Source organism: Dreissena polymorpha, chromosome 9 (genome assembly GCF_020536995.1).
Source record: "Dreissena polymorpha isolate Duluth1 chromosome 9, UMN_Dpol_1.0, whole genome shotgun sequence".
Taxonomy (NCBI): domain Eukaryota; kingdom Metazoa; phylum Mollusca; class Bivalvia; order Myida; family Dreissenidae; genus Dreissena; species Dreissena polymorpha.
In genome coordinates, this window is record NC_068363.1 from 19258044 (window position 1) to 19402090 (window position 144047).

The following is a 144047-nucleotide window of genomic DNA, read 5'->3' on the forward strand; positions in this document are numbered from 1 at the left end:
GCATCGTTTCGATTTGAGCAAAAGTTGACAATAACGTTGTTTTTTGCGATATAATAAGTTATTTGACTTTTTGCTGTGTTGTGCTTGTATATCTTAGTTACTTATTGCGAGGTTTAACAACGATTGTTATATAAATAAACCTCGCTGTGGGAAAACGGGGCTAAATGTATATGCGTAAAGTGTTGTCTCAAATTAGCCTGTGCAGTCCGCACAGGTTTATCAGGGACGACACTTCTCGACAATCCTTTAAAAGACAATTCCATTAAAGCGGAAAGTATCGTCCGTGATTAGCCTGTGTGCACTGCACATGCTAATCTGGGACGACACTTTACGAACACGCATTAAGCCCCTGTTGTCCCATATCGAGGCTCAAATATGTTCTCTGTATATGGAATGATCCGCAAGAACTATGCAAAACTTTGGATGCACTGGCGATCAGCCTTGACCTTTCACAGGTGACTGGGCAATGATCGAGGAGGTCTATTTTCTTCTTGAGCATGCTTTTAAAAGGATTATTAAAATGCTGATTAAAATAAGCATTTAATTTGTGATGAATTCTGCTCTTGTGTTATATGTAAATGGATTTGAGCATTAAACCGTCTGCAATCTTAACTTACATTGTATTTAACTTGTGTTATACATTCATATTTATGATTATATCAATATCGCTTACTATATAGATGACAACATTAGCATTTTAATTTCATTATTTAGGATTGCATTTAAAATATGTGTACATTACCTTACGCGGATCGAACTATTACCCAAATTGTAGAATAAATCCTAAAACGTTTCTTAAGTCACAGCACTCTATCACATATTGACCACATATTACAGTGAAATCTAAAACCATAAACAGATAGCAGACTGCCATATCTCCAAGCACTGGCTGTTACAGATAACAATACTATTGAACCTAATGAAATCAGTGAGACATGTTTCGTCCTTTGTAATTGCAACATAAGCACAGTATCACTACATACACTCATGTACAAGATAGATAGCCGCGTTCTGGGAAAACTGGGCTTAATGCTTAAGCGTTAAGTGTCGTCCCAGATTAGCCAGTGCATTCCGCGCACGCTAATCAGGGACGAAACTCATCCCCCCAGCTATTTTTCTTCTCAGGGAAGTCTCTTTTTAGCGAAAATCCAGTTTAGGCGGAAATTGTCGTCCCAGATTAGCTTGTGCGGACTGAACTGAACGCAAATGCATTAAGCTCAGTTTTTGAAGAACAAGGTTCATATGATATGACATGATTTGGAGCTTCCTAGACCACTTTGGAGCTCCTTTGGGGCTGTCCTTGACCAGAAATACATGATGCGTATATTTAAAATGAACCGTTATTTGTTGATACTATAACTGTACGTTGATTTTAATTTCACGGATCTTATTTTTTAAGAACACAAAGATTGCATTTTTTAATTTTATAAGTATTTGTATGTGCGTGTGAACTTTAGTTCGCAAATAAATCGCTGGGTCCTCGCAATAACGTCGTTCAATGAATAGATAACATATTGTTAATTATGTAACATGTTAAGTTAGACTAATACAAACACGAACGTGTTACAAGTGTATTTATTTGCAAAAACAAATGCTTTGTATGAACAATATCCTCATCAAAATCTAGAAGTGTGATTTCTAAGATTTGTCATCAAAGAACATGCATACCTCTATAGACAATTTTAAAACTTGTACAGTCGAGTAGCACTATTGAAAAAGTGTCAAAAATATGAATAAGGGAACATGTACTTTTCCATATATAGTTCATAATTATGCACAGTTTCACAATGATCTCTAAATGGAGGTTGAAATATTAGCAGCAGATGCGATCACTGAATGTGTGTGTGGGGGTGGGGGGGGGGGGGACGGGGCGGAGGAGGTCGGTTGCTGCATGCGATCGGGTTCACGATTCAAGACGGATGAACTTTCGTGTGGATTTCACTTTTGTTCCGACTGCTTCGTATTCCTGAAATGATATTGCAGAAGGTTGTTGATTTATCGTAGTTTTTAGTCCCCTACCGGTGAAACCGGAGAGGGACTTATGGTTTGCGCTCCGTCTGTCAGTCAGTCTGTCAGTCAGTCAATCAGTCACACTTTTCTGGATCCTGCGATTACTTTGATAGTGCTTAATATTTTTTAATGAAACTTGGAACATGGATAGATAGCAATATGGACATTATGCTCGTCATTTCCCTTTGTTACTACGTCAAAAATTGTGGTTGCTATGGCAACAAATAGACTAGAAATACTGCTGAAAATGGTGTTTTTTCTGGATCCTGCGATAACTTTAAACGTTCTTAATATTTTTTCATGAAACTTCAAACGTGGATAGATAGCAAGTTGGACATTATGCACGTCATTTCATTTTGTTACTACGTCAAAAATTGTGGTTGCTATGGCAACAAATAGACTAGAAATATTGCTGAAAATGGTGATTTTTTCTGGATCCTGCGATAACTTTAAACGTTCTCAATATTTTTTCATGAAACTTGAAACATGGATAGATAGCAAGTTGGACATTATGCACGTCATTTCATTTTGTTACTACGTCAAAAATTGTGGTTGCTATGGCAACAAATAGACTAGAAATATTGCTGAAAATGGTGATTTTTTCTGGATCCTGCGATAACTTTAAAAGTTCCTAATATTTTTTCATGAAACTTGAAACATTGATAGATGGCAATATGGACATTATGCACGTCATTTCATTTTGTTCCTACGTCGAAATTTTTGGTTGCTATGGCAACAAATAGACTAGAAATACTGCTGAAAACGGTGTTTTTTTTCTGGATCCTGCGTTATCTTAAAACGTTCTTAATATTTTATCATGAAACTTGAAACATGAATTGATGGCAATATGGACATTGTGCACGTCATTTAATTTTGTTCATACGTCAACAATTCTGGGTGCTATGGCAACAAATAGACTAGAAATACTGCTGAAAATGGTGTTTTTCTGGATCCTGCGATATCTTAAAACGTTCTTAATATTTTTTCATGAAACTTGGAACATGGATAGATGGCAATATGGACATTATGCACGTCATTTCATTTTGTTCCTACGTCAAAAATTTTGGTTGCTATGGCAACAAATACAAAAACAATTCTGCCAATGGTGGAATTATAGACATTGGTGGAGCCGGTGGGAGACTTTTATAGCTTGGAAATAGTCTTGTTAATCTATATCCTTCGAACTTAACATTTTGTATGCTTCGATGAATTTCCTGTTTTTAAGCCTACCGGAACATCCGTCATGCATGTTATGTGTGCCTTTAACAAATATGTAAAACAAAACAACAAGCTTTCAAGATATAACAAACCGCAAATGCTTCTTTAAAAAATGTCAATTTATATAGACACATTATTTGAAACAATTGGCGGTCATTGTAAGTCTCCAATAAATGGCATTGACACAGACATCAACAGTATCGGCCACACCACCAACAGAATACAATTACATCGCCATAGTATGGCTGGAAAACTGTGGAAAACAGCGAACACGCCAAGCAAAATCCCTTCCGCTCCCTGCCGACCCCTGCCGCTACATGCCGCTCCCTTCCGCTCACCTGTATAAAGAGGTTGCTGCTGGAGCGCTTCCGCGTGATCACCGTGTCCGGTACACTGGGGTTTAGCGACCTCTGGTACTGCACCAGCACGCCATCATCGTTCACTGAGAATGTTGACTGAAACCGGAAACGTCTTTTTTCTGGTTCAATGTTCGATCCCAAACCGGGGTCGTTTGAATGATATTTATATAAGAAACTACTTTAGTTCTACCCGTGAAAGTGGCATGGCCTTCTAAACGTTATTGATACAAATAAGCTCAACTGAAAAAGAACAAAATAAATCGCTGGACTTACCACGCACTTCCGGCCGTCCATGGTGGTCTCGTGCACCTCCTCTCCGAACCGGAACTTTAGGTGGCTGTGCCGCACGGACGCAGTCACGTACAAGGACCACGTGTCATCGTCCACCTGCTCGATGACTTCCGTCGGCACCACGGCCTTGCCTGCCTTTCTGAACAGAATGTTTAGGCCTGAAAGAGTAGCGACCATAAGGGTAGTTTACTTCCGTGGTTTGATTCATTTTGATATAAGTTGTCCATAAGTTCTTTGTCAAAAACGCTTACTGTGGATTAATAGTTCACACCTTAGTGTCTTGCAACGTTTAAATTCTTAAAGCATACTTTCAGATTTTGATTAAGATTGTCATTTTGAAATTTAAATACGAATTTGTGTTGCTAGTATGACGTACACAAATATTTTTTTTCGTTTTGTTTAACCGATATTTAGCATGTGAAACAGGTCTGTAGCATTTCAATTCTTATATTATTAGGTTATTGTAAAAATTGTCGAGCTATTGCGTAAAAGTAGACTTTTTAAAGAACATTGATTTATTCATAGTAAATTTAATATGTAATAAGCATATGTGTCGTGTTCTGAGAAAACTGGGTTTAATGCATGTGCGTAAAGTGTCGTCCCAGAGTAGCCTTTGCAGTCCGCACAGGCTAATCAGGGGCGACACTTTCCGCCTTAACTGGATTTTCGTGTAGAAGAGACTTTCTTTAAACGTAAATAACCATAAAAGCGGAAAGTGTCGCCCAGCCCAGTTTTCTCAGAACGCGACTCAATTATGTTTTGTACATAAAGCAAAGAGACTTAATTCTTTCCGACCTACTGCTTTCAGGTACTCTTCAAAGTTGTCGTTCCTATCCCAGTCCAATTTCCACTTGCCAACCAAATCTTTCATTCTTGCCGCTTTATTTCACGAAACTCACACAATTGAACAAACTTTGGCAATAGTTTGTGATAAAAGGAAAATGTTTGTGTTTGACGTTTGAGAACGTCTGTTAACTTATAATATTGTTGACAAATAAACTGTGTCAATTTTATTGTAATGTATTTAAATATCGGTTTAACATTAGTACATTGGTTATCAGTAAAGTGGTGTGATTTCGTATAGAGATAGTTATTAAGGTTGAATCAATCGTTATATCTGATATCGATGTATTCGAGACAGATAACACGGCTTGGACTTTTCCCCACTAAATAAAACGGCCATTTTGTTGGTGCAAAAATCCTGTTATCATGATGGTCTATTGTGTCTGACTAGGGAATTTCCCGTCAGCCCACTTCTAGTTGTAGGTCAATGTCCTGAAATATCGGGTTATTCGATGACCCTTATTTAAAGGGATATGTACAGAGCATGACGTCCATGACTTGCTTCTGCCGTTTATGGACGCTCAATATGCATTAAGCCCGGTTTTCCCAGAGCGGCCCAATTTGAAAAAAAGCCTTAAACACCTGACCTTCTACAAGTGCATTCGTAAATGTTCAATGCATTGGTATTTGACGTTCTTCGCTCAACATTATTGACTTTTACAACTGTATAGTGTGTACATTAAGTTTCAGAAATGTTTCATAGCTAACATGACAACTCTAGTGTATATAATGCAAAGAATATTTACTCAGTAGTTCAAAGACAATTAATGCACATAAATATACTAGCGCGAGCACTTTTATGACGAAGTGTGGGATGAACTATAATGTTCAAACATGGAACGCATGCTATGTTTACTTGTAAACTAATTAAACACATGGGATTTTTGTTTTCCCTTTCAATTATGTTACCGCATTATGGTGAATTATGGTGAAATATGAACGGAGACAGGAGACACCATGACATTTTTATTATAGGAAATCGTGTTTTATGCATTTCTCGTCGTCTGATGGGTTGTTTTTGTCCAGTTTTGTCTTGAAATTGGTTCACAGTGCTGGTGTTGTTTGTTTTGTGTTATGATCGAGACTTTTTTGTGAGTCTTGTCTGTTTAATTGGGGCAAGACCACATACACATACAGACCACATGGAAAAAGTTGACACATATTGATTTTGTTACGTTAATGTTCGATTTGGGATAATATCCACATATGGAATGGTATTTGATCGAAATCGACATCAAAACATGTTCACAGTTGACCTTGCATACATTTAACCCATCTATGCCTAGCGTCTGGAAAAAAGGCATTGGCAGTGTTGACCCAGATGAGACGCCGCATGTTGCGGCGTCTCATCAGGGTCTGCGCTCTTTGCTTAAAGAAATTTCTATAATAAATTTTATAAATATTGAAATAAATATACTACACGTCCCTAATTTTGAAAGTAAATTGATCCAATTTAGAAGGATGGGAGAGTCCACTTGACATAAATGGGTTATTATAGTTGAATGCCATGGGCCAACAATATGCTGTTAACGTTAATTTCTGTCAATTAGGGCTAATCGAAATAACTTACTTGTACACTTAATCAATGCTCCTTTTATAAAAACCTTTCCGTGAAAAGATGCGTGTAGTGCGATATTCATGCATATTGTTTAGACTGTTTTTGTTTTATTTTGGCTAACTCTTATCTTTGTTTTAAATAACTGAATTTGTTCGGTTATTTTTTTCAATAACAGTTACTTTAAGGAAATATTGTCCCGCTTATACAGTATTGAAGATGATATAATATTAAGTAAATACTGTGAACGCCGATGGTCATATTTTTACTATGGTTAATCATAGTAAATTTCCCCGTAACCTGGACTGTTTTCGATATTTGCTTATAGTATAACTTTCACATAGCCAGTTTGTTCAAACATTACAAAGGGAATCGACGAAACGTGTCCGCTATATTTGTTTATTCATAAGCAAAAGCAGTTACCATACACGAGTGTGACTTCTTGTACTGACATCGATCTGCCGACAACTGTGATGGACTTTCAAAGATACTAAATTATGCATGGTGTTTAATTCAAGTGTGAATCGTTTTCACCAACGGCAACATGAATCAGCGAAACTAATAACACGTTCCAACCACTTTAATTCACCCGTTTAAGATAGAAATACAAGTTTTTTTGTACAAATGCGAATGATGGTATACTGTTGAGAACCTAATATTGACATGAGACAAATGTATTTGAGCCGTGCTCTGTAAAAGGGAGTTAAATGCATGTGCGTAAAGTGTCGTCCCAGTTTAGCCTACGCAGTACGCACAGGCTAATCTTGAAAGACACTTTCCGTTTAAACTAGAAAATATTTTTTGCTAAGAAGAGACTTTCTTCAAACGAAAATATCATAAAAGCGGAAATTGTCGTCCCTGATTAGACTGTGGAGACTGTACAGGCTAATTTTGGACGACACTTTACGCTAAAGCATTAAACCCCTTTCCACAGAGCGAGGCTCATTTGGTTTAAGGCCGCTGTGTAAATATTTTCATTAAACGGCTGACTATTACAGCTTGTTAAACTATTGAAAAGTGCGCGAACAAAGGGGGATTTCACTTGATCGATCCGATAATCTGATAAAAACAACTCTCTTCTAATGGAATCAACTGATATTGTATAAAATTATGATAGACAGACGGCGAATAACCTGTTCGCGAAAAGATCTGGTAATTGGTGTGAGAAAATATAATTTGACCTCGAGATGAATGTTTTGAAGTAATCCGGCACTTCAAGTGTCATTAAATTAATGTCGCATGTATGTAAATGCTTATCGGATATTGTAAATGAACGCAAAATGGACATATGTATATTTCTTCGTGTAGAATGACAAATAATTTTGAACAATGTTTCTCAAGTGGATGTTTAATTCATAAGAACGTTTTTGATATGAAAATAGTGCGGATACAATGCTGCTTGCTTTTGGCGATTGTTAAAGTTGGTCTTTTATTGCGACGTCTGATAAGAAGTATCGTAATGCCTTAAACGGGATTACGCTTAATAAGCCTGTGAAATTGACCGGCAATGTTGCTTGTGATCGCATGCATATATCTAATTAATCTGTTCTTGAATATGGATTAAATCACGAAATCTTGTAAGCTTGTTATTTTGCGCATAAAATTATTAATATATTTTAGATTCACAAAATAAAAAGATGAGTTTGCTATTCAAATGGAGTGCAAACTTTGATGCCAGAAATCATGATGTCCTTAATAACCACGTTTTCGAGTATATAATATATTAAACTCTTGCAATTTTTCCCACAATGGTTTATAATGTCAAGTGTGATACGAACTTCTCCTTGAAATAACGTGTGCGTCTATAATCGTATAGTGTGTGACTGTGTGTCTCAATAGATGGCGATAAACAGGATTAAAAAGAATGATGTAATGAAGCTCAAGAAGCTCGTGTGCTAATAAATACCGTGTATTTTTCGAAGAATTTAAAGTGAATCAATACAATTCTCAGGCAGTATACTTATTAAACTTAAAATATGCGTTACTTAGCGTTTGTTGTGGACTGTGGATGCAGAGGGCGACACGGTAATTAAGACTACCTAAAAGCGGAATCCCTTTAATATAGATTCATTTTACTGATTTTTAAAGACACAAATACAACGCTATGATTTGCAAAGCGTTGGAGGACATGAAATTGTTCGATATAAAGCCGGGTTTAAGTGACGTTACATGTCGCTCCCCTGTGCTCGCTGTCACGCGGCCCCGGAAGTGTAAGCGCGAGACGCTCACCATGGCAAGTGTCCGGTATTGTGAGCATGACGTCATCGTCATCAATCGGAAACCGCCGACCAGACGACGAAAAATGAACTCCGTCCCTCCTCTACAATTCGATATCACACATCCCATTACTGGGAATTCAATGGTAAAATTTTTGTAATTAAAAACGAAATAAGTTCATTTAGCCTAAGCGTACCGGATCTTTTCGTTTTCTCTCGTTTGTGTGTAAGAGATTTATCTCTGCTGTTTACTACATAGGTATAGCAAGATGCTATGTGTACATGTGTTTATAATGTTTAAATGCCCTTCATATCATAGGATGGTGGTGTTTAAATAATATTTTATTTTTTTTGCAAAAACATATTTTTATATGGGCTGCACACGTGTAGATGGAATATGTTTATTTATACATTATGTCATGATTTTGAACACCATTAATTTTACTTGTTTTTGGATTTGGCGAATAGTGATTGCTTAACCGTTTCAATGAGTATAATCATTTAGGCCTTTCCTAAAATTAAGTTATGTTCCTTGCATAATCACGAGTTGTATCCCCTGTTTACTTCCGGTGACGTTTATATATTGTAAATCGCTGCAGATGATGTTACATGTATCTTTATATACAATCCATTTAATTTATAGCACTTTCGCGTTGATATTTCAGATCCGTAACCAGACAACGGCACGGAACATAAGATATCAAACATAAAGTGTATATTCCTCTTTGAATGTCATGCATCAATTCAACAACAACTATTTACCCCCTAGCCACAGAATTCGAGCAATTTACAATTATTGTGTTCAATAGAGCTGCTTATAAAATAGCTTTACAGCGTTTTGTGATTTCACATTCATTTCGATAATACACTTTAATCCTATCATTGAGATCCTGCTATCGCTTTTAATGTTTATAAATGTGGCCTATATTTGTCAATCGTTCATTGTATACCATACTTTTTGTAAGTATATTGTTAAACCCTATTTTCTATCATCAATAACGGTTGTGTTTACTTACGCATAGCTTGCATAGATACCAACAATACATTCGAACAATAGGATAGCTTAATATTCATTGTGTGAATTGCAAGGATGTTGTTTATCATGCTTAATGAGCAGTTTAATCACAACTTAAGTGCTATGTGATAGCAATAGCTAATAATGCAACTTGCAGCTCTATGGTGCAGCACCATTTGGAAATGCAGTACGGTCAAATTCTCTTATAAGCGTTGTTAATGTAGTAGGGGAGAAATCTCCTAGAAGCGTCGGTTATGCAGTAGAGGAGAATTTTCTTACACGCATTGGTAATACAGTAGAAAAGAATTCCTGTTCAAGAGTTATTGGTAATTCAGTAGGGGATAATTATCGTTCAAGCGTTGATAATGGCATAGGGGATAATTCTCATACAATCGTTGCTAATGCAATATGAGAGAATTCTCTTACAAGCATTGGTAATTCGTTAGAAGAGAATTATCTTACACACGTCTGTTATGTTGTATCGTAGAATTCTTTAATAAGAGATGATGATGCAGAAGTCGATAGTTCTTTTACAAGAGTTGGTAATGCAGTAGGGGCGAATTCTCATACAAGCCTTCGTAATGCTATTGGGGAGAATTCTCGTACAAGCGTTGGTAATGCAGTAGGGGCGAATTCTCATACAAGCCTTCGTAATGCTATTGGGGAGAATTCTCGTACAAGAGTTGGTAATGCAGTAGGGGCGAATTCTCATACAAGCCTTCGTAATGCTATTGGGGAGAATTCTCGTACAAGCGTTGGTAATGCAGTAGGGGCGAATTTTCATACAAGCGTGTGAAATGGACCCTATTTTAAAAAAGGTTACCGAAAGGTTAGTGATAACAATTGTCACTTTTCGTTCGTGTATAGATTTGACCTTTTTTAATACGAACGTTTATAACGAGCAGTTAAAATTTTGAGCAACTGGGCCCTGGTCACAGATCATCGGTCGTGCCAAGCTCATTGATCATCGGTTACAACTCACGATGAGTGTGGAGTTATAACAAGGTTACTATACTTTGGGTCGGGTACAAATTATGGAGTTATGCCACGGTTTTCTAGCGCATTTTCAGTTCCAACTACAAATTCTGGCACCGTAGTGCGATCATAGAGGCAGATTTCTGATATATTGTTCGAGCGTTTTTGCCGGTTTGACGGTCGCCGACACGACAATACCCAACATCAAATTTTGGCGAAACTGGTAATTATTGTCGTATTGGCGCCCTTTTTGTTGTTCTGGCAGGTATATTTGTCTTTCCCTCATGTTGTCTTCTTGTACGGTCTTAAGTCGCCAACACGACCGACCGTACGAAAAATGTGCCCGCAAGAAAGACAAAGAGCGCGACAAACGTCATGATTATCCCCGCCGAAAAAAATTTCGGAGGGGATATAGTAGTTGGTCCTCTCCGTCTGTTCGTCCGTCCGTCCGTCCGGCTGAAATTTTGTCCGGAGCATAATTCCAAATCTATTCAATGGATTTACTAGTACTTTAAACTTAGAATATAAACAGATGGCAAATAGGAGAAGTGCAGTGACCAAGAACCATAACTCTATCTACCTTAGTTTTTGAATTATCTCCCCTTTTATATAACTTTAAAGTAATTTATTGTCCGGAGCATTACTCTAAATATACTAAAAGGTTTTACTTGAAACTTGAAATATTAACAGATGGCAACTAGGAGAAGTGCAGTGACCAAGAACCACAACTCTATCTACCTTAGCTTTGATTTATCTCCCCTTAAATATAATTTTAAAGTTATTTTTTGTCCGGAGCATAACTCTAAATCTACTGAAGGGATTTACTTGAAACTTGAAATATAAACAGATGGCAAGTAGGAAAAGTGCAGTGACTAAGAACCATAACTTTATCTACATTAGTTTTTGAATGATCTCCCCTTTTATATAACTTTAAAGTAAATTTTGTCCGGAGTATAACTCTTAATCTACTAAAGGGATTTACTTGAAACTTGAAATATAAACATATGGCAACAAGGAGAAGTGCAGTGACCAAGAACCATAACTCTATCTACCTTAGTTTTTGAATAATCTCCCTTTTATATAATTTTAATGTAAATTTTTGTCCGGAGCATAACTCTAAATCTACTGAAGGGATTTACTTGAAACTTGAAAATTAAACAGATGGCAAGTAGGAGAAGTGCAGTGACTAAGAACCATAACTCTATCTACCTTAGTGTTTGAATTATATCCCTTTATTTAATTTCAAAGTAAATTTTTGTCCGGAGCATAATGAAATATCTCCCTTTATTTGTTTTTACAAATATTATTCTACTATCTTAAACAAATGTTGTCATACAAGCAAACACATTTCGGCGGGGATTTGGCACTACTGTGACAAGCTCTTGTTTTTTATTTGCGTCCCCTTTGTATCGTTCTTATGCGTATATATGTCGTTCTTTCGTGTTGGCGTGATTGCCTGTGTGATGGTCGCCAACACGCTACTACAACAAATATATCCCCTAGAAAGACTATATCATTATTATCGTATTGGCAACATTTGTGTCGATCTGGCGCGAATAATTTGTTCGTGCGTCCGTGTGATCGAAAAAAATAATCAAAGAATATCTATAAAAAAATACAACAGAATCGGCACAAATTTAATTAATAATTGAAGTTGCAAAAATATAGCAAGTATTATGTACACGATTGGTAGACATACATCGCAGAATAATATACTATTTATACTATTTATAGCTTTGTTATGTTGTTAACAGAATTTCATTTCTGCCTTTCTTATATTCTTCACCCTGAATTTTTTCTGTGTGGTTTGTGTGAATTGTTTCGACTCTTTCACATCTTTTTTTCTTCTTTTTTGCTTTCAAATATGCGCATATATTTCCTAATAAGGCGTTTATTACGCTGCATTCTATTTTGAGTGCAAAAATAAAACAAAAAAGAGCGAAAGTTACTAATGCCTCGGTCACACTGTCACGAATCAGAGCTACGTATGCGCTACGATTCAATCGGCTACGAATGACTACGAAATTGTCAAAATTCGTAGGCCGCTACGATTTTAGTACGGAGCACAACGAATCTACCATCAAAATGTTGGAAAACGAACAAGGGAAGGTACGGACTGCTACTGATCGACGCGATTTAGTACGGAGCGGCACGAATCAGTACGATCAAACTACGAATCCGCTACGGTCTGGTACGATTAAGTACGATGCTTCGCGAATCAGTACGATCTAACTACGGATCCGCTACGGTCTAGTACGGGTAAGTACGAACTAGAACGATCCACTACGAAGCAGTGGGAATTGTGACGGACTGGTACGGGCAGGTAGGAACGAACTACGATTGATTATTGCGCCCACAGCCTCTTGTATTGTCACACAGAGAATGCCTCCCAAAAAGAGAACATGCAAGCGGCAGCAACAGCGCGTAACAGAAATAATGGAATCAGCCGTGTCTGGGGAAGAGTGTACCTCCTCCATCCAAAACCAAGAGCCGGGTCGTCTTAAAAGCCAGTCCACCACCTCCTTTTTCTTCTCTGACCTTATAAAGTATGTAATTATTGATGTACAAATAAATATTATGCTTAGGAAAGTATGATTAATTTTGTATTTTATTATGTCGGCTATTAATTTAACAATTATTAAATCACGTAAAAGTAAGAGCAAGATTCAAAAGGCATATGAGGTAGACACCTGCAAATAAAAAAATAAAAAATTTATTACTAGTAAGTTCAAATTATAATATTTTCAAAATACGTAACCTTTAGCACAAAGCTACACTAGTTATACGATATTGAATCATTATTACCTCTGTGCATATCGTCAAGCAGCTCGACTACGGCCTCTGCATTTTGTGCCATATCAATATCCAAGTGTAACAAATTTATCGCAAACGCAATTTGCTGGCGGTTCATGATTGTGAACTTAACAAATTCAAGTACGGTTGCTTTATAATTTCAATGATGTATTTCTGTAGCAATGTATTGTAGTTGACCGTACATGTCCGTACTGTTTCGTGCTGAAATGTAGTACATCGTACACGATCGTGCAAATTCCTGCCTATCCGTAGTACAACGTACTAGAACCGTGGCTTTCCGTAGTATATCCATGGAATAATCGTAGCTAATACGTAGCGTAACCGTACCGCTCCGTAGTTCTTCGTATCAATCCGTAGAAGTCCTTGAAATTCTTTGGGCCTACGAAAAGGTACGGACGACTACGGTGTCGTTACGAACTAGTATGGATCAGTACGGTTTAGTACGGACTGCTACGGATACGCTACGGTCGATACATTGGTAGCAATTTTTTGAACATGTTCAAAATTTGTCAAGAGTCGCTACGGACATCCAAAAACTACTACGACTGATCACAGATCAAGTACGGAGAGCCAAGGTCCAGTAAGGATAGCTACGAACTGTGACGAAAAGTATTCGTAGCTTATTCGTAGCACTGATTCGTGACAGTGTGACCGAGGCATCAGTTTAAACGAACTTTTAAATACGTGTATAATTTTACTTTTGCATTATAATAACACGTATGTTTTAAACGTTGTAAGACGTATTGTATTTTTGATTTGTCGTTAAATTGATTTTATACAGTTGTGGTAAAATTGAGCTTATGCGATGAGTATATTTAAATGAAAGAAAATCCAACACAATACAAGGAAACGAATCAGGTCTCTATAAAAAAAAACTCGAAATATTCTACATTTTTGCATTTTATTACGACTTTTCTTATTTTAATTCTATTTGGTTCGAATACGAAATTCCAAAATATTGTTCTTTTAACTTCTATTGAAAGATTTAAATACAGGTCAAACCCTAACGGTGTGTATTTGTTTTGAATGTCTTCAAATACACTGCACATTTAGAATCACCAACGTTATGACCTTACTTTTATTAGAGTAAACCGCAAATATTGATAATCATTTGATTTACCGCTTTATAAATATGAAACTATTTTAATGATTAATTTTGTCTTCTTAACCTGTCATAATAAATCAAATCTCACGAGCTCTCGTGTCCATTACATAGTCTTTGACATTGCATAATTTATGACTGTAGCCGTCTTGTAGATATTAAGGGCACTCTCGTACTCTTTTGAACGCCCTTGATATCGCACAAAAGATATTTACTTTTGGAAAAGAATTAGACATGAAAATTATAACTTGGTCCTTGAAATCAGTATGCCTAGTGTTATTACTCAACAAATCTAGCTTTGCCCGTGTCGTTGAATTTTAAATGGCATGAGCAAGTTCCTTGGATTCCGAAAAATGTCACAGTCGGAAGATATTTAGTAGTCATTACATGTTTAACATTTTAATTTTGTTTGTGATGTTTTTTGTTTATTAAATCGGTTCGAATGATCTGGGGACTTAAATCCAAGCACATTAAGGTTGTTAGCTGGATTAAGTACATGCTAGAGGGTTTTAGTCTGGGCCCTTATTGAATATAAGCAGCAAATTTAAATCGTACAATCAAAGTACATTAATACAACCGTAAAAACTCCTCACACTTAGGCGAAAGTCTCCCGACGTCAACTTGCGTGAACTGGCGAATAAGACTTCAGCTTAATTCGTTCTCATTAGTATATGCACATTGCACATCGTACGTGGTGTTCGTATAGATGCGTTTGTAAGCTTTTGCGTCCGTTGCGATTAGTTCTGTTCGTCTGAAAATTTTAAACATGTTGAAAATTGTTGGCGAATAAAAGTTTCGTTTATCGTTCGTTAAAATACGTTTTAATACGTTAGCCGATCGGAAAGTCTTCGCATAGCGTTCGTCAACTGGCGTTATAGGTCGCAGCTCTCAGCTAATTTGCTTATTGTGATTACTTGATTTGCATATCAAGCGAAAGAGGACGATCCGAAAACAAATCTTTGCGAAAGTTTGCGAAATTTTGTGAACTATAGCGAGGATTTGCGTATTGTTGCGAATTGAGTCCGACGCATTTAAGCGATTGATAACGATAAGTTAACGGTAAAAAAAAACGAACGGTATACGCTCGTATACGAATCAATCCGAAGGGTAACTACGATAAGCGAATCTATGCGAATCCATCCGAATAATAGCGCTCCTAATTGTTTTAGAAGTTGTTGCAGACATATGCCTATATTTCATATATATAATGTTGAAGGTATCATTATTTATTCTTCAAAATGGATGATATACAACGCCTGAAACTGCACTATGTTAGTGGTGTTCGTATAGATGCGTTTGTGAGCTTTGCGTTCGTTGCGATTAGTTCTGTTCGTCGGAAAATTTTAAACATGTTGCAAAATGGTTGGCGAATAAAAGTTTCGTTTATCGTTCGTTAAAATACGTTTTAATACGTTAGCCGATCGGAAAGTCTTCGCATAGCGTTCGTCAACTGGCGTTATAGATCGCAGCTCTCAGCTAATTTGCTTATTGTGATTACTTGATTTGCATATCAAGCGAAAGAGGACGATCCGAAAACAAATCTTTGCGAAAGTTTGCGAAATTTTGTGAACTATAGCGAGGATTTGCGTATTGTTGCGAATTGAGTCCGACGCATTAAAGCGATTGATAACGATAAGTTAACGGTAAAAAAAACGAACGGTATACGCTCGTATACGAATCAATCCGAAGGGTAACTACGATAAGCGAATCTATGCGAATCCATCCGAATAATAGCGCTTCTTATTGTTTTAGAAGTTGTTGCAGACATATGCCTATATTTAATATATATAATGTTGAAGGTATAATTATTTCTTCGTCAAGATGGAAGATATACAACGCCTAAAACTGCAGTATGTTGCTGCTATTGCCAATCAAGAAGTAGTCCAGCAACAACTAAACATACACCGCTTTCTCAGAGGCCGACTAAGGTGGAAAAGAGGAGCCAGCGTACGTAATATCTGGAGAAGACAATGGCTGCATCCCGGGAGAAGGCGCCAATTTGCCATCTATGATCAGCTCATGGTTGAGCTCAGAAGAGAAGATCCTAGAACATTTAAGAAATTCTTCCGCACACCTACTCAAATGTACGATGAAATTTTGGGAAGGGTTCGTCATCGCCTCGTGCAGCAACACAATCGGAACAGGGACCCCTTGGATCCAGGGCTAAAGTTAGCTGCCACACTACGTCACCTGGTTTTTGGTGTCAAGTACTCAGACATGCGTTATTCCTGGCGGGTTGCTGAGAATAACCTCTCTGTAGTGGTCAGAGACGTGTGTCATGCTATTTGTGAAGAATATGTTGAAGAGGTTATGACATCCCCCTCCACACCTGAGGAATGGAGACAACTGGCTGATGTTTTCCTCAAGATTTGAAACTTTCCAAATTGCGTTGCTGCTATTGATGGCAAGCACATAACTATCAGAAAGCCTGCCAGCTCCGGTTCCTTATATTATTATTATAAGGGATTCTTCAGCATCATCTTACTGGCCATTATTGACTCGGACTACAAGTTCGTAAGGTGTGATCTGGTAAGTGAGTATTAGTCTACATAAATTTAACTGCATTATTTTGTAATAACATAAATTATATACATGTAGTGCTGTTTTCAATGTATAGTTGTATACTGACAATTTCTTATCCTTTTGTATTTTCAGGATACGGTTCAGTTGAGATGCCAAGATTTATAATGAATCAGAATTCCTGGAGATGGTGTAGGATGGTTCCATTGGATTTCAAGACCCACAGCCCTTTCCAAATGACACCGTCGACATGCTCTATTTCTGCATCTGTGGTCGCGTTAGTTCCCGTGGCTCTACAGCAACAGCCTCTAGATACTCTTCCTCTCCCTCTTCCTATGGGCGGCATACTTTTGACTTACAGAATCAGTAGTCATAGCAATTCTGTCGATCGGAAAAAAGTTATTCTATATCATTTTAACGCCCGGATGCAGAAACACCGTTCCGGAAATATTCGGCGGAATGCGCAAGTATGCGCCATATTGCGCTTACCTCCGTCTCTTAACGCTCTTAATAGCTCCTAATCGCTAACCGAAAGAACGAATATTATTGCGCGACTTAACGCTTTCTAGCGAATTGCAGTAACTGTTCGTCACACTTCGTAAATCATTCGCACCAAATAGTTCCTCTACGTTCACCTTTCGTTATAATATTACGCAATGCAACACATGTTCAAACAATTTCGGCAAGAATTCGCTAGAATTCATAAATTTACCCATTTCGCAAGGCTTCGTCAGATTGATTCGTCTATGTGTGAGGAGGCCTTTACACATGACATATCGCACATACTTCCAGTGTATGAATACTTTATCTCAATGTTACGATCTCGGCATGACTAAACATGTATTTTGAAATTGCATTTGCAACAAACAAATCCATCACAATCGTACAGTATTACATAATTAATAATAAATGCTATTGCCAAACATAAAGTGAAAGAACGGGGAAATCTAAGCTATCACAAAAGAGAGATAACTGTATAATCAACATATATCTGCTCTGTAGGAAACCATTGATTATCTCGCTGTTGTGGTCTGTTACTTTTCCGCAAGCACGCACGCATTGACAACTTTGATTAGTAACCAATAATTTAATTTAACTTTTATTGTAATGGTTGTTAATAGCCATTGAAGTAAAGCGCTGTGTTTATTATTTCGTAATCTTACAAAATTAAGGTTAAAGTTCCGTTTTTCTTATCAAATAAACTTAAATATGGTAATTTTAACTGTTTATTTATGATGCTGATTGTTTATTGTAGCATACATTTTGAGAGTTACTTTGTCCTCATATTCAAGCCATATTTATAGCACTATACTATCTTACAGGCCGATTCAATATTTGAATCAGCTGTCTTTAACTGGCAAATTGTAATGAATAGCCTTAAAGGGATCTTTTCACGGTTTGGTAAATTGACAAAATTGAAAAAAGTTGTTTCAGATTCGCAAATTTTCGTTTTAGTTATGATATTTGTGAGGAAACAGTATTACTGAACATTTACCATAGTCCAATATAGCCATTATATGTATCTTTTGACGATTTGAAAATCTAAAAATTATAACGCGTTGCAACGCGAAACGATTGAATAATTTGGAGAGTTCTGTTGTCGTTTAAATTTACGAAACTACGAAGATTGCTTATATAAGGTATAAAATACTTCAGCTGAGTATACCCGGCGGAATAGCCGAGAGGGCAAATGCGTTTTTACTTCAGACTAACTCCAGGACTCCGGGGGTCACTGGTTCGAGCCCTGGTACCGGCTACTTTGTTTCCTTTTTTAAATTTTATTCTTGATTTTTTACTGGAGTTTTTAAGATCCAATGTGTACATTTATCAATATAAAGCATTTAATGACAAACTTCAAAATATGCCAAAATCTGTGAAAAGGCCCCTTTAATATCAAGGTACATGTATGTATGGCAGCAAAAAGAAATGACGATGAACAAGCGGAGAACCAGTTTCCTGGGTTTTCAACTTAGAAGTATATTAACCCATTTATGCCTAGCGTCTAGAAAAAAGGCATTGGTAAACAGCGTAGACCAAAATGAGACGCCGCATGACGCGGCGTCTCATCGGGTCTGCACTGTTTGCGTAAAGGAATTTCTGTAAGAAATATTCTAAATATAGAAATGAATATCCTAGACATCCCTAATTTTGGAAATAAATTGTTCCAAATTAGAAGGATGGGAGAGTCCTCTCGGCATAAATGAGTTAACACGTTCCTATCGCCGCGTCGTTTCAGAAGTTGTACCAGCGGGCGACGGAGAATCCGAGCCAGGTGTACCGCAGTCAACTGGCGGCCAGTCTCCGGGCCTTTCAGCAGAAGCAGTGGCCGCCGCTGAACCACCAGGAGCTCGAGAGCAACTACATCCGGTGCCGCCCCGTCACGCCGGCGCATGTTGAAAGGTACGGATTGTATAAAGTAATGTTGATGTAAATATAAGACAAATAACATAATACACGAGTTTCACATTCACAGCATGCTATATCATAAATATGTATCGTTGCATCCAAAGCGAGGTTCGCGGTTTAATAGTGTTAGCGGTTTAACGTTTATTGCATATATATTGCAACTTATTTATGAATCGATTGTGCATAAATGTAAAATGAATCGAATATACTCTTGACTCTGGGTTCAACATTCTAAGAGCATAAGGGCGCATAATTCCGCAACATTTCAACTCATTCTAAATGTTGCATATATTAAAGGGATCTTTTCACGCTTTGGTAAATTGACAAGATTGAAAAAAGTTGTTTCAGATTCGTAAGTTTTCGTTTTAGTTATGATATTTGTGAGGAAACAGTAATACTGAACATTAACCATGCTCTAATATAGCCATTATATGCATCTTTTGACGATTTAAAAACCTAAAAATTATAAAGCGTTGCAACGCGAAACGATTGAATAATTTGGAGAGTTCTGTTTTTGTCGTTAAATTTTGTGAAACTACGAAGATTGCTTATATAAGGTATAAAATACATCATGAATGTGTACTCGGCGGAATAGCTCAGTAGGCTAAAGCATTTTTACTTCAGGACTCTGGCAGGACTCCAGGGGTCACTGGTTCGAAACCTGCTCCGGGCAATGTTCTTTTCCTTTTTTTAATTTTTTTCTTGATTTTTTACTGGAGCTTTTTTGATCCAATGTTTACATTTATCAATATAAAGCATTTAATGAATAAGTTAAAAAAATGCCAAAATCTGTGAAAAGGCCCCTTTAAGTGCTAGTAAAGTTTACATTATTGCACATGATAGACATTACATGTTCGTATCTAATGTAGTAACGGTTATTTAAAATTACTATTCTATAAAGCGACGAAGATTTTATATCGGTAACCTTGTCTGCGATCGAAAGCAAATTATTAGTCGATGATTGAACAAGTGAAGTTATCAAACAGAATCATTTGAACAAAATGGACGTCCTTATATAAGCAGCACATCTCTGCGAATAAATTCCGATAAAAAATAAAACATAATGTCATATTGAAGGAACGGGACAATTATCTGGACAATTGCAGTTATTGAATAACGATTATCGTTGGAAATTCGAATGTAATGACACGGAATGATTCTCTTCTAAAGAGCGGTATTCGGGTCAAAATAATATTTCAATTTAAATAACTTCGTTCTTTAAGCTCACCTGAGCACAGCATGCTCACGGTGGGATTTGTTATCACCTTTGTCCATCCTTCTTTTTACGTCGTTCGTCGTTAACATTTATTTTGTGAACATTTTCGCATTTATTGTGCATTCTGCATTAAGTTTGTTAGAAAATTAGCCCAACTGGTATCTCGGCCGAGTTCAACAATTGTTCAGTTCAGTGGGTAAACAAGGCCTCCGGGGGGGGGGGGGGGCGGAGTTGTTTTCCGTATACGGCTTTAGTAAGGCACGATGAACACTTAAGTGGTTGCATTTATGGTTCAATCGTAACGAATCTTGATTAAAGCTTTTGGCCCTACAGTATGATATATAATCTGACAATAATTCCGGTCTGCACACGTCCTTCAGAGCGCGAGGCAGATTTCTTTATATGGCAATTGAAACATTATAGACACTCTACAATCATCACATTTTCGCCCTGTCATGATGAAACTTGCTAAAACATGTTAACTTGTGATATCGCAGCCAACTTCGAAGTCTGCTTCCAATCGTTGAAAAACACTGCCGTCATGGGGCTGAGAAGTTTACCTTAACATAGTATTGTAAAAATCTAGGTCACATGTTTACCCAAAGATTGACGAAACTTGTTTTGCAAGGGATACAAACATAACGTCGGTATGTAACATTGAAGAAAAGCTTGAGGGCACTTTAGAGGACACCTCTATTGCCAAAACTTTCATTAAACTTAGAAAGACCATTTATACCATTTATATCTCGAGTAAAATCGAAACTAGTTCAATAAAGATAAAAACTAGGTAAACTAAAACCAATTCATCTGAACTCTCTAGATGCAACATTTATTTCTCAATGAACTTTTGTCAAAACGTTTGTTCTAATGACCTTTCAAACAAGTTAGTAACTAGTTTAAATTGGGTCAAAAACTAGGCTTCTTAGTCTAATTAATGAGATACAAATCTTGTGAACTCTCTATATGCCACATTTATCGTCAACTATTCGTGCAACTTGTTAAAAATATGTTTCCCAATTCTAGTTAAGCTTAGTTCGAAACTGGGTCGTGTTCAATCAAAATAAGGTTACCTGGTAAAATTAAAGAAAAAGCTTGTGAACAATAGAGACCAATATGTTGTCTAATTTACATGAAACCTGCTCTGAAAATGTTAACAAATGCTAACTCAGGCGAATTTTTAACTGCTTCTGTTCAAGTAAAGACAAACCTCATTTACATTTTAGATACTACTTTTATTCACGAAATTGGTTAGAATGGTTGTTCCGACTATATCTCGACCGAGGTCATAATTGGGTCACGCGGTGACAAAAACTAGTATACTTGGTCGAATTACAGTAAAAGCTTCTGAACACTCTTTAGGTCACAGTTTTTCCCTATATTCATGAACACTTGGTCTGAACATTTTTTCTAGTGATTTCTCATGCGAGTGAGACATGATCCCAGTCCTTTGAGAAAAAAGGCCGCTATGGAGCGGGGTAGTTTTCCTTATCTGGCTATAGTTTAACAATTAAAGACGCATCGGGAAAATTTCTAAGAATATTGAAAAAACGTATTGTCATATCTCGGGTAGGTTAAACAAGATTGTGGTTTGCTTAAAATGGCTGGTAGTGTCTGTGAGGTTTTATTGCGAGTACTACTTTACCCATTTATGTCCAGCGTCTAGAAAAAGGCCATGGCATATAGCGTAGACCCAGTAGAGACGCCGCATGATGCGGCGTATTATCTGGATCTGCGCTGTTTGCTTAAAGGAATTTCTGTAAAATATATTCTAAATATAGAAATAAATATATTAGACATCCCTTATTTCGAAATAAATTGAGCCAATTTAGAAGGATGGGAGAGTCCACTTGGCATAAATGGGTTAAAACTACCTGCTCAGCAATCTTAAGTTCCTGCCATTTTTAAAGTTTCTTCAGATCTCATGTGAGCGCCTTAGGGACTTTGGTCGTCTTGTTTATTTATTTATTTGACTATTTTTAATTTGTCATCTTTTCCAACCCGTGAACGAACAATTCCCATTAAGCGATTTGCAAATTGAATAGTCGATATGTAGTGAACGGAAATCCGAATTTAAATATTTTTTTAATAAATTTAAAATTGAAAAGTATATTAAACACGAATGAACGATATTGAAATCGATTTTATATCAAAGTATACAAACAAAAAGAAAAAACTGAAATTAATAAGTAAAATCATAACAACCAAGTTGAACCTTATACCGCTCCACATAGTCTACAAATAATGGCAATATTGGGGCATTCTCGTACAAACAAGTCACGGTATTCACGTTATGAAAAGAACACTTCATGTGCTTACTATGGTGTAAATAAAAATGATGTTAATTCATTTAATTGACTCGTTTGTTTTGTTGATATTTGGCCACTTTTATTGTCTTGCTCAAGTCATACAAAACTGTGATTTCAATAAGTTTATAACCTCTTTTACATGCGTGTATGGATAATTTATACTTTGTCACGCGGATAGATTTTTGGTAGGGTTTTCATTGTAATACGCCACTTTTCCTGAAGTTTTACCAGTTTTAATTACTCTAGATGCAAATTAAAGGGATCTTTTCACGGTTTGGTAAATTGACAAAATTGACCAAAGTTGTTTCAGATTCGCAAATTTTCGTTTTAGTTATGATATTTGTGAGGAAACAGTATTACTGAACATTTACCATAGTCCAACATAGCCATTATATGTATCTTTTGACGATTTGAAAACCTAAAAATTATAAAGCGTTGCAACACGAAACGATTGAATAATTTGGAGAGTTCTGTTGTTTTCGTTTAAATTTACGAAACTACGAAGATTGCTTATATAAGGTATAAAATACTTACCATGTCAAGACCCGGCGGAATAGCCGAGAGGGCAAATGCATTTTAACTTAGGACTAACTCCAGGACTCCGGAGGTCACTGGTTCGAGCCCTGGTACCGGCTAATTTTTTTCCTTTGTTTAATTTTATTCTTGATTTTTTACTGGAGCTTTTAAGATCCAATGTTTACATTTATCAATGTAAAGCATTTAATGACAAACTTCAAAATATGCCAAAATCTGTGAAAAGGCCCCTTTAAAAGTCTAACTACCCAGCATATCGATTAATACTTATCTTCTTCAATTGTTGGAGATAGTTCCACGCATCAGGCAGTATTGTTGTCTGATGTTAGTACGGTAATGTCCCACAATGCCCCACAACTCTGTTGCTTAGAGCTGAGCCAAAGCACCGGGTATTGATCGGCGTCTGAAGATCCAAATGTAATTGATCAACAGGATATGATTAGTGATATTGTAACATTCAACCCGAGACAAATTACATTCTTGATTGCCTTCTTTTTGTTTCTTGATAGGTAGCTAATGTCTTGCAAGAATGATGTCATTTGGGAATACACCGGAAATTAATTGCTATTACACTCCTTGTCATTTTTGTTAGGAAATGTCACTTAATGCTAAAATGAAGCGAACTGTTTTCACATGTACCATGCTCATAATGCAGCTACCTTGTGAGTGGGTAAATTCAAAATACAATTAAAGGGATCTTTTCACGCTTTGGTAAATTGACAAAATTGAAAAAAGTTGTTTCAGATTCGCAAATTTTCGTTTTAGTTATGATATTTGTGAGGAAACAGTAATACTGAACATTTACCATGGTCTAATATAGCCATTATATGCATCTTTTGACGATTTTAAAACCTAAAAATTATAAAGCGTTGCAACGATTGCATAATTTGGAGAGTTCTGTTTTTGTCGTTAAATTTTGTGAAACTACGAAGATTGCTTATATAAGGTATAAAATATATCAAGTTTGTGTAATCGGCGGAATAGCTCAGTAGGCTAAAGCGTTTTTACTTCAGGACTCTGGCAGGACTCCAGGGGTCACTGGTTCGAAACCTGGTCAGGGCAATGTTCTTTTCCTTTTTTTAATTTTATTCTTGATTTTTTACTGGAGCTTTTACGATCCAATGTTTACATTTATCGATATAAAGCATTTAATGAATAAGTTAAAAAATGCCAAAATCTGTGAAAAGGCCCCTTTAAGAATGCGCATTGATTAGACGTATTAAGTTTACCGAATTAAATAAGTTTTAAAGAACAGACATCCAATACTGTCTTTAAATTATATGAATGGTATAATTGAACGTTAGTAAAAACAAGTAATTTCAATTTTGAAAAATAACCATTGCGCGTATTTAAGCAAATGAAGTAAACGATCTGAAAGCGGTTTCATAACTTTGATGATGTCCATTAAATGCGTGTAATGTCACAGTGGTCTTTGAAGGCAACCTTAATGACGCATGCATAACCGAGCTTGCTTTACGCGAGGACCAATAGCTGTCGGTCTGTGTTTTGCTGTACTAATGACGCCAGTAGTTGTATATTGTGGAAAATAGCGTGCTGTGTTGTTCATTAGATTGCATAGCTTACTAAAATTTAAGTTAACGAGATTATACGCAAGTGATTAATAAAATACATAAACACTGATGTTGTTGGATAGTACTTAAGTACAATGGGACTTTAAGATTTGGTTCTTGTCGCGGTTGCAATTGCACGTTCAGGTATGTTTTGTTGTAAATTTACGTTATTAAAATAATTAGCTACATGTTCAATTTTTAGCTCGGCTGTTTTCAAGAAAACCCGAGGTATTGTCATTGCCAGCTCGTCGTCCGCCGTCCGGCGTCCGCAGTCCGCCGTGCTAAAACTTTAACATTGGCTCTAAAATCAAAGTGCTTCCACCTACAACTTTGAAACTTCATATGTAGATGCACCTTGATGAGTTCTACACGCCACACCCATTTTTGGGTCACTAGGTCAAAGGTCAAGGTCACTGTGAGCTCTAAAATAATTCTGACAACCTTTCATTTATTCAAAACTGCACCCGCCGCCGAGCGTTGGCACCCATTATGCGGTGCTCTTGTCTCTTTTTTTCTCGCATACTTTACTCTATTGTGAGCACATGCGTGAATCGTGCATTTGCTGATAGTTAATTCTTTCGTTCTGTATTAACAGAGATCGCTTTTAGTTTCTTGAGTTTGGCATTTTAGCTTTCATAAATCATTTTCTACTTAATCAGACTTGGTTCATGTGAAGATATTAGAAACAAATGTAATGTGTGATATTTTTGTGCGTTGCCATGGTTTCGTCTTCATTATACGTTTCACAGGAATCTCGATCGCAAAATACAATTCAATATTGCTGTACAGCCATAGAGTATATAGAACGGCTTCATGCTTTGTAGTCAAAGTCGAAGTATAAAATAGTACAGTAAAGAAGATGGGATACTATTTGAGAAATATAAAAAGTGGAATACGGTTGAAACTCAATTAAATTTTGGACATATTTACTGATGGTAAGTAAACAGTAGTTTGTTTTGTTGATTTCTTGTTTGTAGGCATTTATTTCAATATTCTAGCAATTGATGGTACAATAAAACGATTTATATCGAACTTTCCTTTGATTTTTGAGTCTTTCGTACGTTTATTCATTCGTTCGTACATATATGCATTTTTTTCGTACGTATATTCGTTTGTTTGTTTGCACGCCATTCGTTTGTAAGTTTGCCTATTCGTTTGTATAAATATCTATTCATAATTGCGTATATCAATTCGTCCACATACGTGTGTCCATTCGTTTGTATCTTTGTCAAAACTTCAGTGCTTAGTACGAATGCAAGTACGCTTTTCCCTCCGTTATACATATATCAAGTCGTACGTACGTATAAAAATTCGTATATAATTATAATGTTTGTTTGTACGTATGTTAATGTCATTTCGTCCGTTTGGTCCGTTTTTCGGTTCACTGCTGCTGCTAATATTCAAGGTTTTCACCAAAGAGGGTGTTAAGTATTGGAAATAAAAGACATAAAACGTAAAATCGTCAACAATGTATTCATTTATTATTCAGTTCAGTACATATATTGCTCGTGTAATAATAAATATTTGCAATTACTATTTGTTAATGGGCCATGCACTGTTAAAAGTGGGTTAAATGCGAATGCGTAAAGTGTCGTCACATATTAGCCTGTGCAGTCAGCACAGGCTAATCAGGGACGACACTTTCCAAAGACTGGATTTTTGCTAAAAAGATACTTTGTTTAAACAGAAAATATCATACAAGCGGAAAGTTTCGTCCCTGATTAGCCTGTACGGACTACACAGGCTAATTTTTTACGCCACTTTACGCACATGCATTAAACCCCCTTTCAGCAGAGCATTGTCCTAATGTATTGTGTAAAATCAATATACTTTTTCTTTATGACCTTCGATAATTGATTAACCCTTCGTGCGTTAATTGTCACGTATAGATAATTGTTTTTTATAAGGCGCAAAACACAACACATGTTAGTTTCACGTTGCCATTACTGCCGTGAACCACGTTCTTCATTCCTCCTGGTTTTATTGGCATCAATATTTTTCATAAAAACAATGTTGTATGTATACTATCAAGCGATTTAATTTGATAGCATATTAACACCATTATCATATACACCCACGCCACCAACACCAAGCATAACAACATCAACAACAAGAACAGCTACACCAAACCAACAACCTCTAACATACTACCAACTTTGTAAGCACCACCTCTACATACCTTTGTGTTTGAATTATGGTTCCTAAAACTAACATTTGTCCGGCCTTAGTGCTAATTGTTGACGTGGTTTATGGCACGTGACAACATTAAGTCGCATACTAAATGCACTATGACCAATATAGGTGAGAACTTTAACGTCCCAACTTCATTTGAAATGAACGAAATTTAGTTCTATTTGGCTTTAATAACCATCAATTAGCAGAACACGCGTTGTCGATATAGCATTAATGCTATTGCAGAGGTGACACGGAATCGAGCGGAAGTTACTTTCTTGGAGTATCTCGGAACAAAATGTAAATAAACTTAGGTACAGATTGTGTCTAGTGTTTATTTGTGATGTTGGATTGCTGTAAATATTTTATGGGCGATAGTTAACGATGCCGATCGTTCATTGATCGTATCATTCGAAACTATTTAAAAATATACGCTCTTTGACAATACGGATATGTTGACACTGTGTGGCTGGTATTAATGTGAAAACTGTTGTCAAACATATTATTTATTATCATATATATATTATTCTATGCTCTCCGGTGGTTGATAGAGAAATATCAGTGAATTAAAACTGATAATTTCACTGTTTCAAACAGTGAAAATTAATAGTGAAAATTATCGATAATTTTCACTGTTAACTGTGAAATGACGTATTTTTTTACGAAATGACGTCCTTATCCCAGCGAAATTCCTTGGTTAAACTCTTAAACAATGTATATAAACGGTGAAAAATGCATAAAATAAAAAGAATTTTGTTGGATTTGGTGGAATATCGATTTTAATTCACACATGATCATAGAAAATATATATTTTCACTCGTGGCTGCGCCACTTGTGAAAATATTATTTTATATGATCACTCGTGAATTAAAATCGATAATCCACCGAATCCAACAAATATCTTCTATGTTATTGAAAATACATAATATGTTTAATTTTATCGGTGTTAAACAAAATATTTTCAGACCTTCTACGTCATGCTCGGTGCGCGCAGGAACGCCGACGTCACGGCTGCTTCGTCCTAAATCTGTGCCAGCAACGTCGTTGCGCCCCAAGAGCGCCAGCAGCGGCCGCCGCAGCGAGACGCCGTCCGAGGCCCGGCCAGGGAAATTCGATACACTGAGTCCTATGGTCATATCGGAGTTGATGTGCAGATCCGAGCGACCTTCTTCCGGTTACGACGACGATAGATCCCCGGATGACAAGTCTCCGTTCGTTGATGAGTTAGCCGCTGAAACTAAGAAACTTGTTGAAAATGATGACACCAGTACCACTTCTGGTATAGATTCGGGCGCTTCGGATAACGAAATAGCGACATCCGACGAGGACAGTGAATATGAGCCGGACATAGATAAGGACATTGTAATTCCGAACTTGAGTCTACGGCCCGAGAAATTAGACGCTCTTTATATTCCGGAGCCTAAGCGGGGATGGCAGCAGTACGACTTTGACATGTCCAACATCGATTTGCCACCATATGAGTTCGCAAACCCGTTTCCGGAGGGTATAGAGGATTTAGACTTGAAACAGATGGCGCGATTAAAGTGGAACTGGCGAAACCACGTGCACGTGAATACAACGCACGACCCGGATCTTGAAGGGATTCTTGACCGGCTTGTGGAGTTTGAGAAATTACAACAAGATACAATAGACTGGGAGAAAAAACGCGCTGCTCAGCTTAAACGACAGGCGACGAAGCGGGCCGCCAACGCCAAGCCTGTGATCAAGGACAAACGATGCGACTCCAGCTGTCTGCAGGCCACGTGCTTCGGCGACTGTCCAGAAAAGCTTGCCCAACAATACACGTGCGAGATGTGTCGCCAAGGTTACTGCACGGGCACCTGTAAGGAAACCAAATACGAGCAGCGCATGCGTCAACCTAGGCTCGAAGAGGAACGGCCGGTGACTCCGAAACCTCCATTCCCGCGTGCGTGTTCTTCCTGTCAGAAGAGACACAACGCAAAAATGCTAAATGCAAACAATCTTGTGTTGGGAACGCAGCGTTTGAATAACGCGACTTTTACTCGTGGCCAGAGTTCTGCCAAAGCGAAAGATTTTCGCCCTAAGACGCCCTCGACTTTGTCAAAAGATGTTCTACGCGAGTTTGAAAAGCTGAACATGGACCCGGTCCAGCCGCCGCGTCCCACCACCGCCATATCCGGTATCTCCCGACCGCGGAGCCGCAATAGTGTGTTTCCAGGAAAAAGCTTTAGTTCCCAAAGAAAATATTCAATCACTGACATCGATAAAGTGGGAGCGAACAAGAAAAAACGCTCAAGAAGTTCTAGTAAGCCTAAACGCCCCAAAACTGCCGGATAATTTTAACACAGGAACAATACATTTTATTTACTTATATTGATATCTGCATTTATTATTTATTTACGTTATTCAAATAATGCACTCAATGTAAAGTTCGTTTTCACATATGAAGTACATGCACTTCAATTCTCAAGTTTTTAAGGCGTATATTTCTATTGCTTAGCTATATGGCGCAAATTTATACTTATTATTGGACTAATTTTACATGGAGATCTTTTTGTTAAAGTTATTATGAAAAGTATAGTCGCCAGATTGAACTACTTTCCTACTTATTGTTTATTGTTGGAGTGTATAATACCTAAATTTTGTAGAGTAAACACAGGGACACAAAATCTTCTTTTATTGAATTCGATAATTTAGAACAGAAAATTCTTGGCCTATTTTTATTCCTAATGTATTCATGAATATGCTTAATCACACAATTACGATATGAAAATGAAATAGTCTAAAAGTTGTAAATATGCACTCACGCATCATTATTTTAATTAACTGCGTGATTAACTAAATTTTCGTACGTAGAACAGTTCCAGTATCGCTCCTCTAATGTTATTATCGAAAAGTGCCGCGCAGATAATTGCCCCTTTTTGAGGTAACCAAAACAGAAAAGATGGCCGCCACAGCAAACCGCGAATTATTTTCAGATTGAGGCAAAATAATACTATTATGGTAGATCAAAAATCAAATACCACAAATAACAGACAACCTTTTGATTTTTAGAACTACACGAATTACGGGTTTCTGTGTAGAATTTTCTCCTGACATATTGCCGTAAACGTCTAAGCGAGGACACGGTCAACTCCGAAGTCTCTGGCATTCATTGACAGCTGTCCGGCAGCCAGCGAAAATTGTTGTTATGAAAGGCCATATTTATAGAAAGTATAACACCCTTGGAGTTTCAAGAAAACTTGAACTCTGTTAGAATCTATCATTATTAATTTTCAATGCATGCATTTCAATAGAAACACGCTAATTTGCAAAACAAGTATACAATTTTAGAGAATACACATCTTAAGCAAGCATTAAATTGACTTATTTTCTTTAAAACTCGTTCGTTATATATTGAATAGTCGAAAAAGTTATAATGCAATAGAAAACGATAAAATATAAAAAATATGCCTGCCCTGGCGATGGAACCCGGGATCTATAGAAGGAAAAGCTAACTTACTAACAGAATAACACGCAGGCGTTCACATATCAGATGTATTCAACACAATGTCGGTATACTGGTTACTTGTTCGATTGTTGATTATTAAAAATAAAGGAAAATTCATTGTTTACCAACTTACCTAGTATGTAGTGTTACTTTGCAGTTTCGAATATATCGGGTACATTCTCTGTTTTGCATTTATGACCATTTTAAGACAATTGTTATTTTGTCAAATCGTGAACGAGTAATTTTAAATTCAAAGACAATTAATTTGATTTTGAAAACTTCAGATTATTATCAATTTGTTATTTTATATTTAACACATGCAAAACTAGTTATGTCCCCGTTCGTTGTGAATACAATTGAAATCTACCGAAACCAATAAATACTTAGAACCATTTGTATTTTGCTGAAGTCTGTGTAGTTTATCTGGATATAACCTTTTTATACATTTGAACAGGGAAACTATATACAATATTTTACTAAATAAAACAGTTGTATAATTTCAATACAAAAGAGGCGTTTTTACTAACATTTATTTAAAATTCATTTGTTAAACATATAACAACGTTGAATCACACAATAATTATCACAAACATGTCTAAATACGAGAAATACAAGTGCACATTATAAAATATGTACGACAATTTAGCTACACTGAAATGTAAAATATACTGGTATCATAGTAACTTGTAAACGAAAAAAAGGTAACAAATACATTGTAAAATTTCTAAAATGTCCGAAATATCACACCCTATAAAAGAATAAAATCATACAATATATGAATATACAAATAAAGGTGTAAATAAACTTTGAATCAGCTAAATATATATACTCTTTATCTATTTAAACGTCAATTATACATGTACGAAATCTTTGAAAACATGATTACATCGAAGAGCTGAAAATACGATCCTAAATCAAAGCAATAGCGCTAATAGAACAGCAAAACTACACGTACTCATAATCTCATGATTATCTCGTGATTATATAAAACAGTTACATCAGAATGACACACAGTAAATAAGCTTCAAGGGGCGCATTAAAATCAAAGCAATTACATAATTATGTATCATCATTTAGAAGCTCAATCCAGATTGAAAACAAATATATGAAGTAACAGTAGGATAAACGCACTAAAATGAGAAAGTAGCGTCACCACGTGTTACCCGTGGCGTCTAGGTTACGTGCGTTCCAGTTGTCCTAGAAGAATGGCGCGTAGCAGGTCTTGTGCCGCTTGCCGGAACGCTTGATCGCCCGGTAGACGGCCATAAAGAGCGACGGGAAGCGCGACAGAAAGTAACTGCAGGGTTCGTCTACTGCCCGCTGCGACCTCTCAGATCTGAATGGGAATATGTGATGTTATAAAACATCCAGACCGCCATATTTGATTTTATAAAACCCCAGGAATATCATGAAGTATGTGTAAACCGTCGAAATCAAATACAATTATTGTTCCATTAATTTTTTTCGACGCAACTGTCTAGGAACGGGTTTGGCCTAGAATCCTTAGATTAAATTAGATGAGTATCCATCGGGAAAATTGCATCATTGAATCGAGCAAATTTTATAATTATAGGGACTGAAAACTTGCAATCGTTCAATGTCCATAAGTAACTGCTGCATACGCAATGAGATACATTTTCTAATAAAAATTCAAAACATCATCACTCGTACTGAAGACACCTATGAAAACTATTAGTCATTGCGTGCCATGAACAGATTACTGTCATAGAAATTACTATGCTTCGCTTTACGGGGTCCACGTTGATCAAACAGTAAACATGACCATTTAGGTTGCTTGCCGGCTTCCTTTCGGCAGTGTTAAAAAATGGTTGAAATTATGTTAATAAACTAGGTTGTTTTAAATATATGTGTCTTGTTCTGAGAAAACTGGGCTTAATTCATGTGCGTAAAGTGTCGTCCCAGAATAGCCTGTGCAGTCCGCACAGGCTAATCAGGGACGACACTTTCCGCTTTAATGGTATTTTTAGTTTCAAGGAAGTTCCTCCTTACCGAAAATCAAGTTAAGGCGGAAAGTGTCGTCCCTGATTAGCCTGTGCGGGCTGCACAAGCTAATCTGGGACGACACTTTACGCACATGTTTTATGCCCAGTTTTCTCAGAACAAGACACATATAATATCTGAATGCGGTTGCAATTTTTGAAATTTAAAGATGCCTGCGTATTGAAAATATTTCAAAATACGCTACATTATTACTTACAATACTACTCTAAATTATAGTGCAATATTAATTTTAAAAACAAATATATGCACGTACTGTTGTTTTTTTACTGAGAGATTCGTTGGAAAATTGTGTTTCCCTGAATTAAGTAATTTATACGTTTATAGCGGTGAAACATCAGACAGTATACGGTCGATTATTCATAATAAATTAAGTAGCGTCTGAGTCAATTTCCAATTAACTAAGGGTAAGTTATCTCAGTTTGATCATATATTGGGTCCGAAATATTTTCTAAGTGGCGACCGACCAATCAGGGGGCTGCGCCACTCGTGAAAATATTTGTGATATGTCACTCTTGAAATAAAATCGATATTCCACCGAATACAACACATATCCTTTATGTTTCATATGATGTCTGAGTTAGACACAGATTGCGACTATTGTTTATCTTGAGCATTTTTTTGGTACGTAGACTGACCAATTGCATGAACAATATTGTTGTGTTGTAAATATGACATGGCATCTCGATAGTAATCGAATTATAGGTTTTGTATGATCCGACAAGATTTCATATTATACTTTGTTAAACGAGTTCTGAAAATTTGTTAGTAAGCGAGTCTTTGGCGATTTTACTAACGAATGTCCTCGAAGTGTTTAATAAATTGAGGTATAAAATGACATGGGATGTCAGAGTTTTTGTATCTCATGCTTTTAAAATTGCGAAAAAAAAACACCCCACAATATTAGCGTAAACGTTCTATCTAGTTAATACTTAAAGTTGTTTATATTGTTTCATTTGAGCAAAAAAACGTTACGCGATTGGTTAGTAAAAAAGCCAATTAAAAATCTCAAAAAGCTTTATAACACATGTTAAAGAAAAACATATTCATATGCTAATATTACATGGCAAAGAAGGTAAAGCATGTGAAAACAAGAGCTGTAAAACACAAAGCCCCTTACTGCGCCGCTTTGAAGCCATATATTTGACCTTTGACATTGAAGGATGATCTTGACCTTGACTTTTCACCACTCAAAATGTGCAGCTCCATGAGATACACATGCATGCCAAATATCAAGTTGCTATCTTCAATATTGCAAAAGTTATGACCAAGGTTAAAGTTTTGGGACAGAATGACAGACAGAATGACAGACAGACAGATAGGCCAGAAACAATATACCCCCGATCATTCGATCCGGGGGCATACAAATATACAGTTTTCTTTCGTTTTTAACTCGTACAATAACAAAAGTATCGAATGATACCATGGGTTAGATCATTAAGATACAAAAATATAAACAAGCAACAGTATGAAAGGTATGAAAACAAGATGTGTTTGTGAAACACTATGTCCCCACCAAATCTTTGATCTTTGACCTTAAAGGATGACCTTGACTTTGAAATTTCACCACTCAAAATGTGCAACTCCATGGGATACACATGCATGCTAAATATCAAGTTGCTATATTCAATATTGCACAAGTAATGGCCAATTTTAAAGTTTGACGCAAACAAACAAACCAACAAACAGACATGGCAAAAACAATATGTCCCCAAGTATAGACTGGGGGACATAAACATACGTTTAATGACGCACTCAAGTAATACCAATGTCTTAAGCTATGATGACTAATGCTTTTTGCATTTACATTGTTAAACCGTGTAACGTAGAGCTGTAACGATTCTGTTCGATGCATCGAAAAACCGGTTCAACGCCGCCGATTCGATTTCGATACCAATACGGCCAATTTCGATTCGATTCACTTCAATCCCGATTGATCGGCATTTTAAACCTTACTTTCCGAATCCGTCGTCTTAACTTTCTTGTCATTTGTAATACGTCTTGTGATTGGTCAATAGTAATATGGCATCCAATGAATGAATGAATAATATGCTGAGCATTACATCAGCCGGTAACATTGCTTCTTTAACCACGCTGAAAAACGCACTCGACAGGAAGTTTTGTTCAATAAATTTGTTACTTATAAAACAATGTTGTGTTTTTTAATTTTATTTAAAAAATTAAACACTTTAAATGAACAACTTAATAAGTTATTAACAAATACCAAACATATTAATTCATGCCCTGGACAAACCAAACATGAAATAGTTTGCAAAATAAGCAGCGAATATTTTAATTTAAATAGAATCGAAAATAATCGAATCGGACCATTTGGTATGGAAATCAAATCGAATCGAATGATGGGTGAATCGTTACAGCTCTAGTGTAACGTCAATTCGGAATCATGTTTACCCCCCAAAAAACGTAATCGTAACCTAAATCAATTTGCGTATGAACGTACAGTTTGTCGGTGTGCGCGCAGTAGTTGTGCACAAAGAGCACAAGGTCCAGCAGAGTGTTCTTGTACTGGCGGTACACCGTCATGTCCCGCAGCAGGTGGGGCTCGATCACTTCCATCTGGGGTAGGAGAAGGGACGGGCATGACCATGGTCAGATAATACATTATTAAGAATTGGGCATGGTCAGCTCATGTACTATCAGTAGGAATAATGGTGTCAGTTGATAAACCGTGCATTAATAATAGTTCACGTTCGTTTAGTGTTATAAAGAAAACTTAAACAATAGCCCAGTTTCGTGGTATTTAGTCAAGGTATTATACAGGTCACTTGCCCTGCTTGGTGCTATTTTGCCAGTTTAGTCTACTGATAACTTAACCACTTGTTCAGTTTGTTGTTTTTCCAGTGTGTTCACTTACCCATTTGCAGAACTTTGTGGTATTTTTAACATTACACAGGATGTCAATCATGGACTCTCGTTTGTCTAACCTGAAAGTGCAAGAACAACAACATATATATATAACCATAATATTTGACGGCAAACAACTTCTCTAAAATTTGGCAGGGAATAAAGTTATAAGTGACCGGCTAGCAAATGGCTTACTAGTGGTGTGCCCCTAAGTTTCTGAGAACAAAGTCAAATGCCCTTTACATGATCACGAAGCACTTAATGGAAAAGCGTGTCTAAAAAGGAGTTTTTAACCCTGATTTATGATGAGAATCGTTCTCAAAAAACAGGGTTGAATAAATTTTGCACAATTGTCTTCCCAGATTAGCATGTGGAGTCCACACATTTTAATCAGGGTCGACACTCTCCGGCTATACTTGATTTTGGTTTAGAAAAGACTTCATTTAATCGAAAAGTACAATAAAAGTGGAGAGTGCCACCTCAGATTAGCCTGTGATGTCAATTAAGTCCAGTTTTCCAACATAGAGGCTCAGGATAAACCCAGTTAAAGCCTCTGTACGACTGAGATACCTACCCGTGCTTGAGTTCGTAGACTACGTCAGAGCCCACGATGTTGATGAAGCGGAACTTCTTCTCCTCGCCCCAGAAGCATGGGTGGCTGCAAATGGTATACAGGCTCATGTAAATGACTATCAAACAGTAGTATTATAGCACATAGCATGCATGATAAGCTTTGAAACAATAATTGTATGACTATAGACCAAATCTGACAATATACATGGAAAAAACTCGCCTACCCGAGGTCGGATTTCCCAATGCTCATGTGCCGTGGGCTGTTTACATTATTTAAGTTGTACCTTAGATAAGTTTTCAAAGTAAGCTTTATGTTAATCCTAATTATTTATGTTAACAGAAATGGTAAAAGGTGAACCCAATCCCATGTAAATGTACATGCGCATACACGCTAGCATGCTGATGAATTAAAAAAAACACACTCAAAAACAACTAAAACTGATCGAAGCGCTCTCAATTTATCGTGGCGGTATTCGCGCACTCACTCGAGCGTGTTGTTGATGCTGGGCCGCTCGATCTTGTTAATTGAGAGCATCGTGGCCAGGAGGTCTGCCGCCTCGTCCGACACGGCTTCCACCTGCGGCGAGGACGCTTCGATGTTACGCAGGATCTCCGCGGGACTGCTCCCGAACGGGTTCCGGCAGTTCCGCAGGATGTAGTAGATCAACATCCCTGTAGCCTAAAATGGTCGACATTAAAGTTACATACATGTATCTTATAATTTTGTTGTATGCACGCTTTACATGTAATCTGACGAAGTGTTTTTTTAAATTATCTAAACAATGCATTTTTCTTTACACCTAATGATAAAATATGACATTTCTGCAGTGAAATAACAGCAGTGAAAATAAACACATTGTTATTTTCACCCGTGAAAATAACACATTTTCGGAACTACTTTTTCTATTTTTTACATTATCATATCAAGATTTACTTCAAGATTTATATATATTTTTTATGACCACGAGAGAATTAAAAACGATATTCCATCGAATCCAACCAATTTTCTTTTTATTTTATGCTTTTTTCAACGTTTATTTACATTGTAAAAGAGTTTAACCGGAGAATTTCGCTGGTATAATGACCTCATTGTGTGTATTGAAATGTATTGATGCACGCCACGGGAGAAAGGGTTACTTTTCAGTGAAAGGAAAACAGATGTTGTTTTTTTGGAAAACAATGCATTTATTTTATTTAAAAAATACGGGATTAGTTTCCGTAAAGGACGATATCTAAAAAAACTATTGTGGTCAATTACCGGATTTTATTTTACGCTTTCTGGTGATTTATAGAGGAATATCAGTTAATTAAAACTGATAATTTCACTGTTTCAACAGTGAAAATAAACAGTGAAAATTATCGATAATGTTCACTGTTTACTGTGAAATGACGTCAAAAAATGATCCCAGCGAAATTCTTTAGATAAACTCTTTTACAATGTATAAAACTGTGAAAAAAAGCATAAAATAAAAAGAAAATTTGTTGGATTCGGTGGAATATCGATTGTAATTCACTCGTGATCATAGAAAAAATATATTTTCTATGATCACTCGTGAATTAAAATCGATAATCCACCGAATCCAACAAATATCCTCTATGTAATGTGTAACACAGTTTCATATTCTTAAGTTTAGGTTTTGAAATTTAAAAAAAAATCTACTTACAAAGATGTCCGACTTAAAGTTGACCTGTTTCTTATGCACGAGAACTTCTGGTGGAAGCCAACACATGTCGTCTGTAAGCAAATTAATTAAACGGAGTTTTGCATTTAAATGCACTATTTTTGCCTACGTTTTTTAATGTAATTATGTTTTATAATTTCAATCAGCACTCCTTAATAACTTTCTCAAATTTAGTCAGCAACATTAGATTGTCCACAAGTGCAAAGATGTGTTCACCTTTTTTACGATTAAATATCTATGAACATCACTCGAACGCTTGTTTACTTGACGACAACTACTTCTTTATTTACCCATGTATGCCTTGTTGACTTTCCCATCCTTCTTAATTGTATCAATTTATTTCCAAAATTAGGGATGTGCGGCGTCTCATCTGGGTCTACGCTGTTTGCCAAGGCCTTTTTCTAGACGCTAGGCATTAATGTGTTAAGCAACGAAAGGTATATTACAAAGCACTTTTTTCCATTTTAAACTGCGACCTGCGATTTGTGAGTTTGTGCTAATGTACTCCCATGTGCCTCCTGAGTATACGTACCTTCGCTATAGTCGACCGTGGGTCCTTCTCTGTTACGACCCAGTCCGTACCCAGCCAACTTCACTGTCCAGTTCACGTCGAACAGAACGTTATCCGGCTGAAAATATTCACACCGTATTACGCGTCACGTCGATGACAGAGTGTGCCGTCGAAGACAGACAGTTGGACTCGACCGCGAACAACAGGTAGGTTAAATATTCGGTCAGTATAAATGTATCACGCAAGTAAGGCCACAATCATTGCTACGAACATATTGTCCATTGACTGAGGACCCCACCAGGTAATTTTGGACTCGTTGTTTAAGTTTTTAAAGAAATGTGAACGAGTTAAAAGTGACAGTTTCCAAAACAACATTGAACATGACTGATTTTTGTTCAAAATATCTCAAGTTCGAAATAAATGACTGGATTTCGTGTCATATACTTACGCATTTATCCCTTGGGGATACGTAAGCCAAATATCCGCCCTTTGAGTTGAGTTGTTATATGAAAATGTCACAGGCGTCCAAACTGATCCCGTCGAAAAAAGATGCCTTAGTAGGCAGATATGTATTTTAAATGATGCCGATGATGGCAGAAACGCTGTAGCAGATGTTAACGAAGATGACAGATTGTCAAAATAACTGTTTTATTTATTTCTATCATCTTGTGGTACTTTTATACACACATATAGCGAAACTGTTTTCCCGACTTTTTTGGAGCGGAAAACACATGTTCTGTTTTCCCGTCTTTTTTTGGAGCGGTGATGTCACCTTAATGCCACCTTTTATTATAGCCTCGTTATATATATATATATATCTTATATATATATCACAATCAATATTATTAAACATATATTCATACACATACAGCATACATAACCTTCTGTCTTGAGAATATATTACAAAGGACAGTTTCTATTTCAAATTTCAAATTTGAGATAGTTTGAAAACATTTTCAATGATGTTTCGGAAACTGTCACTTTTAACTCGTTCACATTTCTTTAAAGACTTGAACAACGAGTACAAAATTACCTGGTGGCGTCCTCAGTCAATGGACAATATGTTCGTAGGAATGACTTTGGCCTTACTTGCGTGATATAATTATACCGACCGAATGTATAACCTACCTGTTGTTCGCGGTCGAGTCCAACTGTCTTCGACGGTAAAATCTGTCATCGACGTGACGCGTAATACGGTGTTATATCCCTTATAATGTTTTAAGAAATACGTAAAATCTCAATGCACACTGTCTATTTAATACAATTTGATTAGTATAAATAAATATATCGGTAGGTCTCGCTTTAATACATAGAGGATATTTGTTGGATTCGGTGGATTATCGATTTTAATTCACGAGTGATCATAAAAAATATATATTTTATATGATCACTCGTGAATTAAAATCGTTAATCCACCGAATCCAATATTTTTTTTATTAGTGCTTTTTTTACCGTTTATATACATTGTTAAAGAGTTTAACTAAAGAATTTCGCTGGGATAATGACGTCATTTCGTTAAAAAAAATCACTGTTTAAAACAGTGACATTGTCAGTTTTAATTCACTGATATCTCTCTATAAACCACTGGAAAGCATAAAATAAAAGCTTAGTATTTTTTTATTTTTGAAATTATGAAGTTTAGGATATGTGTTCGTATCGGTAGATTGATTTTAATTCGTGAGAGATCAGACAAATCAGAGAACATATTTTCTATGATCAACAGTTTATTAAAAATTGAAAATAAACCGAAATCAACATTTTTTAATTATGTAATGCTTTACCCACCGTTTGTTTACATTGTAAAGGCTAAAACTAGAGAATTTCGAGGGAATGATAAAGTCATTACGTCAAAAAAGACGGTGACAATAAATAACAAATCGACGGTTATTTTTCACCGGTTGAAACAGTGAAATTTAATTAATGAAAGTACCGGAAATAGCGATTAAGCAAATTGACAATTTCAAATGTCAGTTATTAAAAGAGAATGTATGCATTATATACAAAAAGCAAAGAAATATTCCTGACTTCGAAAAATATTGAACATATTTTTCGTGTATGGTTTATCATTACTCAAAATCGGGCAAATAATATTTTAGGTGTTGTCAATGCCTTCCGATAAATTTTTAAACACGTGTTTTACCGACTTATTATTTATTAGTACCGAACACATATACAATCTTCCGTAGTGTAATGGTAGCGCATAAGCGTTGGCTTCTATAGATCCCGGGTTCGAACTCAAATGAAAGCACGTTTTAAATGTTTTTTCCTTGACATAGTAGTTATTTAAAACTATTCCAAGCATTACAGTTCTTAGTAAGTACAATTTCTAAATTAGTTTCTTTGAAAAACCCTTTAGTGCTCGATTCTTGAAGGCGAGTGTTGGCATGACACTAACATCCTGTTATGGTATGCAAGAATATCGGGAGACTACAAAGAAGTGTGGATATTTTCTAGTTTTTTTTAATATAAATACACTTGTTGAACGCCGTGCACATAAAACACGTACCCTTAGCTCCCCATGCACGCACAGATGATCCTGGTGCAGACGCTTGATGCCTCTTAGAAGCTGGAACAACATCCGCTGCCTGTACGTGTCGTCTGTGTTCCGCTCACGCACGAGGAACTCCGTCAGCGTGTACTCGTGCAGCTCGCTAGCCACGTACAGCAGACCATCGCTGTAGACGAAATCCTGCAAGGAGTTAGCAGTATAAACCCAAGGACGTCATAACTTGGCACTCCATCGTTATGGTGACATAAACGCAAGTACGTCATTACTTGGCCATCCATCGTTATGGTTACATCATTTCATTTGTTATCGTAATGTCTACAGCATTTCCGCTGGAAGTTTAATTACACTTTACTAAATCGTATATCCAGGAAAAATTACCTGACATTATATCGCCAATAATACACACATGGATATCACATTGACGAGTCCATTCATGTAACTTTATATAATGTTGCATACTTAATATCATGCAGCAGACCGGAACGATTTGAATAATTTTGAAGGAAGGAGAATCCACTGATCATTCACTGTAAGATTCGTAATAACCTGCTTAGCGGTATAGGAGATGTTTTTTAATTACATTATTAACGATCACAGCACAGCAAAGAGACCTGGAGACAGCAAAAACATTGCACTAGCCTGTCACCCACCACAATTGGTCAGCATGGACTATTCGTGCTCAATTAAGCTAATAATACAGCAGCACATCCACGAAAACAGATAAAAACAAACACTTATGGAAACAACAGTACACCAACTAATTTTAAGTAAAGACATGTATACATGATATAACATAAACACTAGGATTGTGTATACTTAAAATCACAACAATATAAGCATATCGCACGTCAGCTATTTGAGAGCTCTACTACCTTGTACTTGAGGATGAAGTGTTCCGACTCGTCCATGTTGAGGAGCTTGTTGGCGAGGTCGGGCGAGACGCGGGCAGCCGATGGATGCATCAGGCGCACCGACACCTCCGTGCCGTCACGCAGGTGACCTAGGATGGAAGGGCCCGTGCTGGAATACATCGAGTAAGCATGCATAGTTGTATAAGAAGTTTCGTCAGTCGTTTATTAGCTGAATGGCATCCGTGTTGACCAACAGAGTTACGTCAGTCATCAATAAGCTTAGTGAGTACATACATACCGACAGTAGAAGTTTCGTAAGTCAGCTAAGTGAATACATGCATAGATGAGGCGTTTTGTTAGTCAGCTTGGCAAATAAAATGCATACTTACAAAAGGAGTTTCATCAGTCAGATTAGTGAATCTAATGCATTTTTACAAAAGGAGTTTCGTCAGTCAGCTCAGTGAAAACATGCATAGTGAAATCAGGAGTTTCATTAGTCAGTGAATTAAATTCATAGTCACATTAGGAACTGCGTCAGTAATTTATGCAATTAGTAATCAGCTTAGTAAATATAATGCAATCGTGACATGAGCAGTTTCGCCGGCAGTTAATAGCTTCTATTTCAAGAGGGTTTCTTTCAAAGAGCCAAAGTACGTGTAAATCTACCATGCATTTTACGGTACATGGATTTTATTTTATTTTTTAACAGCGTTTTTCACAACGCTCATATTTAACGTTTGTTCCAATATATATTGTATTTATTGTCATTAATGAATACTTTAAGTAACGATCTGATTAACGAGGTTCTCGTGTATGGCTCCTGAAGAAGGTTTTCTTAATCAGACTACACACGCATTAACACGTACCTGTGGTAGCTAATGTACACGCGATCTTTGTCTGCAGCCGGGATCACAATGTTATTGACAAACATACACATATGCGCCGGAAGTCCTCGCAGTCTCTCCAGTTCGTCCCTCCATCGCACGCTGATAATCTTTGCGGCATATAGAGCTTGGCACGTTTCAATTAGGGCGCCGTTCGTCTGCAGGGACGGCAGTTTGTTGTTGGGAAATGGGCGCGGGGGCTGCATATAAACATCCGGAAATCTGGTGGCTGCTGGCACCTGTCCATGATTCGGATCTTTCTGCATGATATGTTTAGGAGTCACATCCTGTGTATGGTACGAATTTGGCTGTTGTCCAGTGCTGAAAGGGTCACCACTTCTGGGTGGTTGAGCATTTGAATAATCTTTTCTGTTCCTCTGGGCTTGAAGCATCGCGCTGTAGCTTCCAACAGGCGCCACCGGTCGCTCAATCCGGTCATTTGGTTGTAACTGCTCCTTAGGCATGTTTTTCCAGTTGCTCGGGTAACCATGTCCCGTTTCCTGGCATTGATGGTTAATCTGCCCTTTCCCATCGGACATACCATTGCTGTTTGTTGGCATATTTGACTTGGTGAAAGGAGATTCGTCAACTGACCATTGTTGAAACGAACCAGCCTGTGAAACTGGACCTGCGCGCTTCTCATGAAACACCGGAAGTTGATTGGAGGGCATCGTTTGACTTACCATCCGCTTTCGGTTCACCTTCGAGGTTCGCTCGTTGACCCATGGAATTCACAAGACCTGGTTGCTTGGATTGAAGTTGAGCTCGAATCATACCTGTTGGGCGATATATGGGTTGAAGCCTGTTATTACGTAGCTGATCCTCGTTGTTGCAATTGTTGCCAGTGTTTTCTGGTGTGGCATTATTCTGAGGTCGGGCATTTTGAGTCGGTGCAGGTGTGAACGCAATAGTTGGACGAAAGATTGTCTGATTTCCGAATGCAAAATGAATAGGTTGATGTACCTGTGGGAACTGATTGCCATGATGCTTGTTTTGTGTAGGGATTCCATTCGTCGATTTGCTGTCGTGAAAACGGTAGAGGGACAATCATGAGACGGTCGGGGATCGCTTTGACGAGGTACATTTCCAGTTTGGCTCTGAGTTTCAGACAAGCAATCTATCAAATATTGCTTTATTTCTTCATGAGTCAATCCAATATGTTGCGCATAGAATATAAACTGGTTGCGCTTGTTGTTTTTGTTCTCTAATATGTCACGTTTGTTATTTTCATAGAATTCAATAAGTTTCTCGCGGTGCATTTGAAACTCTTGAAAGAGGCTATAACCTGAATCAATTATGTTCGCCGTTTGTTTCGGTGTTTCGTGAAAACTCGGAAAGAAATGTTCCGATGATTTCGGGATATCTTCCTTGCGTTGCACATCGTCTTCGGTTACTGGAACACCACCCAAATCACTTGGATCCCCAACTTCGTCTGGTATTTGCAATGAAGTTGCCTTATCCATGCGTTGAACGTTATGAAGGATTTGCTGACCAATGGTTTTTAACGGTGTCTTAAAGGCGGACTTTGGAGGAGAGTTTATGTGTGTGTCTTTTTGGAGCTGACATGTTATATTTCCTGACAAACCATCGTCGGGTGCTCTGGGTCGGGAAATCGGCCCTGGTTTTTTATCTCCAGGACGACTAGCAGGACAAGTTATTGTTGAGTTGTGTGTATTCTTCAGCGAGTCAAGTGTATCTGATCCTAATTTTGATTTGCTTTGGACAACTTGTATATTTTCTGGGCTTGGTCCTATACTAGTTGACAATATGTTTCGGTCTAAATCAGGTGTGGAAGAGGTCGATATAGAAAAACTACTGCTCTTGTCCATCCTCTTCATCGCTTTCAAACGACTGAGGAATGTATCCCGGTGTTTCGAACAATGCATCTATGGCATTTCTTGCAGGTAGCACGTTTTCAGGAGAAGGCGGTAAACTAATAAAGGCAGCACTCTCTCGTTCTTCCAATGCAACCTTCTCAAACTGATAAAAGGACTCTCGTTGATTCTTTTCCATGATCTTTATAATCTCATTTTCAGAATCCTCTTCGATTTCTCTCGTGACAGCGTGTGCCAGTTCGTCTAGGATCACGGATGCGTCATCGTCAGACGAAAGGTCCTCGTCGGTGACATTTAGCTCTTCCAACCACTTTGTTCCCATCGTCTGATTCGGAGAACCTCCGTGGCATCTCACAGCCGGGCTGTCGGTCAGCTTTGTGCTTTCCTGGGCCAGTTCACTGTCCGGCGTTTCAATGTATTCTGGATCATACATAAAACATTCAACAGACATGACTTCGTCACCACCACTGTATCTGTCTTCCTGAGTCACAGCCGCTTGTATTTTCCGGTTACATATTGGGCTTGCGCTGTCAACAGATGTGCTAGCAGTCAGTGGGAGTTGTACGGCGCTGGCACATTCAGAAAGTTCCTGTTCGATCATATCGCCTAATGACAGTGGGGATGCCGCTGGCTGGGTCATAAGGTTTACACTGCAGATATCGTTTGGTTCATGGAACGTGAACGTCATCTTTGTTGGTTTAGTTCTCGTTGCTGGGACATCATCTGTCTGTTCTGGAGACCCATCGAGCGAAGGAAAATCATGCTTCAGAAAAGTCCGATTTGTTTCCGTACTCGCTGGGAGAGCATCATTTGTATTTTTTGTGACCTCTTCGCATTTTGTCTTTCCGAGACCTTTGGCTACGTCTGCCCACCTGTGAACGCCAGAGACAGGAGTTGAAAGCGGTTTGCATTGTTGCGTAAAGACAACGCCAACGGGACGAGCATTTTGGGTTTTGTGTTTGTTAGGTTTTTTGACGGGGTGGTGTCTTTCTTTGGAAATCGAAGTTGTTTTGTAGGACTTTCAACTCTCTGCGTCTGTTTCTCATCTACTTTGTCCTTAGTCATCTTCTTGCCTTGTACTGTGGTCCATTCATCCTGTTTAGCAACATTCGATACCACTACCGGCGCACTTGTTTTGAGCGCGCTGGGGACTCCATTCGAATTCGTGTTGTGTTGGGCCGCGTCATTTCTCGCTGCATTGTCATTCGAGCACGCTGGCGGTGACACGCCACAGAACATGTCGGAGATGATTTTGTAATCAGCATCAAGTTGAGAACTACGCTTTTCTTCGACGTCAGTTTCTAATGGATATCCAAAAATTGTTTCGTAGTCAATATTAATGGGGTTTCTTTGTGAATTCGGTTCCGTTCTTGGTGTTTTTTTCTCTTTTTCTTTTCTCTTTGCTTGTCTTGTTTTCTCAAGTTCTTCGTCCCTTAAAAGTTCCAGCATGTTCTTTTGCCTCTGCTTTGCCGCGAATTTGTTCACAATGTCATAGAAACGCTTCCACGTACGGTCGACCAACGGAAATCGGTCAGCCTCCATGCACCAATGGCGACAAGTGAGCGGGGCCAGATACACCTTTAAACTGTCCCTTTCAAAGTACCCAAGGTACTCAGATACCAATAAATTGTTCCTCTCAAGCCATATCCGACCCGCCGGAATCTCGCTCAGACCTATGACAGGCAGAAAGAACATCAGCGTCTCCTTGTGGCTAATTTTCAAGGCCACTTTCAGCCTCGTGACCAGACTAAACACAGTGTCCGGGCCTTTGCATTCCAGAAACTGGTAGACGAAGCCTTGGTCCACGGCGTCTTTGTTGAACCGGAACATCACGCAGAAAACGATGTGCGAGGCGATGGTAGCGGCCTCGAGGCTCTGAATTTCATGCCTCATGTTGACATTGAGGAAGCGGACAACGTTCTTCCGGTGAAAGGCCTCGCGGTAACTAGGGAGCCGCGTGCACGCCTCAATCAGGGGCAAGAACTTGTTCACGAGGACGTTGTTGATGTCGGTGGGCGGGGGTTTCCGTTGCATGAGGTCCATTGTCAGCTGAAAGTAACAGTGCGCATGTGTGCGCTAATGTATTTTTATAGAAAAATTAACCCATGAAATAAGGTATTAACACCTTAATTATGCTCCCAAGTATGACGTTTGAATTATTGGGGTAATTAAATACTATTTGACAGTTGCAGGTGTAATAATGTACACGCATACGTTTTTTGTTTGCGATGAGTTATATATCGTATCTAATTTTTATTCAAATGTAGGTGCAGCTTTATACGCATCCTTTAATAAATTAATGACACAACTTATGCGACGGATGCTGCAAGTTACCGAAAGACACTGCTTGTGTGATTGTAATGTATTGTGTAGCAACCTTCCGCCAGCGTTATTCTCCGTGACACAACCAATGTGCATTTCAGCTATTCTCGTCGTTGACTTTATTGACATAAAAATGACCCCCCTGCCTCTCATAAGTATGTCGACTAAGTACAGGTAACCCAGCAATACAAGCAAGTTTGAGTTGGCATAATGGCCGCCGTTATATGACTGATCAAATGAGTCGCGTGCTGAAAAAACGGGAATTAATGCATGTGCGTAAAGTGTTGTCCCTTATTAGCCTGTGCAGTCCGCACAGGCTTATGAGGGACGACACTTTCCACCTTAACTGAATTTTCGTGAAGAAGAGACTTCCTTTAAACGAAAGATACCATAAAAGCGGAAAGTGCCGTCCCTGATAAGCCTGTGCGGACTACAGAGGCTTATCTGGGACGACACTTTACGCGCATGCATTATGGCCAGTTTTCTCAGAACGCGACTCTGACTGATCAAATACTGTTGAAAACGACAAACGACCCAACTAACTACCTTTAGTTCGGTATACAGTACATTTTCAATTGGATTTTTTAGTTTAAAGAAAGACTGATTTTGCTGTCTAACACAATTTTATCAAGTTTCCATTTTCAAATCAATAAATTAACGCCATATTCTCATTTAAAAATAAGACAAGCAGAAAAAACGAACGTGTCTTTTTGAAAAGGTCAATGCACTTCGACTTATTGGGAGAAAAGCTAAAGACAAAATAAAACGAGTCATAAATCTATGATTGCTGTAACAGGCGAGAGTCACTCACCCCCAGGAACTGTTCCTTCTGAACGTCTCCTATGTGTCCCAGTACGTGCTCAACTACCTCTCGGTTTGCCTCTAGTGGTACACGAGACACGCACGTGTCGAACTCCTGAAATAGGACATCAAAGAATATTTGAACGTTTCCGTAATTATCGCATTAAATTGTGGAGAAATCAGTGTTAGCTACTATCAAATATATCATATGAATATTAGTATTTATCAGTTAAGCCTATATTTGTAATAAAGTATGGAAAAATGCATTTCAGATAAATTGACAGAAAGAAAAAAAAACGTCCAATAAAACCCGCCCAATCCCCTCCCTCGCTACTACTGCCAGTTAAATGTAATAAGCGCATCTGATATTTCGTTGACGTGAACAACTCGCGGGTCTTTTTACAAAGAAGGTTGTGCAACTCACGTTATCCACCCGAAGTACGTCTGCTCCAGCCTTCAGCAGCAGATCTACGATCTTCAATGCGCCCTTGCATGCCGCGAACATCAGAGGAGTAATTCCACTCTGAAGCCGGAAAGAAACGTGTGGTTATGGACTGCAACGATGAAAACAGCGGTGATGCGATAGAGATGTTACTATAACATGAATATGACACTTCGATATCTCATTACAGTTCATGCGGTTTCGGAATAACGGGTAAAGTCTAACAAAGTGTTAGGCCTCGTGTATTATCGTTTTTGTTCTGAAAAAAGATATCAACATGCACGTCTAAGCTCCTTTTTTACCGTAGAGGTAGCGTTCGGATTGGCGCCATTTTGTAAGAGGAAATTGACGCACCCCTCCCACTTCCGGTCTGCTGCCAAATGGAGGGCAGTGATGCCAAACTGGAAATATGCACATGATAAAAGAGGCATTGTTATTCATATTTGCACATTGTTTTCAATATTTCTTACAGAGCGGCTTACATTTTTAATTAATTTCAGGTATGAAACTGTTGTATTTTGAAGCCAAATATTTTCAAGACTCTATATCAATTACGCATGGTTTTGATACATACTCATTGGATGGTCACTTACAGTGAAAAATTGACGTCATTTTTGCTTTGTTTAGTGGGTACTCATGCAACGATAATTTTGTATTTTGTCTATGGCTATTTTGAAAAATATGAAAATGTTATATGCCGGTATTTCAAGCGCTTTCGTTAGTATCCATTGGATTGCTTTACTAGCAATGATGATATTACAGCGAACAAAAACAAATGTCATAATCATTCCTTTAAAATAAGTGTTCTTAAAAGCTAAATTGCGTTTTCGGACAATGACGTCACAACTATAATTACGATGTTTGCGTGGTTGACGTCAAGCGCGCCCCGTTGCGGCCACAGCTGGTTGATGACGGCCGCCTCGCCCTCTTTGATGGCCAACATGACGGCGTTGTCGCCCATCTGGAATATGTACAGGTAATTTATAGAATGACTTTGTCAAGTCAATAGGCACAGGAAGTGGTTTTGGGGGACTTGGTCACATCAATAGACATATGCGATATTAATAGGGATTCGGTCAAATAGACACAAGCTATGTATGGAGGGACTAACTCAGTTAAATAGACTTTGGCTATGTATGGAGAGACTCGGTCAGATCAATAGGCACATATAGTGGTTGAGAGGGACTTTCACATCAATAGATACAGTACTGATAGAGGGATCCTATAAAGTCAATAGACGCGTGTATGGTAAAGAGACTCAGTCACATCGATAGACACGTAATGTAATGTGTGGATGGACTCGGTCAGATCAATAGACATATAGCCAATAGCCAATATATAGAGGGCCTCTGTCATATCAGTAAACACATGCAATATATGAAGAGACCCGGTCAGATCACAAGACACGTACAATTCATGGAGGATACGATCGAGTCAAAAGACACCGGTAGTTGTAGAGACCCAGTGACGTCAATAGACACAGGTAGTGGTAGAGAGCCCCGGTCACGTCAACAGACACAGATAGTGGTAGAGAGCCCCGATCACGTCAATATACACAGGGAGTGGTAGAGAGCCCCGATCACGTCAATAGACACAGATAGTGGTAGAGAGCTCCGATCACGTCAATAGACACAGATAGTGGTAGACAGCCCCGATCACGTCAATAGAAACAGATAGTGGTAGAGAGCCCCGATCATGTCAATATACACAGATAGTGGTAGAGAGCCCCGATCATGGCAACAGACACATATAGCGGTAGAGAGCCCCGGTCACGTCAATAGACACAGGTAGTGGTAGAGAGCCCAGGTCATGTCAATAGACACAGGTAGTGGTAGAGAGCCCCGGTCACATCAATAGACACAGGTAGTGGTAGAGAGCCCCGATCACGTCAAAAGCCAAAGGTAGTGGTAGAGAGCCCCGGTCATGTAAATATACACAGGGAGTGGTAAAGAGCCCCGGTCACGTCAATAGACGTAATGTCAATAGACACAGATAGTGGTAGAGAGCCGCGATCACGTCAATAGACAAAGGTAGTGGTAGAGATCCCCGGCCATGTAAATATACACAGGGATTGGTAGAGATTCCCAGTCATGTCAACAGACACAGATAGTGGTAGAGATCCCCAGTCATGTCAATAGACACAGGGAGTGGTAGAGAGCCCCGGTCACGTCAATAGAGACAGGTAGTGGTAGAGATCCCCAGTCACGTCAATGGACACATGTAGTGGCAGAGAGCCCCGGTCATGTCAATAGACAAAGGAAGTGGTAGAAATCCCAATCATGTCAATAGACACAGATAGTGGTAGAGATCCCCAGTCAATTCAATAGACACCGGTAGTGGTAGAGATCCCCAGTCATGTCAATAGACACAGGTAGTGGTAGAGATCCCCAGTCATGTCAATAGACACAGGTAGTGGTAGAGATCCACAGTCATGTCAATATACACAGGTAGTTGTAGTGATCCCCAGTCATGTCAATAGACACAGGTAGTGGCAGAGATCCACAGTCATGTCAATAGACACAGGTAGTGGTAGAGAGTCCCGGTCACGTGAATAGACGCATGTGTGGTTGAGAGACTCATCACATCAACAGACACGTAATGTAATGTGTGGAGGGACCCAATTAGATAAAAAGACATAGCCAATGTATACTCGGTCATATCAGTAGAGTGAGTAGACACATGCAATTCATGGAATGACCCGGTAAGATCAATAGACATACGCCATGCATGGAGGATACGGTCAAGTAAATAAACACAGGTAGTGGTGCTCGATTGGTCATTGTCGGCTCGGGTACTACTTACATGTACCCCGGGTACTCTTGAGTATACTTATATGTACCCTTGGTACGGTAAATATACTTAATCGTACCCGGTTGATATTAGACTGTACCCGCGTTGTATTCCCGCCCAAAATCCGATGTCGTAAAACGCGCTACCGGTTATCTTAAACAAACTTCTCTTTAAAAAAATGCATCAACATGCTTTTTGAGTATGAGTTTCGATAATATAGAGGCCATTTTACAGAAAATTGACATAAATGTGAATATAATTAATAAAAAAAAAGCCGACAATGACCGATTTAGCGTTAAATTTCCCGGGTAGGTTTTAGTATATTTACCGTACCCGGGGTACATGTAAGTATACTTAAGAGTACCCGTGGTACATGTATGTAGGACCCGAGCCATGACCAATCGAGCGGTAGTGGTAGAGAGCTCCGGTCACGTAAACAGACACAGATAGTGGTAGAGACCCAGTTAGGTCAATAGCCACATGTAGTTGTAGAGAGACTCGGTAATGTCAATAGTCACAGGTATTGGAAAAGAGCCCCGATCACGTCAATGGCCACAGGTAGTGGTAGAGAGCCCCGGTCACGTCAATGGACACAGGCAGGCAGGTAGAGAGCCGGTCACGTCGATAGACACATATAATGGTAGAGAGTCGGTCACGTCAATGGACACATGTAGTGGCAGAGAGCCCCGGCCACGTCAATAGATACAAGTAATTGTGGAGAGTCCCGGTCACGTCAATAGACACAGTCAGTGGTAGAGAGCCCCGATCACATCAATAGACACAGATAGCGGTAGAGAGCCGGTCACGTCAAAAGACACAGGTAAAGGTAGAGAGCCCCGATCACATCAATAGACACAGGTAGGGGTAGAGAGCCGGTCACGTCAATAGACACATGTAGTGGTAGAGACCCAGTCACGTCAATAGACACAAATAGTTGTAGAGAGCCGGTCACGTCAATAGACACAACTTTAGTGGTAGAGAGCTCCGGTCACGTCAATAGACACAGGTATTGGTAGAGAGCCGGTCACGTCAATAGACACAGGCAGTGGTAGAGACACAGTCACATCAAAAGACACAGGTAGTGACAGAGACCCAGTCACGTAAATAGACACAAATAGTTGTAGAGAGCCGGTCACATCAAAAGACACAGGTAGTGGTAGAGAGCCCCGATCACATCAATAGACACAGATAGCGGTAGAGAGCCGGTCACGTCAAAAGACACAGGTAGTGGTAGAGAGCCCCGATCACATCAATAACCACAGGTTGACCCGCAATGTATGATTTGTATGTATTAGTACTACGCGTTACATCGTATAGCGGAGTACCTTTTGCAAGTGTGTTTGTGTTTGGCTATTTATAGAAATAAATAATGTTCGAAATCAGTTCTAGCGAGATCATCTACGTGGAACGGAATACCGTTAGGGCCATCGTGGTTACACATTAAACTCAAGAGGGCGACAATGCGATAGTACGATGGCGACAATGCGGTAGTGCGATGGCGACAATGCGATAGTACGATGGCGACAATGCGACAACGCGATAACACGCTGGCGACAATGCGTTAGTCATCGTACTGTCGTCATCGTATTATCGCATTGTCGCCATCGTACTTTCGCATTGCCGTCATCGTACTGTCGCATTGTCGCCATCGTACTATCGCACTGTCGCCATCGTATTGTCGCACCGTCGCCATCGTATTATCGCACTATCGCAATGTCGCCATCGTATTGTCGCACTGTCGCCACAATGTCGCATTGTCGCCATCATACTATCACAGGTGGAAGTAACGTACCCAGGATAGTATTTTTCATATATATATTTTTTAGGACCCAATATATTCAAATAAATATATAAAATCATGTTTAATAAGAAAAAAAAATGACAAAGAGCCATGAAAAAAAATCCCCACCCTCTGATATTGAAATCATACCAAGGTCATTAACTAGACTTTATTATAGACCTGTCTTCGCGGGCCGCAAAAATGTCAAAAATAGCTTTAATCCAAAGCATCCCTTGATCCTACTATGGGCAATTGGACAACCTTTCAAAAAAAGTTAACTTCAAAAATATCTGTCCAGCCGTTAACTCACAGTCGGTCGAAAACCGAGCAATATTTCGAGTCCGTTTGTCAACACGAATAAATCTTCTACAGACTTTCAAACAATATTTTTTAGTTTTTGCCCCTTAATCGATAGCTCCCGTCGTATTCCTTTGAAAAAACGAAGCGTGTCAAATAATGCATGCATATGCAACCACTTACCCCTAAAAACTTATTCCAATACAATCAGAATGATAAGTAATTTCCATTTATTCACATTTTTTAAAACATCGTTGTTGTTGTTGATTGGATATTTATGTGCCTGGCTCTGTCAGTGTAATTCACTGCTAAGCCGGGTTCAAGAGCGATGGCTACTTTCGTTTTCAAGTAAATCAAATTTGGAGTTAAAACAGTTGTTGCAAAGAAAATATAACATTTTGGAATTAGTTTTTAGAGGTAAGTGGTTGCATATGCATGCATTATTTGACACGCTTCGTTGTTTCAAAGTAATAGGACGCGAGCTATCGATTAAGGGGCAAAAACTCAAAAATATTGTTTGAAAGTCTGTAGAAGATTTATTCGGGTTGACAAACGGACTCAAAATATTGCTCGGTTTTTGACCGACTGTGAGTTAACGGCTGGACAGATATTTTTGAAGTTAACTTTTTTTGAAAGTTTGTCCAATTGCCCATAGGGGGATCAATGGATGCTTTTGATTAAAGCTACTTTTGACATTTTTACGGCCAGCGAAGACAGGTCTATGATAAATTCTAGTTAATGACCTTGTTATGATTCCAATATCAGAGGGTGGGGATTTTTTTTCATGGCTCTTTGTCAATTTTTTTCTCATTAAACATGATTTTATATATTTATTTGAATATATTGGGCTCCTAAAAAATAAAAAATAAAAATACTATCCAGGGTACGTTACTTCCACCTGTGCATACTATCGCATTGTCGCCATCGTACAATCGCCATCGTACTATCGCATTGTCGCCCTCTGGATTGCACGATGACACTAACGGTATTCCGTAACGTGGCAACATCGTGCACTCAAAATTGACTAACACATTAGTTTACTATGTAATGTTGCTGATGAAAAGTTGAAGTCGACATTAGCAGAACACAGGGCTGCAAGATTTGGAAGGAATCATGGAAAAGATTAGTGCTAAAACAAACGTAAATCTGTTAAACACGTTAAATTGATTCTCGAGCATAGTTTCGAGTGTTACGAAGTAGTAACGAACTAGAGAAGACGTATATTTCCAAAAAAAAAAATTTAGCGCTAGAGAAAGCCGATCAATGTACAACTAGAAAAATCGATGGCACCTGACCAAAAACTCGCGGAAGATCATTATTGAAATAAATTTTACGTTGAACTTACTGGAAAATATATTGCTATTCTTTGTGGTGTTGTATAACTTACTGGAAAATATATTGCAATTCTTTGTGGTGTTGTATACATACATTATGTATATTCTTAACAGTTTTACGAGTCTGGTGACTTTAATTAAGTTACTTGCAGCAAAACTGCAAGCAGATGCGATGGTAAATCAAACGGCGGAAACATAAAAAATGTCACACGGCTTGCGCAACGGGCCATACCAGAAGCCGGCAGCTTCATCTAACATCACAATCCATGTGGCTGAAACTCAATAACCATTGAGACACACAAGATTATGTTTCGCATGTGGCGAACCGGGTCATCGGAAAAGGGCAGCTGAATGCTCAGCAAAGAGCTCGAATAATAAGATAAGTTGTTTATGTATAGAACCCCGTTATCACAAAACTGGGTAATTTCGTTTTCGTCGGAAAACGATAACGTACAGAAAGTTCTGAAAGTCAAACTTGATCCAAATGATCCTAGTATATTTATCTGGTAAGTTAACAGAATGCCCACGCGGTCAAGTAGCAGGAGGCTACTGATAGTAAGTACATTTTCGATGTAGTAAATTACGGTCATACGGTTTCCGTCGGAATACGGTAACGTACAGAAATGTACGTCGCAATGGATCAAAAGGATCTTAGTATAAAACTGGATCAAAAGGATCAAAGTACAGAAATTGATACCGGAAGTTAGCCGGTAAAAAGACTGAAGGCCCAGGTGGCCACGCTGCAGGAGGCTATAGAAAGTTAGTACATTTTAGATGTAGTAAATTACGGTTATACGTTTCTTTCTCTGTCGGCAATCGGTAACGTACAGACTTTAAAAAAGAGAAATGGATCAAAAGTATCCTCGTATAGAATTGAAAAAAAAAGATCCTAGTAGTTAGTACTAGTACAGAAATTGATACCGGAAGTTCGTCGGTAAATAGACTATATAAGTAGAGTTCTATATGCGTCTATCGCAAATCGCACAACAGTGTTTTTGTTTATGTTTGTTTGGAACATAGGTAGGACGATTAGTTTGTGTGGCACGCATACCGTTATTTAATACCAATTAAATTTGTAATACCTTACATATATGCTGACGACATGAACCGCTTTCTGTATGATATTTATCATCTGAAAGAAATTATGTGACATCGCTTTAGCATGTGGAACAAACGCTCTTACGTAGTCGGCTAGCGAGCAGTCGGCGCCGTTGTCCAGTAGCAGTTTGACGGCGGCTGAGTTCCGGGACTTGATAGCAAGCTGCAGCACCGTACTTCCGTCCTGGATGCGGCGCGCGTTCGGATCCACCAGGGACTTGCCCGTCTTCGGGTCGCGTACGAAGAACGGCTTCATTTTGTCCACGTCGCCTATAACACTGCAGAGTTTAGCCGGAAGCTCAATCTGTGAACGAAAATGATGGCCAACGGTTACCACAACAGGACTTTCACCAAAGTTGGCTTAGCACGAACGTTATTATTAAACAAGTATTTCCATGTATCCTATAGAATAGCAAACATAGTTTAACACGGAAATGTAAAGTTGCTTTACAATTAAAGAATCGTAAACAAGCAAAGTTAACTTACAGCTCCATTCGGTAGCCTTTGTAATAAGACATCTGCTATCAATTTTCCGCGTGGACTTGTTGTTGTAAATATGTTATGATTCTTGGCTTGTTGACCGTCTGTGTCCGATTTTTTTGAAGCCTGTGAAATCTTGTCTATTTTCTTCGTTTTTCTTGGTATATTTTCGGCACTATCAATAGTCTTAGCGACTTCTGTTCCTTTTTTCTTGTGGCCATTACCATTCTGAATCTTGTCTTTTTCGATATTTCGCTTTTTGGATTGATTTTGTTCGCCACCAGGATCTTTAATGTCTTCTTTTTGTGGTGTTTTCTGGTCTATAGTCTGTTCGTGCTTTTCCGCTGCGCTGTTTTTTCTTATTTCTTTACGTATTGCCTGAAACTTTCCCTTTTTATTTCTATGCGTCATTTTTTATAATCACGCCAACATTTCTTGCTTTGCTTTTTCAGATCATCAATTTGAATCATTTGTGTATGCGGATATGACGTCACGCAACAAAACGGATAAGTTGACGTCAACGTACGTAGCTCTTCGCGCCAAATTACTACCTATGTTAATGACGTCCTGATCGAAACAAAATGCTTCTTATTAGGTACCGAAAAAAAATCAGCTTCAATATATTTTTGAATAAAACTTGAAATCCATGCAAAAAGTAGCACACGAAAAAGGGCGGCAACAATTATTATGGTGGTGTATACAGGTTGTAATACCGGGTAGATCTATAATATTTCGTGTCGACAAAACATAAATCTATTCACATTTCAGTTGCAAACTAAACCGGTAGCCTAGTGATATCAAATATTTTACAAAACTTTAGTGTTTTTCCAATCAAAAGGATTACAGATTGATATTAAAGATATGAAAACAATCAAGGTTGCCTAGACGCCTTCCAAAAATTGGCCTGTTACCTACGAAATATCTGATTTTAAAATTATTTTAAATCTCTTTTTGCAAAGATTTTTTCAGGTGATATTTGTCACTTGTGTCGAAAATTTGCCCATTGACTTTAAAATTTCAATTTAACTTTTTAGTGGCTGGAAAAACAGAAGTGAGTCCATGTTTAAGACGTGATATAAACTTGTAAACAATCGGCTCCGGAACTAAGAGGTTTCGGCAGATATTGGGCATGTTTCGGATTACATCGATACGTCGTACCACCGATATGCAGTACTCGAAGTATCAGATATTTCGTTGGTAATATTAAATGAATAATCATCGAGATAAATGTACAGATTAGTTGAACGTGAAAATAGCATCGCAACGAAATCGTCTTAAAGCCCGTGACGCACTTTTTTTTAGAAAACACGGCTGTTTTGGCAGATCTACCAGGAACGAATAGAACTTGTCAACTGGTGATGACGCATGTCGTATCATGTTATATAAAGTTGTTGACAAGCAAGAACAAAACTATAAAAAAGTATCGTAGTGAATTTAATATCAAAATGTACATCATATATATTAAGGAAACATTTGCGCAGATAGAATGCTTGACAGTGAGCAGTATATTATTATTACTTATTCGGACAAGTTTGTATATTAAACTGATGTTGTAGAGATTTTGAGTAACAATGGTGCAATTGTTCTCGCATTAGTTACAAAAGACGATATGTATCGCACATGCACAATTTTACATCATGAAAACATTTAGATTTGAAAGTTTGAACGTACGTTGAAAAAATGGTGGAGAAACATTTCGAAAGTGACCGTCTATGGAGAGTTAGACAGACAGACAACCATTTTGATTTCAGTTACCCCATCTACTTTCTAAGGTTGGTAAACAATGAGCAGGAGACGATGGATGTTGTTGTTCAGAGTTAATTTACAGAAAAAAATCACCGACCAACTCTTGAGACGATGGAAATGCTATAATTATGTTTTCTACTCAGACCGTGAGAAGAGCTTGAAGTCAAATACGGTAATTTGCTAAAGATTTTTCTCTTTGCTTGTTATAAAATTATCGACAAATGGCAATTTTCTATCACCCACGTTTAATATTAACGGCACACACACAAACAACACAACAAAACCTGTCTTATTTATTTTCCGTTTTACAGTTTTATTGGTACAAATAAAATATCACAGAAATTGAAAACATTTATTTCATTCGGGCTATTTTATATTTCACTTGTCAATAAAAATAAATATTCTTAGCTGTAGTTTATAAATATGACAATATTACACTAGCAAAATGCATATGAAGTAAACCTATTTCGTATAAGAATCTACAGCATTGACAGACATTAAATTATATTCATGCGATAGATAATTGATGTTCATACAATTATATCAGACATTGATTTAACAAGAATACCTTCAATGCAATAATGATTTTTTATTTGTTTGTCTACATAAATTGTTGAAATATTATACACACTTGTTTTTCACCAATCGCCGAACAATAAAGCAAAAACTTCAACACATTAAGAAATGAATATTATTTTGGCGTTCATTCATAAATAAAGAGAAATTTTCCAGTCTTATCATACAATGATCAAATGCAGGGAGCTGTTATTCAATTCCAATAATTAAAGGGATCTTTTCACGCTTTGGTAAATTGACAAAATTGAAAAAAGTTGTTTCAGATTCGCAAATTTTCGTATTAGTTATGATATTTGTGAGGAAACAGTAATACTGAACATTTACCATGGTCTAATATAGCCATTATATGCATCTTTTGACGATTTTAAAACCTAAAAATTATAAAGCGTTGCAACGCGAAACGATTGAATAATTTGGAGAGTTCTGTTTTTGTCGTTTAAATTTTGTGAAACTACGAAGATTGCTTATATAACGTAAAAAATACGTCAAGTATGTGTACTCGGCGGAATAGCTCAGTAGGCTAATGCGTTTTTACTTCAGGACTCTGGCAGGACTCCAGGGGTCACTGGTTCGAAACCTGCTCCGGGCAATGTTCTTTTCCTTTTTTCAATTTTATTCTTGATTTTTTCCTGGAGCTTTTACGATCCAATGTTTACAATTATCAATATAAAGCATTTAATGAATGAGTTAAAAAAATGCCAAAATCTGTGAAAAGGCCCCTTTAAAACGTTATGTGTGTAAACGCTGCAATTGTTTAAAATACAGGGGTTACATCGGAAGCCGTACGAATTTCGTTTTTTTCGATTTTATGTGCGTCTAACAGCAGAACGATACCTTCCGCGCCACACAATGGAAGCATTCCACCGTTTATGAATGAATAGTGATCGACAAGATTCGCGGACTACAATGCCGATAACTGACCACGTATTTATAAAAAAGTAGTACCGTAATGAATATTTATGAATTAACTTGCATACGTATTTGATTTATAGGTAAATGAAACACGTGTCACTAGAGCGGATTATCCAATCAGAATGCAGCGTTTATGTGAACACGCAAACAGTTGTAATTATTGTGACATCATAGCGTGAATGCCCGTCTTTATGACGTCATAAGTGCCCACTACAGGCGCCCCGGGATTCCCCCGGTAACTAGCGTGGTTTCCCCGGTGATATAGCTGGCGTCATCAGAACACAGGAACGAGACAAGCCCTGACACCTCGCTGGGATCACCTATCCTGGGATACAGAACAGAACAATTCCATTACAACGATGAGAACACATGTTTTCATATATTATTCGTATTGTTGTTCGCTGATGATGAGCTGCCGATGTAAGTGATTACCACATACAAAAACAAAATTTGGTCGATGCATAAAAGCAATGGTGGACAAACGCGATTCAGCGAAAACCAAAGTTTGAAAGTGAATTAGCTGGTAGTATTAATGAGTAGAACAAGTGGAAAACATATATGTTTCCGTAAAATTAGCATAAATATCAACAAAAAATTGAAAACATAGATTGTGAATCGTTATAGATTGTAGTACAAACGACACACGCACAATCGACTCCCTGCGTTTTTGCATTCCCGGACAACCGGCACCTCGTAAATTTGTCGACAAGGATACTTTGCATCCGATTTAATTGTCCACCCGAAAATTGGCAACCGATATAAGGCTTTGAAACATGTCATTTGTTTCGCAAATAAAGACATTTTCCTTGATTTAACTTTGCTGCGAAAACAACAATCATTATACAAAAGTCCAACAAAGTGTTGACCGGCTTTTTAAATCGCATTTAATCGGGTGCCGATTGTCCGGGTGGACAATTAAATCCGGTGCATATTGTCCTCGTCGACAAATTTACGAGGTGTCGATTGTCTGCGACTGCAAAAAAACGCAGGGAGCCGATTGTCCGGATGCCGTTAGTCCGGATACCGAAAACATACACTCATCACTTACTACCGGTAAGCACATTTGAAGTTCAGAGAAGATCTGGTAAATTATAACACGAATTCGTATCATTTAAGTTTAAAGAAAGACTTCACAAACATACAATGTTGTTTGACATTTAGTGCGGGAACAAAAGTGGAACACTTGTAATACCTTTTCATAGGAATCATTTGCATCACCATGTCTTTAACAGCAGGATTCTTCCACAACTAAATTGAGAAACAGCATAACAATATGCATTTAAAACACCAATCTAAACATTCCACACATACATTTGGGCCGTGTTCTGTGAAAAAGGGGTTTAATGCATATGCGTAAAGTGTCGTCCCAGATTAGCCTGTGCAGTCTGCACAGGCTAATCAGGTTTCGACACTTTCCACTCTTATGGTATTTTCCGTTTAAAGAAAGCCTCTTCATAGCAAAAATCAAGTTTTGGCGGAAAGTGTCATCCCTGATTAGCCTGTGCCGACTGCACAGGCTAATCTGGGATAACACTTTACGCATATGCATTAAACCCCTTTTCACAGCGGCTTATTTATCTCGTCTTAAGTATGGCTATGTCTTCGGTTTAATCAGTCCCAGCATACACTCAGTCTTCATCTTATATCTATTTAAGCCGCCAACTTCAATACCCCGAAATACCAACAGGTTGAGTGAATTAACTGTTTAATATTAACAATAAAAATAAAACAATGACTTTAAAAAGTCATTAGAATAGAATTGTAATTAAATATTTTCATGAGCTTAAACGATACCATACTGGGTTATATTCTTATAGACCAGTAATTGAAAGTACTGTATTGAAACAAAACTGAATTCTATACTTTCAAGACTTTATTGTATGAAGACCCAATATTAAATAAGGATTAAACATCACACACTTACACTTTTGGGGCATCAAATAACACAATCCATATATGTCATTAAAGTCATTTGGCAAGTACAGATAATAGAAAGTTTAAACTGCTTATTGTCCGCTATATGCAATACCAACAAAACGCTTCCTCTGACTGGGCAGAGTCATACCTGTTCGCTAAACTTGGTCTGGATGACCCCTGGCGCCACACAGTTCACACGTATGTTCATTGTAGACAGCTGGGGCACCAAGGCCTTTGTAAGACCAATCAGCGCTGTCTTGCTTACAGAATAAGGCCCCAGGAACTAGATATGGGTTACAAGGTGATTATAGTATTTAAAGAACTTGGTCAAAGACTGACTTGTTTTAAAAAACAAGAGCACCGCATAACAGGTGCCAATGCTCGGCTGCTGGTGCAGTTTTTAATAAATGAAAGCTAGTCAGATTTTTTTTTTAGAGTTTAGAGCAAAATGTTAAGGTTATAGCACAACGAGCTGGATATGACAATTCCTCAGGTTTTCTCCAAAAACAGCCGAGCTAAAAATATACATCATAGATGGAGAAATAATGGTAAGGACAAAGACAGATTCATATATATGGACCTTGCTCTGTGAAAAGGAGGTTTAATGCATGTGCGAGAAGTGTCGTCCCAGATAAGCCTGTGCAGTCCGCACAGACTTATCAGGGATAACACTTTCCGCTTTTATGGTATTTTTCGTGTACAGAATGTCTCTTCTAAGCAAAAATCCAGTTTAGGCGGAAAGTGTTGTCCCTTATTAGCCTGTGCAGTCCACACTGGTAAATCTAGGATGACACTATATACACAAGCATTAAAACTCCTTTTCACAGAGCACAGCCCATATATATGTTTTAAAAGCAATCATCAGTTGAAGTGCATACAATTACAAAGCATTGCAAAGCAAAAATGAATGCTTCATATGAAGTTTTTCTGTCTTTGTTGTCAAATTTTGTGACAACTTGTTGATCCCTTTCACAACATTTAAAATGCATAGCACAATGAAACAGTCTGGATGGCCAAGTGGTTAAATAAATATCCTTTCAGCACAAAGGACCCTTGTCTGAATCAAACATTTTCATGATAATGTTTCTACTCTCATGTTACGTCACAGCTTACCTCCATGGGTGTGTATCCAGCAAATGAAGATACCAGCACAATTGAACCACCACTGGAATGGACAAGAGAGAAAAACGGGTTTTAACGAAAAATAGTGCATAATGGACGACCATAGTGTTCACAAGCATACAGAAAAACCATTGAGCAGTTCTATTACAATGATGATCATTTTAAACAATTTTCATAGCCTAACAGATAGCACATACCATTTTGTTTTACTACAATTTTCAGTGTTGTTTTTTCACCATTTTGGGAATGGGGCCAGGTCCCATTGCATTGGGAAATTGCACGTCATTTTGACTAAATTCGGGAAATTAATATTGTTCATTTTTTGCTTACAAATACTGTAAATTTTGATAATAAAAGTGATATTATTATATTTACTAAAGTTTAACTTATAGAGCTGGATTTGAGATGAATAAAATGTTGAGATTTATTGAAACACATTTTTGCTGTTGAATATCTTCAAAAGGGAATTTTCAGGTCTCATTTGGGAAAAATATATACTTTTTTCCATTGGGAATGGGTCCCTTACAGGACCCAACTTTGAACGAAAACAAAACAACACTGATTTTATGTAAACATTTAATGTGAACATAAACAACTTGAAAAAATGTTCCTGCATAAAATATGCTTCAACTTATTCAATTATAAAGCAACTCCTCTGTAGAAGTAAAAACTGATGTTGCATCTATTATGTGGCTTGTTTATTATGTATTTCTTTAGTTATTCAATTATAAAGCAACTCCTCTGTAGAAGTAAAAACTGCTGTTGCATCTATTATGTGGCTTGTTTATTATGTATTTCCTTAGTTAAGAAGTTTTTTGACAACAAAGGGAGACTATTGAATATGAGCATGTTGATAGTAGTCAATGATGGATTACATACCCTCGAGCCTCCATGTATGGCACTACTTCCTTGCACAGAAAGAATGCAGCCTTTACGTTTGTTTCAAATATCTGTAACAAAAGGGCGTTAAAAATATAAATATTATTTAACAAAAAATGTTGTGATATTCACAGGTAAAGTATAACATACCAGTACTACAAAGAAGACAATAACCATGATTTTGTTTTAATGATGGTATCATGCAATCACAAAACTGTAGGCTGAATAAAATGATAACATTACAACGTAAAGTAAAAAAAAATAAAAATGAAATAACATTTAATAAAGATGATATTATAAAAAGTCTTATATATTTTTATTGCTATTTTATGCAAAATGTAATTTTTAAAAGTGAGCTGTTTCAGTTACAAAATTCACTGAATAGTACTTTTTTTAAATTGTGTATATTGATTACAGACCTTTGCCTTTGTGTAATAGAACCATAATACTTACTTTATCCCAGGCTGATTCTGATGTCTGAAATATTCAAAATGTTAAAATAATATTGTGATTGTTTTTTCTATGGTCACAGTTCATTTTAGTTTTTTCTGTTTGACAATTTTTTTACATTCAGTCCAATGATTAGAAACAAATGAAAAGACTAATCAAATATAGGATCATCAATAAAAATCATAAATCTCAGCATCTTACGTTATTAATGAAAAATGAAGCATCAGCTAACACATGAAAATACGTTCTTAGAATCAGTAAATTGATGAGACAATTTACAATTCAAAGCTTACTTTGAAGATTTATAATAATTTGACACACATTTGTTGAAAAAATATTTATTTAATAACAAATGGACCTAGTCTGTATACACAGTAATATTTATCAATTTCTACTTACATCAAGCATTGGCCCAAATGTTGGATTGGCAGCTGCATTTGAAACCAGTAAGTCTATGCCACCGAATTTGGTCAGTGTCTAAAAAGTGAAATGAAGACAAAATTATAATTTGTATTACCCATGTGCATAAAATTTTACACATACAAGCATCACAGTTCATAAGCTACATCAGTCAATAATAATCAATACTATTTAAAAAAACAAACCACAACACCACCATAAAATGTTCACTTATATTTTTATATATAATTTAGTAAAATTATAATTTGCTTAATGAGTCAAAACTAAATTGAATTATAGTTTTCATACAAAATCTCTCATAGCAATACTGTTTGTGGCAAAATTTTAACCCGCAAACAAGTTGCAGTATATAGAATACTTAAAAGAAAACGTAAGTCGTTATAACTGGCTATTGGCCGCTAAATACATTTATGCTAATTTAAGAATCTTGTAGTGATCAAAGTTGCTTATGTCCATTTTTAAGTTGTTATTTTCACAGACTTGTGAGTCTTTTATAAGGGGGCAAAGTGCTTTATTAGTCTTAGAGATGGAACAGAGGATATGGTACTAGAATATGCACATATTACAAATCTTTGACAGCTATGGTGGGCACTCAAGATTTGATTTTCATTTACAGCCTGTAACAGATTACAGCATAGATGGTGCATCATGGTTGCAATGTTTTCACCACATTATGAGAGTCACACATTTCCCTTATGTATAGTGATTTTTAAAATCAATTAATATCCTGATTATGATTTATTTAAATAATGAGATCCTGTCCAAAAATATACCTTATATATAATTAACTTTAATTGCTTCATCTAGGATCAATTTTAACCGTATTCAGACTGTCCATGACCAAGAAATATTTTTTTAATACAAGCTATCAGCTAAAACACGGTATTGGTGCTGATTTGCATTTTTTTATGTTATATCCATGGCTAAGAAAAAATATACAAGATAGGAATTAATTCTAAAGGTCCACTACACTGGCATATACCCATCTTACTTTCCTGAAAATTTCAAGACGCTAGTGCGACACATTCTTGAGATATACCTTGAAACATGCTCTAAAAATGGCCTTTATTTAGCGTTATGCAGTCTCACTTGAAAAAATCTATTGATTTAAATGAGAAATGCTCTTGATATCAGCAACAAATGATGCAAACATTGGTATAATGTTACACAGACTTGTATCCGGTACGATTTGCTGCTTGAATTAATGAAATAGGTAAAATATTATGGATTTTATAAGTAAAATACTACCAGCAGGGATTTTGTTTAAACACTAAAATTCAAACATATACTTATTGTTATACTCCAATTATTGGTACAAAATTTCAGTAAATTAAACTTGTATTAACATAAAAAATTCAGTTATGTATTAGGATAAGTACAAAACCCATTCAAACTACTAGATAAGCCGGGGTTTTAGCAATAATGATAGTTCATTGGTAAATCTTTTTATTTAAAATTCTGTAGTGTCTGTAACCATTGAAAGTTTTATGTGGCAATAGTTTAGAAGTTTTTCCATGCAAAAGTATAAAAACTACATTTGCTAATGTGTATTCATGTCATGTCTAAGTTGGCTTAAATTTGCCTTTCTAAAATATTATCATTATTGAAAAAATACTACTTAGAAAAAGTTACAGACACTACAAAAATGTGTCAAAAATGAAGGAAAAAAATCCCTGTTCTATTTCTCATAAATATTTTGTTTTACTCATGAGAAAGTTCCATCTTTTATGTTGGAATGTTACATCATACATTGTGCAATAGATTAATGTGCAAAAAAGGTAATGCAAGACCTCTTGGGATGAAATAATGTAAGCATTCTTGTGGAATTATTTTATGAACAATTTATTTAGGAACAATATAACCTGATTTTCTTTGTCTAAAATGATTTATCTACATATGTCTGTGTTCTTTACGATGATACAACCCTTTAAAGGGGCCTTTTCACAGATTTTGGCATTTTTTAACTTATGCATTAAATGCTTTATACCGATAAATGTAAACATTGGATCGTAAAAGCTCCAGTAAAAAATCAAGAATAAAATTAAAAAAAGGAAAAGAACATTGCCCGGACCAGGTTTTGAACCAGTGACCCCTGGAGTCCTGCCAGAGTCCTGAAGTAAAAACGCTCTAGCCTACTGAGCTATTCCGCCGAGTACATACACGTGAAGTATTTTATACCTTATATAAGCAATCTTCGTAGTTTCACAAAATTTAACGACAAAAACAGAACTCTCCAAATTATTCAATCGTTTCGCGTTGCAACGCTTTATAATTTTTAGGTTTTAAAATCGTCAAAAGATGCATATAATGGCTATATTAGACCATGGTAAATGTTCAGTATTACTGTTTCCTCACAAATATCATAACTAAAACGAAAATTTGCGAATCTGAAACAACTTTTTTCAATTTTGTCAATTTACCAAAGCGTGAAAAGATCCCTTTAATATGGAGAGAAGACAAGAACAAACCTCTTGTAATGACTCAGGTATGTATCTACTATTTTGATTATGCTACGCTAAAATTCGTAGTGTCTGTAACCACTAACTTCCTTCTTTAAGCCTTAAACCTTTTTTGTTATATGCGAGTAAAATGAAACAAAATTATATTTTGTTTTTCATTGCTGATGTCTAAGGTGCATTATTTAGACATTTTCTGTCTGAAATTTGAAATATTTATCATAATAATGTAAATAAATTGTCTTCATAGTGTAGCTTTCTATAAACTCATGGCATTTTTTCCATTATCTCCTAGAATATGCAATTGGAAACATAGTTGTTTGCATTAAATATCATGAGAACAGTAAATCCAAACAAAACCATTTGAGAATTTACTGAGATCAGACACAATATCAAACAGTTTGTTTTGATGGTCATATGGTTACAGACTCTACAATGCCTACACATTTAACTTATTATTGTTCATGCTATCAAAGAGCATATAAAATCATTTTTAAAGCTAAAGTGATGAGTTTTAACCATGTCTGAAGTATCTTCTGTTTTTTACTTTGATCCAAATGGCTGCATTTAATCATTTCCTTTGCTTATGAATGGATCAATGAAGACATGCGCACTGTATGCTTTACACTACATGCATATATATTTACATTCTTATACTTTAATTAGTAGCAGAAACTTTGAAGAAAGGAAAATGAATTTTGTTTCCGTTCTTGTTTCAGGAAGCAAAGATAAATCAAGCAAAAAAGAAAAGATAAAATAAGACTAGGTTTGGCTGCATGAAGGTTAAGCATTGGGAGAACAAACGAAAATATGAGAAGCTAAAATACAACTATGATGCCTTCGTAGCTGCTAGGCTAGAGCAAAAGAATGGAATCAAAGGACATTTTAGTGTTTGCTTTGGGACAGAAATCAGATTGAAATACATTTATTTGAATGTTAAGCAAATTTGGCCTGGAAGAGATGACTGTTTACAGGAATCAATAGATGTTATCTTGTTTATAGCGCACAAGATCCAGAGATATTATTGAAAGTGGACTTCGCAAATTCAAATTCAGGGCAAACATTACTTAAAGCTTAAACTTCTCTGTGATTATCTTGATAGCTAGAGTAACAAAAGGTTATAAATACATCACTGATTTGCTGCTTGAAAAATTACATTTTTTTTATGCTGAAATGTTTGGAAAGTTTTCCGCACATTATTTGTTAATGCTTATTGCTGCATAATGAAATTCTAGATTATATTAATTTGAAACTCTATACAGGTGTGCCTATTCATATGAGATGCCAAACTCATAATGTCAGATTAGTCTTCTTTGACTTGTATGTGCCTAGCACTGAGAATTGTCAAGCTACACGTCTCCTGGACAGCTATTGTTACCCCATGTGTAGTGTCTGTAACCAACTCAGATCATGTACACTAAAAATGTGTTTTAACTAAATCTCTAACAGATCAAAAATCATTTGATATAATGTTCAAGTCACTGTTTTTATGTAAACTTGCCTTAAAAGTGCATTTTTTAATGCTTTATGCCATTCTGCAACTGTTTTTGGAATCATATATTTTGGTAGTGTCTGTAGCCAAACTTATGAGCATGCATTTCTACCTTTTATGAAAACTTATGCTTTTTCAAACCAATCGGTTAGATTTATTTTGTTTGAATATACTTCCTGGTTTCAGACAAATGCCTATTTAGCTATCTTGTGCGTCTATAATAAAAGTTATAGAAAAGTTTCTTGCTTGGTTCTCTTTTGGTCTGATACCTGATTAATTAATGCTTTGATTTTTTTTGTTAAGATAGTAATCACTTTTGGTTTTTTGCTTTATTTCAACAGTTTATAACCTGACGTTGATGTTAAAGTGAAAATATCTGAAGTTTTGAAGTTCTGCTATGTTTTTCTTGCATGTTATATGACTAGTGAGTAGTGTTGTGTCTGTAACTTGTATTATACCATAGGAATAAAATGTTAGATAAAAAAATAATGCATGCATGATCAAATAAAATTCAACTTGATTTGAGTAGGGGATACCTTGAGCTTTAAAAATAACACCAAGGAAATGCTGTATCTACAATTTCATTTTTTTTGAGTAAGTGAGACTACTTTCAGCACCAATATCGTGTTTTTGCCGTATGTATATGCTAGTCTGTTGGGACAAGTCAGATAGGAACGTCTGAAAAGAAAGATTTTGGTCTGGCAGCATTTCAACTGCACAAGTACATTTGGCTTTAAGAGTTTATGCAGAGCCCTGCTATACCTTGCCTCTCACCTGTTTGATCAGTGAAGCTCTGTCCTCTGCCTTACCAACATGACACACCACTCCCTCAACATTCAGATTTTCAGCTTGCAAGTCTTTAACTGTTTTCTCCACATTTTCTTTCTTGCGACTACTGACTATCACTCTAGCACCATCCTGTCCCAGCCTTCGAGCAATAGCTAACCCTATGCTAAATGAGACATGTAAAATTCATTAGCTATTAAGTATTATAGAACAGTGTTTATTGACTACATCATCGTAGTACATGCAATATTGTATTATTGATTTACTTCTGTACTTTTTGCAACAGGATGAAATCGATAGGATGGTAACTCTATAAATATTTGACATAACCAAGTGGATTTGTTGACGGTAGAAACAAACATACACATTCTACAACACTGTTAATGGTAATTTAGTTTACGGGTACGAATAAGATAGGGTACGAATATGTTTTATATAATTCCCTACCCATCGGTTGATGCTGTCACAATGGCAACTTTTCCGCTAAGTTTCCCTTTAATAGAACTTGTTGATGCCATTTGTAATAAAACAGTTCTTTGCAGAGGAGCCTTTAAACGCGATATGAGCGTTCTCTGCATAGTGGTCCAATGTACAGTATTATCACTTCCGGAATTCCATGGTTCACAAATTGGAATAACGATTTAAAAAAAAATAGATATTGCGTATCGTACGTGATTTTCATTGGTTAGCAATAATTAAGTAATCTAAAAATAGTAACGCGATTCCCACGCCGTAAGACTGTAAACAAAGCATGGATGAATGTTAAACGCACATTCAGCAATTTGGGTCGATTATTTAGATCTGGTGAGTGGTGATGCTGTTGTTACATTATTTGTTGCCAGGCAGTTTATGAGCAAACAATTATATTTGCATGACTATTTATAAAATGTCTTTAGACATAATAGATATGTTGTACCGTAATTACTCTAAATTTTCGGACACTCTAAGTTTTCGGACACCCTCTTTTTTAGCCAAAATAATTATTTTTCGTGACTTAAATTTTCGGACATACGGGTTTTCGTTCATAATTAATGTCTCTTGATTTCGGACAGGCTGTTTTACCGCGCTATTATACAGACTTAGGTCCTGTTTTTGTTTCTCTTGTGACACTTCAATCATGGATTTTTACGATTTTTGCCGAGGGCAATGGGGTTATGGAGGTTTCGGTAAATGACAAGTTCGGTAAATTGATTTATATAGTAAAAGCCGTGGAGGTTTCGGTAAATTGATTTTATAGAGGAGGTATACCTACAACGAGGTGTTAATGACACCTATTATCGGCTTACAATAACATTAGGGGCATTTATTTGCAAACTGTGGATTAATTTTGATGTACATTAATTGAGTTGTTTGGCACTAATTTAATGATCTGTTTAAATGTACGGACTTGATTTTATCAAATTAGAGATGTTTGCAAAGTGTTATTATTAATTATCCAGGCTTGCAACCTATTAATATTCTAATCGATAGAGGTAAATTATATATTAAGGTTATGATCATTTTGTATTATATATATGTTTTTATACAATTAGTTGATAAAAACCTTAATTAAAGCGTATCAGTTAAAAATAAAATAATAATGTGGCTCTTACAAGAGGTGGCCTCCACGTGGCAAAATGTATCTAATTAGTATGTGATTACTCCCTCATTTTTTTTAAATGACATGAAATATTCAAATATATATATTGTATCCAAGGTTTAGTTGTTGCTTATTTATAATATATGGTAAATAAAACGGATTACAAAGTAAATCAGTTATTTTTTTATTGAACCGATTTGTTTAGGCAAAAAATGATTTCAGTTTATTTCGGCCGTAAAACCCATTGTTCCAATACAGAAGCCAGGTGCCTGTGTATTAATTTGATAAGATAATAATCATCACAGCAGCTTGCTATTACACAGTGTATTCATTCGGCTGGCGTTGTGTTATATGTCATTTTTATCAGTTTTCAAGTTTTCAATTATGTGTATCTCTTCGCTTAACTCAACGTTCAATGGCACGCGCACTTAACATTATTATAAAACATAACGCGTATCATTATATTACTTTTTATTTATTACGTACACGTATTAAATTTTATATATTGTTTTTTCTTGTGTTTTTCTCAACAAGAAAGAAAAAATAAAACATATAATAAATATAAAATTCAACATGAACTCATTTTTATTAAATCATATTTTACAAGAAACTTTTTAAAATAGCATTAAACTTAATTGAAGAGCTTACATTGATTCCGCCATAAATCATTATTTCTTATTACTATTACATGTATGTTACTATTATGTTATTTAAATAAAAGCACCAATTTAAAAAACAAACAACAGTATTGCGTTATTTAAATCGTAAAATTAACCAAAAATTTCCTAACAGAATTCGTTTTTCAGAGGTAGCTAATTCATTTCCCTTAATTCTTTACCTTAGGCATAGCATTAATTACTCAACTCAAAATTAATCCACAGTTTGCAAATAAATGCCTCTAATGTTATTGTAAGCCGATAATAGGTGTCATTAACACCTCGTTGTAGGTATACCTCCTCTATAAAATCAATTTACCGAAACCTCCACGGCTTTTACTATAGAAATCAATTTACCGAACTTGTCATTTACCGAAACCTCCAGCACCCGGGCAATGGAGTCCCATTACAATCGCGTAATTGGGTAAATTACCATGTACACAGTAGAAAGTAATGGTTTCACCCAACAGCATTTGAAACAGTGTCGTCTTATTAAGGAAGCAGTATGTTTTTTTGTTTTTACTTTTTGTTATATATCATTACAGGATTAAGTAAACAAATCTGCGAAGCAGAAACAGAAGAATTAATCACAAGAAAATTACTGTACATTGATTTATAACATTTATTTCAATATTATTATAATTTTTGGACGCCTTAATTTTGTCTCTAAATTTTCGGACAACTGTAATTTTTTAATATTTTTCGTATCCAAATATTTGGATACTAGAAAAAATAATTATTTTTATGTGTCCGAAAACATGAGTAATAACGGTTAGACATGTGGTGATTTCTAAAATTGATGCAATTAATTAATTGTATTCCCCTTTTAATGTATCCAAATTTTCCATGTATTTTAATTAATTGTTGCCTACGACTTTGATATAATTTATTAACTTACTGTCATCATTATCATCTTTCTGTTGATCGGTCTGGTCATTGACTCGTTGCATTTTCATATTCCGTTGGTGAGGTCTTTGAGTTCATTGCTTGTGAAACCCATGAGGTCAATGTCATCGGCAAATCTCAAGTTGGAGAATGGTCTGCCACAGATGGAGATGGTGTGGTGGTCTTGGACGGTCCACTGCATCTTTGCAAATTAAATGATACACAGTATGGGGGCGGATGCTCACAGATGTTCTGCAGAATTCACCCTTCTGTCCATTGAGAATTACTACGCTGCTGGCATTTCTGTAGAGTTCCTGGATGACTTGCACCAGCTTTTCCTAAATGTTGTATTTTCTCAAAACATGCCATAGGCCACCACACCACATGAAATTGAAAGCTTTCTTAAAGGAGATGTAGTTGTGGAAGAGCTCACATTGGTGTTGAAAGTATTACTCAATGATGACTCTGCCTTTGAAGATCTATTCCACTGTGCTCTGCCAATCTTTGAATCCAGCTTGCTCTTCCAACATCATTTCCTCACTCAGCCTTGCTTTTCAATTGGTTAAGGTTAAATGTGTAGCATGACTTTGCTGGGATGGCTGATGTGGCTGATGATGGGGTTATTCTAGTTTTGCTTAAGGTTGCCCTTTTTCGGTAGAGGGATTACATCATGGGCCACTTTTTCTCCTCCCAGATCTTCTAGCATAGCGTTGTCATTTGCTACACTTTTAACATCTTCTTCCAAGCAGATTCAGGTAGAAAGGAATATTGTCCACTCCCAAAGATTTTCCTGCCTTGAGACTGCACACTGCACAATGCTTCCTCTACCTCTACCTTTAGTATGGATTAATTTTTATCGTCTGCTTCTGGTCTGGGATTTTTGAAGATGACCAGATTCTGGTTGAAGCGGATAATTATAGAGGGTGCTGAAGTATTCAGTCAACCTGTTCAGGACTATCGCACTGTAGTTGTTCTATAACACTATCCTTGGGCTTACCGCTCTGTATGAGCGTCCTGTGGGTGCTGTAGGTTTTTACTTCTGCCTAATCTCTATGTTGATACATTGCTCCACATTGCTCCTCAATCCACCCCTCCTTCGCATCTTTCATCTTCTTTCTCACATCTTTCATCTTCTTTCTCACATCTGTCATCTTCTTCCTCACCTCCCTGTTGGCTTTCAGGTATTCTGCCGTATTGGCCACGCTGGTGAACTTCTTTGGCCCGAAAACAGCAGGAGTGATCATAGAAATAATATTTTCACTAGTGGCACAGCCACAAGTGAATTTTTTTTTCGATGATCATGAGTATCTATTTTAATTCATGAGTGATCATAGGAAATAATATTTTCACGAGTGGTGCAGCCACAAGTGAATTTTTGTTTTTTCTATGATCATGAGTGATTTAAAATTAATATTCCATCGAATCCAACAAATTTTCCTTTTCTTTTTTGGTTTAATTCACTGATATTTCTCTATAAACTACCAGAAAGGATAAAATAAATACAAATATGTTACAAATATGTAAAAAGTGATACTCTGACACACATTTTGCATTTTTAGCTCATCTATTTTTTGAAAAAAAATTATGAGCTATTGTCATCACCTTGGCGTCGGCGTTGGCGTCGGCGTCCGGTTAAGTTTTGCGTTTAGGTCCACTTTTCTCAGAAAGTATCAATGCTATTGCATTCAAACTTGGTACACTTACTTACTATCATGAGGGGACTAGGCAGGCAAAGTTAGATAACTCTGGCGTGCATTTTGACAGAATTATGTGCCCTTTTTATACTTAAAAAATTGAAAATTTTGGTTAAGTTTTGCGTTTAGTTCCATTTTTCTCAGTAAGTATCAATGCTATTGCATTCAAACTTGGTACACTTACTTACTATCATGAGGGGACTGGGCAGGCAAAGTTAGATAACTCTGGCATGCATTTTGACAGAATTATGTGCCCTTTTTATACTTAGTAAATTGACAATTTTGGTTAAGTTTTGTGTTTAGGTCCATTTTATTCCTTAAGCATCAAAGCTATTGCTTTCATACTTGCAACACTTACTAACTATCATAAGGGGACTGTGCAGGCAAAGTAATGTAACTCTGACTGGCATTTTGACAGAATTATGTGCCCTTTTTATACTTAGAAAATTGAAAATTTGATTAAGTTTTGTGTTTAGGTCCACTTTATTCCTACAGTATCAAAGCTATTGCTTTCATACTTACAAGATTTATGAACTATCATAAGGGGACGGTGCAGGCAAAGTTATGTAACTCTGACTGGCATTTGGACGGAATTATGGGCCCTTTATACTTAGAAAATTGAAAATTTGGTTAAGATTTATGTTTTGGTCACTTTACCCCTAAAGTATCATAGATATTGCTTTCATACTTGGAACACTCACAAACTATCATAAGGGTACAGTAAAAGGACAAGTTGCATAACTCTGGTTGTCATTGTTACGGAATTATGGCCCTTTTTTGACTTAGTAACTTTTAATATATGGTTAAATTTTGTGTTTCGATCCACTCGAAGTATCAAGGCTATTGCTTTCAAACTTCAAATACTTACATGCTATCATGAGGTTACTGTACCTGGCAACTTGAATTTTACTTTGACCTTTGAATGACCTTGACTCTCAAGGTCAAATTATTAAATTTTGCTAAAATTGCCATAACTTCTTTATTTATGATTAGATTTGATTGATACTTTGATGAAACTACTCTTACCTGACATACCACAATAGACTTCACCCAAACCATCCCCCGTGCCCTCCCCCCCCTCCCCCCCCCCTCCCCCCCCCTAATTTTTTTTTTTTTTTTTTTTTTTTTATAAGATCATCTCACAAATGACCACCACACCCTCACACTATACCCCCACCCCACCCCCCCACCCCCCCCCCCCTCAAATTTTTTTTTTGATTTTTTTTTTTTTTTTTTTTTTTTAAGATCATCTCACAAATTATCACCACACCCTCACACTATACCCCCCCCCCCCGATTTTTTTATTATTTTTTTTTTTTTTCGCTTTTTTTGGAAGATAATGTAATAAATGTCCACAACCCCACACTATACACCCCTCTTCACTCCACTCCTCCCTCCTTTGTGATTGAAAATGAGAGTCCCTTCACCTTTAAAAAGAAAATAGATGAGCGGTCTGCACCCGCAAGGCGGTGCTCTTGTTAATTTTATTTCATTTTTATATAATTAAAATATAAATCTTGTTGTTCTTTTAATTAAGTTTAGGTGAGCAAATAGTTCAGATTTTACTGCTCATTATACCAGGGGTTTTATTAAGACCCGAGCCGCTATGTAAATCACCTCTATTTTGACAAAAATATCAAACAACACCTTGCGTCTTTTTAAGGCTTAAGTAAATTTTAACTAACATTCACCGCCTTTTTTTGGAAAGCTTAATGAAACCTAATGTTCAATCCAATTTTAGTTTGTAATCATCAACAGGCACAAAGTAATGCTAAACATATAAATTAACAATAAATAATTATATGTACTGAAATTATTTCAGGTAATGCCAGATCGTTACTGCCCACAAGTGAAGGCTGTAAACCAGTGGAGATTATGCGTAACTTTACAGTAGGTATTTGTTTAGATCATACTTGCAATAAAAGTAAAGTGTATTCTCAAACTTATTCATATCAATATACAAGATAAGTATTGATGCAAAGCATCAAAGGGCGTCAGGAAATTCAGTGTAAAAGGCACTCAATGAAGTTACCTGGAACGATTTTTTTCTACTGTAAATATTAATATATTGGCGGATTATATTAAACAAAATAGAAAAAGATACTGATAAAACCATTATCTATAATTTTGTGTTATAACCCCAAATTTAATATCCATTATTTATGATGTTGTGTTTTAACCCCCAAATATCCATTATCTATGATTTTGTGTTGTAACCCCCAAATATTTCATAGTTCATTTTATTTACATTGGTTTTCTTTTTTTTACTGGCATCCGTGTGCAGTTTTCATTAATGGAACAGAACTGTGTAGGCTTTAAAAAATCTGTTTCATCTTGTAAGCGTAATTTCATATTTTTCTCAAGATCAAGGGGAGATGATTCTTAACTAATTATGCTTACGTTGCTCATTTACGATAGAGGTTGAGTACTCATTGATATGAAAACACTGTAAAAGTTTGAAAAAAAAATGAAGGAAAACTGTAAATTGCATGGAGAAGCTGCATTTCACAATACTTTGAAATTCAGTAAAAGATCATAATAGATTTATTGCTCCGATATTCATCATTTTCAATAAGGTTCGAGTAATACTGATATAAAACACTAAACAAGTTTAGAAAGATTCAGACGAAAGTTGTGAAATCTTTTAAACAAGTGGAACTTGTTTATTTTGTCAAATTTAATAGAAAAAAAATCTGGACTTATTGTCCCGTTGTTTCTCATTTTAAATGAGGTGGAAATGCTCATTGATATGAAGACACTGTAAGTTTGGAAAGATTCTGATGAAAAATGTTGACATAATCAACTAACGAAGCAGTTTTTCACTTTTATTTTTAAATTCAAAGAGACATAATTCTGTACTTATGGTCCGATATTGCTCATATAGAGTTTGGGTAGGCCGGTCCTCATTGATAAAAAACCTTTGCAAGTTTGGGAACAATTGGATGAAAATTTTGGACTTTGAACAACGATTTCAAAATTTCTCAAATTCTAAGGAAGATAACTATGGACGTAATAGTCGGATAATGCTAAAGGGCCCATACCACCTGGATAGTAATACGTGTCGCGCTTCGCGCTCTATATGTGGTTCTTAAAAAAAACTCCGAGGAGTGCTTGACTCTAGGGAAACGGGTTGCTGGGACACAGCTCCTCCTTGATAAGCGGCTGCTTCCTTTATCGCATCTCTTTGTTACAATCATAAATACATGTTGCCCTTAGCGCTCTATATGTGGTAGGGATAGTACTTAGGGCCTATGATAGACAACCATAAAAATACATGGATAATAGATGTGGTGTTTGCATTTATTTGTTAATATAAAAGCACGTGGAATGCATTAATTTTAATAAAAATGTCCAATTGTAGTAAAATGGATTTTAAAATGTCTACATAAAATAAAGCTTTATAATATTTATTAACCTGACTGAAAAAAAATTGTCAGTCGCCGAACTGTTCCGTTCGTGCCGGAACCCGGGATCGAGCCGGGCCCTTTAGATGATTGTTGCGCAAACAACTTCAGTCTAACGCTCTCCCAACTGAGCTATTCCGGCTGACATCATTTATGTACTGCTATTTGGTGAAGTTGTGTATAACGATCGTTATTATATGTCTATTAATAAACTAATACATTGTACGTTTTCGTACCACTACGCCTTCCAATAAACTTGCTTGCGGGATAGGTCGTCAAATATCGTACTACATTGATTCTCCACTAAATAAGCAAATTAGAAAAACCACAAAATAAATATATTTTGATTATGTTTTGTTTTTATACAAAACCAGAAAGTTTCGCGTATTTGCCCAGTCCTGTGATCTTTCCCCTGTGATCAGTTGTGGATCAGTTATAAATTAAAACAATTAGCTTTGCATTATTGGCAACAAATGTTGTAATGTAATAGGCACAAATGCAGTACTTATTTACACTAATTTACACAAAAAATCACCACTATGCAAGATATTCTTAAAACAAAAATATATACATTTGTGTGTACATCGATCCATAAAATAACTATTCCTTCCATAAGCGAAAAAAAATGCATACTAGTCGCCGCTCTTCAGGGCGACGCCAATAATTGGTTGATTCATATGGATTACAGATGGTTATATTTACAAATAATTCGCCTGGCTGGAGGATCAAGGAAGGTATTTGCTTAAGAAATAATTTTAGGATTTAGCTGGTCTTGTTAACATTTATATGACATATTAAAAATAGATTATACGTTACATAATTATGCTTCCTTTTTGTGTATATAACAGTTCATTAGTGGTGTGTAGCATAAACTATGGGATGAGTTTACTCAATATTAAGGCATTTGCTATAATAATGATTTATGTATCAATATTTATTTTATTGTTATGTTTTTAGCTCACCTGATTGCTAAGGTGAGCTTTTGTGACCGGTCTTTGTCCGTCGTCTGTCTGTCCGTCCATTCACATTTGTTCGTAAACACTCTAGAAGCCACATTTATTGTCCAATCTTCATGAAACTTGGTCAGAAGCTTCATCCCAATAAAATCTCGGTCGAGTTCAAAACTGGGTCATGCCGGGTCAAAAACTAGGTCACTAGGTCAAAAAAAAGGAAAAAAACTTGTAAACACTGTAGAAGTCACATTTCATGCCCAATCTTCATGTAACTTTGTCAAAATGTTGTCTTAATGATATGTTTGTTGAGTTCAAAAGTGGTTCCGGTCCGTAGAAAAAACATGGCCTCCAGTTGGTGAGGCAATTTTCCTTATTTGGCTATAGAAAAACCTTGTTAATACTCTAGAAGTCACATTTTTTGCCCAAAAATGGTCCAGATCGGTAAAAAACATGGCCACCAGTGGGCAGGGCATTTTTATGCCCCCGGTAGGGTGGCATATAGCAGTTGAACTGCCCGTCAGTCAGTATGTCAGTCTGTCCGTCTGCCCGTTCGTCCGGAAAAAATGTTAACGTTGGTCATAACTTTTGCAATATTGAAGATAGCAACTTGATATTTGGCATGCATGTGTACATGTATCTCATGAAGCTGCACATTTTGAGTGGTGGAAGTTCAAGGTCAAGGTCATCCTTCAAGGTCAAAGGTAAAAAATAAAATAATAATTTCAAAGCGGCGCAGTAGGGGGCATTGTATTTCTGGCGAACACATCTCTTGTTCACTATATGTATATTGTGAAAACATGTGAACACTCTAGAAGTCACATTTTTGGCCCAATTTTCATGAAATTGGCTCAGAACATTTGTTTCCTTGATACGAGAGTTGAGTTAAAAAAATGGTTCCGGTCAACTGAATAACATGGCTGCCGGGGGGGGGGGGGGGCAGTTTTCTTATATTAATATAGTAAAAAAAGCTTGTGAACACTCTAGAAGTCACATTTTTTGCCCAATGATCATGAAACTTGATGAAATGATTGGTTTTATATATATCTCAGACGATCGGTAAAAAAACATGGCCGCCAGTGAGGGGCAGTTTTCCTTATGTGACTAGAGAGAAACCTTGTGATCGAACACTATAAAAGTCTCAGGAAAATGGCTCAGATCGGTGAAACACAATTTTTACCTCACCTGATTGCTCAGGTGAGGTTTTAGAATTGATCTTTGTCAACTTTCTGTTCGTCCACATTAGGTTTGTAAACACTCTAGCATTCACACTTCTCAAGCTTTCTTTATGAAAGTTGCTGAAAGATCTCAGTCAAGTTTGATAATGAGCAAAATCACAAAATTAATGCCATAATTATTGCCCTTAGATTGTCCAAATTTTCATTATATTATACAAAATCCTTGTAAACACATTAGAAGTCACAATTTTGTTTCAGAATTTATGAATCTTGGTCAAAATATTTATTTTTGTAAGCAAAGTTTAATGTTTGGTAAGGGGGGTCAACTCAAAATATAGGTCACCAGGTAAAATCATACAAAAACAAGGGCTGTTTGTAAAACATGCATGCCTCCCATACGGGCTCTCAGTTGTAGTGACAGCCATTTTGTAAATATGTTTTTTGTCACTGTGACCTTGACCTTTGACCTAGTTACCTGAAAATCAATAGGGGTCATCTGCGAGTCATGATCAATGTACCTATGAAGTTTCATGATCCTAGCCATAAGCGTTCTTGAGTTATCATCCAGAAACCATTTTACTATTTCGGGTTACCGTGACCTTGACCTTTGACCAAGTGACCTCAAAATCAATAGGGGTCATCTACGAGTCATGATCAAGCTACCTATCAAGTTTCATGATCCTAGGCATAAGCGTTCTTGAGTTATCATCCGGAAACCATTTTACTATTTCGGGTCACTGTGACCTTGACCTTTGACCTAGTGACCTGAAAATCAATAGGGGTCATCTACGAGTCATGAACAATCTACCTATCAAGTTTCATGATCCTAGGCATAAGCATTCATGAGTTATCATCCGGAAACCATTTTACTATTTCGGGTCACCGTGACCTTGACCTTTGACCTAGTGACCTCAAAATCAATAGAGGTCATCTGCGAGTCATGATCAATGTACCTATAAAGTTTCATGATCCTAGGCATAAGCGTTCTTGAGTTATCATCCGGAAAAGAATTTTACTATTTCGGGTCACCATGACCTTGACCTTTGACCTACTGACCTGAAAATCAATAGGGGTCATCTGCGAGTCATGATCAATCTAACTATCAAGTTTCATGATCCTAGGCATAAACGTTCTTGAATTATCATCCGGAAACCATTTTACTATTTCGGGTCACAGTGACCTTGACCTTTGACCTAGTGACCTCAAAATCAATAGGGGTCATCTGCGAGTCATGATCAATGTACCTATGAAGTTTCATGATCCTAGGCCTAAGCGTTCTTGAGTTATCATCCGGAAACCACCTGGTGGACGGACCGACCAACCGACAGACCGACCGACATGTGCAAAGCAATATACCCCCTCTTCTTCGAAGGGGGGCATAACAACAAGAGATGTGTTTGTCAGAAACACAATGCCCCCTATTGCTCCGCTTTGAAGCAGGGTTGGCACCAATCGACAGCCCCCGGTTTTAACCGCCGGTTTTTACCGGTTAAAACCGCCCCGGTCAATACTCCCAAAGTGGTCATTACTGGTCAATACTGGTCGATTGAACTTTACCCCCAATTTTAATTTATATTCCATGCCTAATTGAACAATATTGATAATATAAATTAAACAGACATGTTGCCAATAATGTCTTAAGCTATTTATACCCACTATATTATACCTGTTCATGCAATTTGTCGGCCAATCTCTCAAAATTTTGCAAATAAGTCAAATTTGGTCATTTTGATTTTTCTGGTTGATTGAACTTTTTTTCAATTCTAATGAATTATGATGCTCAGATAATTCTGTGCTTGATTCAACAACAACCTGTCAATTACTGTGTATGAGTTGTTCCTCATGCCCCACTGTCCCCACAGTTTTCTAACAGTCTTCTCACCTATACAGGTTGGGGCACCCAAAACTGATAATAGGGCCTTAAATGGCTATTTTGACACAATCCTTACTTGTCATGTATTCTTGCATTGATTTCTTTAAATACTTTTTAAACAAAATAGTGAAAAAAACTTTAATTTTTATTGATATAAGAATAAAAAACATAATAAGAAAAAATTAAGAAAAGAAAAAAATAATTGAAAAGAAGAGTAGACCCACAATTGGAAAACATTATTTGTTGGCAAAATCAAGAACTTTGATTGTTTATTCATTTGAATACCAATTGAACTTTTTAATATGAAAGGGAAAAACACCCTCTTTATACAGAAAGGAAACAAGTTAGAAGTAACTATTAAATTAATAGCAAGTACAATGTAATCTTCTTGTGTGAGTGATATGAAATAGCCTAAGGGCAGATTTGCTTAATTGTCAATATCCGAGACATAACACTGCATGCATTTTATTACCAACTAAGAGGCCAGATTTATAACCCTAGAATACACAAGAGTTCTGTTTGTCCATCTGCTTATCAAATAGATATATCAATAGATAAGTGAAATGCTATGGTACATTGTACCTACAATAGTAATAATAACTTTAGTAACAGATGTGATACACTGAGATAAAGATATTGCCTTAGTCCTTATGTATTTGAGGCTGTTAATAAAGAAGTAACTTTTTACAGCTTTAAAGATTTTTTTTACAATAAATAACTCAGAAAAAAGTTTATCAATTACAGAATAATTATTGATTTAATATAAAATGGCTCCTTTGTAATGTTTAAATGCTACAATTTTCAATCGACCAGTATTGACCAGTAAAGACCAGTATTGACCGGTTTTAACCGGGTATTGACCGCCGGCCTGGTCAATACTCAATTGACCGGTCAATATGCCAACCCTGCTTTGAAGCCATAAATTTGACCTTTGACCTTGAAGGATGACCTTGACCTTTCACCACTAAAAATTTGCAGCTCCATGAGATACACATGCATGCCAAATATCAAGTTGCTTTCGTCAATATTGCAAAAGTTATGAAGAAGGTTAAAGTTTTGTCTAAAGTTTTTGAATTTGTTTTTTTTTACCTTTGACCTTGAAGGATGACCTTGACATTGACCTTTCACCACTCAAAATGTGCAGCTCCGTGAGATACACATGCATGCCAAATATCAAGTTGCTATCTTGAATATTGCAAAAGTTATGACCAAGGTTAAAGTTTTGGTTAAAGTTTTGGGACACACACACACACACACATACAATGACAGACAGACCAAAAACAATATACCCCTGATCTTTCGATCCCGGGGCATAAAAACACTCCATACGCCAGAATTTTGGTTCATTAATGATAAAACTTTACCAGGATGTTTGTCTGGACAATATCTAGGTCAAGTTTGACGTTTGGTAAAGATTAAATGAACCGACTCCTTAAGGTGAGCGTACTAGGGCAATCTTGGCCCTCTTGTTTTAATTATTAATTCAATTCACAAAAGTAGCATTTTCATACTTTTCCTCTAACACATATTGACTTTTCCTACAGAGCATGTACTTTTTAGCAATTATGTTTGCTTGTCATTTTATTTGGTACAAAAATACAATTTCATACAATGCCATTCTGAATACTTGCAGGTATGTGTCGAAGGCAATATTGCAAGTGGGAAAACACGGTTGTTAGAGTATTTCAAGCAGTACTCCAACATTGTTGAGGTACTCATATAATAATATTAAATTAATCTCATTAATAAAGTAAACTTATTTAATGTAAACAACAACAACAATTTACAGCTGTTTTTTATTTTAATCAAAGTTGTACAGAATGCTATGCTGTACCGGTTTGTTTTGTACTATTGTATAAATCAATTTTGAATGATTTTGAATGATTTGAATAACAATATTTGCACACAACTTCTTCATGGAACATCATTCCATGTGCTAATTATCCCCCGCCAGAGGCGGAGGGATATTGTTTTGGCGTTGTCCGTCCGGCTGTCCGTCCATCCGGCTGTCCGTCCGGCCGGCTGTCCGTCCGTCCGGCACTTTTGTTTCCAGAGCCATATCTTGGAAGTTCTTTGGTGGATTTCATTTAAACCCACTTCTGTTGAAATAAAGACCAACTTCTGTTGTAAAAGACTCGCTTATAAAACAAAAAGACACACTTAAACACACATAAACCAACTCATAAATAAAAAGGCTCACTTTTGACACACAAAAAAACGACTTCTTACAGAAAAAAAACTCGCTTAAACACACATCTTCTTAACATAACCAACTTTAAACTCAGTTAAGCACAGTTTAGCGCACATAAAACTCACTTTTATTAGCAAAAACCAACTTCCACTAAGAAAAACTCAGAAAAAACACAGTTTTAAGTTGGTTTAAGTGTGTTTTGGTATAAAAGTGGGTTATTTTTTGACAAGGGTAGGCACTTTTGTGTCCAAGCCATAACTTGGAAGCGCTTTTGCATATTTCATTTAAACTTGGTATGAGTATATATATGCATAAGAGGATGATGCACGCCAAATGGCATTGTACACCATCTGTTAAAAACAGACTTATGGCCCTTTGTATCTTGAAAAAATGCTTTTTACTATAGACACTTTTGTGTCCGGAGCCATATCTTGGAAGCGCTTTGGCATATTTCATTTAAACTTGGTATGAGTATGAGGGATATTGTTTTGGCGCTAATCTTATTAATTACCACACCCCACATTATACCCACCTCTCACTCCCCCCGTACCCTCCCCCCCCCCCTACAAAAGACTTAGTTTTGTGTTATTGTTCTCCGTCCGTCCATCTATCATTATGTTCATCCGTCCAATTTGCACCCATCCTCAAACAAAGCATATGTTGCGGGGGATACCTTGGGCCTTTCAGGCCCTCTTGTTTTTTTTCTGTTTAATACTTTCTTTCAAATTAAATTTCTGTCTATTTGATCTGTTTGTCTATATTAATATATGGAATCCTTTTCTATGTGAAGGTTTGCGTTGAGCCGACACATAGATGGCAGAATGTGCAGGGACACAATGCCCTGGTAAGTCATTACACTGGTTCCCGGTGGGTGGGGGAAAACCAGAGCATTCAGAGGTTACCCCCCAAGGTCACATGCGCTGGAAGCAGGGATTGAACCCTGTCACCTAGCATATTCCAACCATTGTACTAACCAGACATCTAAATTTGATCCTTTGATGGTTACTGGTATTTATTATGCCCCCTGATCGAATGATGGGGGTATATTGTTTTTGGCCTGTCTGTCTGTCTGTCTGTCTGTCTGTCATTTTGTCCCAAAACTTTAACCTAGGTTAAAGTTTTAGGTTAAAGTTTTGCAATATTGAATAACTTTTGCAATATTGAAGATAGCAACTTGATAATTGGCATGCATGTGTATCTCATGGAGCTGCACATTTTAAGTGGTGAAAGGTCAAGGTCATCCTTCAAGGTCAAAGGTAAAAAAACAACGCGCATTAGGGGGCATTGTGTTTCTGACAAACACATCTCTTGTTTTATCTATATAATTATCTATGAAAGAGACAGATACCGGTAGTCAGATAACTGAATCAAATTGTGAACTGAAAGCTGAAAATTCTGTACTTTTTACTGGGCTAGACCTAGCTTTTAGATCTCAAGTCTGTTCAATGTTATGAAGGCAAGCTTATTTAAGGCCCGTATTACTGGCTGTATTCACCAACCAATTCTTTGACTTATGTATACAAATGAAGAATATTTTTAAAACTGTTATGTTTGAAATATTCTTTATTGTGACACCTCAAATTCCATCATTCTTTTGAAGAAAAGTGTTCTTATGTCATTATCACCTATAAAAGCCTGCATCTTTTCAAACTCTGAATTCTTGGTCTATACTTTAAACTGAAGTCAAAGAATAGGTTGGAGAAAACGGTACTTGGCAGAGCAATCTCAAGGATATAATACACATACACATTTCTGTAGCTCAACAGATTTCTTCTCTTAACAAACACAACTAATACATGAACATTGCTGCAGGCAGCAATGTATGAGGACCCAGCCAGATGGGGGCCTATCATGCAGTCCTATGTACAGCTCACCATGCTGCAGCTGCACACCAAACCTCAGGTACAGTGTCTACACTGCTATCAAATGAGCCACATTCTGTGAAAACTGGTATTAATGCATGCACATAAAGTATCTTCCCAGATTTCTGTAGGGTGTGTGTACTGCGCAGGCTTATCTGGGATGAAACTTTTTGCTACACTGGATTTTCTTTTTAAAGAGACCTCCTTTAATTTTTTTTTCTCATAAAAACAGAAAGTGTTGTCTCTGTTATGGATGGACATGCTAATCTTGGCTAACACTTAACACACATGGGTTAAGATCAGTTTTCACAGAACGAGGCCAAAATGTTCAATGTTTGTAGACTCCTTACACATTTCTCAAGAGATTTAATAAACTTAAGGTATGTCATCACCATGAAGGGTAGATACTGATAGCACTTTGTTTTAATTCCCAGTAATCAATACATTCCTTAGTATTTTGTCTTAGACCATAGTTGACAATTAGTCCTTCAGCCCAGTACCCAAAATTGAGGTGGGGTGTACCAGTAAGGGGGGCAAAACTACACCTATATATCTTGGAAGATGCATAGCATATGAAAATGGTTGATAACAGTCTGGTACTGGCAGCTTTTGGTATTTTTTTCTCCTTTTAAGATGGGGCCTCAATCAGCTTAAATTTCATAAATTGAACCGAAGTAGGGTCAATATACATTTTGACCCCCCAAAAATTGCTACAAAACGTATTTTAAATGATCCTGGTAGGGTAGAAGGTTCTTAAAAACATATTAAAAGTTTACCACAATCAGACCTCCGGATTTTTTTTTCAAGATGGCCGCAAAGATGGCCGCCGAGACCTATTAATGATTATAACTATGTAACTATCCAATCAAATTTGATGAATTTGGTGTTTATACCTAGATTTCAAGGGGCAAAGAACACATAATGATCATCAGAAATTGATTAAGTTGATTTAATACACACAAATTCAACAATGCGTCGAAAATGGACGCCAAGATGGCCACCAAAACCTATTTATGATCATAACTATGTATATATCAACTTAAATTTGATGATTTTGTAGTCTATACCCAGGTTTAAGGGGGCAAAGAACACATAAATATTATCAGACAAAGTGTAAGTTAATTATGTTACACAGAAATTTAACATGGCGTCTTAAATGGCCGCCAAGATGGCCGCAAAGATGGTCGCCAAAACCTATAAAATGATCATAACTATGTTACTATCCACTCAAATTTGATGATTTTGGTGTCTATACATAGGTTTCATGGGGGCAAAGAATCCATTAAGATCATCAGACATTGTTTAAGTTTATTATATTACACACAAACCCAACACAGCATCCAAAATGGCCACCAAGATGGCCGCCAAAACATATATTTGATTATAAAATATAACTATGTAACTATCCACTCAAATTTGATGAATTTGGTGAATACCCAGGTTTCAGAGAGCAAACAACACACTAATATCACATTTATATCATCAGACAAAATGTAAGCTAATTATGTTACACAGAAATCCAACACGCCGTCCAAAGTGGCCATCAACACAATACAAAGGACCACAAGTCCATAAATTGTTACTCAAACGTTATGGTTGTTATGTAAAATGCCATAGTTTAGTAGACAAGAAACACTTTAATCGAATTGAGGTTATCACTAAGGAGTTAAATCATCATAAAATCCAATTTACGACATTTGGAAGAGAGAATGAACCAGCACATGACTTCATGATAGGATCAGGTTTTACTAACTTCTGTAGACTTGATTTTTTACCGTTGCTGAAAATCATTGAAGATTAATTACAGCCTGAATAAGCACGAGTTCTTTCAAAAGGTTAATATTACACACTTTGCATTTCTTTGACTATTTATTTACATACAAGCGGAATTAGATGGCCTTATTGTCCCTTTCGGAGTAATGCAGGATCAAGATGAGCAAATCTGTATCCTCGCCCACCACTGTCAGAAGCGATCTTAACAGCCAAGCTATTCCAAAAAGATTTGGCTCTGTACTTCTCGTGAATTTATAAGCAAAGACCGACTTTCCTATGATATCTCTTATGATCGTTTTCCCAACCGCCTCAATTGCATGAACATTCACATGTGACCCAGCCACTATCTCATTGACCGTGTTTCTGAGAGTAAAAAGGGTCAGCTGTGTATGGTGATCAGGTTGTAATCTGTGTCTGCATTTTCTCTAGATCAGAAGAATCCCCTTTGATGCACACTTCAGTTGAGTCTTTGTGTTGTGGACTTGTAGTATAGGTCAGGTCTGTGAAATCCTGCATCGCACTGTTTTGCTCGGATGTTGCAGATAGGGTCCAAGGGGTTTGCATTTCCTCAGTCATTCCACTGCCGCGAGTTAGACCACATGTGCTCTATAAAAACATCATCAATGTTTGCTCAATAACAAGATCAAGTCCTAGCCCAGCCCAGCACTGATGGCTCCTACAAACAACGTGAAAACCAATACCGAACTTTCGATAAACGTCCGGGTGCGTTTCCTCTAGGTTGCTTATTTGCTGCAGATATCTGTAGTAATACGCAGATTGCAGGTAATGTATCCAGCAGCAACAAAGATGGATAGCAATTTGGGCACTGCCTAATGCATCAACCAACACCCAGTACGATATGCTTTAATCAACAAACTTGAATTGTTAATCATAAGCTGATAATTCAGCCATACTATGCTTGTTTTTGGACAATTTCATTTGTCTACTTCTCTTTAGTCCCCTCGAGTTTGATCAAAAACGCATAACATATCATCTGCTAGCGTTGTTTTGCCCTTCAAAAGGGAAGAGTACAAATCCAGCAGCATCTTAATGTCTGGATCTTCCTTGGTCATTTCTGCTGAAAGCTGGCTGTGTATGCACTCCCCCCCCCCCCCCCCCCCCCCGCAAGTTCATATGTTTATGAAACATCCCAATATTTGCAACTTCTTTGTGGCGCATCAATGCTGATTTTGGCAGCTTTCCAATACAAGGGATGGTCAAACGTTACAATGGTGTAAAGGTTGAGGCAAGGTTGCAAACTAAGACTTATGTTGACATAATGCACGCTTTGTCCCCATTGTACATATTAATCATGGCAAGAATCTGACTCACAACAGCCCAGGGTACTGTCTTTGCTGATGCAAGATACGCATCATTCCCTGCCAATTCAGTGTTGCCTGAAGCTGAAAAATATCGATCCTCTTGTCAAAATCCAGAAATTGCGACAGGTCCAAACTATGGCGTTTCACATAACAAGCATCACGTCAAAAGTGATGGACTTGCGGTCCTTCGTATTGTGTCATTGGACGCCATGTGAGTTTTCTGTGTAACATAATAAACTTGAACTATGTCTGATAATCGAAATGTGTTCTTTACCCTTCAAAACCTCGGTATAGACAACAAAATCATCTAATCTGAGTGGATAGTTACATAGTTACATGTATACTCATTAATAGGTTTTGGTGGCCATTTTGGACGCCATGTTGGATTTGTGTGTAATATAGTAAACTTAAACAATGTCGTATAATCTTAATGTGTTCTTTGCCCCTTGAAACCTATGCATATCCACCAAAATAATCAAATTTGAGTAGATATTTACATAGTTATGATCAATAATAGGTTTTGGCGGCCATCTTGGCGGCCATTTTAGACGCCATGTTGGATTTGTGTGTACTATTGTTAGCTTAAACAATGTCTGATGATCTTTATGTGTTCTTTGCCCCTTCAAACGTAGGTATAGACACCAAATCCATATAAGTTGAGTGGATAGTTACATAGTTATGATCAGTAATAGGTTGTGGTGGATATCTTGGCGGCCATTTTGGACGCCATTTTGGATTTGGGAGTAATATAATAAACTTATACAATGTATGATGATCTAAATGTGTTATTTGCCCCTTGAAACCCATATATAGCCATAAAAATAATCAAATTTGAGTGGATATTTACATAGTTATGATCATTAATAGGTTTTGGTGGCCATCTTGGTGACCATTTTCGACGCCATGTTGGATTTGTGAGTACTATTGTACACTTTAACAATGTCTGATGATCTTTATGTGTTCTTTGCCCCTTGAAACTTAGGAATAGACACCAAATTCATCAAATTTGATTGTATAGTTACATAGTTGTGATCATTAATAGGTATTGGCGGCCATCTTGAAAAAAACTTTCCTGAGGTCCGATTGTGATAAACTTTTGGTATGTTTTAAAGAAGCTTCTACCCTACCAGATTCAGTTAAAATACCTTTTGTAGCAATATTTTAGTGGTTGAAGATTTTTTTTTTATATATTGACTACTATTTTGGAGGCTCGCTAGTTTTTATTAACTTTTCTTGCAATCTCATTAATATTCATAGATATGCAAATGTACTAATTTGCATGTTTAATTGCAGATCATACTAGGTAATAATCATAATCTTCATTTTAACACAAAACTTTTTTTTTAGAACCAATTTTGAGAATGATACTAGTTAACTAGCTATTTAGTCAAAGCCTGATGGTTGCCATAGAAACAGCTCAATAATAACTTATAGCTGCCCAACTGAGATTGTCATCACACATTTTGTTACTTTATATTGAGTATACAATGTAGTAAGATAGGTGTTGTTTTGCCCCCCTGAGTGGTACACCCCAACCTATCTGGCTGATAGACTAAATGCAGTGTGGTGGGGTAAGGTCAAGCATAGTACAAAACTATAGCTACAAACTTTATAGATCAATTTCACCCTGATACTATGGGAAATCTAAACTTAAGAAATACTTCATTTCGGGCAAGATGGTTCAAGGTCACTGTTGCTTAATATACATTAAAAGTTTGCATTTGATAACTTGAAAAAAAAGGTAGGTTACAGGCTAATATAGTGAGGGATTGTATTCGGGTAGTAGGGATCAAGGTCACAGTTACAAAAAAGTACTAGTGTTACTGTATAATAACTTAAAGGGACCATCAACCACAAATGAAGAAAAAAGAAAAGTTCTAAAATACCCTTTTTTTACATTTATTAGTTTATATTTCAGGCCCTCTTGTTTATGATAATACCGTATATAAATGTATTTGAATACATACATAAACAAAATTTAATTGTGTCAGGATATCACTTCAACAAATTTCTGTAAGCAATGTGTAAGACTTTTGGCAAATAAATGTAATTTTCATTTACATGTATTTATTTTAACAAATTGTGTTTTTTTTGTAAACATTTTCAGCATAACATTCAAATATCTGCAATATTTGATAAAACTGGATAGCAAAAGAGATTTTAAGCTTATCTTAGCACAATGCGCTTATGGTGAGCTTTTGTGATTGCCTTTTGTGCGTCGTTGGTTGTAAATGTTTTCCATGTTAATAATCTAGAGGCTACATTTATAATCCAATCTTCATGAAATATGTTAAAAACAGTTTTCCCAATTATATCTAATTTATATCATAAATGGTTCCAGTGTGTTGAAAATGTGGCCGCCAGGGGATGGGGCATATTTCTTTGTATGGTTGTAGTAATACCTTGTTAACACTTTTGAGGTTTTATTATAATTTATAAACCAATATCTACAAAACCAGGTGATTACATTTGTTCTAATGATATCCTGTGTTTAAAAATGGTTTCAGTTTTTTTAAATAATGGCCCTTCAGATGGGCGGTTTTCTTTATATGTCTTTTGGAAAATCTTGTTTACACTCTTAGAAGTCCAATCCTCATGAGTTTAAAACCATGACTACCAGGATCAGTCTACCTTCTATGGCTATAGTAAAACATTTTGTACACTATACAATTCGCATTTTTTGTTGAATCTTCATGAAACTTAGTCAGAACATTTGTTTTAATAAAATCTGGGCCTGGTTTAAATATAGTTTAGGTCTGTAGAAAATCATGCATGGCCGCCAAAGGGGGGGGGGGGGCAGTTTTCTGTATATGGCTATAGTGAAACCTTGTTAACCCACTAATTTCCACATGTATAGGCCAGCCTTCATGAAACTTGGTTAGAACATTTATCCTAATCAAATCTCAGTTTGAAACTGGGTCATGTGAGCCCCAAAATAGGTCACTAGGTTAAAGAAAAAAACATGTTTATACTCTAGGAGTTACTTTTTTAGTCTCATCTTCATAAACCATGTTAAGAACATTTGTTTTTAGGATATATCAGCCAGATGCAAATAATAAAAATGGGCCTAGAAATTAAATATTTATGTTTCATAATGTATGTAATTATTTTGTTCTCTACCTTGTCAGAAGAGTTTACTTCCTTAACCATTTGCATGCTGGGAAATTTGTCGTCTGCTAAAATGTCGTCTGCTGAATTTCTAAAATTAGCATTTTCTTCGACTTTTTTAAAAGAATACTATCAGAATAGCAAACAGTTTTGATCCTGATGAGACGCCACGTTCTGTGGCGTCTCATCTGGATCCAAACTGTTTGCAAATGCCTTTAAAATTCGGTTCCCGCACTGAAAGGGTTAAGCTTTTCCCACTCAGAAGCAAAGTGAAAATGGCTATGTGCAAGCAGCATAAAACCAGAACAATGTGCGAGTAACAAATGTGTGTGTTGTAGCCAAAGGACAAGTCTGTGTAACAGTCTGTTCAGGTTTTATGCTGTTTGCTGCTAAATAGTATCTAAGGAAAGTGAATGAAGCCTTTAAAACTTGAATCTTAAGAAAGGTCTTTAATTAAATTTAACTTTCAAAGGGACTTCATGTCATCATTCACCAGGACCACAATTGAAATAAGGGAATTCCCATTCCCTTTTTTGTGCTATCCTGGGTATGTGAGTATATGCCCGGGTACACTAAGATTGTAATTGATATTTGATTCACCAAATTTTTATGTCAACACATGATATAAACAGAAGCAATATTTATGTATTTTTTGCTAAAATGATTGCTATCAAATTGCTTTTAAGCTCTAGTCTTTTAGCTGATCTGTGATTTTTTGCATTTGTATTTCATGATAATATGTTGAAATTTTTTAATTATGTTGTGTACCATGCTACATGTATTTTTTATACTGAAATAAATCTATCTATCTGACTTCAAATGAGTCAAAATATGTATCTAAGTGGTAAAGGGTTATGGTCTAATGTGAGCCAATTTGGGCCCATTTGTTCCTATTTCTTGTGTGTTATGTCGGTTTGATAGAGATATATACAATCAGTCGTACACTTTTTCCATGTGCAGGTAACTCCAGTGAAGATTATGGAGCGGTCCTTGTACAGTGGCCGATACTGCTTCATTGAGAATCTACGAAGGAGTGGAACCATGTCCAGCCTTGACTACGTCGTGCTCGATGAGTGGTTTCAGTGGATGGTTACCTCCATGAACGTCAAGGTTGACCTTATAGGTAAGGGAATTCATGATGTAGTAATTATAACTTCTGTCACATTGATATGAATGCTGAATTCTGATAAGATAATTTGTTCACGTGACCGATGAACCCACTTCGTATGCAAATTTAAGCATGAATTTCTGGCCATTAACAAGTTGCCAAAATGTATGAACTGTCTGGAAAAAGACACCTAATTTATGCATAAATGCTGTCGGCGTTTATGCAAATTAGGCTTGATTTTCCTGACTGTTTTTACACTGATGAAAAGCAGAAAAATGCTATTCAATTCTTAATTGTTTTTGGATGTGTAGATTCTAACGAATGTTTAATATAGATCCAGTATAATAGCATGGGGTGTCATCCATATCCGAAAAACATTTATATATATTTTTTCGTCATTCTACTGAACAGGAACAAATTCAAATTAATTGTCTCCATTTTATTACCTATATTTCATCTTGAAGAAACATCTGTAGATTTTGTGCCATAATACAAGTTGTAAATAAGAACCAAAAGAGATTTAGAAATTGTATAATTTGAATCATTTATTTATGTTTTTGTTTTGTATAGGGACGGAGATCTTTGTCCTGTCTTATCAATGATTGTAAGACAAATTGAAGTTACAGCATACACCAATATAATACTAGTGATGAAGATGTTCATGTCTCAAGAATATGTTAAAGATGCAAATACAAATAATGAGAAAAAACAAACAAAACAAACTATTCATAATTGTTGGTCCTTGGCAATAATGCTTGTTTTTTTTTTTTATGTATCACAATTCAGACCAGTTTTACAATATTGTATTTGACAGTATTGAATAGGTCGCAGAACTTATACAGACATGTTAAGGATTAAAAATATTCGTATTTGATACAAATGTTGTACATGTATATGTAAAAATACAGTTTGTTTCTCAAACCATAGTTACCTTAAATAATTGTCCCTGGATTTTTTTTTATTTACCATTAAAATATGAAATAATAAGAAGATTAAACAAAGTCATTAAAATCTACCATGTCAGTTATTTCTATAGCCTTCCCACATTTTTTGTTGTATCACGCATTATTCATTGACATTAATGAACTGCTAAGAAAGATACATATTTGTGAACATTTTATCATCTTTGTCCCTAGGCCTGTGTAGTTAATTACCATTTTATTTGATTGTCTATGTTTTGAGACTTCTTTAAATATTTTCCTTGCTTTTTTTATGCTCCCCCCAAAAAATTAGGGGGGGGGCATATAGTCGCCGCTTCATCTGTCCGTGCGTGTGTCTTTGTTTCCGTGTGTCCGTCCGTCCGTGCACAATTTTTGTCCGAGCTATTTCTCAGCAACTAATGGCTGGAATTCAATGAAACTTTATGAGAAGCTTCACTACCAAGAGGAGATGTGCATATTATCAGTGGGTTCTGGTCGGATGATTTTTTACAGAGTTATGGCCCTTTGAAATTTTCCATTAACTGTACATATAGTGCAATTCTTTTCCGGGCTATTTCTCAGCAACTAATGACCGGAATTCAATGAAACTTTATGGGAAGCTTCACTACCAAGAAGAGATGTGCATATTATCAGCCGGTTCTCGTTTGATGATTTTTCACAGAGTTATGGCCTTTTGAAATTTTTCATTGTACATATAGTGCAATTCTTGTCCGAGCTATTTCTCAGCAACATATTACGGGAATTCATTGAAACTTATGGTAAGCTTCACTACCAACAGGAGATGTGCATATTATCAGCCAGTTATGGTCTGATGATTTTTCAGAGTGTTATAGCCCTTTGAAATTTTCTATAAACTGTACATATAGTGCAATTATTGTCTGGGCTATTTCTCCCCAACTACTGACTGGAATTCAATGAAGCTTTATAGGAAGCTTAACTATCTTGAGGAGATGCGCATGTTATTTGTGGGTTCTGGTTAGATAATTTATTAAGAGAGTTATGGCCCTTTGAAATTTTTTAGTTGCTAAACCATCCATCGTATTATTTTGTCCAATGTTATGCCCCTGAAGACGTTTCCTTTTATTTGAATATATAGTGCAATATTGTGACAAAAAAAACCTTTGGGGAGCATCACCCGTTTCCGACGGTTTCTTGTTTAATATGACTAAAATAATGTAATTTGTTTAGTCTTCTGGTATGTTATGTGGGCAAAATATATTTGCCTTGCTCATATGAGTTGAGTTACATCTTTACTAATTGAACATGATTGTTGAAAGATTGTGCATTTATAAATGTTGTTCTTTTGATTAAAGATATTTCAGTCTTGTCTATTTTACAGTTGAGTCTTGTGCATAAAAGCATTTGATAGAAAAAGCTTTTAAAGCAAGTGATATCAAACCCAGTGTATTAGTTTAGAAATGGCATGTAGGAAGCCCTTAAGGTCTTGAATTTTCCATTTTTTGTAATTTGTAGTGCGTAAGTGCAAAAGCTTTTACGGTGAAAGCTAAATTGAATTAAAATCCCTAATTATAAGGAGTGTCTTGTAGTTGGTTAGATAGTGCGTGTAGCCAAAGGACATGTCTGTGTAATAAATTGATTAGACGAAACTAGAAACTTTAATGCTTAGTTTCTAAATGTGTTTAGCTATTATTATTGTGAACATCACAATGCTTGCTACAACTGCTCAATATTCTTTGAGTATTCCTGGAAGAAATTATAAACTTAATTAGTTTCAAGCCAAATGAACATATAAAAAAATATATGTGTTGTATCAAAAAATTCCAAAATTGATAATATAAATGCCCCTTTCTAAGAAGCAGGGGTATGTTGCTTTGTTACCAGGTCGTTGGGCCAGTGGGTTGAAAAGGAAGTTGCCAATTGATTTTGTGGTTAACATGTAAAAGGTCAAGGCAATAGGGGTTGAGATTTGAAATGTGTTTCCATGTTCTAACTAGAGAATGCTTTGACTCACTGTCATCTAAATTGTTTAAATCAAGTCAAAGGTTAAGGTTTGTAACATGAAGACTTTTCTTTCATAAAACAGTTAGTTTTTTTATGATATATCTTAAACATGATTTAATGTAAAATGCTTTTCTCTTAATTCTGTTGTACACTTTACCCTAATATGATTTGACCTATGATGATAATAGACAATTCCAGATCTCGATTATGCCCCTGAATTCTTGCATGCGCCGCCATTACAGTACTGAATAACAATTCAGGGACCTATATGTAGGTAAAGGTGCCTGAACAATAAAATGAAGTGAAGCAATTATATATAATATATTTGTAGATTTAAATAGGTTCTGTTATCGATTTGATCATCACATTATAGTTCCTATTTTTAAATAAATATTTTTATCAGTTATTTGGTGATGAATTGAAACAAGGTTCATCTGCATTTTTTACGAGTCATAAAACTCGGCATGAATTATGCCGTGATTGTCCGTTTTACATATTATTGGAAGGTGACGCATGGTATCTTATGTTAATAACAGCAGCTACTTGGGACATCTTCTGCCTCTGAGGGAATGCTTTCATGCCTCTATGCAGATGTTTTTTTTTCACGACCATTATCTTGCTTAAATAGACAATCCGTAATTAACGAAGAAAAAGATCACTTATTGTGTTCGAGTTTTAAGTGTTTATTTAAAATCTAAACTTTAAAGTGAAAATTAAATTAAGAAATTAGTACGTTCATGGAATGTATAGAAAATTATTGGAACTTATTTAGTGACTTAATTAAAGGCTCCATATGTGTTATGTTGAACATTTTCATCTTCAATTTATTTTTTATTAAGAACATTAAATTAAGCATGAAATCAATTAAGTAAATATTGAGAATAACACAAAAACAGTTTTTAAGGCTTTATGCTTTTTATTTAACCAGTAAAATGTTATTTAAATAATAAAATAAAAATTAAGTTAAAGGCAAAAGCAGAAATGCACTTTTCAATAAAAAAAAACTCTGCCATGTTCTGACATCTTAACCATTTACACTGCCCGTCTCTAGATTTGCCACCGATTTTCATCGTTTTACATGGAAAAAAGAGTGGCAAACGATGGAGTATTGGAACATCAAATTCGATGAAAATCAGTGGCAAACGGTGAAAAAAAAAAGAGGACAGTGGAAGAATTTACATCATTGATGGCATTTGGTGGCATTTGATGGCAAACGGTGGAGTATTGGAACGAAATGCCATCGTTTGCCATCCAGTGGAAAACGATGTAAAATTTTACATCGTTTGCCACAGACGATGGCAAACGGTGGAGTATTGAAACAAAATGCCATCGTTTGCCATCCAGTGGAAAACGATGTAAAATTTTACATCGTTTGCCACAGACGATGGCAAACGGTGGAGTATTGAAACAAAATGCCATCGTTTGCCATCCAGTGGAAAACGATGAAAAATTTTACATCGTTTGCCACAGACGATGGCAAACGGTGGAGTACATAGACAAAATGCCACCGTTTGCCATCCAGTGGAAAACGGTGTAATATTTTACACCGTTTGCCACCGAAAATGGCAAATTGATGAAAAAGATGTACAATTAGAGAGTAAACAAGGCAAATGTTGACGCCGCACAACGGACCACGGACAAAAGGCGATCACAAAAGCTCACCATGAGCACGTTGTGCTCAGGTGAGCTAAAAAGGATAAATAAAATACAAAGTAGGTAAAGAAATATTGTATATATTTATAATATTTTTTCGTGTATACATGAATGAAAATATAAACAGGATGTGTTTGTGAAACACTGTGTCCCCCATGTATTTGACCGTGAGGGATGACCTTCACCTTTCACCACTCAAAATATGCAGCTCCACGAGATACACATGCATGCCAAATATCAAGTTCCTATCTTCAATATGGCAAAAGTTAAAGTTTGACGCAAACAAACAAACAGACAGGGCAAAAACAATATGTCCCCTGTACAGACTGAGGGACATAAAAAAAACACAGAAATATACATATTAATTATCATTTAAATTGTTTCTTGATGGCTTCAACAAGTGTCTTAACACGATGTTGATAGAGTCTTTTGAGCATGCTGGGAAACCCTCCATGATGCATTCTGAAAAACAAGCAAAAAAAAACACACACTTAAAAAGACATTGTTGGGTTAATTGGTGTTTTCTTATTGTCCCAATATTTTTTAAACCTAGCTAAAGGCAAGTGTTTAAGTCCAGTTTTTTAGTCCATAAAATGTTAATTATTTAAGAACATGTTGCTTTACAATGGGATTTTTGAGCGAATACTGCCCTTATTGGTTGCTTATATTAAATATAGATATTTTAAATGGCATTTGTTTGGGGAAAAAACATCATTAAAATACATAAAATAATCGTAACCTATAAGGTAACAATTTCATTTGCAAATGTGTATGTCACCTTGTAAAAAGGACAGTTTTTGCCTGTCTTCAATTTGTGGTCTTGCATCGCCACTGTTTCCCCTCTGACCACTTAGAGATCTTCCCTGCACCTCCTCCTTGTTGAACAGCATTCGGAACACCTTTGCTGTGGCCTTCTTGTAATTTTTGCACAGCGCAATTTCAGCCACTACTTGACTCTACAACAATAAAAAATGTGAAATGAGACCAGTAAAAACTAAGCACCCATTTTTTTAAATCTGAACTGAATACAAAAGAAAACAATGTAATTATGAGATCTTTTTTTCCCTTTATTATTTAACTGCCTAGCATGTGTATTTTGTAGAACACCAAACACTAGAAAATATTTAAACTAGATATTTGCCAAATTTTACTTAAAATTTACATATAGAAGTGACTTTCCAAGACTATAAAAACACAAATACCTTGGTGTAACCTCGATATGTTCCAATAGAGGAAGCAGCACTAGCTGATGCTGATGCACTAGACATGGGGGTAGTCTGTAGTACATTGATTGTGCTGTTTGGAGATCCAACAGGCTATAATGCAACAAAATCAAATTAGTTAAGATAAAATAAGATATATAACAAGAAAAGACTGCAAGAGAGATTAACAAACCACATAACAAATATACTGTATACAAGAGCATTGTTAAAACGGAACAACTGATGTACATGTCATTAAATAAGTGATTTGATAAAGGCAGTGGTATTAATCAAAGACCCTTAAGACTGTCTCGAGAAAATAACATGGCCTGTATCAAAACACTTCAAAAAGGGAGCTATTGTTGTGACCCACATGTCACCCTCAGCATGGGTAGATCTTTTTGTTAAGGTCTATTTCTCAGAATTGAGCAAAGATTTTCAGGTTAAATTTGGTATGCATGTCAAATATCAAAAGGGGAACAAATTTCACAAGGGCAGGCAGTGCTTTTTTTATTCTATAGCTGTAGCAGAAAACAGGCTACATCCCCTCAGATTTTTTTTATTCATGCCCCTTTCTCCTAAAATGAAACGTACATTTGGACATTTCATTCCCCTTTAAGTAACATTGCGTGCTTATTGTCCCCATTTTTTCACACGCTATTTCCCAGCCCCCACCCCCATATATGAAGGCTCGGGTCCCTTCTCCCGAGCCTTAAAAAACCCTGGTATGTTTCATTTAGTTCTTTAAATAAAATTACCAATATACATAAAAGCAACATTGTTTATTGTTACCTTGCTGCTATCCTGTGTACCAGTATGCCTGGGTGTACTGCAAATGTTTGCCTGCTTCAGGTTCGCCAATTCAGTTTTAACAGACTGAAATAATACCAACATAATAATAACATTTACATAATCAATTTGATGTTTATCCCATGTAATTTTCCATTTTTAACTACATATACTTTAATGAAATTTAAATACATGTAACTATAGCAAACAAAAAACACACAAAAACAAATGGATAAACTTACAGCTAAATCATCCCACATCTGTTTGCACCAATACTCTAGGCTGGTAACCGACGCTCTCAAACTAAACAACTCTTGCTGATGATTACAGCACTGGTATTGGTGTCGTGGGGAAAATCGTCTTGGCGTGACTGGAGGTGATGGTCGTGGAGAGGAAGTGGGCATACTAGTATTTTTTTTTACTGGAGTGTCAGCGAGTACTGCCATGCTTGTACTGAACAAACATCCAGTGTCCTCAAGCCTGAAGTATTTTGCAGAACAATAGACTAATGTCAATTAAAAAGTTCATTTACTTAATTGTTACACAGTAATGGATATTATGACATTTACTGTTAACCAAACAATATTCGAAGAGCATACACATCATTTGGTGAATTAGAACTTTATTTGTGATAATTGATACATGGAAATTGATAAATAAAAAAATCCATTCAGACATTCTGAGTCTAGGTTTGACGATTATGGTTCTGTTTTGGACTCAGAACCAATTTTTATGTCTAGGTATCCTTTCCCATAATGGTAAAAAGTTAAAGTTATATGTTAAACTGATCCTGTTGACATAAATGATCTGTTCATAATTGTTCATATTTTATTTATAGAATAAATTAAAGCAAAACAAAATATTTGGTTTATTGATCAATAACTGAATCATAATGATAGTAATGGGAGCAAAACTACCAAAGTGGAGACTACCAGTCACTACCTGGAGTGAAATAACAGGGCCAGGAAACTACTTGGAAGCAAAATAACCTGATACTGGTTAAAACATATTTTTCTTTTAATTGTAAGCTTTAAATTGTAAATAAAATAATATTTTGTGATAAATCATATATATTTTGCTTTTAAGTGCAATATATTACAATACCTAGGTGGTGATAAATCACATAGCGCTAAGTCTTCCGCCACTTGCTCTAATTTCTTCTGCTGAAAAGTCGCAAAAAAAAATGGGATAAGAATCAATGTTTACTGGAAGGATTTTATAAAAAAAAAATATTACAAACAAAAATGATTCTTTGTGCAATCAGTTTAATGCATATATATGCCATGTCCGTTCACGAAAGGGAGAATTTCAGAAATAAAAAAGCTGCTTACCTTTGTGCTGTTCAGTTGATCATCATCATTGACAATTATCTTCCTTTTCACAGCCTTTGGCTTTATAACTTTCGTCTTCGTTTGTGCCACCTACCAATAACAACACACACATAAAAAGGCATAAACAATGATAATAACACAGCTTATGTGCAAGGTTGTCAAGAATTATGGAAGATATACACATGTACCTGTTTCATAATTGGAAGAAATGTTTACAACTTTGCAACTGACGTGGTTTGTAGTCTAAAAGCGGTGATGAGTGCTAAAAATAGCCGAAAGAAAATTCAATTTTAATTCTATTTTAAACAACTTTTTACCATCAGAAAGTAGCTTATTATATCACTACCAATGTATTGTAAAGAAACTGATTGTTTGTAAACACAATTTACTTGGAAGACACTGTATATTGAGCTCAAAACAAGTTGTACTGTCTATTTGTTTATGGTAATGTCCAATAGAATACATATTGTTTTTTGATAACCTTTATAAAAAAATATTTCAAAATCGGTAATAATTACGGATCGTCAGCTTTTATGAGCCTTTACTTAAGTTAATAAATTACATAAATGATAACAGAGATAACCAGATCAAGGATTAAAGTCGTAATCGTTCTAATACACACTTGTTCACCCATTTTGTCAGGAGTTTTAATTTGTAAATAAATACAAAGTAAATCTGAAAGGTTGAAACGAAACTGTCTGTCCCAAAGTTGCAAAACATCGATTCTCAACCAAAATACAATAAAAATGCAACAATTACTACACGCATACAAATTTCACATGGTGTATATATTACTTTGACAATAATATAAACCAAAACTTCGATATTTGACAACAAATTATATCCGATAATTACCGAATAACAATTTAAACCTTGTGAATTTTTTCTCAACGAAAGAGAGTCGCCATATTGCCTTAGTTATCAACATCAACCTGTTAAACATTCGCCGATTGGTCAATCGTAAAATATCAACCAATTAAACAACGCGTACTGTCAACATTCGGATCTAAAAAAAGACTGATCACGTGACGTGACAGTTGTTGTTTGCCTGCTTTAAAAAATACATTTATCATGATCGACTGAAATTATTAACTCTATGAACAGTATAGGTCCACTTATACATTAAATGCTTTTTGCGAACATGTTATGTATGAAAATCACTCGCAGCACACGTTTCACTGAGCAACTTACATTTGAATCTGGATCAGCATGCTCAACTGACTCATTGCTCCTGTCGCCACCATCAATTTTGTGTTGTTGTTTAGCCTGAGGAATGCTTAATTCATCAAGAAGTCTTGTGAATATGTTTGTCTCCTTTAGAAGCATCTCAAATTCTTTCTTCTCACTTGCGTCTAAACGAAATAGGTGTGAACTAGAACTCTACATGTATTTTGCGTTTAAAATACAAATTATATTCAAGCCTTATTTAAAAGCGCATTGCCATAATGCTCTGATGCCATCCTGCTAAGGGTGTGCACAAGTAAAACAATTGAATTTTATCTTAAGTAAAACGGAAAAAAGGCGTTAACAAACTAAACATATTTAAATTCTTACCTCCAATTTTAGCAATCACGGCATCATGTTTCCCAAAGCCTGGACATTTCACTGTCACGTTTTGTCCAATAGCATATGACGAATAATCGCTTCTGGGAAATACAATATTACTCAACTTCAAAACACTTCCACTAATAGGAACATCGTTGATCCAAATAAAAAGTCCAACTTGATCAGCCATTGCAGATTAGATTCCAAACACCCTTATAAAAACACCTGTGTACACTATGCTAAAATTGCGGCGAAGTTATGGAAAACGGGCGGGCTTATCAGTTGGCGAAAGGCTGCTCCTATTCAAACCATGTCACGTGATTTGGCAGCTTTCCAATGCAGCTGACCACTTGTGTTTAACAAGATAGGGACAGGATTGGGATGGGCAGTTAATTTACTAACTGAAGATTGAGTTTGTTTGCACAGTTAATTAGCGGGATATCGGTCTTCCGTCGACAGAACTTAGTAATGTAATTTAATTATTAATATAAAGTACTGACATTAATAATACCATCGCTGACTTTAAGAAGCATGTGTGTATCTACTTAACTGCACCTAGATCGGGATGTAAAATGGCAAGTGGTTCTGGAAACAATGCAGAGCAAACTCACAAGTAAGCAGCAAACGTACTTATAATAAAGTAAAATACAATGTGCTAAGAGGTTGTGATTTTTAACTTATATTAAATTTATTTCTCTGTTAGGTTAAACAAAATGCAGTTAAATATGACTCGTACATTCGTCTCTTATGTTATGGGGAAAAAGGCGAAATGGAATCGTCATTTTGATGCACAGTTATAAAACCATCACCAATTTGAAACGATGAACGATCGACTGTAAATAGAACAGATATCCTGCGTCATTATCATATTTGTTAATATTTTTAATTAGTTATTTATTATGGCCAATACACGTCATAAATAAACATGATCGTTTTAGTTTCGACGAAGATACAATACACAACTGTCAGCTATCAGAAAAACAATGGGCGTGTCCAATCGAAGAGTGCGCGAAGATTCTAAGCCGAAAGCAAACTCTTGTTACACACCTGGCTTCAATACACAACGTTTCCCTAGGTGAGTGAATGTTAGATACTGGTTTATCCCATTATCAGACATGCATTAACTGTATAACACCCCATGAAATAGATCGACTAGCCTCTATCCCACCTTGTTGAATAAACCTGTCGCGTGCTATTTTTAGATTATTATTGGCTTTTTCCAAAAATTGGAGAATCTGCGTTTGTCAACTGCGGACGAACAAAATCGTCTAAAAAATGCGATATTTGAACATTATTTGTGTACAAATTTAAGAAATAAAATGATAAATGGAATATTATGTCAGTTTTGAATACAGATAAAGTTGATCATGCTCGGCGCGAACCATGGTTCTATTAAGCATCGAATGATAAACTTGGTCTTTATCCGACACTCACATAATATTCTCTATTTCTACGGTACCGAAAAGACCTTATACAATTAATAACACTCGCTATGAAGACGGCCTTTTGTTCCTGGGAGTTTTTTTTTAAAATATTATCTGTGGCTAAATACCCACTCGTTTCAACTTTGTTTACTTGTTTATTTATAATTATATGCAACATACTCATACTAGTGCGATGTGATTGTGAATTTGTGATTTTTAACTCGCATATCATTAGACGGCGCACACCTCTGATACGTGAACGTGTCAAATGAAAACAATAAACAAATTCCGCACACTGTTCATAATCATATCGTGAGCTTTTCACGCACAAACAATAAAAATAAGTACTGTTCAATCCAACTTTGAACTGTATGGTGTTAATGTAAACTACCTGCGAAATTCTGACATAATGTTCTTATTTTTTGATTAAGAACGATTTTGCCAAAATGAGGCGTCTTCTAAATTTCTCCAAGGCGAAAAATTTCATTTTTATCTAAACTGCTGATTTTCTTGCATTCTGGCATTATAAATTCTCTTAATACTCGCTGATTAACATGCAGATCAAATGGTTGTCGGTTTAGTTTCTTGAAGTATCATTACTTTAACACGGTGTTCTTTTCATTTTTGTTGTTGTTGATTTTGTTTCTTTGCTGATCAACAAGATAATACAATTTTATTTAAAAATTAGCATTGAGTGTTGCATTTAATTACATTTCAGTAAATTTACAGAAACGACAATACAAGCAGTATGAAAAAGATGATGAACTAAGCATGCCCAGAACAACTGCCTGGCGTTTAAAAAAGTAAGCACCAATGTTGTTGCCAATGTAAGCAGGGTTTGCTTGTATTAAATTTATCATTATGCCATTTTATATTGAAATACATTAATGATAATAATTACCAAACACTTAACTCCTTTATAAAATTTTAATTGTGTTGGTTGTATACATTAAAATATGTGGCTTGTTTCGATTCGTGCATGGTAAAGCGATGCTCAATTATGAAAAATACAAATACTGTCAAACTCTACGCAGCTGTTATCCGATTTTGGAAGTCTGGAAGGATTTTTTATTTTTAACTGTTTCTTATCTATTGTAATTTAATGAACAAATATACATGAATGGACGTTTTTTATATGATTTGTACAATAATACTTAAAAATAACAATTAAAATTTTAAATATAATGTTTGAATCAATCATCGGCACACATTGGTGATGATGGTAGGGATTTGATATCCAGCTATGCTCGGAATCAGTCAAATCTCTGCGCGGCAGTTGGAATACTGTATACGGGCGTTGACAGAGCAACAAACGCTGTAGCAAAGGCATTTATATTTGACCGATTATACGATATGGTGATTGCTTATTTTCTGACTGACTACTTTTTAGACCAGCGTAGCATTAGACTTGCGTAATGTGATGCGACTATTTAAATTTGTTGTAACGTTTCAGAAGAAGACATGACGACGAAACCGCTAGTCTGGTGCAAGACGAATCCAGTGACTATGAGACAAATGTAGAATCCAACCCAAACATTGATAGGGAATCAATAAAAGACAACATGTCTGAAGCTGGAAATTCACAAGATTATGATTCAACATCTACTTGCTCAAGTTTCGAATCGGATATGGATATTGAATCAGGCACAGACGATGAAGATGTTTTGCCAAAAAATGCATTTACCACTACAATGTGTGATGCACCGCTTTATGTTGTTCAATGCCCCGACTGCACACAGAGTCAGTACAGTTCTAAAATAACTAAACTAGAACATGAGTTGGTAGTACTAGCATTTGCTAGTCGCCACAATTTATCAGACACAGCTTTACAAGATTTGCTATCTCTTTTGAAGCTCTATGTACCAGATAGTAGCCTTATCGATTGCAACATTTCTTTGCTTAAACAGAGATGTGGCTTTAACAAAGATTTCTTGAAATCATTTACATTCTGTAATGTATGTAAGAATACACTAGTCAAAGGCAGCGAAACATGCACAACACCTGCTTGCCCTGGAAAAACACCTACGGTGAAGAACAACAGCTTTTTCATGACTGGAGACTTAGAACTTCAGTTACAGGACATCCTTACCAAACCGGGAGTGTGGGACTCAATACAAGAAACATACTATCGTGAGGGTACGCCAAATATTACTGATGTGACTGACGGAGATAACTACAAACTGCTAAAACAATCTGGCAATTTTCTTAGTAATAATAATAATATAACCTTTACACTTTTTACTGATGGTGTACCACTCTTTAAAAGTTCTGGGGTGTCAATGTGGCCAGTGTACCTATTAATAAATGAAATACCTAGACACAAACGTTTTAGAAAAAAAAATATGATTCTTTGGGGTGTGTGGCAAGGCATTGGCAAGCCTTCAATGACAATTTATCTGAAAGAATTCGTGAAAGATTTGGAACATTTACAGACAGAAGGATTTACATTTACAATAGATAAGAAAGAAATTAAAAGCAGAGCAAAGCTTATAATTGCAACAATGGATCTTCAGGCCCGATCATCAGTTCTCAAAATGACCCAATTTAACGGGGAGTTTCCGTGTGTGTTTTGTTATGACAAAGGTGTTCAAGTTAAGAGTGGTAAAGGACATTGCAAGATTTTCCCATACACAGAATCAAGGAATCTACGAACAAGTACTGGTATACGTGAAGATAGTAAACAGGCTCAAGAAAGTTGCACGACTGTCAATGGTTTTCAGGGACAAAGTGTGTTGCTGTTTTTGGATGGCTTTGAACTAAATATGAATATCGTTGTGGACTACATGCATGGCGTTCTCCTTGGCATAACTAAAAAGCTGCTGACATTTTGGTTTGATAACAAATATTCAGGTCATCTCTTTTATATTGGGCATTCAGTTCAAAAAGTTGACAAACGGCTTATGCAGCTAACACCACCACAAACAGTTCACAGACTTCCAAGAAGAATAAGTTCAACTTTAAAGCACTGGAAAGCTTCTGAACTAAGAGTTTGGCTTCTTTTTTACAGCATACCATGCCTTAAAGGAATTTTACCAGACATTTACCTTAAACATTTAAGTTTGTTAGTGGAAGGCATATATATCCTTCTCACTGAAGGAATGACATCAGCAGACATTGAAAGGGCAGAAATGTTGTTGGGGACATTTGTAAAAACTGCAGACTCTTTATATTTAAACAATATTATGGGTCTAAACATGCACAATCTGTTGCACATTAGTAAATGTGTTGCTAATTGGGGACCAATGTGGGCTTGGTCATGTTTTAGTTTTGAATCGTTCAATGGACAAATAAAAAAAACAATACATGGAACTGGAAATGTTTGCTTTCAGATATTTTGGATACTAATGGCTGAAAAACATATTGAAAATGTTGCACCAGCAATTCATAATCACCAAGTGCAAGAATTCATTAAATTTCAATTTAAAGAGAACACAAAAGACACATATCAACCATGTATAGTGAAAAGACAATACAAGCTTGAAGGGCATTTATTTGAAAACTTGAAAATACAAATCAATAAAATGGCAATGGGCATTGAATTGACACACTACAAACTTGTGAAGAAAATAGTTGTAAATGGTGTTAAAGTGTCAAGCAAAAGTTGTACCAAAGTAAAGAAGAGAAATTCGCATACTGTCATAGTCAGTGAAACCAGTGTCAACAAACGGTTTCTGGAGGTTGATTTCTTTCTTCAAAACACTGAAACGTCTACTGTTCTAGCAGTAGGGAGACAACTCAAAGTGAAAGAAAAGCTTCTTCAAGACAACGTGCCACATCTGCAGATTGTTGAATACTCTAGGTAAGGAACACTTATTGAAACAAAATATGATAGTGCTTGATTAGTTACTACTTGAGTTAAACAATTTCCCAATTACAAATTGCCAAAATGTTTCATTTCAAGGTACTATAGCAGTTAGAATCCCCAAAAGCGGAAATTTTATGAAAAAAGAAGTATAAAATAATATTCTGTCTATAAATGTCTTCAAAATGATATATAAATCATAACTGGAAAATGTATTTTGTAATTTTGTTTCAGTGCTGAACAAACAGTGGAAAAGGCAATTTACATTCAACAAGTACTGATGAGCTTTGAAGTAGAAGGCAGTAAAATAATTGCAGAATTTCCAAACTCTGTGGAAGGGGATTAGTTGTATCTGGTCTCTGTTGAGAGTTGTAATAATTATAATTCTTATTTAACTGAGCTTTGTGTGGTGAATGTATACCTCTATAGAAAGACATGTTGTGGGAGCTGATTATGTTATACCATTACCTATTTTACTATCTTTTCATTTAATCAATTATGTACCGGTATATAATTTATGTATTATGTATGTTTTACATCTAGAAATACAAAAATGTCCATTTCTATTTGTCAATTTCACATATTCAATGTCATTTTATTAGATGAACATTCAATTTGAATAAAGAACTGTTTTTCACTTTCTGTTCTGAGAGAGCATTTTGTTTGAAAATGTTCTAAGTTTTTTTTCCACCGTTTGCCACTCAGGTTTTCTTGCAAAATTTTCTAAGAGCCATTTTCTCCTATTCAAAATGTACATTTTCCACTTCAAAAATAGACTAAGTCCAATTTTTCACCGTTTGCCATCAAATTTCCACCGTTTTACATCGAATGCCACTGTTGATTTCCATCGATTAGTGGAAAACGATGGCATTTCACCATTTTCCATCGTTTTCCATCGAATTTTCACCGTTTGCCACACTTTTACATGGCAAACGATGGCATTTGGTGGAAATCTGTGGCAAATCTAGAGACGGGCAAGGAATCTCTCCTGTACATTTACTAGTTCATTTAAAATCAAAACATGCACAAAATTAATTTCTGGCTAGAGAATTTTGTTTTAGCTTGAAAGTGATTTTTATGCCCCCCTTCGAAGAAGTGGGGGTATATATTGCTTTGCTCATGTCGGTCGGTCGGTCGGTAGGTCGGTCGGTCCGTCCACCAGGTGGTTTCCGGATGATAACTCAAGAACACTTGGGGCTAGGATCGTCAAACTTCATAGGTACATTGATCATGACTCGCAGATGACCCCTATTGATTTTGAGGTCACTAGGTCAAAGGTCAAGGTCACAGGTGAAGGTCACAGTTACTGGAAATAGGCATTTTAAGGATTTAGCATGGTTCAAACAAGGGAAACAACTACCGTTTATGCATGTCCTTTTTATTACGGCATTTGCCTCCCTTTAATTCATTTAAAATCTCATTTTACAGCAGAGATATCAAATCTGACCTGTAAATGAGCCCCATATTTACTGCCAGTGCTAGGTTACCTTTTCCCATTTGATCATTCTTAAGTATTGGTATTGTAATGCTGCTGCTACTGCTACTGCTACTACTACTACTACTACTACTTCTACTACTACTACTACTACTACTACTACTACTACATATACTAGTACTAGTACCACTACTAGTACTACTTCTACTACTACCACCACCGCCGCCACCACCACCACCACCACCCACCACCACCACCACCACCACCACCACCACCACCACCACCACCCACCACCCACCACCACCCACCACCACCACAGTACCAAAAAACGTATTCACACAATGGCTGCTACTACAACTTATAGCCATGATATAGGGGGGCATGCATGTTTTACAAACAGCCCTTGTTAAATAAAGATATTATTTTTAAAAAATGTTCGAGTAAACCAGATACTTTTTAATAAAAAATGTTTGTTTCTACCTGAAATCTTACTGAGTTTTGTTTGTAAATATTTTCGATCCAATTTTACTTAAAATCATGAACTTTATTTCAGCTATAGATTTTTGCATTACCTTTACAAATGATACTTAAATAAGAAATATTAATAATGAAATGATAAATAAAAAAAACACACAAAGATTTGTACTATTCAATATAAAAAGTCTTGAATCTTATAAATTTTCTGAATGAGTATCTCCGGAACTAGACGTTTTTATAAAGAAATAATAACATTTAAACAAAACAGATATCTGATTTTTAGTAATTGTGTAGCTCAGCCATAAATCTTCCAAAGTTTTGCTAAATAATATCTTCGGAATTATTAACAATAAAAAGCATTAAGTTTACTTCACACTTTAGATGCTGATATCACTTTTAACTTAGTTTTAAGTATATTCAATCAATTACATTCAATAAAGAAAAAATTGTGTTTGAAGCAAAGGCACAATTAACTGAAAGGAGTGCACTTTAACACCCCCCCAGCGCTTTCGGTTTAAAACATTACGTGTTGTTACTGAATATAATGTTGCAGAGACACATATGTAAGAAATCTAGAATGTAATATTTTAAGTTAACTTTTGATTTCTAATGGTGTGAAACATAATTACGTAATGTTTCCAATCTTTGTTTATTGCGAGATCTTTGAACGCTGTAGTCTACCAATTTCTGCAGTACAGTAATGGTAGCGGGTCTCGTGATAGCCAATATGGCGGCGGTCAATTTATCGATTCTGGGATTGTCTATACCTAAGATAATTTACTTACAATGATTTAAGCTAAGATTTGTTCTTAGATTCTTTGATTTAAGCATGCTTTAAATTAAGATGCAATGACCTAAGATGTGTTTACCTAAGATGCTTTACCTAAGATGCTTTACCTAAAATGTTTTAACTTAAGATGCTTTGACTTAAAGCCACACAACTTATTTGGCTTGGTAAATTTATGTATAAATAAGAAACATATTTTATCTATGCCAATTAGAATATATATGGTTCATGGTTACAAGGTAGAAATCAGTCTTTTTTGCGCTTTTGAACTTCGAAATTGATGCATTTGTTAAGAAATACTACTTTGCGTTTTAAAAGCGATACCGTTTGAAAATTAATAAATTACTTGCCAACTAGGCTATAGATTTATTGACAATTTTGCACACGTTCAAATTTCATCTATATTGTATTGATTTATATGTATTTCATTTCAAGGCGTGTGGCTTTAAGAACTTCCAAAGTATGTTACTGTTTATTATCCAGGAAAGATAGAACACTGTCAATACAAGTCATGAGTTTAATAGTCATGAGTTTAATAGTCATACATGTAGGCAGGTAATAATTATATTTAACAGTTGCCTGATTGTATTGGCAAGTTGTATGCATATTTTGGGGCAAAATGTATTTCAGAAATCTTTTGTTGTCCTTTACCATGCATTTCCACAATTATTAATCATAAGTGAAGTTAACATATGCTATTCTTTAAGAATTTTGTCTAACAAAATTGTTACTAAATTTAATATATATTTTTTGTTAACATTTTCATCCTTGAAATAACAATCAAATACCTTGTATTCTAATATAACAGACTACTGGATTATTTGTGAAAGACAGATTGATGTCAAGAAATTTAGCTTTCTTCTGATATTAATTGTCTTGATTTGAGCATTGAAATCTTCATATAATTGTAATTGCAGGAAAACTTTTCTGGAAATTGGAATATCTGGAAAATCAAAGAGCATGGAAAGTTATTATCATTCCATCCTCTGAAATACAATGAACAGATTTCTCTCGGGGGATTGTGACATTCTACAGATGCTGGTTTCATCTTAACTTTCTCATCACTATCAGTTTTTTTGTGTGTGTGTTAAACATTGTTGTTTATTACATTATCATTTAATATACCATGGAATCCCTCTAAACCTGATCCTCTCTATACCGGAATCCTCTCTAAACTGGGCAATTTGTTCGGTCCCATTTTTTCCTATAAAACCATGCGTATAATATATAATATCGAAACCGCAATCCCCTCAATTCCGAATACCGGTCATTCTTTGGATCAAAATTAGGTCATTCCATACGTAATTATACCTCTCTAAACTGCTCAGAGCCGGTTTATTGCACCACAGACCTAGTGTCAAAAAAAGTTGTGAATAGCGGATTAAAGACGCGTGAAATTAATAAAGGTGGTCGAAAAATTTGCACACTGTTAAAATCGCAAAACAATTTAAAGATACTTGTCCTGTGATGTATATATCGATCAATAGAGGTGTGAATACTGATTATAATTACTGATAACAAACATAGAGTTCTTAAGTGTGTTTTGTTTTTGATGTAGGAAGCCGTGCTTAATTTTAATAATCTGAATGCTATTTAATTTTGTGTTGTTTATTACAATTGCTTATTTAGTGTCATATAAAATGGTGATTTGCAGAGTTCTTGAAGCAGTTGCATTTAGATATTCATTTAGATTTTCAAGTTGGTAATTAAGATAACTAAGAATAAAAATGTCCGAACCTCCTTCTAAGCGAAGGCGCGTGATATTGTCTATAGAAGACAAAATCACATGGATAAAAGAGTCAGAGATGTTCCCTAAACCTACATTCAAGATGCTGTCAGAGAAATATGGGGTAGGAAAATTGACGATCGGGGATATCGTGTGAAAAAAGGCTGCGTACATGTCTTATTGAGAAAACAACTTGTTACCCAACTAAAGTTGGTTCAACAATGAAAATAAAATTTGAAAACGTCAACAAACTTGTATGGGACTGGTTCTGTATTGTTAGGGCTAAGTCATTGCCGATCTCTGGTCCGATCATACAACATATGAACTATTAAAATTTGCTGAAAGTGTTTTTCATAGTCAATGTCCCCTCAAAACCGGAATCCTCTCAAAACCGGAATTTCCTCTCAGTCCCGGGTTTGTCCGCTTTAGAGGGGTTCCACTGTACATATGTTTATATACTGTAAAGTCATGGGACTTAATTTTTGTTGTTTTCATGGGTTGACAAATCCAAGAATTTAGCAGGAACAAATGGGAAAATGAGCAATGCAATTTCCAAATTTGAGCCATGCTCTGTGAAAAAGCATGTGCGTACAAATTTGTCCCAGATTAGCCTGTGCAGTTTGCACAGGCTAATAAGGAACAACACTTCCGCTCTTATGATATGTTTAGATTCAAGAAAGTCTTCTTAGTAAAAATCAAGTTTAGACGGAAAGTGTCGTTCCTGATTAGCCTGTGCAGACTGCACAGGCTAATCTGGGACAACACATGAGGCACATGCATTAAGCCCAATTATTTTTTTCAAAGTCTGAATTCCACAGATTTACATTTTTCACCAAAAATCTTTTTTGGGAGAAAGAGACTGAGTTTCACACTGACAAATATAAAAGATTTTACAGTATGTTGTATATTTTGGAATCAATCATTATGAATAACAAATAATAACAACACACTTCATATTGCCACCCTCTAAGCAAAAGCAGACTAGCATATTTTCATTTTTCAAGTTACAGATCTCTAAAAGTTTTGGTGAATAATCACTATAATCACTTTCTTGATGAGTCAGTAAACTGGATTCTTTTGAGCCTTTGCACTCAATATGTTGCAGTGTACTTGCGTACACAACCCGAGGTGCTACAGAAGAGAATACTGGAACGTTGTCGGCCTGAAGAGCAGACTATTCCATTGGTAGGTGACAGAAACTTCCTGGTAGAAACATTGTTCAGTGCCAAATAAGTTCTATTTTTACCATGTTCAAAATGAATTCTCACTATATTGTCATAATTATTCTTCCTGTGAAGTTCAAACATGATATGATATCTAGATAGGCAGTTCAAATTATGATTTATATACACATGTAATATTTAAAACAAGACGGGAACAAATTAGGACTGAACAAATAGACCAGTGTAGGGATACAAACAAATCAAAGTTCTGCCAAATAGTGGTGTGCAAACTTGTTATATGATTGATATTCATCAATACCTACATAAGAATGTCTTTACATTCAATATTTCGTTTTGAGAATTATGATTTATCCCATCATCAGACGTGCATTGTCGAAATAAACCACTGTGGAATAAATTTTCCTTTATTTCAGCAGTGCTGAAATATAGCTGTCACGCGCGGCGAAGAATGTTCATATTACTCGGAATCAACTATAAAGTAATCATTTTTAGTAAAATTGAATCAGATTCAACAAAACAAACAATTTGATACCAAGATGTAATATAGTTTTATCACATAATGCAACTCAAAAAGCAAATAAACATTATTTACAAATATTAAGTGCGCGTACTCGTGACGTCATTATTAACACGTCATACGACACAATGCATGTAGTTTCACGCTAAAGATGCAGTTGTTTAGTGTCTCTTTTTTTCATTATTTCTTAAAAATCGGGGACGTAGAGGTATGATAAACGAAAAAACAGGTTGGTTACTGATCTTTTTGTAATGTATTAGGCTCGACACGATTAAAATAATGAAACAATGTTTGCTTAAAATATCTTTGGAATTTTCCGTCTAGTTCGATTTTCCTATTCTATGTTTAAAGAAATAATTTACGACTAAGAAAATTGATGTGATAAATCGAATACTAGGTCGGTGCCGAATAAAGCAAAGTTTATATTGCTCGGCACGAAAATCTGAACCACTCGCCAAGCTCGTGGTTCAGATTTTCTAAGCCTCGCAAAATAAACTTTGCTTTATTCGGCACCGACCTAGTATTCTCTATATGCTCCATTAGTGAAGACATTGCTACATGGCTTGGCCTTGAACTTCAACATGTGTCTGTGCAAGTATTATTGTACGTTTCAGCCACAACCTTGGAAAACGGGGCTTATTACATGTGTGTAGAGTGTTGTCCCAGATTAGCCTGTGCTGCCCACACAGGCTTATCAGGGATGTCACTTTCAGCTTTAATGTTATTTTTCTTTCAGAAATAAACCTTCTTTGCAAACATCCAGTACAGATGTAAAATGTCGTCCTGGATTGGCCTGTGTGGACTGCACAGACTAATCAGGGACAATGCTTTACAACAATGCATTAACCCTTTCAGTGCGGGAACCGAATTTTGAAGGCCTTTGCAAACAGTTTGGATCCAGATGAGACGCCACAGAACGTGGCGTCTCATCAGGATCCAAACTGTTTGCTATTCTGATAGTATTTTTTGAAAAAAAAATCGAAGAAAATGCTAATTTTAGAAATTCAGCAGACGACATTTTAGCAGACGACAAATTTCCCAGCATGCAAAGGGTTAAGCCCCAGAGCCAGGTTCATTTCCAGGGATCAGCTCATTCAATTATCAAAATACCGGATTAAAATGTTTTTTTGTACAAAATATAAATATATGTGGCTGGCAATTTTGGTATGTACAAGCCAACATACCAAAATTGTAAGCTTTTTCATTTGCTGACAACAATCTTATGACCACTAGCAATTTCACTTACAACAGGTGTGAAGTGGCTAGTCATTTGGCAAATGTGTTTGATGATTAATAACAGAAGGTGTCGGAAGTCAAAATTCAATTAACATTGTTGTCTAGTGTCTTATGATTAATTGTCAAGTTGGGTTGTTTTGTTGATAGTTTAGGGAAGTGGATATGAGCATAAATGAAAAGTGTTTGCATACATTGCATTTCATGTCTTATGGAAGACAACTTGTTGTCCTCTACCGGTTTGCACTCTGTGTGTCGGTGAGACTGTGTGTCTGTAAGTCAGTCTGTCACACTTTTCTGGATCCTGCAATAACTTTAAAATTTCTTCATATTTTTTAATGAAACTTGAAACATGGACAGATGGCAATATGAACATCATGCACATCATTTCATTTGGTTCTTATGTCAAGAATTCTGGTTGCTATGGCAACAAATAAAAAAAAATGAAATTAAAACAAATTATGAAAATGGTGGAGTTTCACCGGTAGGGGACCATATTGCTTGGTAATCTCTTGTTTCAAATTGCTTCACTTTTAAGGTGTGAGATTTATTTTGTATTTGTATCTGCCCAATTATGAATCCCATTTTTTTTTAAAGTAATTTTCTTCTTCAAACAAGTCTTATTATTATAGAAACCTGTTCATAGAGTAAGGTATTTTTGTTAAAATGTCAATATAAAATGCATTTACTAAACAAAGTATAATATTTGGAAAAATACATTATAACTATAAAGCAAAAACAAATGTTTTTTTTAAATTGTTTGCCATGATCAGGATCCCAACCATGGTTTTGTTAGGAGTAAAATAATTTATTACAAACATTTTATTATTTTCATGACTTTGATTGAAGATTATCCTGAAATGAAACAAGATTTTTAACATGTTTCTTTTTTTCTTTGTCAAACGTGTGTTTGCTTAACTGAATATTTATGCATTTTTTTTTATTCTATGACAATTTTTGGAATATTTTTCCAATCTGCCAACATGTCTCTGTAAAATGCATGTGTTTATTGATACTTATATTGAAAAATATTGAATGTTTAAATTAAAAACATTTTTATATAGTTTTGTATTTTAATATTAACAAGTTTGGTACCATTGTCCTGGACACATGCATCAAACAGGGCTTAAGCTTAAGACTGAGAATTAAGACAATTCTTTAAATGGCAATATTCAAGACTGTCTTTAATGTTGAGTCTAACTTGGCATTCACCACCTCTCATTACATCAGTCTTCATAAAGTACATTTTGTAAATGATATAAGCCCTAGTGGGTGCCTGTATGTATGCAAACCCTAATACACTTTTTCTTGGGTGTAAGTTGATTTTTTATTCTTAAGTTTTCATACTAGTTGGTGAATGCTGACCCTGGATGTAGTCTAGGACCTTTTTTTTCCTGACAGTCTATAACAAACATTGGTTGTTAATCTAAAAAACACAAGGATAATACATTCTCTACATTAACATTAGTAATAATGCGTATATTGCTGACATTATTATGGAGGCAAAATTGTGTGTGTGTCCACACACACACCTTCAAACTATTGTCAAGTTTGCTTTCCTCCACAATTTAGCAACAAAAATCATGTAAAACCTTCAGTGAAACAAATGTCATTTTCAGCAATATCTCAAGGACCTGCACAAGCTGCATGAGGATTGGCTGGTACACCAGTCCATATTCAAACCTCCTGCTCCGGTGTTGGTAAGCACATTTAAAATGTTTGGTTTAAATGAGAAGCGTTCTGAGAAAACTGGGTTTAATGCATGTGCGTAAAGTGTCGTCCCAGATTAGCCTGTGAAGTCAGCACAGGCTAATCAGGGACAACACTTTGCTTTTATGGTATTTTTCTTTTAAAGGAAGTCTCTTCTACACAAAAATCCAGTTAAGGCGAAAAGTGTTGTCTCTGATTAGCATGTGCAGACTGCACAGGCTAATCTGGGACGACACTTTACGCACATGCATTATGCCCAGTTTTCTCAGAACGCGACTCATATTGTCTCTGGACAATTCTTATAAAATGGGGCTTAAAGGGGCCTTTTCACAGATTTTGGCATTTTTTAACTTATTCATTAAATGCTTTATATCGATAAATGTAAACATTGGATCGTAAAAGCTCCAGTAAAAAATCAAGAATAAAATTAAAAAAAGGAAAAGAACATTGCCCGGACCAGGTTTCGAACCAGTGACCCCTGGAGTCCTGCCAGAGTCCTGAAGTAAAAACGCTCTAGCCTACTGAGCTATTCCGCCGAGTACATATTTTTGAAGTATTTTATACCTTATATAAGCAATCTTCGTAGTTTCACAAAATTTAACGACAAAAACAGAACTCTCCAAATTATTCAATCGTTTCGCGTTGCAACGCTTTATAATTTTTAGGTTTTAAAATCGTCAAAAGATGCATATAATGGCTATATTAGACCATGGTAAATGTTCAGTATTACTGTTTCCTCACAAATATCATAAATAAAACGAAAATTTGCGAATCTGAAACAACTTTTTTCAATTTTGTCAATTTACCAAAGCGTGAAAAGATCCCTTTAAATGAGGATCGAACCCAAGACCTACTGGTCTACTACACCGTTGCAACCTGTAGAACATTTGTGTGTCCCACTTGCAGTCTGGTTTAATCCTTTGACCACCACTCCTTTCCTGTGTACTGGCGCACCCTTGTGGTCACAGTGCAGCAACACTTATATCTGGGATTTCCCATGAATACAGGAAACAGTTCTGTTAACCATTCATAAGTCAGCTGAGCAAAACAATCAGAGATTAAAATAAGTTGTGCTTTGTGAAAAGGGGGTTTAATGAATGTGCGTAAAGTGTCGTGCCGGATTAGCCTGTGCAGTCCGCACAATTATGCCAATTACAAAATGGCCAACATGAAATTGAGGGAAGTACAAGAAGCATCAATATAGACAATATTGCTATTCACTGCTTCTTATCCTACTCTTTGTCTTAAAGTGTATTTTCTAGAATCAAAATAAATAATCACTAGATTTCTTGTTATTTCGTTAATGTCTAACATATTATCAAAGACTTCCCCATTTTAAGAAGCTGTCATTTTAAGAATTATTTTGTCACATTATTAATTTTTACTTTTATTCGAAAACAATATTTTATTTAGAAAATTAGGTCTTTTTATAATAATCTAATAACAAACATGATAATTAATGATGATCCCTTTAGTTTTTTTCTGAAACCCAAGGAAACATTATAATGTTGCAAGAATGGTTCCCATTCTTATGTCCAGATGCCAATCTTCTTTACAGGTGCTTGATGCAAACCAGTCTTTGATGGACATGCAAAAGCAGTACGAAGAGGAAAAGTCAACAATACTGTTTGGACTGGAAACCTCTTGATAATGCTCAGTGCTGGTCCTACTTGAAGAATATTACATGCTTTATAAAATTCTGCTTGTTGTCAACAACAGTGATTCAGACTCCATGGTAAAGAATGTAGTCAGCAGAATACAGAGAACAACATTTACTCGTTACAGAAACATTGCGGCAGCTGTCAATAACTCAAAAGATTTTTATAGGGATCTTATTGTTTTTTTATCGGAACTTTAAGAAACTAATTGGTTTTATTTAATCTTTTAAAATTTACCAAAGATAATGCCTCTTTGCTGATTTTGTTGGATCAAAATAAACACAAAAGAAATTAATTAAAAAAAAACAGTAACTGAACTTCAAACGCAAAATTACTTTCGAATTAAGTATGTATAGTTGACGATTTTGAAAACAATACCTTTCAGATTTAGGTAATGACCGTTTATATAAACCTGGTTTGTCAAAATCTTGTTTGATATTTGTGAAGAATATGTATTAGTCAATGAAGCTTAAAGTAAACTTACGTTTGTGTGCATTTCTTTAAAACAATATTAATACAAATTTCTTGTGTTAAAGAGTTACATTATGTGCAAGAAACAACTGCACTGAAGTTTTTAATTTGCAAAGATAAGTGAATTATTTATGATAATAATATATGTAAATAACTGTAATTTTTACTTGTATTTTTGTTAGGTTTGCAACAATGCAAATAGTAATGCTAAAAACAATAACAGCAAAAACAGTCAAATAATTGCATTTATTTACAAAAATCTGTCACTTTGCTACCTCATCTATTTTTGTATTCATAGATTCGTATGTTTTGACATAGAGGTCACTGTCAACACTATGTTAATACATGAAATGAATGTAATGTATAACATATCAATGACAGTACTAACTTCTTTTGTAGAATGAAGCATTTCACATGTAAATATAAATACTGTGTCCAGGCATGCGTTTACATGATTGTTCATGAGTTTACAGATGTTGATTTTTAGATCAGTGAGAGCTCGAGATACTAATTGAAAGTAATGAGCAATTTTTGATAGTTGACCCATCCATCTTTGATTATGTAGTTATTGCCCTATATTTCTACATATTCATGAAGATGAAAGAACAATTTTAAAATGGTTGATTTCTCATGTACAGTTATGGCACTTGCCTTCCGTAATTTGTCAAACATAAAATTAGGCATGGTTTTTGTTTTTGTTGGAAATTGTGCATGTTACCTTCAGTTAATTATTATCCTGAATGAGTTTTTTTATCACCAGGGTATTTATAAAATATTCCAGAAGCTCAGGTGGCTAAAGACAATGTTCTCATACCCTTTATATATTTACCAGGGACCATTCTGTGCTTTGAATTGATATTTTTTTCTTAAACACGTACATGCATCATAAACCAATCTATTCATAAAATCGTTTGAGTTATACTACTAATCCATTTATCAGTGTTTGTATCTGCAAAAAGCTCTGGTTACGATTAACATGCAACATCTTAATATGTCTGTTTCCACTATAAGTATTCCATTGAAATTTCACACACATGTTTGAGTTTATGTGAAGCCACTGACCAAGTTCCTGAAATCTGACCTGCGCATTAGTATAATTATGCACCTTTTTGTGTTAAGAAAAGTGAGTATTAGGTTTGCGTGCAAGTTGAAATTCAGGTTAAAGTGTGTATGCAACAAGTATTTATGACAGTAAATACTACAGATATTCAATTGAAATTTCAAACTTCTCTTCAGGAGCATCAAGCAAGGCCACTGACCAAACCCATAAATCTGAGCTGAACTTTTAGCATAATTTTGAAACTTTATTTTACTTAGTCAGGTAAATATTTGAGTGGTTCAGCTCTTATTTCAAGCTTACAGGCATACCAAGCCTGGGTTTGCATTTGGGACCATTTTGCTCAAGATCAATCACATTTGTTCTTAAAATTGATATAAAGTTGGCACTTAATTACTTCAGATAGGATGGAGATGTCTTGCTGATTTAGCAGGGCCAGGGAGATCAAGGTCACTGTTACTTGAATGAAAAAGAGCTTTAGCTCAATTAATTTGGAAGTAAATTATTTGATTTTGTTGGAGGTATTGTGGTGTCATTGTGTTTGAAGGTACATCTAGCGTACTTGCTGACCAAGAGGCGCATTGCAATTGGGTCAAAGTCACTTTTTCTAAAACTAAAATGGTTACAGATAATAGCTTATAGGGGCCTTTTCAAGTTTTGGTAAATTGCCAAAATTAAAAAAAAGAGTTTCATATTCGCAAATTTTCGTTGTAGTTATGATATTTGTAAGAAAACAGTAATACTGAACATTCACCATGCTCTAAAATATCTATTATATGCATCCTTTGACGATTTAAAAACCTGACAATTGAAAAATATGGAGAGTTCTGTTGTCGTTATATTTTGTGATACATCGAGGATTGCTTATAAAAGTATAAAACACATCACTCATTGTATGAGCACGGATGGCTGAGTGGTCTACACGATAGACTTTACTCCAGGTGTCAGTGGTTCGAGCCCAGTGGAGGGTTACTTTTTTTCTTTCTTTAATTTTATTCTTGTTTTTTTTACTGGAACTTTTAAGATCCAAAGTTTACATTTATCAATTTAAAACATTTAATATCAAACTTCAATACATGCCAAAATCTGTGAAAAGTCCCCCTTTAGTTTTGATTAGGTATTGTGCTGCAGTTTTGTGTGCATGTCAATCGCGGTTGACGGCCCTTTAAGCTCGATTGCATAGACAGCCTACGGCTTATTTGAAACGCTCTCGAGTCCGTTTTCTGGGTGTCTATGGGGGCGATCTAAAGAACGCTCCCACAGTGGGGATCGAGCCCGTGTCCTCCCGATCGCTAGGCGGATACCATATCCACTACGCCACGGCGACCCCCATAATTGTCACAACCACTTGCCCCACTATAATTATGACAACTATTGCCACAATCATAGCTACCATTACAGTGTAGCCTTTTTCTACTGATTGTCTCAATCACAAGTTCATAGACTTACCAATACTACAGCTACCTCCTATGGAATACATATAACTCCGAGTTGGCACCGAATAGATGTAAACAGTTTCTTCACTGCCCGTCATCCCGTCAGTATGTACGCACTTTTTGGTTTCAGGTTGGTGTAAGGTTTCTACGCATCATTTTTGCACCGAAACTTAGTGTTAGAAAAAAGGCAGAAAGCTCTATTTGTAAATTGCGACGAAAATATGACCTGTGATTTGATATTGCTCACATGCGCTGATGAAAGCAAATATTTAGTTGAACAATCTCCAGATGAAGGGGGCCCAAGCCTTGTTTTATGTTGTAAATAAACACTTTACAATTTATTTATTCTTATTGCTTTTAACGGCCTTTAGATTTCCGATGACTCAAAGTTTCTCTCAACTATGCTAGTTTATGACCAACGTTTACAGTGATAGCTGCGTGTTTTGTATGCACGCCGTTATGAATACACGGATTCTTTTGGCATACCAACCTCAGTAACGCTTCACTCTGTCGCAATACAGACAAATGTTAGATCGTAAGTCCGAGCTCTGACACCTATTAATAACAGCGGCCGATACACCCATCGCACGACTGTGCTATCTATCTGGTTTAATAAGACTGCTGACGTTGTTTTAGAGTGTCTTAAACAGACGTCCCCTACGGCATTTCGTTTGTTTATGTTGACCGTTTCTCATTAGTTACTTTACGCCGTTTAATCTGCGACCAAGACGTAACATAATTGTACGATGACAAGCAGTGTATTCCCTCCTCACCTAAGTGTTTGTTGGTGACCGAGGATTGACATATGCACGTTTGTCTTTTTGTCGTTCACGTTAAGTGCTAGGAACGTATGCCGCGCTGTTTATTTTAGACGATTTAAATGTAGGTCTTCCGCTTACTTGAGCTTTAGGAAAATACATTCAGCAAAAAAAGAGAAAAAGAAAAAAAAGTATCCTGGTTACGTAATGTAGCCGCATACGGTAAGCAGTAATTAACCGGTGTGTGGACACGATATGCGACAGTCAGCTGGTGTTTGACTGAACGTTATGTCGAGGTGTAAACATTGGAAACTAATGTAACACACCTAAGGTAGGTTTGCGCTTTTGTTCACTAAATTCTTCCTGGATATATCATTGAAAAGTTGTATGCTAAGTGTCAGTTTTGATAATAATATAATAACTGTTTTTTTTTATTTTCACTAATTTATATATTTATTTATTTATTACTATATCAATAATACAAATACAAGAAAATATAATCGCATATTTGTTTCGTATTTTGATAATATTAATATTTAGTGTTATTAGTACCGGTACTTAACTTATAGAATAATATAGTGTTAGTGTTAATAACAAAGTATTTCGTATCTTACCACAAGTAAGTATACACTGAGCACTAACATCTTATTTTTTTAAACAATAAATAACACACATAAATCCACCTTTATTACATTTATTATATTTTCATTTTTGATCTGAATTGTAATCTATCTGTGCCTTTATTTTTATAAAATGTACTTCAAACTAGATATAATACTTTGCTATTTCGATTAAAAATAAATTAACGTACACGCCCTTCAAACATGTATACATTTAAGATATAAAGTCGATTAAGATGCTTTTTTCCGAAATTAATAGTTACCTAAAATGCTTTCAATGTAAAATGTAAAGTAGAAACCAAAGTTTCTAATTTTATCAAATGCTGGCAAGTACATTTATGGTCGACAATTCATTATTCTGTCTTGGCTTTCTTGCTTTGTGTATGAAGGAAAAGTCAATTTGGATTTCCCTTTATTTATTGACCTTTAACACTAAAGGTAAACGTACTAGCAATAATCCAATATATACATTTACATTTATGAATTCTATTGATGTGAATGAAAAATTGAACACGTATGGATTTGCTATTAGATCTACCGGTATTTCAGAATTAAGTAGCATTGTTCTGAATGTCATTGTTGATCGAAACGCCGTTATTTTCCCCGACAGTAAGGCGTAAATTTCTCGACAGTTCATACGTTGGTGAAATGCAAAAAAATGCGATTCAATAATTTTAATCGCAACCACATGAGGGAAATTACTCGTAGTTTTAACATTCCTAACACCAAAGCGGACTTCTATAATCTGGCGTTTAATTCGTCGAACGGCATACTCTTTACGTTTGCGTCAAAATATTGATTTCGTTAACGGTCACGTGAGACATCCATTCCGAGACAGCAATTTTTCGCCTTTTTAGACCCAATTGTTTCTTTGTGATCATTATTTAAATGACGCTTACTTTCCAGCCATATCGGAAAGAATGTGATTAGCGTTAATATCGTATTAATATTCGCTCTAAATCTTGACTTGATTCGCTGCGAAAACGCTCTAAATCATGACTTGATTTGCTGCGAAAATTCTTAGCGCGTCACACATTTATAGCATCTGTTAAGAAAATTCTCAGCGAGAAAAGCAAATGAACATGAAGCCAAATGAGTAAAGCAGACAGAGTTTAAACACTCTTGTAATAGGAAAAACCTGTCACTTTATCAACATTCAGTCGAGATCCCAACCCCCAAGTGTTGTGTATGACTTACTCACCCCCGGAAACCCGACATGCTGTGAGAAGTTGGACATGCTAGGAGATGTAGCCGATATATTTCAAAGAATTTCGGTAGGGTAAGTAAATCCAGTTCTATAATTGTTTAAAGGCAATTTTGAAATAAAATATATTTTGGTGCATGCAAAGGAGGTATTACCATGTATGTTAGAAAAATCCTGGTTATTAATGTCGACGTAGCTCTCGGCAAATTTGTGTAAAGGGTTCGTGTGAAGTGCTGTAATAATGACGCAGAACAATATATCAAAGATATATAAGATGTTTATGTTCTGGCGGTCAAGTGGCAAATGCCTACATTAATCACCATTATTATACAACAATAACAGTAATAGCATTTGTAAAAACATGGCAATATTGTAATCCAATGAATACAATAAATACAGTCAATACCTTACGTTGCATTTAATTAGAACAGAGATTATAACAATACAAAGTTTAAAGTTTATAAATTGATTTATCACTAACCTGTAATAATGACGCAGAACAATTTATCAAAGATATATAAGATGTTTATGTTCTGGCGGTCAAGTGGCAAATGCGCGGTTACTTGCGCTTTCCACTTGACCAACGCCACGAACCATTCGTGTGTGTAATAGGCTTAGTGATAAAACTGGTTAGGTTGTTAGCTGAACTGTAGTAACTGTTTGAAAAGAATTCAGGTTAATATTAAAATAGATAGATATTGATTTCGTATGATGAGATATTGTAAAGAAATAAGAATTTCGTAAATTTACTCTATGACATACTTCCCCTGCCCATAAAATAAGTCTCCTGACATATACTTTAACGCAACGCATATACCTCATTACTTCAACGCTAAAATATTATTTATTTATTTTAAATAATAATCATACATGAATAATAACATAACGTTGTGTGCATCAATACGGCTACGGAATGCACGGTTAAGAAAATATGTTTCGCGGTAATATCCTAGATATCACGAACGCTCACGAACATTGGACATTGCGGACTGCATAACAGTTTAACTGCAACATCTATCAGAAGTATACTATTTGACTAATCTAACGACACCAAAGGCATGCATTATTGCTACCAATACAGTCTGAACAATAGTGGTAACAATTACCACCTACTCATGCAGCACCAATATATTTGTTTGACTATTTATGCGTAAATACTGTGAATATCTCTGTACAATTTAAAACATCATTATACATGAATTTGATGAATACAGCTCTAAAGTAATTAGAGTAATTCGCAGCTGAGAGCGTGTAATAAAACGATTGACTGGCATCCATAAATAACAACAGTCATAAGAACAATAATGGCAAGTGCATAAATCCCAATAATGTTTAAAATCACATTAAAAATCACAGTAAAAAGTTAGGCCACAAAGTCGCCTGTCGTCATCCACAGCGGTTTCTTCCGTTTCCGCTGTGATCTGACAACCGTCTCTTCCTCAACACCAGTGTCTGATCCGGACGCTTCTAATGTTGATGGCGCCTGTTGTTCTTTATGACACGGTTTTGATGGCTCTAACAGTCCATCGGTTACTGTCATAAACGGGAGTAACAGATTCCGGTGTAGCCTCTTAGTCTTCGTAAATCTTGCTCCTTCCCGTTTAACCTCATATACAGGTGTGTCTGGGTTGGGCTGCGCTACAATCACGTATGGCTGGTGTTCCCATCGATCTGCCAACTTCTGCTTGCCTCGGAGATCAACATTACGTACGAGGACAATGTCGCCAGGTTGAAGTCGAGTAGATCTAGCTGATTTGTCGTAGTGCTTCTTGTTCAACAGCCCCGATGGCCTAGCATTCTGGCGCGCCCTATCATAAGACTCGCTGAGTCGTTTTCGGAGCTTTGCAACATACTCCGTATGTTGTTTGTCGCCAATGTCCTCTGTAGGAAGCCCTAGAAATGCATCTATAGCCAAACGTGGATGCCTGCCAAACATCAAAAAGTGCGGAGAAAACCCCGTCCTTTTGTGATGAGTTGAATTATAGGCATGCACCAATGTTGGAATATATGACTTCCAATCAGCCTTTTGATGCTCTTCCAAGGTACCTAACATGCCTAGTAGAGTCTGGTTGAACCTCTCTGTTTCGCCGTTGCCCATTGGATGATAGGGTGTGGTTCTGCTTTTGTCCATACCTGAAATCTGACACAATTCATTGATTAGAGCAGATGTAAAATTTGCGCCTTGGTCAGAATGCAACCTAGCAGGAAAACCATAGTGAACAATAAACTGATCAAACAACACTTTAGCTGTTGTTTTAGCCGTTTGATTGCGTGTTGAATACGCCTGTGTATACCGGCTAAAATGATCAGTTATGACAAGCACGTTTTCAAACCCGCCTTTTGAACGCTCCAACGAAAAATAATCAATGCACACGATCTCTAACGGTGCTGTCGATTCAATAGGCTGAAGTTCAGCGCACTCTGGGCGGCGTTTTCTACGAGTGCAGCGACCACACTGTTTCACCTTTTCGGCAACAAACGCATCTAAACCAGGCCAGTAGAATCGCTCCTTCATCAGGCTAGTGGTACGATCCCTACCCTGGTGTCCAAGGTCGTCATGGAGACATCTAAACATATCGTCCCTGAGATGTTCGGGCACAACAATCTGTGTTCGGTCAACATCATTGACCTTCGCCCTGCGATATAGTACACCGTTTTGTACAACCAATTTGTCCCACTCTCTAGCATAATGTTTGCAACTATCCTTCGAAGAAGGTCTATTGCCACTGAGAATGTGACAAACAAGTTCTTTCAGCTGTGGATCATCCGATTGAGCCTTAATCCAGTCCTTGTTAGAAAGACTATATGATTGAAGAAGATCTTCCGGTATATCTTCAATTGGATCATTCAAAGGTGGCTCATTTCCTGGCGAAACCAAGGTTTGGTAAATCGGAATGTTGACCTCTGCAGATGTACATAAGGCGTCCATGGCCGATGGTGAAATACGACTTAGTCCGTCCGCATCGTTGTTGTTCTTCCCCTTCCGATAACGAATGTTGAAGTCGTACGTTGCGAGAGCCGCGATCCATCGTTGTCCCGTTGCGTCGAGCTTTGCCGATGTCGTCACATAGGTGAGAGGGTTGTTATCCGTGACAACTTCAAATTTCCCACCGTATAAGTAGTCGTGGAATTTTTCACACACGGCCCACTTGACAGCGAGGAACTCGAGCTTGTGAGCTGGATAACTGCGCTCGGCCTTAGTGAGACTTCTGCTGGCGTATGCCACTACTCGGTCCTTTCCGTCTTGCTTCTGATACAGCACAGCTCCGAGTCCTGTACCACTGGCGTCTGTGTTCAGTGTGAATGGCAAGGTGTAGTCAGCATACGCAAGGATTGGTGGATTTGACAGCTTCTGTTTTAATGCATCAAACGCGTTTTGTTGGCTGGCTTCCCATCTGAACTTTGGTTTTGGATTTTTCTTGACTGTCTTCTTAGTTGAAGTTCCCAGCAACAAATCGTTCAGTGGTCTGGCAACATTTGAAAATCCTTTGATAAACCGCCGGTAGTAGCCAGCAAAGCCTAGAAATTTTCTGACATCTTTTAAATTTTTAGGGACAGGCCAGTTTTGGACGGCTTCAACTTTTTGTGGATCAGCCTGAATTCCTTCTGCTGACACCACATGACCCAGATAAGTTGTTTTGGTCTTGAAAAATTCACACTTTTTAGGGTTAACTTTAAGATTGTATTGTGCAAGACGAGAAAACACGGAATCAAGTCGATCTAGATGGGAGTCTATGTCCGAAGAAAAAAAAATAGATATTGATTTCGTATGATGAGATATTGTAAAGAAATAAGGATTTCGTAAATTTACTCTATGACATTAATATTCAGGATTTATTGAAATGGCTTTTTAAAGGCGACGATTGGGGGATTTGTCCTATATTTAGCACTTTATTTACAAATTTCTTTAAAGGTATGCTAGTGAAAAAGTTTTTTCATCGACAATTATATTAACCAATGTCCCCGAGTAACATATCCGCAAGGGTTTCTTAAAAAAAGTTCGTATTGGTGGAAAAATTCGACTTTACATACAAGGTGTTTATGCAAAAATGATATGACATGGTGCTGTACAAAGATGTCGAGAAATGACATGTGTGAAGTTCATTTATAAACTTAAAAGCTCACTATTACAGCTGATTTATGCCCACTCTGACGCATTGTAGATCATTTTCATTGAACTTTGAGGTTTTACAATTATGTCCGCTCTGAAGCTAAGTTAATTTCCAGCTAATTTCTATCCTTTTTTATTGTTTGAAAATCATTGAAAATGTAAAGCAATTGATTCATACAAGTAAAAATATACGTCCGGTAGGCAAACTAAACAGTCATAATAATATTTTGTGCCTATAGTTCCAGTTATGGGCGGTAGACTTTCATAAATGTGAACTAATTTTTTTATCTATTATACATGACTTCAAGTTGACAGCTTTGCAAACATCTCCGACAATGCACGCATGTGAATCAGTGCTCCAGCTTCACCGCCCAGCTTCGCCCGGCAGCCCCCGATACTGTGCGATAGGAATTTGATCCGTTGATTACACCAACGATCACACGTGTGTAATGTCGTTAGCCTTTCACACTTGAGTAAGGCCTGTCACTTTAACATCAATTAACTGCAATTAATACACAGCCTGTCGAAAGTCCAAAAGACTAATTTGTTTACAAACAACATTCCAAAATGTATGGAGTTATATTTTTGCGTATATAAACCGTCACAAATTCACAGATTGCTGTATTATCATTGAACTCCAACAGTCATTATCAGTTCAGTATTCCGGAACGTGATTTGCGCATGTTCAGATAAAAACCCTCGTCTTGATTGGACGTCAATTGCATCATAACTTTAAATAGCAACATTACCGGATGTTTACTTGACAAATAACAACCGCATGTGTTCATGCAATCCTGTAATGCTTATCATTTTAAGCATTTAAATAGCAAAATTAATCGTGCCTCGTAAAAACGCGTATATATCAGATACAGAGTAATATGCCACACGGTGGCGGCTTTAGTTAGACCACTTAGCAAGTATTTAGATGCTATAAAAGCAAGATAAATTTTCGTCTCATTTTTTCCCCTTGAAAACACCTAACCGGATATCTCGAGCTCTCGTTATCTCGATATTTTTGCTTGTTCCCGCCAAATTCGAAATGACGAGAGTGGACTGTAGTTTGTTTTACTCGCGAAAATTTAACTAGCGAACTACGTGGATTGAGGGGATATTAGCGGTTCATCGAACTCGCATTAAAATTCAGCTGATACATTAGATGTTTTATTTGGATGTTTTGTTGACCAATATCCAACACTGATTGCTCACTAAAATAAAGTATTTATCAGTAACAGTTTGATAAACAATTTCATTTGTAGTTAAATTCTTGTCGAGTTACGTCTTATTTGTTTAATCAGAAATTAAACAATCAGAAATTAAAATATACTTAAACGTACCCGGTCGATATTAGACTGTACCCGAGTTGTATTCCCGCCTAAAATCCGATGTCGTAAAACGCGCTACCGATTACCGTAAAACGATATTGTTTATCTAAAACAAACTTCTCTGTTAAAAAACTGCTTCAACATGCTTTTTGAGTATGAGTTTCGATAATAAAGAGGCCATTTAACAGAAAATTTGACATAAATGTGAACATAATTAGTAAAAAAAAAAACAGCCGACAACGACCGATTTAGCGTTCAAATTCCCGGGTACGTTTGAGTATATTGACCGTACCCGGGGTACATGTAAGTATACTTAAAAGTACCCGAGGTACTTGTAAGTAGTACCCGAGCCGACAATGACAAATCGAGCTGAATTGGGACTATAGGCAAACAATATTATTATAAATGTTTAGTTTGCCTACCGGACGTATAATTTTACTTGTATGAATCAATTGCTTTACATTTACAATGATTTTCAAACAATAAAAAAAGATACAAATAAGCTGGAAATTAATTTAGCTTCAGAACGGATATCATTATAAAACCTCAAAGTTCAATGAAAATGATCTACAATGCGTCCGAGTGGGCATACATCAGCTGTAATTGTGAGCTTTTAAGTTTATAAATGAACTTCACACATGTCATTTCTCGACATCTTTGTACAGCACCATGTCATATCATTTTTGCATAAACACCTTGTATGTAAAGTCGAATTTTTCCACCAATACGATCTTTTTTAAGAAACCCTGGCGGATATGTTACTCGGGGACATTGGTTAATATAATTGTCGGTGAAAAAACTTTTTCACTGGCATACCTTTAAAGAAATTTGTAAATAAAGTGCTAAATATGGGACAAATCCCCCAATCGTCGACTTTAAATAGCCATATTTCAATAAATCCTGAATATTAATAACCAGGATTTTTCTAACATACATGGTAATACCTCCTTTGCATGCACCAAAATATATTTTATTTCAAAAAACGCCTTTAAACAATTATAGAACTGGATTTACTTACCACACCGAAATTCTTTGAAATATGTCGGCTACATCTCCTAGCATGTCCAACTTCTCACAGCATGTCGGGTTTCCGGGGATGTTACTTATGTGTCCATAATTTAGACAATGACCGCACTGACGATACGCCTGCCTGGAGTGATGAAAAATATGACGTTTGTTTTCGGCGTTGTCTAAGACGTCTTCGTTTGTGGAAGGGACTTTACGTTAATATTAGAATCATGACCATTTTCTTGTGTGAAATGAGTTATTCTTGCGAATACACTTGATTTTATTTGCATTTCAAATTTCAAATCATTTTTATGTTACTTATATAATCTGCGTGTTTATTTTAATGGAAATTCCGACATTTGTATGTAAACAACTTTTGATTGTATAACTGTCGACTGGCGTGTTTATTTATGTGGTTAATGCTGTATTACATTCATGACAATGCTCCCTTACAAATAGTAGTTTACAATAACTAATTGTAAAATTGGGATCGCGTTTTTGTCAACTCATATAAATTCCGGAACGATATAACATGGTATTTTCCGTATTACGGCCGATCTTAACATGTGTTCCTGAGATTCTTACACTACTTTCGTCTTGTTTTCTTTAGACATTTAATGCTCCGAATTGATTGTTATAATGCAAAAGGATAGAGAAACTACAAACAACGTTATCAAAAATCCATCCGGTCCACATAACCTGTACACCATCGAACCCTTAAGAGGAGATTGTGTTGAAATATGGTTTTTAGCATAGGTGCGTTTACGCACCTATGCTTATGGTATATACCACATTTCGAAAATCCACATCGATCGGTTGCCCATTATGAAGCCTTACCTGATCAAAAATCAGACGAAATATCTATTTAATTTAGTATATGGTCATTCTTACAATTTTTTTGAAACGTTTTTCTAACGTTTTCTTCCAAGAATATTGCTGTCACCGTTTTTAGTGAATTTTTCTAAGACCGTTTTATGTCAAAAAATCTTATAACCTAAAACAAATTTCGTTCGTAAAACAATTCTATCTGCACTATAAAGGTTACAATATACTAAATATTCGTTTCATGTAGGGCTTTACTCTCTAAAAAAATATCATAGTTGACCCGAAGGCATGTTTTACATCTTAAACTATTGTTCGGGTTTTATCTTTCGGAGATAATGGTAGGGCATAAATAGTTGTTCACGACCGCATCCCTGAAATATGATAAACTTGGAGACTTTAGTAAAGCATTGCACTGAAAAAGGTTACATTCCACTAAGAAACGGCCGAAAAAAAAGTTGCAAAAACAGTCGATTTTGATTAGCGTCAAGTTCTTTTTTGGTTTGAACGTGACATATCTTTTTTATTGCATAAATCGATTCCGCTTAGAATGACCTTTAAGAAAAGGTATGGTTATAGGGGTCTCTATGTGCAAAATGTTGCATTTATTTTCGCTCAAAGTTGTCGCTTTTACATTGAATTATATAGGGAAACTATTTAGTATATTGTGACCTAAACGCAAACCTGGCCTAGTAACAAAGGAGCTGTATTTACAGAAAATCATTATTTTTGGGGTGGGATATTAGGCGATTTGGCAAATTTCACGGAATAAATGCGTGTGTTTCATGAATTTAAGGAGCATTGTGAGTTTTTAAGAAAAATAATGCGTTTTCAGAGGAAAATAAGAGAAAAAACGTACACAAACTCGTATTGAGCATCTCAAATCGCAACAATTTGTGCTAAAGAAATCATGAACACGTTTTAATAGTTGTTTACTTCTTTTTCTACATAGCTTGTAACAATATTCCAGTATTTTGACCGATTGTTATTATTTAGGGTAATCGTTTTACTCCTGAACGCCCGTTATAAATCAAAGCTCCAACCGCGAAAGCCAGATGGCTTATCAGGCGTTATAATAAAATGCATTTTCAAGCATTTCTACGTGAAAGATCGGTCTGAAATTCGGCATGCACATAGAAAATAGGTTTATAAGTATCGAGAAGTGCTTGTTTTTCGCGATGTTAACAGTAAACGTTGTCTTATAGGTTACAATATACTAAATACTCGTTTCATGTGGGCTGTACTCTCTAAAAAAATATCATAGTTGACCCGAAGGCATGTTTTACATCTTAAACTATTGTTCGGGTTTTATCTTTCGGAGATAATGGTAGGGCATAAATAGTTGCTCACGACCGAATCCCTGAAATATGATAAACTTGGAGACTTTAGTAAACCATTGCACTGAAAAAGGTTACATTCCACTAAGAAACGGCCGAAAAAAAAGTTGCAAAAACAGTCGATTTTAATTAGCGTCAAGTTCTTTTTTGGTTTGAACATGACATATCTTTTTTATTGCAAAAATCGATTCCGCTTAGAATGGCCTTTAAGAAAAGGTATGGTTATGGGGGTCTCTATGTGTAAAATGTTGCATTTATTTTCGCTCAAAGTTGTCGCTTTTACATTGAATTATATAGGGAAACTATTTAGTATATTGTGACCTAAATCTCAATCTCCTACGCAGTGGCCTCCCTTATACTAGAAGTTACTGACCGGGCGAAGCTAGGGAAGTAACTGCTGTGAGGAGTTTCTATAAAAATCTGCATTCAGAAATCTGTATTCAGAACTCAATCTGTTGTGCACGTCTGCATCTAACGCTTACCACAAGTTTTACGACAAATTCTTGACGCAGACGAATAGGGTAGCGTCTATTTTCATTTGTGAAAAGAATAGTTCGATACAGATCTGTCCATGCTTAAATTTTGAAAGGCTTGGGTAATTATTTTTCATAAGCGTTTTCAAACACTGATGTAAATGGAAAGATTATCTATTTAAATAGTCGGTAATTGTTTGAAATTATTGATTTGAGAAATTCGCGGATGGCGATATCGAACTACATTATACCACGTGACGCCATTCTTCCCTGTATCTTGCACCTATGCTTTTAACGCCATCGGCGCTCTCGTTATTTGTGAGCAGACGTAATTTTGCAAATCAGTATGCGTTAGCTACGGTAGGGCCCGTAACCCATGACTGCCTGTGTGGATAACTCCAGTCAAATTTAGCAGACGACACATGCTTAAAGCGTTTCTGTTTATACTTAACTGGTACACTGCAGCAGACGACAGTCTGTAATTATGTAAACAATAGGTTTAATAGCTTTTGGGCCATATTGGAAAGTCTAGTGTTTATAACAGCTTGTGCGATGACATTGGTAAGTTTATCATTTAAAGCTGTACAAATTGGCAGCTTTAAGGGAAAACGGGGCTTAATGCTGCATTAAAAGTCTGTCATGTGGGCAAAATTGTTTCTCAATAATTTATAGAAAATAGATAAAGTATTAGATACGCATATCACAACATGTACATGATTATAGGCTTGTTTTTCTTTAGCAAGGCAACCACAATTCTGAAGATGGTTCCCAGATCAGCGATCAATTGTGAACAAATACATATTGTTGTTATTTTGTCTAAGTTATCTCTATAACATAAATATGAGGACAATCAGTCACACACATCTCGACCTGTGCTTTAAGACACACTCTTTAAAATTTGAATGGGTTGTGTTCATTTCAAACTTGCGATATAAAAAGCTATCACATAAGTTTGAAAACTGAGTTGCTTCTAAGATTATGCAATAGCAAACAAATTTAGTGCCTTCAGCGCTTTGATTACTACAGAGCTATTGTGCGTGTTTAACAATCTGAGCTTGACTTGTTCCGTCGTTTAACATTTATCTTGCTACTTAACAAAGTTTTATTGACACAGGAAATTTCGATAACAAGTCAATACTTTCTCATTATTTTGTGCTTAATCGGCCCAGTGTCAACATTAAATAGAAACGCGCACAACAACGGTCATTAATCACGGGCGCCACCTCTTATTTGCGATGCATTAATACAGGAGTAAATGCTACTTCCGAATCGCACTACATTGCCCGATTTTTTAAATGATGCGAAATATGTTGAAAATAAACATACAACTTACTCACTCTCTAGAATTATCAGTGAATGTTCAAAGCATCCGGTCCCTATCGCCACATCGGAAGAAGGATTGGCTCATTCGTTTATGCATCGCACAAAAAGAGGTGGCGCCTGTGATTAACGACCGTGCACAATAAATTAAATGATTGAATAAATCAATAATTGTTCATGGATCGTTTCAATCTAAACAACTTGTCAATTGAAATTAAACACATATAATTGCTGTTTTAGAATAAGTACATCAGAATCGTTGTTAGGCATGTTTTAAAGAATATTCGTAGAAATGTATTGTAATAAAATATCGAAATATAAGCAAATAATACTCAATAACATGAAGTGCATACAGGGCGCATACATGCTGAAGTAATCGCCACATTTGAGTGATGTATAGCATTCACTTTCGTTTTTGTTTAATGTAATATTAAAAACGTACCCTCTTAACAGGGTTGTCTGACAATTATGTCTGCTTCTTTCAGGCGAAATGGACGGGCCTGCTTTCCGCAACCGGCAAGGGTCGACTCGTAACGATTACAAGCTGCTGACCAATGAATCGGATTCCGAATCATCCCGAAGATCTAGTCGGCATTCTTCGCATCAATTCGTAGAGCAAGAAGCTGTCCGACATTTACTATGTGACAAATGCTGGCTGAAGCAAGAGCGGACACGTGCAGCCAAACGCTGTTTAGATTGTAACCATAATCTGTGTGTATACTGTGCAAAGAGCGAAGCGGCCTCAAGTTCATGTTGGCTTCCGGCATGCATTGTGCTGTGCCTCAGTTGTATTTTTCGAAGCGCGTTTGTTTCTCACTCAATCGTAGATTTACGCGAACATGATCTGCCGCCGTGGATCGATGCACAGGAAGCAAACCGTATACAGCATATACCCAGAGTATCATCTTCAAATGTACATTCAAAGCACAGTTTTCATTCGAATGACCAAGGTCTTCACGAAGACTGCAACAGGCGACATTGTTCAGATGGAGGAAATAGGAAACAATATAAGAGAACTAAAAGCTCAGAGAGAGGCAAACGCGCGAAAGAACACAGTCGTTTTCGGCAATCAACGAGTTTGGATGAGCGGGCGAAATCACGTCGGCATGTAAACCGAATATCTCAGATAAAAAGCCCAAATCAGCAAACGGTTTCCAACACGTACAGACATGATGACATTGAACGGTTACGTAGGTATAAAGAAAACTGGAGCGCGTTTGACGAATATCAACATCAGCTTGATCAAAACTATGCAAAACAATCTGGTGTACAAGAAAAGAAACAGTTTTACAATAAACTTAAAGGAAAAGATATTATTATTGAACTTTCCGACAACGATGCTAAAGTGATAGTTAACGAAGACTATAATTCAATAACTATTGCTGGAAACCATAAAAAGAAATCAAAGTGTGATGCTAAAACAGCAGTTCCTCCGAAATATACGGAACAAGTATTCGAACAAGTGCCTATTTGGTTCAAAAAAGATTCAAAGCAACACACGAAAGACATCAGTGTACACAAGAAGCCGAATGTAAGCCATTCAGAGAGTCGTGGCTTCGATCAAAGGAATGTCCATGCTAAACCGGACCCAGACCCACAAGTTTACAATAACTACATAGTAGAAGAGCCACCAGACCAGTGTAGTATCTGCTTGGAGGACTTGCCTGGGGATGAGGCGCGGATTCTAGAATGCTTGCACGTGTTTCACACCAAGTGTTTGATCCACATGCTGCGCAACGCCGAGATGCACTTCGGCGTTCACTGTCCAGTCTGTGCCAGGGTCACTTTGATACGGAATTACTATCGACCGCGGGATGTGTGGTACCAGGAGCTTCCGGTTTCGACCGCTGTTTAGACTGTTCAGTGGTGTGATACGTCATACGTGTTGACAAAGTGCTCTCAATGCCATGTACAATTCAACATACATTTGGGGATATATAATATTTTGCTGTTTTGACGGTATTTTCGCGTTCACAGCCGACAGCAGTATTGTTGAAGTTAAACCCTTTCCATTCCTGATGTGGATAAATACACATGCGCTTGTATTCATTATCAACTTTTATCGAGGTTAATGCGTACGTATTTACTTACCTTAAACCTACAACTCATCTTTTTTTTTTGTTTTTCTTACAGTATTTGACATTAATCATACCCACCGTTTTATCTGCTTATGTGAAATAGCTTTTATTCTTAAGGATGTTCGTGTTTTGCATTCGGAGATTTAAGACGGCATAGCTTGGTGTCAGTGATAAAGTTTTGTTTGACGTGTATTAACATTTGTTCAGTACCGGGTTCTAATGGGCATGTAATTTTTCTTTTAATATACTTGACACATGTTTGGGTCTGGTTATGTGTGGTAGTTTAAACCGATACACTAAGGCAAATAATTTCAAATACTTGAGACCCTCGTTAATTGTACAACCTGCACTATATAGAACATCGTTAAATATCCACAGAACGTCACTACCCAGTATTTATTATTCAGTATTCTTGGTATTGGACCCAGTTTCCATACTATTTCAAAATAACGTCTTTTATTATTAAAAAAACTTTTTATTAAACATTAATCGGGTCAGCAATTTAAATCAACGATCTCAGTACGCATTAATTTCCGTTTGACGTCACGAGAACACTTATTATTTTGCAACCATGGAAATGGTGGACCATTTGTCATATATAATAACTAAGCATATCTGAAAATTACTGGAAGCTGCTAGTATAACATCTTTTGACAGACTATTCAATTTTTTAATTAAATTGTATGGCCAATCAATTTCATGTTGGAAAGGTTTTTGTTTCCCTACTAAATTTACATATTGACCGTATTTCTTGTAAATACTTGTATATGTTCATTAAAAAAATCTCATCTTTGTTTAATTATACATTTACATGGAGATCTTAGTAAGAACATAATATACCACATTGTCAATTATAACTTGTACACATACATGAACATTGCCATTAATAAATAATGTGAAGAGACTGTAAATACATGAACATTCAACTTTGTATACACTTATTTAACCTTGTTACCACTTAGATACGTATTTTGACGCATTTGTAGTCACTCGGAAAGTTAAATTTAATTTAAAGCCTTTCTTGAAAGATCCAATGTGTAAAGGTTTCAGTTACAAAAATTAGATACTGATGAGCAGCAAACGGCATAAAACCTGAACAGTCTGCGAGTTAAGAGTTAACATTGACATACACTTTATTGTTATTGAACAAGATTAAATTATAAATACATACGTCGGTCGATATTCAAATTCCTTTATTGGATTGACGTCTTATTTGAATATTTTTCCCGTTATATGTGTCTGTTATATGAAACCAATTGTAACGCATGACATGTTGCGTAAATATCTGCGTATTATGTTTGAACACGGATGACATCGTTTAATCAAAATATAGCAAATACTTGAGCATGCCAACTGATGAATAATCTACAGACGATATAAGAGGAGAAAACACATATACGCTGGACAAAAGAAAACAATGGTCTTTTTTCAAAGATAACATTACCATGTCTCAGGTGGATTTATGTTCCAAGATCTATGTAGATATAGCATGTGTCCACATGTTTAAACAAGATTTATTATTCTTTTAAATTCACATCTGCTTTCTAACCTTTGCTAATATTGTGTTACTCAGAGCATGGATTTAAAGATTATGTCCCGATTCAAATACGTGGATGGCAATATGAATGGGTGAAACGATAATTTGATCATGTTTTCTGTATAAAAGATAATAAAATAAACATTTCAAGTATTAATTCAAAAATAAAAGTAACATGGTAACAAAAGAAATCCGTCTCCATTGTCGTCTTAATATTTATCTAGTGTTTACAGTGCATTGCACTGCACACAATTGACCTATAAATATATATCTGAGAAATAAAAAAATATTACAAACAACATATATTAAAATTGATTCTCAAGAATTTAACAAGCGCATATGAACTATGCAAATACCAATGCGAGTTTGCATTATTAACTTAAAAAAAAGAATTATATATAGATGTGTTCATAATAAGCATGATTGTTTCCATTTCAAGAGACGGACGCTATTTTGCTAAAAATATTCAGCAAAACGTGTAAACGTTTGTGCCGACAGAATTATGAACCCAGAGGCGTATTTAGGTGGGGGGGGGGCTAGGGGACTAGAGCCCCCCAGCTGTCCGGCTAGATACGATTTAAACAAAACATGAGCCCCTTACAGTTTCAATCAACTTGTGTATTTCCTGTCATACGCCCCTAATAGAGCCATAAACAGCTGTCGATTTGTGTGATTAGCCCCTTGGCATGTGTACAGACGATCTAATCTGCGCCAGCTAAACTGCACGCTTCATTTACTGTAAGTGATAAACTGCGCTATTTGATTGGCTGAAGGAGATACATTCAACTAATGAAATTGACCGATACATTTAGATATAGGTAAATCATTACAAGGTTACAATACACTAAATGATCGCATCATGTAGGGCTGTACTCTCTAAAAAAATATCATAGTTGACAGGAAGGCATGTTTTACACTTTCTACCATTATTCGGGTGTTATCTTGCGGAGATAATGGTAGGGCATGAATAGGTGTTCACTACTGAATCCCTGAAATATGATACACGTGAAGACTATAGTAAACCATTGCACTAGAAAAGGTTACATTCAACTAAGAAACGGCCGAAAAAAAAGTTGCAAAAACAGTCGATTTTGATTTGTGTCAAGTTCTTTCTTGCATTGTACATGACATATCTTTTTTATTGCATAAATCGATTCCGCTTAGAATGGCCTTTAAGAAAAGGTATAGTTATGGGGGTCTCTATGTGCAAAATGTTGCATTTATTTTCGCTCAAAGTTGTCGCTTTTACATTGAATTATATAGGGAAACTATTTAGTGTATTATGACCACAAATGAGACTTTTGAAAAACAATATTTCAAATTGTAACACTTAAAGAGTTTAGACGAACGCAATGGACAATCATCATTAATTTTTCGGTAAGTTTCTTTGATGAATTTAATTGATATTAGCTCTTGAGAGTGATAATCCTTTTGAGTAACAAGTTATTGCCAGTGAAATTCAACAACGCACTCAATGAATGGTAATTATTTTTTATTTTTTTACAAATTGGGCTACCGGTAACTGCTTTGATGTTCATCCATAGTTTTTGAAATTAAAAAGGACTCAAAAATGAAGAATTACTTTGCTTGTATGAAACTCAATCATTTAAATAGGAGGTCCACCCATCTAACACTGTTAACAAATTTCTGGATTAAGACTTAAGTGGTTTGAGAGACATTTGATTTACCCTGTGTGTCTATCTGTCTGTGTGTCTGTCACACTTGATATCTGAACTCAATTTCTTGTTTTTTTTACATGCACTTTGATTATGCAAAATGCTGATTAGATAGCAGGAAATTGCAACACTTCAAGGTGCGATTTCAAAAATGTCTCGACGAAGGGAGGGGACACCCTACCCGTTTGAGCCCCTTCTGATATCTTTCTGGATACGCCTCTGGAACCCTAAACCTAAATTGAAAAACAAGCAACACAAATAAAAACGAGCTGTATAACAATCTGGAACTTGCCAGTTGTCATACAACAAGAACATGGACGAACAATTTATGCCACGATCTAAAAATCTCTTGTAAGACATTTAAGTGTTATCAAATCACAGCAAATAAGATAATAAATCCATTAGTTCCAACATCCAGCTGTTAATGGGCATATAAAGAGGAAACTATTCTAGATTGCTTGAATTCGTATAGGTCAACAACAGCGGGATATGTTTGTAAAGGAGCCACTTAAATTGGATCACATATTTTCTCTTAAATTACATGCTTTTTCTCGTTCTATTTCATGAAATTTGAAACACATGTAAGTGCTCATTCCCGTGTTTTAATGGGCATATCATGTTATCCAAAAATGTGTTTTTGTATGTGTGTGTGTATTTGTGTGCGTGTGCGTGTGTCACTGCATGTTTGCGAGTACATGGGTGTTTGTTTAAGTGGGGCATTTCGTTCCCGGCTAATGACGGTGTTGTACATTATTGGACTCCGAAATAAATAAGTCAAAATATACAGCATATAAAACGTCATGTCGCGTTCAACCATGTCGCTCGCTTCTAGATCAATGCCATAATGGACAGTGTTAGCATTTTATGTATATGCGTAGAATATAGTTTAATGTTCGTTTCCGGCCGATAATTGTTATGCATGATGGGAATTCGAAATAAATTGGAATGAGAGATTTTTGAGGTTGATTATGGCACATTGACAATTATATTGAGCATGGGTCATATACGTCACCCGGTCATTAACATTAATGCAAAATAAAATTAGCAGTCTGGTTGCGCATCTCGTTTGCAGCTACCCGAATAGTTAATTACACCCTATCATATTATGGTGACAGTGTAGCAGTACTTTTCAAAAGTGAATGCATCAATAAAGACATAAATTGAATTTATGTTACGGTATACATGTACACTGATGGCCATCGATTTTATTTCATCTGCTGCAACTTTAATCAATTAAAAAAACGATCTGTTTTAAATTTAGAATCGTGTCCGATCTTTATGAAACGGTTATAAAATAAATAATATGATGATTCTTGATGACAACATGCGTTTTAACCAATCCAATATGCGTGTTAATTAGTCCAACATATCTGTTGACTGTCAAATAGGCTTGATGATTTTAATTACCAGCATGGTGATATTGTTTAATAATGATTTATGAAGTGCGGCGTCCTGTTCAAACAAAATCAGTGATATTTACAAATTGACACTCGAATCACATTCATCAACATTTTAATCGGAATAAGATCGTGCTTAAAACCAGACAGGACGGAAATATTAATTCCAATCAATTTAATGAAATGTCATGATACGTGATTAATTAGCTGAATAACGATGATAAAATATATGCTCACATATTGCAAAAATAACTGCTGACTTATGCTATAACATGAATATTTTTTATCGTGTACATAGTTGTTTGTGATAAACATGATAGGTTGTGAATTGTTATAGATCATTCACAATTGGTGAAAAAATTGGCTCTAAAATATGTGTCTTGTTCTGAGAAAACTGGGCTTAATTCATGTGCGTAAACTTTATTAAATAAGCCTGTGCTTTTGTTAAATAATTCGATGTGTACTGCATTGAGTGTACACGTTTATTCTGAACGCAATTTGAAACTATGGTACCGATTGAAGGATTAATTCATATACCTTAAACTATCGGCAAAAACTGCAAGAAAAGCAAGTCTTTTATTCACCAAAGATGTTTGCAAAATTTATGTATTTCAATAACTTGATATATTTGCAAAAATAAAGTTCTTAACGTTGTGTTTACATTCTGTCCTGCCCGTGTGTAAATCCATGAAAACCCTGATGATCATGCAAACAGTTAAGCAGTGGCGGTCTCCCAAGAAAGAAGCCTAGACTATCCATCCATCTGCAAATCTGCAAGACCCGTAAAATATGCATGCGCAATGTTATCAAAGCATCCGGCGTACAAAGTGCAAGTTGCAGTTGTAAATATATCAATAAATGTACAAAAAGTGATAAAACTGGACATTCCTATAATGATATAATGTCAGCCTCTTAAGCATTGCTGTTGACTGCATTTATGTCACAATGATTAAACAGATGTATGTACGTTTTTACGGTGATACAAGGTGACATATAATGTCCGTCACCTTGTTTGAGAACATCTTAAAAGGCCCTGTAATATGTGCAAACGACAAAGATGCAATCATATTCAATAAAAATGACATGTTCTAGCCATAAGGGTGCAAGATACGTTGTTTTGATTCATTTGATTCTTGGGGGGAGCAATTTCATTAAAGCCAAGCTTTACACGCTGAGTAAATTAAGCATAAACAATATCATACGAAGCTTGACTTGCATACTTAACGGCCGGAAATCCACATTGGAACAAGAAACTAGCACACATAAACAATGCATGCTTTAAAATTCTACTGTAAAACACACTAGCAATCTTACATATATACTTAAGTGTTTACGCATTTACTTAAGTGTGACGAAACTGCATTTTGGCAAAATCTCGATCATTCCTAAAATAAATATATGGAGCCCAATATGCAAGCCCATGATACATCCGAAAAGAATTCCGTCCGACAACTAGTCGCCGCCGAATTATCACTTCTGTATAGGAGTTGTTTGGCCCAATGATGTTAATACGAATATTGGCCACATTTATAATCCTCATTTAAATATTTTCTCCAGTTCATTCACTGTATTAATGTAAAAGAAAGTAAGACATTTTTCGGATCATAGAGTTAAATTTACAAGACAGGAAACGGAACTTGTGGTTTTACGGGTCTTGCAGATTTTATGTTTCACCGGCAAGCTTTTCTTTGCCTCGGGAATTCTTTATTTTTCTAACTACAATACGGAGCTTATCCGCTACCTCTTTCGGGTAATGTTAAAATATAGAAACGTTCCTTTCCTTATTATTTTAATCCTTACTATTAACGTCTCGGTAGTTTCTATGTCATGTTTTCTGAAACACACAATTATTGTTTGCATATGTATGTTTTGTTATGCAATGGTCCTTTACCAACATATGCAAGTAAACTGTTATCTATTGTTTGTTATACATATTGTCTGGAACAAAATGTTGTACTTTGCACAAGTCAACATGGACTTTATGTCTTTTCTGTACTTTATCGAACCTTTAACCATATTTAATAGCGTTTCAAGCAATTCTTTGCTCATTAGCAACTTTAAACGCAAAAATAGATCGCACTAATAATGGGCTTTATCGAATACATTTACTGAAATGGCAAGTTAACTTCTTGAATTATGTAGGCAAGTGGTCTCTTGTCTACAATAAAGGACTCGCTCATGTTAACAAATATTAATATCTTGATACTGCTTCGGGTGTTTTATTACTTTTAAATTCCTTCTATTTTGTTGCAGAACAAGATATATCATTTGAAAAAACACACCATCTCTCATATAAAATATACTGATTTATACCTGTTAACGATGTAATGACACACCATCTCTCACATTAAATATACTGATTTATACCTGTTAACGATGTAATGGATCATGAATGGGAGACTTTGATAACAATTTATTATTAACTTGTTGGAATTGAACTTTTGAAAACGAATTAAAATTAATTTTCATGCTGACTTTACTCGATTGGTCCGAGATCTAGTTTCAATTAATCGATGGACATTTTTCATACCGTAATTAATTACTTCTTTATATACCAAGTTTGAAAAAAATGTATTCAATAGTAGTGTCATAGTAATTTATAAATACATTAAGTATGTTGTGCACTACTAGACATACCTTTAGATGTTTATTCGTTATAACGTATTTTAAGTACACAGCTTTTAGTCCCAAGTTAAATATTTGAAATAAAGACATTATTTCAAGTGTTACCTTCATTAACTAATCACACCATAAATTCATATAATTTGATTTTGCGACATTTATTTTTATAAGTAATTGAACTTTTTTTGTAAATTGAAATGGCATAGAAGTGTTTAAATAATAATAATACATGTATGCATAACATATTACGCGTCTGTATTGATTCAGGGCGTCTTATTGCGCTCATTCCTCTAAATTCTCATTTACTTCATTGTGGACACTCATTTCTATATCTATCTCTCCCACTAGTTTAGAAACATTCTGAAGCCGTTCTAAAAATGTCATAATAATAGACAATCGCAATTGTTGTGTAACGCCGATAGTTGCTAAGGGTGGTCTTTTCGAAAATTAAGTTGTTACATATACTTGGTATATTTATATCTACAAACGCACATTCGACAATAGACACCATATTTCTAAAAACAGTTAAATCTTATAAAAGGTACGTGTAATATGTAACGACTCATTCTTAAAGACATGTTACACACAGTTCTGCTTATGATGTATGTACACGTTAGACACATCAAATGCACGTTTAGACAATACGAAGGTTTGTCAGTGGATGAACATTCTGTAGGCGATCTTTTAAAAAAACCCTCATTAAACACTTGAGTCAAGAAAACAAGTGTCATCTTTGCTTTCCTACATTTCCGTAGTCTCAGGTGGATATCTGTTTCCAGACTTATGTAGATCGATATCGCTTGAGTGTTTTAATTATGATTTATATTCTTCTTAAGATTTGCGTTCAACAAACTGGTGAATATTATTATGAGAAATACATTTAAATGCTTCTCAAATATTTAAATATCATTCTGAAAAGAAGAATGTAACAACACATTAATTTGTTGACGTACACATTTTTGCGAGGGCCATTTATTTTGCTTCAAACAATTAGCGTAGTTTGTATAATATATATTGAATTAAACAGTGGAGGATATTATATTTTTTCTTACTCTAAGATACCTTGGTCTTTTTTATGTAATAAGCAATTTTCGATAAATAATTTGTCGAAAACAACAACAACAACAACCCACGTATAGTCATTAAAGCGACACTAATCTCGGTATATAAATTTTTAATATAACTAAACTATAGAAGTAAACCATGTGTCATAAAATAGAGACTACTTAAGAAGCTATGATAACATAAAATCAAAACAAATAAGATAATGCATTTACCAGTTCTAACGCCCAGTTGGTAATGGACACATTAGCAGGAAACTGTTCTCGGTTGCTTTCATTCGCCTGTATACATGACAGCAAGGTGTTTGTAACCTGGGAACATCTTAAATAAGACATAATAGTGTCTCCTCTATT

At 36.1% G+C, this 144047-nt stretch overlaps 8 protein-coding genes across 19 annotated transcripts in view; 2 read left to right on the plus strand and 6 right to left on the minus strand.

Moving 5' to 3' along the window:
* The window catches only part of LOC127846513 (fatty acid-binding protein homolog 6-like), a 2874-nt gene extending 1969 nt beyond the window's left edge, over positions 1–905 (minus strand). The window contains exon 1 of the mRNA XM_052377811.1: positions 743–905. The gene's annotated coding sequence lies outside the window, so the exon portion shown is untranslated. The remainder of the gene's footprint in view (positions 1–742) is intronic.
* The window catches only part of LOC127846506 (uncharacterized), a 69310-nt gene extending 38321 nt beyond the window's left edge, over positions 1–30989 (plus strand). For all 9 annotated transcript variants that reach the window (XM_052377791.1, XM_052377795.1, XM_052377797.1 and 6 more), the window contains 2 exons: positions 19155–19318; positions 28089–30989. In XM_052377791.1, the coding sequence (XP_052233751.1) occupies positions 19155–19318; positions 28089–29442 (1518 nt within the window). In that variant the 3' untranslated portion in view covers positions 29443–30989. The remainder of the gene's footprint in view (positions 1–19154; positions 19319–28088) is intronic.
* LOC127846512 (sodium/calcium exchanger regulatory protein 1-like) lies at positions 1562–4946 on the minus strand. Its single transcript, XM_052377810.1, has 4 exons — positions 4674–4946; positions 3861–4036; positions 3567–3683; positions 1562–1966 (listed from the first exon to the last, which is right to left on the minus strand). The coding sequence occupies exons 1-4, from the start codon at positions 4747–4749 to the stop codon at positions 1904–1906; spliced, it is 432 nt and encodes a 143-aa protein (XP_052233770.1). The 5' UTR covers positions 4750–4946; the 3' UTR covers positions 1562–1903.
* A 119-nt stretch (positions 30990–31108) lies between the features above and the next one.
* LOC127846508 (uncharacterized) lies at positions 31109–43600 on the minus strand. Its single transcript, XM_052377802.1, has 10 exons — positions 42472–43600; positions 41627–41774; positions 40752–40934; positions 38267–38363; positions 37717–37787; positions 36538–36731; positions 36054–36137; positions 35490–35559; positions 35076–35191; positions 31109–31931 (listed from the first exon to the last, which is right to left on the minus strand). The coding sequence occupies exons 1-10, from the start codon at positions 43173–43175 to the stop codon at positions 31793–31795; spliced, it is 1806 nt and encodes a 601-aa protein (XP_052233762.1). The 5' UTR covers positions 43176–43600; the 3' UTR covers positions 31109–31792.
* A 139-nt stretch (positions 43601–43739) lies between these two features.
* Positions 43740–56171, minus strand: LOC127846507 (uncharacterized). The gene is made up of 7 exons (XM_052377801.1): positions 55675–56171; positions 55274–55492; positions 48746–48850; positions 48192–48290; positions 47872–47970; positions 47458–47562; positions 43740–46373 (listed from the first exon to the last, which is right to left on the minus strand). Exons 1-7 carry the CDS (start codon positions 56077–56079, stop codon positions 45183–45185), a joined length of 2223 nt encoding a protein of 740 aa, XP_052233761.1. The 5' UTR covers positions 56080–56171; the 3' UTR covers positions 43740–45182.
* A 2546-nt stretch (positions 56172–58717) lies between these two features.
* Positions 58718–69058, minus strand: LOC127846509 (dehydrogenase/reductase SDR family member 4-like). The gene is made up of 9 exons (XM_052377803.1): positions 68872–69058; positions 68413–68590; positions 63670–63747; positions 63274–63297; positions 62821–62891; positions 61933–61984; positions 60968–61102; positions 60095–60150; positions 58718–59227 (listed from the first exon to the last, which is right to left on the minus strand). The coding sequence occupies exons 1-9, from the start codon at positions 69000–69002 to the stop codon at positions 59113–59115; spliced, it is 840 nt and encodes a 279-aa protein (XP_052233763.1). The 5' UTR covers positions 69003–69058; the 3' UTR covers positions 58718–59112.
* Positions 69059–69124: 66 nt separating this feature from the next.
* LOC127846510 (thymidine kinase 2, mitochondrial-like) lies at positions 69125–119729 on the plus strand. Its single transcript, XM_052377805.1, has 9 exons — positions 69125–69228; positions 75061–75128; positions 82277–82354; positions 83625–83678; positions 84647–84736; positions 91860–92022; positions 112187–112266; positions 115635–115715; positions 117284–119729. Exons 1-9 carry the CDS (start codon positions 69180–69182, stop codon positions 117371–117373), a joined length of 753 nt encoding a protein of 250 aa, XP_052233765.1. The 5' UTR covers positions 69125–69179; the 3' UTR covers positions 117374–119729.
* On the minus strand, positions 96628–100826 carry LOC127846511 (uncharacterized). 4 transcript variants are annotated; one of them, XM_052377807.1, is made up of 8 exons: positions 100758–100826; positions 99886–99975; positions 99659–99717; positions 98797–99034; positions 98558–98641; positions 97766–97879; positions 97342–97519; positions 96628–97025 (listed from the first exon to the last, which is right to left on the minus strand). In XM_052377807.1, exons 4-8 carry the CDS (start codon positions 98998–99000, stop codon positions 96925–96927), a joined length of 681 nt encoding a protein of 226 aa, XP_052233767.1. In that variant the 5' UTR covers positions 99001–99034; positions 99659–99717; positions 99886–99975; positions 100758–100826; the 3' UTR covers positions 96628–96924. The 4 variants fall into 4 exon arrangements, with proteins under 4 accessions (XP_052233767.1, XP_052233766.1, XP_052233769.1 ...); XM_052377806.1 differs by having other exon boundaries at positions 100741–100812; XM_052377809.1 differs by lacking the exon at positions 99659–99717.
* Positions 119730–144047: the final 24318 nt, after the last annotated feature.

Bases quoted from the DNA above. Each gene is read 5' to 3' on its own strand.
- LOC127846512 (XM_052377810.1), bottom strand. From the start codon at position 4,749: ATGAAAGATTTGGTTGGCAAGTGGAAATTGGACTGGGATAGGAACGAC. The intron at 4,037-4,673 runs GTCGGAAAGAAT...CTACTCTTTCAG, and splicing joins AGAGTACCTGAAAGCAGTAG to GCCTAAACATTCTGTTCAGA. The intron at 1,967-3,566 runs GTGAGCGGAAGG...ATATCATTTCAG, and splicing joins GCAGCAACCTCTTTATACAG to GAATACGAAGCAGTCGGAAC.
- LOC127846508 (XM_052377802.1), bottom strand. From the start codon at position 43,175: ATGGTAAGTCAAACGATGCCCTCCAATCAACTTCCGGTGTTTCATGAG. The intron at 36,732-37,716 runs GTAAGTAGATTT...CGACCATTTTAG, and splicing joins ACTTTAAGTCGGACATCTTT to GCTACAGGGATGTTGATCTA. The intron at 35,560-36,053 runs GTAGGTATCTCA...TTGCACTTTCAG, and splicing joins GTCTACGAACTCAAGCACGG to GTTAGACAAACGAGAGTCCA.
- LOC127846507 (XM_052377801.1), bottom strand. From the start codon at position 56,079: ATGACGCATAGAAATAAAAAGGGAAAGTTTCAGGCAATACGTAAAGAA. The intron at 55,493-55,674 runs GTAAGTTAACTT...TTTCGTTCACAG, and splicing joins AAAGGCTACCGAATGGAGCT to ATTGAGCTTCCGGCTAAACT. The intron at 48,851-55,273 runs GTAAGAGCGTTT...TACATATTCCAG, and splicing joins ACTGCTCGCTAGCCGACTAC to ATGGGCGACAACGCCGTCAT.
- LOC127846509 (XM_052377803.1), bottom strand. From the start codon at position 69,002: ATGCAGAGAACGCTCATATCGCGTTTAAAGGCTCCTCTGCAAAGAACT. The intron at 60,151-60,967 runs GTATGACTCTGC...TTCTCAATTTAG, and splicing joins AGACCAAGTTTAGCGAACAG to TTGTGGAAGAATCCTGCTGT. The intron at 59,228-60,094 runs GTATTACAAGTG...TCTGTATCCCAG, and splicing joins CAAATGATTCCTATGAAAAG to GATAGGTGATCCCAGCGAGG.
- LOC127846510 (XM_052377805.1), top strand. From the start codon at position 69,180: ATGAATGTTAAACGCACATTCAGCAATTTGGGTCGATTATTTAGATCT. The intron at 75,129-82,276 runs GTAGGTATTTGT...GAATACTTGCAG, and splicing joins AGATTATGCGTAACTTTACA to GTATGTGTCGAAGGCAATAT. The intron at 112,267-115,634 runs GTAGGTGACAGA...TGTCATTTTCAG, and splicing joins AAGAGCAGACTATTCCATTG to CAATATCTCAAGGACCTGCA.
- LOC127846511 (XM_052377809.1), bottom strand. From the start codon at position 99,000: ATGGCAGTACTCGCTGACACTCCAGTAAAAAAAAATACTAGTATGCCC. The intron at 98,642-98,796 runs GTAAGTTTATCC...GTATTATTTCAG, and splicing joins AGATGTGGGATGATTTAGCT to TCTGTTAAAACTGAATTGGC. The intron at 97,520-97,765 runs GTATTTGTGTTT...TTATTGTTGTAG, and splicing joins CATATCGAGGTTACACCAAG to AGTCAAGTAGTGGCTGAAAT.